General features: G+C 44.6%; 6 protein-coding genes, 1 long non-coding RNA gene and 1 pseudogene across 7 annotated transcripts; 3 read left to right on the top strand and 5 right to left on the bottom strand.

Annotated features, from left to right (window-relative positions):
* Positions 1 to 5,610: 5,610 nt before the first annotated feature.
* On the bottom strand, positions 5,611 to 11,042 carry LOC134495668 (uncharacterized). Its single transcript, XR_010067837.1, has 2 exons — positions 7,936 to 11,042; positions 5,611 to 7,695 (listed from the first exon to the last, which is right to left on the bottom strand). It is a non-coding gene; the product is annotated as an uncharacterized LOC134495668 (long non-coding RNA).
* Positions 11,043 to 12,628: 1,586 nt separating this feature from the next.
* SPHK2 (sphingosine kinase 2) lies at positions 12,629 to 34,252 on the bottom strand. Its single transcript, XM_063301242.1, has 5 exons — positions 32,430 to 34,252; positions 20,068 to 20,217; positions 17,334 to 17,428; positions 16,477 to 16,592; positions 12,629 to 14,734 (listed from the first exon to the last, which is right to left on the bottom strand). Exons 1-5 carry the CDS (start codon positions 32,851 to 32,853, stop codon positions 13,714 to 13,716), a joined length of 1,806 nt encoding a protein of 601 aa, XP_063157312.1. The 5' UTR covers positions 32,854 to 34,252; the 3' UTR covers positions 12,629 to 13,713.
* An 8,719-nt stretch (positions 34,253 to 42,971) lies between these two features.
* RPL18 (ribosomal protein L18) lies at positions 42,972 to 46,987 on the top strand. Its single transcript, XM_063301241.1, has 6 exons — positions 42,972 to 43,083; positions 43,826 to 43,933; positions 44,307 to 44,405; positions 45,374 to 45,497; positions 45,611 to 45,680; positions 46,823 to 46,987. The coding sequence occupies exons 2-6, from the start codon at positions 43,892 to 43,894 to the stop codon at positions 46,896 to 46,898; spliced, it is 411 nt and encodes a 136-aa protein (XP_063157311.1). The 5' UTR covers positions 42,972 to 43,083; positions 43,826 to 43,891; the 3' UTR covers positions 46,899 to 46,987.
* On the bottom strand, positions 46,956 to 57,558 carry LOC134495665 (uncharacterized). Its single transcript, XM_063301240.1, has 5 exons — positions 57,480 to 57,558; positions 56,477 to 56,606; positions 51,442 to 51,689; positions 50,840 to 51,340; positions 46,956 to 48,500 (listed from the first exon to the last, which is right to left on the bottom strand). The coding sequence occupies exons 1-5, from the start codon at positions 57,513 to 57,515 to the stop codon at positions 48,033 to 48,035; spliced, it is 1,383 nt and encodes a 460-aa protein (XP_063157310.1). The 5' UTR covers positions 57,516 to 57,558; the 3' UTR covers positions 46,956 to 48,032.
* Positions 57,559 to 59,644: 2,086 nt separating this feature from the next.
* Positions 59,645 to 74,509, top strand: SULT2B1 (sulfotransferase family 2B member 1). The gene is made up of 7 exons (XM_063303054.1): positions 59,645 to 59,994; positions 68,960 to 69,201; positions 70,508 to 70,716; positions 71,519 to 71,645; positions 71,745 to 71,839; positions 72,520 to 72,700; positions 73,961 to 74,509. Exons 2-7 carry the CDS (start codon positions 69,066 to 69,068, stop codon positions 74,074 to 74,076), a joined length of 864 nt encoding a protein of 287 aa, XP_063159124.1. The 5' UTR covers positions 59,645 to 59,994; positions 68,960 to 69,065; the 3' UTR covers positions 74,077 to 74,509.
* A 10,597-nt stretch (positions 74,510 to 85,106) lies between these two features.
* CA11 (carbonic anhydrase 11) lies at positions 85,107 to 98,191 on the bottom strand. Its single transcript, XM_063301239.1, has 9 exons — positions 97,886 to 98,191; positions 96,998 to 97,072; positions 93,399 to 93,541; positions 90,288 to 90,473; positions 89,348 to 89,443; positions 89,163 to 89,235; positions 88,620 to 88,774; positions 88,309 to 88,474; positions 85,107 to 86,152 (listed from the first exon to the last, which is right to left on the bottom strand). Exons 1-9 carry the CDS (start codon positions 97,959 to 97,961, stop codon positions 86,118 to 86,120), a joined length of 1,005 nt encoding a protein of 334 aa, XP_063157309.1. The 5' UTR covers positions 97,962 to 98,191; the 3' UTR covers positions 85,107 to 86,117.
* A 5,921-nt stretch (positions 98,192 to 104,112) lies between these two features.
* LOC134495691 (sulfotransferase 2B1-like) lies at positions 104,113 to 112,378 on the top strand (annotated as a pseudogene).
* Positions 112,379 to 116,097: 3,719 nt separating this feature from the next.
* Positions 116,098 to 128,148, bottom strand: NTN5 (netrin 5). Its single transcript, XM_063301238.1, has 7 exons — positions 127,218 to 128,148; positions 124,844 to 125,032; positions 122,474 to 122,623; positions 120,841 to 120,894; positions 118,663 to 118,743; positions 117,218 to 117,583; positions 116,098 to 117,067 (listed from the first exon to the last, which is right to left on the bottom strand). The coding sequence occupies exons 1-6, from the start codon at positions 128,146 to 128,148 to the stop codon at positions 117,255 to 117,257; spliced, it is 1,734 nt and encodes a 577-aa protein (XP_063157308.1). The 3' UTR covers positions 116,098 to 117,067; positions 117,218 to 117,254.
* Between the last annotated feature and the right edge of the window lie 984 nt (positions 128,149 to 129,132).

Genomic DNA, 129,132 nt, shown 5'->3' with positions numbered 1-129,132 from the left:
AGAAAAACTAACATAAATATTGCCACATAATGATTATGATGATTACGTGCCATCAAGTCGGTGTTGACTCTAAGTGACCATGTAGATTTTCTCCATGGTGATCTGTCCCTAACCTGGGCTTCAGCTCTTCCAACAATGCACTCGTTGCCACTGTAACTGGATCTGTCCACTTCGCTGCTGGTCATCCTCTTCTCCTCTTTCCTTCCAGCTTTTCCAGCATCAGAGCCTTCTCCAGAGAGCAAGGTCTTCATGTAATGTGTCCAAAGTAGGATAATTTGAGCCTGGTCCTTTGTGCCTTGAGCGAGAACATTGGGTTGATTTGTTCAATGATCCATTGCTTTGTTTTCTTGGCTGTCTATGATATTTTCAGGAGTCTTCTCCAACAACAAAGTTCAAAAGCATCAACGCTCTTCCTATCTTGCTTCTTCAAAGTCCAACTTTCACTTCCATAGAGTATCAGGGAACAACACCGTGGCTTGCATGATTCTGATCTTTGTAGGTATGTTGCCACTTAATAGTCCACTTCATTAGATGCTTGGAGTAAAGGCAAATACAGGGTGTCACAGAAGACATGTAAGTTCTACTGTTTAAACCTGTAGCCTCCCGAATGCTGAGCTTCCCATTGTCCTACTCCTTAGCAATGCTGGCTAGTGCTTATGAAAGAGAACCAGCAGAATCTGGACAGCCAAAAGTTCCTTAACCAACTTACATGTTGTTAAGTTCCCTACTTTAATATCCTCTTTCCAATCACTTGGAGACTGGACAGAGACGTCCCGACCTCTGGAGAAATCCAGCCTCTCCCAGTTCCTGGAATTTTTTTAGGGAAGCGGTAGGGCATGGTCTGAGATGTAGTTGTGTAGCAGCAGCATAGGTAAAGACAACAGGGGCGATCAGATCAAGCCTTGAATAGAAAGCCATTGCAAGTCCCCCTCTGTGGGGAAGTCCCACAGCTTGAGGGCAGAGAATGCTGTGCCCAATTCCAGCTTCTATGCTTCTAGATAAAATATTAGGCACTGAGACTTGAGTAAAACTAGAGTCAACTAGACTTTAACTGCTGCTGTCAGACTCAGCTAGTCAGTGTCTTGACTTGTCATTCCCCTACCTCACTGTTCCTCAACCTTGGCAACTTTAAGATGTGTGGACTTCAACTCCCAGAATTCATGGCTGGCTGGGGAATCCTGGGAGTTGAAGTCCACACATCTTAAAGTTGCCAAGGTTGAGAAACACTGCCTACCTGATCCCTCTAGATGTGTTCAACATACACAGCCCTCCAGCCAGCATGGCCTTTGGAAACTTTACAGGTGTGTCTCACATAGTCCTATATTTGTTTAATAAAGAAAACTACAGTCTCCTTTGAAATAGTCTTCACTCCTGGTAATTTCAAAGACCCTTCCCTGGAGTTCTCTTGGCAACAATAGGTAAGTGGCCTGCTTCCACCTCCTCCTCAACTTTGTAATTTATCCTTCGGTACCCATTTCCTGCTGGTTACCCATCCATGTAACTAACCTGATGCAACTCAAGCTACCAGCTGGGCTCCAGATGTGTAAGGAGGCCAATGAGAAGCAACACCACTCCTTGCCCCATGGCTGGAGATGTGCGCTATGTGTCAGATGGGCCAAAGCCTCCCATTCTAACAGCTAGTTCATGTATGTATGTAGAACATAGCCTGCTTCATTAATGTGGAGAGAGTAGTCCATTAACGAACATAAGCACACAAACGAAGCCTGAAAGTGATAAAACAATAGCTGTTATTACTTGGAGCAACAGCATCACTTTGAACTAAAAGTGAATTGTTTGCTATCTCTCAGGGTCACTGTTGGGAGTGGGAAAGGTGTGCAGCTAGTTCACATGAACCAGGTGATTGTGAAAGAAAGTCAAGCAAGGTAGCTATGCAAAAAATAATAATAATAATAATAATAATGATTAATTCAGCATCTGAAAGAGTAAGCACACTTTCACAACCAACCAACTCCCCCGCCAAAAACTTGGCCTCCAAATAACCTTTGGGATGGGACCTTGTCAAAAGTTAGAACATGTTGTGAAAACCCAGTTATATTAAAAAGAAGTGAAAACATTATGTACTTTTTTTTTTTAACCACTGGCTTCGTAAACCGTGCTAAGCCATAAACAGCATGTTTTGTGGGGTTTTTGTGGCAGAGCGTGACACATGACTAATTGGGCCAGGGACCCAACCAGGGTTTTGGATTATAACTATGGCTTAGTTGTTGTTGGGTTTTGGATTATAACTATGGCTTAGCAGGTAGGGCAAATGGAGCTATAGAGTTTATTATGGCTTATGCTTCCTTTGGTGTATTCATTTTTTGAACAAAAAATTCTGACCAAGATTGTAAATAATCTTCTGAAGAGTGATGCAAATTAACTTTTGAAACAAAGCAAAGCAGGAATTGACCAGGGAACCACAAAGTATGTAAACCTGGTTCATCTGTAAAATTGATTCTGCTCATTCTGAAGCTTTAACAAGCCATGTTCAAAATAAGCCAGGGCTTCTTAATAGTGTGTGTGTTTGTGTGTGAGAGAGGTGAGACAGTTGTTGGGCCCACTGTGGAGCCAAACCAACCAGCTTCACTGTTTTATTTAGTGCATGGTGTAGATGCAACCACTGTCAACAGATTAAGTAAAAAAAAAAATTAAATTAGATCTGTGGAATGAATGTCAGCTGAAACCAAGCCCAAACCATCTTCAAGCACAATATGGCTAACATTCTGCTATATTAAATGATCAATCATCTTTTTCTTTACAAAAACTCTCTTTAACATTTTCTGCAAAAAAAAAAAAAGTCCAATCATCACAGCATGGCTGCCACCTTGTGACCAAAGTCAGTCATTACAGTTCTAGGGCTCCTATTTAGGGTACATGCTTTATCCGGGGGAGGGGGGGGACCAATACCCTGTGCCTTCATAGCCCCTCTAAACAAAAGCTTTCCCATTCTTTTGAGACATGAAACAAACAAAAGCTGTAGCGCAACCCTATTATTATTATTATTATTATTATTATTATTATTTCCAACTCTTCAAAACTTCAGGAAAAACAAAACCAGGGGTCCACCTTTTTAAAACCATAGGGCCACACTTTAGACCTGTGTTTCCCCCAAATGTTAAGTCCATCTACTTCCTGACTCCCGAAAGGTTGGCTGCTCTTGAAGTCATGTATGCTAAAAGGTGTTGCCCCAAAAGTGAGCTGCTACTTGTCAACCAAAAAGAATCTATCCCCTTCAAAGTAAAGTTGTAGGGGACTGTCTTCCCATGTGACACGTGTCTCCAAAAGACAAAACATAAAGCACACATAAAGAATTATGAGGTTAGACTGGACTTGATTGCAAGCATAGGCCCCGTTACCCACTTGTCATGGTTGACCATTAAAGCTCATCTTTAAAGTCAACAGCCTCCTAATCATCAAAGCTGATAAAAAAGGATTAATAGATGGTAGATGTGGCTATTCCTAACAGCTTGTCACTCAGAGGAGAAGTAAAAAATGAGTCTTGGGTACCCTGTTCCTTATAGACTTGGATGAAGCTGGTAAGAGCTGGTCATCAAATCTGCACTCCAAAAAATCTCAAGGACTGGAGTAATATTCAAAATATTCTCAACAGGGAGGGTGAAGTGAGCCCAAAGTAAGTAAAAGGAAACAACATAAATATAAATATAAAACTCTGCATTGAGGTAGGAGGAAATGCGATGCAGAGTTAGGAGATATGTATAAATAGGTGTGAAAATAATTTAGGGACTTCAATGGACCACATGTTAAACTGAATCAACAGGGTGATGTGGTTGCTAAAAAAGATTAAATGCAATTCTAGGCTGCCTCAACACAGTACAGCATAATACATTCTGGTTTGGTGAAATCTCACCTGAAGTATTGTGACTTATTTGGGGCACCGCAATTTGAAAAAGATACCTTTGTGTTGAAAATGCTGATAAAGCCCCACTTTTTTCTCCAAAACAAGAATGGGTAGTATGGAAATCATGGTAACTTCCTTAGCGTATGCCAAAAACAATGATATATTTAAAAATATCTAAAGGAGAAAATGGTCTACTGCAAAGCAAAGCATCAACCTTTAGCCTCCCATTTATTTATCAGAACGCCATTGGATCGGTCCCACTGGCATTTGTAGAAATTAAAAATGGAGTCAGGTGTCAGGCTGTGCTAAGTGTGAAAGTGAGCTCAATTTTCCCCAGAGCAGGTAAAGATAAGTTGGATGGGAAAGTGTACCTTGCAATGAGTGATCAAGAGCATCTTGCTGATAAATAGGGGCTGGATGACTGGTCAATCGCACCAGGACAGCCAGTTGTTGTCTCCCTAGCTGTTGCGTTGAAGTGTTCCCCACTCACTTGATTTGGCAGAAAACTACCAGCATGAACTGACTCTCCACATTGCCAACCCCTACCCTGTCTCTTCTGCCTCTGTTCCCAGTCACCGCAGCCATTTGGAAACCCTCCAAAGTCATGGGTGACCGTGCCCAATGTAGTTCACTTAAGTGGAGGCTGCCTCTGGATGGTGCTGGAATCAGGAGGAACAGGCTGCTACTGTATAAAGCTGGAAGAGCTGAGGGCAGCCAAGGCTTGGATCACTCATGGGTTGGGGAGGATATGAAAGTTCATGGGAATGTGGCAGGAAGAAACAGGTTACAGTGCATCTCTATGTTGTGGTTATGCCCTTTAGGAATGGCAGCTATGATTTTAGATCGTCTGTGGCCATGGCTCAAAATAAAAATTTGTGCTACAAAGGTTTGCTGAGCCAACCTAGAGCATGAGACCCAACTAGCAAGTTCAGATTACAAGGAAGCAAATTCAGGTTAAACATTAGGAAGAACTTCCAGATGATCTAAGGAGTGTGATAGGGCAATAAAGACCTTGGAATCACCGGACTCTTTTCACTAGTGTGTCTATGTGTCTGTGTATGTGCATCATAAGCATACTGTATATAGCCATGTATCATGCGTGTGGAGGGGTATTAAGCAGAGGCTGTACATATGTAGGATTTCCTGAACTGTTGATGATGGATCTAGCTTGGAGGGGGTGGCAATTAATTTTTTTTCCATCTTGAGAGTCACATGGAGGAAACACAGTGGTGACACAATGACATGCCCAAACTTTTTGATCCTTTTCCCATTTTTGGGCTGTCAGTTTCTCTTCCTTAAAAAAAAAAAGAATTGAAATATATGAAATATTAAGCTTATTCTTCTTCATCTGCACTCCCCATTAATGGAAAACTGCAGCTTTTTTGCTTTGTTAATTGCTTCTTTTCATCGGCATGAAGAATGGGAGGGGGGTTCATGAGGAAAACAAGCAGCGGATCACCCACTTGTAAAGCTGATCTTGAGATACCTTCCAAAGGAAAAGGGAGAAGGGAGGGGCAAGATGGCCACAACTGCATGATTGTGATGCATGTAAAAATCACATGGCTTCAATCACATGGTCGTGTCTGCCACCTTGCCTTTTTTGACCCCCCTGCAGTCCCCCCTAAACTCAATTATCCTAATATTATTTCTTAGCTAAGCAACCCAAGGGATGTCCCTTCATTTGTCCCCAAACACGTGTACCTCTATTCTGCTACCCTCCAAGTCAGGACAAGCAAGAGAAGGACCAGAACTTCATGCTATTGCTTTTATTGCATAGGATGTTTTTGCTCTGCTGTTGTTTTGCTGAGTATTAGAATATTAACTTTAAACATTATTTAGCTGACAGGCAACACAGCAGAGGCAATCGGCGACAAAGTGTTTAAACTCTACAGCACTTTCAGACCAATAAACATCCTAAGTAAACCCCATTTTTCTCCAGCTGTTATGCGCTGAGGACAAGGTTCCCGTAGCCGGAGGAACAGAAGCTGGGGCTCAGCCAGAGAGGAAGATGGGCCGAGGCCTCAGGAACACAGCTGATGAAAGTCTAGGAAGGAGATGGGGGAAGGCAGGATGGACAGGCAAGGCTGAATGCGTTCAGGAACAAAAATAGATGCTGCCAAAAGAGAGAGTGATGCCTGTAATTAAAATGTGCCTACCCGCACAGCACCATCTTTTGGATTTTACAGTGAAGGTTTTACAGTGGAGGCCAAGAAAGGCAAAAAGCATCATTTGCTAATGGAGGGGGAGTTATCGATGGCATTCCCTCCTTCTCTTTGCCCACCCATTTCTACAGCAGCTTGGTACACAATTCTTGGCACATTCAAAAGTTGGTCAGGCCACCTGGGAGCCAGAAAAACCTGTGGGTTTCCAGATAATGCAAACAACAAAGCATTAATGCAAACGTTTGACCTAGAAAAACATCACAACCAATAAACAAATAAGCAAACACTCCATTAAAAGCAGGCAGTAAGAGGGACCTGCCAAACCCCAGCTGGAAGTTCACACAGGGGAAGTGAGACAGTTTATCCATCTATCTATACATCATCCATCTATCCATCCATCCATCCCATTTTTCTACCATCCATCCCAACAATGACTCTGGGTGGTTATCAGAAAACTGGTTTTTCAACCTGACCCTTTGGACTGCCGAATGAACGGGAAGGGCCTCTGTCCCCTGCACTTACGTTGCAGGCAGACTGATCCAGGGACATCCTTTTAAACTGATGGGGTCTGAAGGCGGTCTAAAATTTTGTAAGCCAAAACTAGCACTTTAGCTGAGCTACAAACTAAACAGCCACAATATAGATGTTTTGTATTAGCCGAGTGTTCCAGATTGTCTCTAAAGGCAGCCTCAGAAACAAGAAAAATAGTAATCTAATCTCAGTAGGGAACATTACATTCCAGAGCCTAGGCAGAGGCCTTTCACCAACCTGGGGAGAGGAGGGGAATCTTTTGGACTCATTAACCAGACAGAACTGCATCAGAAAAGAAAGCGTTTTCTACTCCAAAAAGGTAAGATCATAATGAGATTCTTGCCTGTGTTCAGTTGCATCGTTTACAAAACCTCCTGCCATTTGCAAACAGATAAAGGTACAAGCCAAGTTTTAATTTACACAGGCTTAATAGGCCAACCAAAATGGAAATGAAACTGTTAGTGTGGAAAAGTTTCTGGGTGGGTGGGTGGTGAGGGAGGGAAGAAAAGAAAGGACAACTTCCAAAGTCATCTCATGCAATGACACAGCTGAAAGGAACCAAGCCCATTTCCTGCCACAAAAACTACATTTCCCAGCATACTCTGCAATCATAGTAATAAGCAAAATTCTAGCAGCTGTCAGCACAGCTTGGGTTTCAGCAATTCTATCCCTTTTTCAATGTTTTCTATTCAGATTGCAAAGTATTATATCAGCCAAGTATTTGGTCACCCTTTTAACCTACATCTCCTCTTTCTTCCATAGAGGATGAAAACCCTGTAGGTGGGAGTTATTTTCAAGTGGTCTCCTATCCCCCCTATTTTTCAACTTTGCTTAGTTTCAGTGACATTGGAACACAAATCACACTGTGGGTCACACCAAAGCTGATGGTGTGTACGATGAACATGGACACTGCCCAAATAGTGGGACAGCAAGTCTGGGCCACTTTGGGGAAGGAGACAAATAAAACATCAAAACATCATTAAACCATAAACCATTCAATAATTAACTTAATTAAATCATTAAATGATTAAAAATATTTCAATGGTCTCATGGCACTATTATGAGAGTGTGTGTGTGTGTGTTGGTCTGAGAGAGTGTGACTGGCCCAAAGTCACCCAGCCGGCTTTCACGCCTAAGGCAGGCCTATCGTGGAATTCAGTGCTGCTGATTCCCCAGGAAAGAGGGAGCAGAGGACTCACAGTTTGGAAAGCCTTGGCAGGGGGTCAGAGAGAGTCAGGATAGCCCCACCTTTGACTGTCTTGGGTTATTTCCCCACGGGTTAGGATAGCTTTAATCTGGCAAGATTCCGTCTATTCAGTGAGAATAATAAAAACTAGTTGGAATACACTGACTCAGTGTCGTTTCTTGGTCCGGTCCCAACACCTACATGAGGGTGTGAGAAAACTAAGGCCCTCCCATTTTTTAAAAATTCTCACAACGATCTTATAAAACAGGTGAGGTTGAAAAAGAGTGAGTGGCAGAGTTCACCAAGTCAAATAGTGAATCGGGATTTAAACCTTATTCTCTCCAACAGAAATCCCACACTACCTAATATCACACCATGCTGGGCCAGCCTTACCAGGTAGACCAGACAGGAAACACAACCAGATAAGCTAATTCTACTTTATTTTAAAGCTACATTAACAGAATCTTGCAAGTCTGAAAGTACAATTCTCCCATAATCTCCTTTTACAGCTCAAGACGACAGGGAAGGTCCCTTCTGAGCCTCTTGTCCCACCCACTATCCAGCTGTGGGCTATGCTGTCTCTTATCTGACCGTTCCCTGGGCAGCCTCTCTTTGCCTGGTCTCCCAAGGCCTTTCCCACATACCATTCCACTCTGGTTCTTTGATGATGAGCCAACATCATTCTTTCTACAAAACTGTCCTATCACGGCTGCTAAAAAATTCTGTGCTGTTGAGAAACTGATCACTCAAGACCCAGTTATCACCACCTTTTTCTTAACAAATTAAAGTTTCCCCCAAGCAACCAGGATGAAAACAAACTATTCATTGGCAGACTTGCTGAGAATGCTGGAAGTTCCTTTACAGAATTAGTTATCCAAGTCTTCTGATCAGGGTCCTGATCGCTCAACTAGAGATAAACTGGCTTGAACGTGCAATAGAGATAAGCCTTGAGTTGTACAAAATGAAGGTGGAATTTAACTTGAGTAATAAATTAAAAATTAAAAATAAGCCTTCAGACATTGCCCTACCCCATTTACCAATTGCAAGCATTGCAGGGTATTTTTTAAATAAGATTCACATTCTTGCCATTTCCAAAAATGTCTGAAATTGGTAAGGGGCAGGAACAAAGAATAAGCTCCATGTTGCCTTTGTACCGATTTCAAGTTGACTATGGGGGATCGGTCTCTGGCAAGAGAACTTGGCAGGGAAAAAATGAAGGAAGGTACAAGAGAGAGGGCTCGAAAAGAGAGAGAGAAAAAGACCATATATAAAAGGAAAGAAAGGGGCATTGGAGAGAAGGAAGGGAAGGGAAGAGGGGTTTCATTGTAAAGCCTTGCTTAAAAATGGCTCTCTTGGGATGCTAAAATCTATAGCAAACCCAGATGAAGACACACAGCCTTGCCTATTGTCTTTTCAGCTGAGCTGTCTTGCCCAGCTCCGAGACCAAGGTGGGAGGGGGTTAGAAGGCTAGCAGCAAAGAGAAAGGCATTTCCCCACCTTCCAGACTTCCACAGTACATCGGGGCACCAGCACCCAAGCAGAGATATATTCATATAAAGAGGGAAAAGGGGGAAAAAAAAGATGAAAACAGCACTTCAAAATTAAACAGCCCAAGATTGTTCCTATGTACATATATAAATAACAAGCTGTTAATACTGCTGCTTTGAGAGAGCACTAGAGTATTCTTCTCAAGATAGTTAACTGGCTCTAAGAGAAAGAGGACAATACTTAATATTGCTCCTTGCACATGAGATGGGTCCAGAAAAAAAAGAGACCCCTTAATGATCTCCCATGCCACCAGGGCCAAAAATATTCCTGAAGAAGCTGGAGCAGAACTACTCACGCTTGATAGGTTAATGCAGCACTGCTTGATACAGCAGAGTTGCATTTGTTAGGTAGCTATCGTGGCCCGTAACCACAGAGGGGCCTGTCACCAGCCTCCAAAGCTTCTTGGCCCTGGTTACAATCCTTTGCCACGTGGGCAAGCAAGACAAGTACAGGAAGTGGTCTATCCTCCAGGACAACAGATACACGTTGAGAAGAGGGGTAGCCCAATCAAGACACAGTGCCCCAAACTTCCTTTCTCCAACCCCCCCCCAGAAAAACTTGATGTTGATGCTACCAGCTGCCCCCCCTTCTAGCTGGGAAAGGTGGGGAGAGATGACACTGGTCCCCGTTTTCCAGTGCCCTGAGTAAGGACTGCAACCCTGAGCAAACATTCATTGGACCAACATTTCTCAACTTTGGCAACTTGAAGATGTGTGGACTTCAACTCCCAGAATTCCCCAGCCAAGTTGCCAAGGTTAAGAAACACTGCACTGGACATTCAAATGGGATGAGTTATCTTCAAGGGGTAGCTGAGGGCAGCAGGATGCACGCACATTGTTGGAGAAGATTTCTAGTGATGGTGCAACCACGTTCAGGAGAACAGAGTTACAACCCCCTTTGAGATCAAGAGTCCCATGAATCCGGACTTCCAGTCTCATGGAGAAGCATAACTCAATTCAGCTGGCAGTTGCACACCTGTTTCAGACCTTTCAACGAGAAAGGATGGGGATGAAGGGACCACCCCATTATCCCCAAAGCAGTTTTTACAAGTACTTGATGGTAACTATTTGACCCCTAGTTTTCATAGCCACGCTCGAGCTGTAACAGAAGTAACAGAAGTTAGACTGTGCACTATTATTTGTAAATATCACTTCAGCTGCTAAAGAGCAACAAGAATGGCAGTCATTCTTAATATGCTGCCCATGTGGAAAGCAACAAATACAGTTTTTAAAAAGGGGGGATTTCAGCCATGGGAAGTGCATGCTCCAACTTGTCACCTGCAGTCCACCAGCAGTGACGTCGGCCATCATGTTCTCAATGCCATATTTTTTGCCATCCTAGGCAGGGCACACTTTGAGGGCCCCTCTAGTTCAGAAGAGAGAGGAATTTCCACTTGCATTAATCCTTTCTTCCACCCTCCACCAAACAGATTTGAGGGGAGAAAATCAAAGCATCCATTAGGATGTAATTTGGAAAGCAGGAATTTGCTATGGCATGCAGAAATAGGATATATGGGTCACTCTCCACCCAAAAACTCCTTGTTATGCTAAGTTTGCTTCACTTCCAACAAGCACTTCCTAAAATTTAGGGAGGCTGCTATTTAGTTACTGCTACTGCTGCCAACATTCAATGGCCTCCTCCTCCCCCACCTACATTTGACCAATGGATCCTAATCTACTTGCTGCTCAGTCTTGATATAGATCCAGCAGGGCTAGGATGCTTGCAACTGAGCTAAGTACAAAGTCACACCACCATGGGGGTGGGGGGTGGGGGCTAGGGATCTGGTAACTCTCTTCAAATGCCTGAGAGTATCACCCAGTAGAAAGTCAAGACCAGTCATTCTCATTCCAGTGTGCAGGACATGGGGTAACAGATTTAAGTTCCAAAGGGGGTAGATTTCAACTGAACACGAGAAAAAGGATTCTCAACACTAACAGCTATTCAGTAATGGAGCCCGTGATTGAGGAAGGCGATGGGCTCTCCTTTGCTGGATATGTTCAGCTGGAGACTAGGCAGCCTTCTGCCTGGGATGCTTTAATTTGGACTTTTTGAGCTATGCAGGGACTGGATTCAAGGGCCTAAATGTCTAGGCTTCTATGATCCAGTTAACAAAAATACATCCCAAGAGATCAGCTTCCGCCTTGCCACCTTGCTTTTAAGGGCCGGATTCTGTGCTTTCATAACTGCCCCCTCTCTTTACTCTGTCATCTTTTCTCTCTGTTCAATCCTCCTCTTGTAACTCTCCCAGAAGACAGACCACAAGGAACAGCTATCCTTACAGATTGCTTCTTGACTCACACGCTTGCTTCCAGCTTGAGTTTGATTATAGAGCTGAGAAAGGATAGAGCAATAGGACCCATCCAAATTCGCATGATACATGTCCAAAACATCCACATGAAGGAGAAAGTCCCACACCTTCACATCTATCTTTTCCAGTGGTAACAGTATAACCCACACTCAAGTCAGTGAAGGCCAGAGGAAAGTGAAGGCTGACTCCTAGTGTTGATGTCCATGCAGTTTTCTTGGCAGCGTTACAGAAGTGGTGTGCGCTGCTTTCTCCCAGGTTCAGGATGTTTTTCCAGTTTTCCAGTCTAGCCTACAGCTTTGGCATTCCAAAGTGGTCTCTCACTGAAGTATTAATCAGGCACTCCTGCTCAGCCTTTTGAGATCAGCCAAGTTCTGCTAAAGTTGGCACAGAACTTGCAGCGAGTTGAGATCCACTCCAAGCGATTACTTGCTGTATGGATTATCGCTTTATGAACTTGGGAAAAGTTTAACAAAGGAGATGTTAACCAACTTGGTCTCCTGGTTCAAAATTAGTTATAACAGGGAGAGGGAGAGGGAGAGGGAGAGGGAGAGGGAGAGGGAGAGAGAGAGAGAGAGAGAGAGAGAGAGAGAGAGAGAGAGAGAGAGAGAGAGAGAACATGTATTATAAGCTTTGCTTCATATACAGATGCGTACCTATTACAGTTTTTGATCACTTAATTGCTTGTTAGCCCCCACATGGTGGAGAGGGGAAAAAAAATAACTACCTTAACACAATTCTTCCCACAAGAAAAATCCAGTTACATTCATCCAGTGTATTCCTAAAATTAAGCCACATTCAATGTCATGATATAAAGGAGAGATGGTTTTCCCAGCTCCCTCTAGCATACCATAAGCTGGTTAGAAATGAATGACTGTAGGTCGCAGAAAACACGGTCCCCTTCCTTCCCTTATATGGCCTTGGTCATCCATGGAGAGGAAGAACCACTCAAACACAACTCCCTGTAAGCCAGGAGGGAAGATAAAACAATTGGCCTTAATTACGCATCTTAACAAAAGAGGGACAAAACACTCCAATAAACAGTGTTCAGCATGTAATCTGGTACATTCAATGTCCAGTTTCAGAGGCATTCACCCTGCCTGTATTTAGACTGGGGAGCCAGGGGAAACCTGTGGCCTTCAAATATTGTTCAACTCTCATTTGCCCCAGCCCATGTGACCAGCAATCAGGGATGGGTTTTGCAGTCCAGCAATATTGGAGGGACCTGTTTCCCAACTCCAGTTTATATGGACAGGTAACATATCAAGAATGCCTATCAAGACTGAAACCACGGGGGCCTGTAAATGAGTCTGCCTTGCTCAGTTCCCATCCTGTAGCTCTTAAGAAACGCAAGCAAAAGGTGGGAAAGAACTTGGAATGGGAGACCGGACTCTTGGAGAAAGGGAACAGAGGACTCCCATTTCACCTGTGGAACACACAATTTTGCTTAAGTGCAAAGTCCAGGGTTTTAAAGCAGTGTTGAAAAAACAGTAATTTCAGTCCCCAGGCTTGAAGGACAGTTGGTGTATTAGTATTCAATTCCTCCTGGACTTCTTGAGCTACACCACCATCCTCTCCCTACAGCTTTAAATAAACCAGGATTTTTAAGGGCCTGGCAATATAGGGTGGATGGATGGCTGCTCACTTTGCTCCTGTCTCCCACCCACAAGAGTGAGAAAGGCTGTTGCCAAGGTGCCTGTAAGCCCTAGAGAAAGAGCTAACTTATGGTTGGAAAAGTATGACAAGACAGAAATGCTGGGTGGAATGATGGCAAACAATCCAGTTATGAAAAATGCATGTAAGGGCACTACATTTGTGTTCCACCTCACTCACACCCACAGACTTGTAGCCAGGTGGCTTCTGATTGATGGAAAATCTTGACAAGGCCTGTCCAGGTGGTCAGTTGAAGGAAGGAAGTCATCCTTCAGATTACTGCATCTCTTGGAAAGCAATGGTTAAAATTAGATGCATTAATAGGATATAGGATGTGTGCACTCAAATGCCTAGAAGGGCAATGAGTCATTTTAAGTAGCTTGCCCTCTAGTGGCTGCAGAACAGACAGCAGGAAACACAAGTCAAATTAGAACTGTTAGTCTGTGCAAGAGAATTAACACAACACCTGTCAGAATGTGGTCAGTTTAGTCCGGTTGAACCCAGTAACTAAGTTGGCAATCCCGTGGTGGATTTGTCCCTGGATGGGTCCATATTCCACCCGTTCCCCATCAATGGTGAGGATTCCCTTGTGAGTGAGAGGCTCTATGCGGAAAGCTCGGACAGGGAGGTGCGTAAAATAAGGATTCTCCTGCTCAAAATGAGTGCCTTTCTCCATGGCTAAGAAGAGGCGAATCATGGCGGCTCGGGAGATGCCTGCCTTGACAAAGCAAAGGTGGATGAGGCCATCATTAAAGCAAGCAGTGGGCATGGTGAAGAGGTCTGCCCCTAAGTGAGTCTGGTAAATGGCCAGCACCAGCACAAAATCGTCCTCCACAGTCACCCAGGACTTGGGCACTGGCTGTTCAAGTGGGGCCAGGAAATCATCCAGAGGGCCGTGCATCTGCCGGGCAGAAGGCAACCGGTTTGGTAGAACTTCGGGCAGATCCATGTGCTGCTGGGGCCTCTTGTCTACTACCACTTCTGACAGGGTTTCAAAACTGAAGCTGGATGCCTGGAAGCTGGAGGAAGATGGTGGGGAGCTGGGTGAGGGGGTGGGCTCTTCAGCTGACTCCATCTCACGAAAGCAGAAGGCCTGGCGCTCCTCACAGAGGCCCATGTCGGAGACGGTGCGGTGCAGGGGCAGGTGTTGGAAGGGAAGGCTCCCGTTAGCTGCTACAGTGATACTGCGCAAAATGGGCCGATGAGCTGCACAGTCGGGAACAGGAAGGTAGGAAAGCCGCCCCCGGTACGTGTTGAGGGAAGCCAGGCGAACCATGGTTCCCAAGGTGAACCGGGCTGAGCCCATGTGCCGGTACTTCTCACTTTCGATGTCCACATCTGAAATGAAGCCCCAAGCCACACTCAGGAAAGAGAAGACACGGGCGCCCGATGCGGTCGTGATGGAGACCAGGTCCAGGGGAGAAACTGCCCCATGGCAGAGCAGAAGGGTGCAGTTGGTCAGCAGCTCCTGGCCCAGGATCTGCTCAAACCTGCCCAGTGGAGCAGAAAACAGAGACAGAACAATGGAAACTGCCCAGAGTCACTTGCCAAGTGGGAATCAATCAATCAATCAATCAATCAATCAATCAATCAATCAATCACTCAGTCAGCCAGTCAGCCAGTCAGCCAGTCAGTCAGTCAGTCTCCATCTCTTCTGAAGGGCAAAAAGGACAGTGTTAGTGAAAAAGCATTCAGAAACAATACATAGGAAATCTACTTTTTAGGAAATAAACTAGGGGGACAATTCTTTACAGCTGGAGGATGCTCTCTGGGTTTTTCAGTTTCCAGCTTCTGGAGGGCTGCCTGCAGACATGGCAGTGATCACTGATGGATGTCATGGGAGGACAGGACCAACATTTTCATCCTTTTGGGGTTGGGGGGAGAATTGAGTAGTTACAAGGACAACATGAAAATGTTAAGTTCTCATAGAGCAGTGTTTTTCAAGCTTGGGAACTTGAAGATGGGTGGACTTCAACTCCCAGAATTCCCCAGCCAGCATGCTGGCTAGGGAATTCTGGGAGTTGAAGTCCACCCATCTTCAAGTTCCCAAGCTTGAAAAACACTGCTATAGAGACTTAACCCACCTATTTTGTCCTTTTCTTTAAAGCCTAAAAATGTGAAAAATCACACTTTCTCATCCAAATCCCAAGTACAGAATAAAAGGGAAACTCTCTGAATCAAGCTCAGCATCTGGTTACTGCATCCACCCAGTTTTCATGGTTGTGTTTCAGAAGTGGGTTGTTACTGCCTTCATCCTGGACCCTGTTTCAATTATACAGTCTAAACTCCAGCCCTGGTATTTCTTGGCAATCTCCCCTCCAGGCAGGAGCCAGGTCAGACCCTGCTTCGCTAGGGATCTGAGTCATGGTCAGCCAGGTCTTACTTACTCTCAAGGCCCTCACAGGTTATTATGAGGGTGCAACAGGTGGGGCAGGGAAGTGCAGGGAAGATAGAAACTAGTAAATGGTTATGAAGTTCATTATCTTACACCACAAAATGGGTCAACTGATGCAAGGGCTCTCTCTGCCCTCATAACTGCAAATGCATCTTCTCAAACATGGTGTTTTTATATAATTAATTACAGGACTAGTTTTGAAGCCATGCACTCGTGTCCTGCAAGCTTCCCTTGTAAATTCCCGGAACACAGGAACTGAAAGTCATTACAGGTAGTCCTTGACTTATGACCATTCCTTTAGCGACCGTTCAAAGTTACAACGGTGCTGAAAAAAGTGACTTACGACTGGTCCTCGCACTTACAGCCATCGCAGCGTCCCTGCAATCACATGATCAAAATTCAGGCGCTTGGCAACTGGCTCACACTTACAATGGTTGCAGCATTCTGGGGTACTGCTATCGCCATTTGCAACCTTTCCAGCCAGCTTCCAACGAGCAAAGTCAATGGGAAAGCAAGATTCGCTTAAAAAAAGGTCATAAAATCAGGTGTGACTCACTTAACAACCACCTCACCTAGCAACCAAAGTTCCAGTCCCAATTGTGGTTATAAGCTGAGAACTACCTGTATTTGCTAGGGAAGAAGGAAGACTCTCTGGGCATGCTCCCTGATACCCTTGCATGGTATAATAGCTTCATGTATCCAAGAAATGAGCCTTGGAGGACAAGGATTAAATGCTGCCAACTTCTGGCTTGGGCCTTTGGGCTAAATTGCAAGGCCAGGATCATGGTGGGCAACATATACCCTGTCCCAGGATTCTAGTGAGGGTTTCCCACTTACCCAGCACTACAATTAATAGCCGCTGCCACTGCGTTCCCTGATCCGCAGGGAAGAATCCCAAGAGGCAATTTGACTGCTTCTTCCCAGTCAGGACGCTCCATCAAACCGTTAACAACCTGGAAGGAATGCAGAGAAGGGTGAATGCTTATAATCTGCAGCTCTTCAACCAACAAGATTCCAAAGACCAACTTTGTTCTCTATTGCGGATCTGGAAGAATTCGGTGCACCGTCCCCTGATCTGGTCCCCTTCCATCATATGAGAATTATAGTCCAACACAGTGTTTCTCAACCTTGGGAACTTGAAGAAGGGTGGAAGTCCACCCGTCTTCAAGTTCCCAAGGTTGAGAAACACTGGCCCAACATATCTTGAGGACACCAGGTAAGGAAAGGGTGAGCTAATGCAGCAAAGGCCTGTCTTGGGAATAAGTCACTATCTACATATGATCTGTAGCTGATTTGTCTGCACACATACTACACCAATTAAAAACAAAAGCCAGATTGTAGCCAAAAGACATAGGTAAGGAACATACAAAACCAACTCTGGGAAATTCAATTTTTCTCAATTAGCCTTTTTTTTTTTCCCACCTCCACTCTTATCTTTTGGTAGCCATCTTTAAATTTTTATCACGGGCCATGAAATGTTAGTCTGAGATGAAGACATAAGAGGGAAGAAAGGACAGTCCCTTCAGGGAAGTAAGGAGGCTTTCTTTTCTCCAAGTCCCACCAAAATAGATTTGAGAAGTTTATTTTTTTTCCAGTTTTACGGGAAGCAACAAAGACAGCTCTACAGATAACCAGAAGCGGGTCTGAGTGGGTGAGAGATCTGTGGATTGGCTTTTTTTTTTTTTGAACAATACCTCATGAAGAAGTCCATCTCCCGAAATGGCCACAATACCATCCCATTCATCTAAGGAAATGCTCTGCATCAGCTCCCGGGCGTGGTTCTGTCTCTCTGGAGAAGACAAGCACATGCATAATGTAAGCCAGCTGAGCACCAAGGCTATTCTCTGACCTGACAAACTGCTTCATGTCTGGTCTCCTGGCGACAATCGTGACTTGTCTTCTGCGACTAGAAAGTGGCTATTTATAAGCACATGGAATGAAGACGGCGTTGTATTAATTGCTGAATGAATCCACTGATGAAGTTATTGCACAGGGAGTATTGTTGCTGTGAATGAAATTCTGAGGCTATAAGCAAATAGCTATAATTTCTGCATTTCTCTGAACAATTAATTCTAATATTTCAGTGGTTATGCAAAGCTTTGGGTGAAGCACTTTGTGTTTATTACTTCACATGCAATTTCAGCAGCAGGAAGCATAATTATTCCCAATGGCGCAGAGCGCTGGGGAGGACAGAGGTGGAGGGAAAATTGTGTTTGTCTAAAAGTTTCCTAGGAGGGCTCGGCTGGATAAATATTTGGCCCTCAAACTTCACAGCTTCTCCACTCTTGTATAGGTGTTCTTATGGACACTCCTGTTCAAAATGTTGCAAGATCTTCATGTTCAGTTGGTAAAACCTAGTATATCTGGATCATTCTGGAGATCCACCCACTCCATCCATCAATATGGAGCCAATCCTGGCCTCTGGAAAACCCTGAAGCAAAGGCAAATATAGTGAATTCTGATATCTAATCCTGAATTTAAAGGTTTCACTCAGTTAACATAATTCAGTTGTTTATGGTGCTATGCTCCATAAGGTAAAGGTAAAGGTTCCCTTGACGTAAAGTCCAGTCGAATCCGACTCTAGGGGGCGGTGCTCATCTCCGTTTCTAAGCCTTGGAGCCGGCGTTGTCATAGACACTTCCGGGTCATGTGGCCAGCATGACGACTCGGAACGCCGTTACCTTCCCGCCGAAGCGGTACCTATTGATCTACTCACATTTGCATGTTTTCGAACTGCTAGGTGAGCAGGAGCTGGGACGAGCAACGGGAGCTCACCCCGCTGCGCGGTTTCGAACCGCCGACCTTCCGATCGGCAGCTCAGCGGTTTAACCCGCAGCGCCATTTTAGAGTTGTCTAAAATGCTCTTAAGTTATCTAAGAAAGGAGGTAAATTGATAGTGTCATTGTTTTCTGAAGGAACCTGAGCTCCACCAAGCAAGGCATACTGTGAAAAAAAAAAAGAGATTAGAAAAAATTATGATACTGTTTACCAGAATTTAAGTGAATCCAATGGATTTTGGTTCTTAGTTTTCTCTGTATCGTTTCTAAATATACAGGCAGCCTAGCAGACTTTTCTTGTTTTTACTCCCCATAGTATATCTGACAATGGATGGAAACAGTGTTGACCTTAGCAGCTGGATTTCTTATTTTCAAAAATGGGGCACCAAAACTTAGTGGCTTTATTTCTTTGGAGAATTCTTGGTTGCAGCCACCTCTACACACAAGATCTAACTTTTGTTTGGAGATTTATTCCACTACCTTTCCAAGATTAACCTGGTGAAAACATGGTTTGAATACTGGACATGCAAGTACCCTTCGGTTCTGATGGATTTTGAAGCATCTTGATTCCGTTTACCAGTAAAGTAAATGCACTAACCTTAATCCTCAAAACAGAATAATCGATTTTATTTCAACACACGCCGGATTTTTCACCCCTCAACGTGGGATGTTAAAAATTAACTGAGCTCACATTTTATTCTCAACAATCCACTCTAAGTTCTCCCTACTTCTAGCCTTCTCATTTCACTAGTGTAATTTAAGGATCAAGCTGGGAGCAGTTTTCTTGTTCTCACAGTTAAAAAACTGGAGGTAAGAAATCCCTACCACCTGACTTAACATCACCCAGACAAATCAGAGATCTATCAATCTATTCCACATGTGGCACAGAGTGAGGGGAGGCAAATCTGTGGCTCCAAGGATTTATGCCAACTCCTTTCTTCAGCTCCTGGAGGTCTCTGTGACTACAGTGGGCAAAAAACATTGTTTCTCACTATTTTGATATGTATAAGAAACAAAATACATAATGTCAGCCTTAAAGTAGGATTTTTTTGTTTTGTTTTGGTGCCTTTGAGTCAGTCTTGACTCCTGACGACTGCCTGGACAAGTCCCTGCAGTTTCCTTGGCAAGATTTCAGAAGTGGTTTGCTATTGCCTGCTTCCTAGAGCTGAGAGTGTGTGACTGGCCCAAGGTCACCCAACTGGTTTGGGTGGGACTAGAACTCACGGTCTCCCATTTTCTAGCCTGCTGCTTTAACCACTACACCAAACTAGCTCAAGGTAGGATTACTCTAGTTAAAAAAGAGCAAATAATATCATCATCATCATCACTCCCACCATCCTGGAAAATCACAATCAGTGTGTGCATCCCCAAATCAATGTTGAATTTTTGTCCCGCCCACTGTGACTCCAAAACATTAACTCTTTAAAAAGAATTTTATAGGTTTAGGGTTTGTTTTCTAGGCCAACTTGCCCCAAACTGCTGGCCTTCTGATGCATATGGACTGTGACTCCTAGAATTCCAACTAGCAGGGCCAACGGGATTCTGAGAGCTTCAGCCCTAGTGTATCTGGAGGGCACCAGCATGGAGAGGGCTGTCAAGGTATAAATTCATCTAGTATTCCTAAGGTTGCTTTTTTCCACTGGAGCCTTACCTGTTTGGATCAAGTTGAAGCTGATATCAGCCTCTGTAATCATGGGAAGGATGTGACTCTGACACCACTGCAACGCGTTACCTTTGCCTCCAAAAGGGTTGAGCAAGAGGAGCAGGCGACGGGAACGTGGCAGGAGATTACGGCTAATCTCTGATGGGAGGAAAAGACAAAAAGAACATTAAGCGTTGCAATTTCTAAGGACCGTGGAGCAAATTATGGATTTATCTTCAACCTAACGCAAAACTAAACTATAAAGTACAAGCCCCAGTACTGTGCTAAAGCCAGCTTCCCATATTGCACATATTATGGAAATATCAGCAAAAGTTCCTGACATTCCAATTTGGGCACAGACCAAAGGTAAATCGCATGAGTTCTTATGCAAGGGTATGTAATGGCAACACAGGAGACCATTGTATTTAGAGGAGTTTAAGTGGCATGTTTTGATTTCTCCTTTTTGTTAAGAAGTTTAGAGTTCATTCTGAGTTATGTTTCACCTGCTTGTTTTTCACTCTTGCTTGAAAAGCAGGGAGGAATCTTCACATACTTGTGGGAAGACCTCGAGATTGTTTAGAGTAGCACCGGCTTATTTGTATAGTTCCCAGGCTCTTGGTTTACGTCCCAGAGTTCTGTCAGTTCAAAGGATGAGGAGGTTAGTACAATGTCTAGTTAGTACAACCTCAGTACAATGGAAACAGGGTCATGAGGTTTTAGTGCCAGACTTTGATAAAACCTTAGGATTGCCTCTTGAGCTTGGAGCCTGGCCACAGACCTAGTGCTGGGTGCTGTGCAAAACTGGCTTGGGGTCTCTCTGCTGTCATTTACCGGGCCTCCCGACGGCTGAAGTAAGATTGGTTGTCATCTGGCTTGCTATGCCTTCTGGTGTTTCTGTTTAATCTGCCTGCCACAGTTAAAGAATAAAGCTTAAAGTCTCCTTACTTACTGGTGTGATCATTGCCTCTGGATCTAAAAGAACCAATTGTTTGGGCACCTGATCACTTGGCAAAACAGGGTGAAAAGGGCAGAGGGAACTGACTGCAATGCGAAAAGAGCAGTAAATATCTAACATTTGGACACAGCTTTAGGTGAAATCAATCCTAGATGCAGCCTGGGAATGTCTGCAAGCTAAAGTGGGCGCTTGGGAAAGAAATTTAGTCAATTATGAGGCTGAATTGATTAAAACCTGCATACAAAAAATAGTAATCTTGATGAAAAGACATTTCCTTTGTCTTTACATGAACGGATGTCTTCCTATCATATCTTCTAAATAATTTGCTTAGAACCATTGCTACCATGACGTGGTTATACTCATGCTCAATACAGCAAAATTCCCATGAATTTTGTACTTGTTCTACACAAAGAACAATGACTGAACTTCCCCCTTTCACTCTGCTTGGCTATTTCTGCTATGGAACCTACTAAATCACTCGTGATCTGAAGATTTATTATATTTTGTTATTTTTCTTGGCTTCGTATCCCCCAAACAAACCGATAATTGGAAACCAAAAATAAATTTTTAAGAACCATGGGTTTTCACATCTGCCTTGGACAACAGATTCTACAGAGGCGTCTTTTTTGTTAGATTTATACTCTGCTGCCTTTCCTCTAATAGCTCAAAGTGCCATACAGAGCATCTGTCCTCCAATTTTTCCCCACAACAGCCACCCAGGGAGATTTAGAGGCAGTGACTGGTCAGTGAACTCCCAGTGAGTTCCACAGCCACCTGAACCTGAGTTTCCGTAATTCTAGTCCAACACCTTAAACACTATACCAAGAAACTGACAATCCAGTAAGAGAACTCTGCAATTTCCTGAGAACATAGAAGGGGACACAAGGAAATATTGTTTCATATAATATATGTTACTTCTTTCCTGCTGTGGGTTTTTTTTTGGTTGAACTAGTCTTTCAGGCCTTCATGAAATTTCAAAAAACCACCAAAGCCATTGAGACACCCCCCCAAAAAAATTGAGGCAAAACATCACGAGTAACGACAGCGTCACACACACGATGGGACATCTTGCTAGAATGCAAGGAAAAGCATCACATCCCTTCAGCATTTGCACAGGTACTGCTAGCTAAATTCACACTTCAGAGAACAGAATCTGCCCTGGGGTTTCTCATGAAATGCCAGCACAGCATTAATCCTCCCGCCCCCACCCGCGGGCAAGCTTCCTGCTTGAATTCCACCCATGGGATAAAAGCAGCTTTTCCAAACCACAGGCAAGAAGGAAAGACAGATTAATGCTGAAGGATGAAGCCTGCTGTTCCAAATAACTGATTGGTCATCTCAGGATCAACAGCTAATCTGCTAATTTTAGTTCACAGATGCTCAGCTTTACTTAAACTTCACAGCATTTGAAAGCTGTCTGAATAGTATTTTCAGTACTTTGCCCTAAATAATGACCTTTGATGCAGTTAGCTTGATCTCCGAGGATGCTCCAAGGCTGGTTGTATGTACCGTACTGTATTGTATTGAATTGACGCACATGGATCCATGTATCTATGTAATCTATATCCGTATCTATTAAAAAATCAGCCTCAATCCAGTGCAAGATGAAGGCATCTGCACTGAGGGTTATGGACCATAATCTACCACATTGGTCCAGTGTGTGTTGGAGACTCTGAGGCCCACTTACCACACTTTACCAAATATTACCAATGGATTATAATTTTTAATGTGACTCTAAGAGAAAAATGATTAAATATATGGTATGCATTCATTAGCTATGATTCAATTTAAAGTCAATTTCAGGGTTTGTCCAGGACTCACTTATTTCTTTACTCTGACCCTACCTATTATTTTAGGTCTATAGTTCCCAGCACTCCATTCAAAGCTCAAATGCAGCCGTTGGCTTGCAAACAAAAATGGTTTCCTTTAACCAGAAGCCACTTTGAAAGAGGTCTACCCGACCCAGGCAAAGTACTATTAAAGTAGAATCCAGGATATTAGTTACCTAGTTGGGTCCCATCATACCTAGTTGGGTCCCATCCCTCTAGTCTTCTCATAACGCTTCCAAGGACGTTCCTGAAACTCCTTGACCCATCCATCTACCCTACTGTCATCACCTTCTACTTTCTTCAACCTTGCCCAGTATATTTTTTTTCACTCTGTCATTGACTCACATCACACCTCTCAAGTATGTAAGTTTGTGCTTGTTGATCATTTCAAAGGGTTTGTAAAATTATATTTATTTGCTCCAAATTGTAAGCTGCGCCAATCATAACAATTCTGAGAGGTTAACAACAAGCCTATACAGGGAGAAAAAAAGAGGACAATTATAAGCAATCCAAAGGGCTACATTTTGGAGGTAGTGTAGTCTTCATTCATTCCCCGAAGTTCTCCTGAAGATTCAGCTTTTACAGTTCTTCACACATATCAAGGGCTTCTGATAGCAGCCTGGACTGGAAGCAGTTAACCCCAAGAACAAGTATGTCAGAGTTTTCATTAAATTTAACCATACTTCCTGATTTAGTAGGAAAAAGATTAAGGTAACAACACAAGAATTCTGGTGAACATTTTACTGTCAAGTTATTAGGATGTAAGGGAGCAGCAGCTTGGTTTTTCTTTTTATTTGAGAAGGAGGGATCGCCTGCACCCGGAGATTACTCTTAAAATGGCTGCTAGTATTCTTATTATGTGAACTAGCGGTCACAAAGGAATTGCCAATCTTTATTTGGTCCAGGATTAATTGACTAATTCTTTTTCCTATCCTTGGCATTCTTACTGTCCCCAGATCCAGAATTTGGAGGCACCTACAGTGGTGCTTAAAAGTTTGTGAACCCTTCTGAATTGTCAATATTTGTGCATAAATATGATCTAAAATGTGATCTGTTCTCCACACAAGTCTTAAAACTAGATAAAGAGAACCAAATTAAACAAATGAGTCAAAAACATACTTGCTCATTTGTTTATTGAGGAAAATGACCCAAAGCTACATATTTGTGTGTGGCATATAGGACTGGCTAATGGTGGATTGGCTCCAGTTAATAAACAAACTATATAATCAGATCTTACAGAGATATGAAACTTCAAAAGCATACAGGTGTACAACACACTATGCAATCACCTATTGCTATCTGCCAATATTTTATATAATCATAGAATGTAAGGGTTGGAGGGGATCTTGGAGATAATATAATTATTTATTCAATTTTACCCACTGCCATCAGTTAAGACTTAGTGAGGTATAATCTGTCTAAAGTACGAATGATCAAATAAAAGATAGGTCCAAAGATAAAGTCACAAAAGAACATCAAAATATAAGTTCTAACAAGAACAGCAAGAAATAAATAACTAGATGGATATATTCAGATGCCAAAAGCCCTCCTGAACAATTCTGGTTTTAATACTTTCCTAAAATCATATAGTCCAACCCCCTGCCTAGTACAGGACTGGGCTGTCACAGAAACTGTGGCTGACTTCTGTAATGATGCCCAGAACTGGATGCAATATTCTTGATCATGCTGGCTGGGGAATTCTGGGAGTTGAAGTTCACACTTAAAGTTGCCAAGGTTGAAAAACACTATTCTGGATGGAAGCTGACCCTGAATTTATGTGTTCTATGATACTAAGTGCAACAGTCTGGCACAGTTAAACTTAATTAAAAGCCACATATCCTGTAATGCAGTGACAGAAATCAGGGCACTTGTAGAATGCCACAAAGTATGGTTTCACATCACTTCCCCAAACTCCTATCAGATGGGCCTTGTTGTTGTTTATTCGTTGAGTCTCTTCCAACTCTTCGTGACTTCATGGACCAGCCCACGCCAGAGCTTCCTGTTGGTCGTCAACACCCCCAGCTCCCCCAGGGACGAGTCCGTCACCTCTAGAATATCATCCATCCACCTTGCCCTTGGTCGGCCCCTCTTCCTTTTGCCCTCCACTCTTCCTAGCATCAGCATCTTCTCCAGGGTGTCCTGTCTTCTCATTATGTGGCCAAAGTATTTCAGCGGGCAAAAACTTTCCAAGATTATGCTGGTTTGTGGAAGCAAGACCTCCCAATATTTATTCTGGATGCATTATCCATAAGGACACAATTGGGCTAAAAGCCTTTGAGAGCCAAGCTTGGGTCTGTGCTTCAAACAGGGGGTAGGGCCAAGACAAAGAAATTGGGGCCATACAGAATAGTAAATCTGACCTAAAAGTCATACCAAAATTAAATTTAATTAGTTAGCACTGTATAATTATTTTGTTTAATATGTTTTCCCATTCCTAGAGTTAGGCAATACATTCTGTAATGGTATGGCTGTAAAAACCGTAACCATCACCCAACATGCAATTCTTAGTTTGCTTTTGCATAGATAAGATCAGAGTAAGGTGGGAGAAACCCTTTGTCCAGGCGAAATCCACCCTCTCCTCTCCATGTTGCCTCTGCTGCTGTTTCTTTAAGGCGACCGTACCCACTTCCAACCTCCCAGATACCAGGTAGTCCCCCGGTTAAGAACGAGTTCCATTCCCAAGGTCTGTCCTTAAGTCGATTTTGTATATAAGCCAGAGCAGCATTATTATATACAGTAGACTCTCAGTTAACTGGCACCCTTGGGGATTGGTAGATGCTGGATAAATGTAGTTTCTGGTTGCTTGAGAGTTACTATTAAACCCTAATACCCACTAGATGGCAACAGAGAGATACAGATTTTTTGCCGGTTGCTTGGGAGTGCCGGTTGCTTGAGTTCCGGTTAACTGAGAGTCTACTGTAATACTGTGTAAGTAGTATGGCATAATAAACTCAAACCATTGTGCACTCAACTCGAATCAACGTGTATTTAACTTGAATTCTGCCACAGTAGGCTCCGTTCTTAACTATGCATTGTCCTTAACTCGGGGCGTTCTTAACCCAGGGACTAAGCTGTATATTAGACTTCAACCCTCATCCTTTTCTGGTTCCAAGGCCAGAAAGCCAAGCAGGGAGAAACTTGCTTAAAGCAAAGCTAAATGCAGAGGTGTGATATGAGTGGAGGATATCTTCCTCCCACTTCTTGGCACGCTCGGTTGGATGAAGAGGGAAACTCATGCACAGACAAGGTCCCTAGGTTGAAAAGTGAATGGGGCCAGGTCACCATACAGTACAGGAGGTTGCCTGTTTAATTTGCCTCTTACAACTGTGGGAAAGAGCCACAACCCGGAGAGCAGTTCTCTGCATGGGAAGCCTGGAGACTATGCAAATAAGAGTCTGGCTCCAATCTCAAAGGCTCCTGTTGAGATTCTCAGCATTAAACTGCAATACCAGCAGTTCTGTCCAAGACACAGTTGAGGACAGACAAAACTTAACACTCCAGGGACTGGGGTTGTATGGAGGAAAGTCACACTTAGCCTACGTCATGCCCCAATGCACATGCACCTTTTCATGTTTCCAAGGCCACTGTTTACTCCTTTGTGCAGCAGTTGGGGAGCAAAGCACAACAGTTAGGAAGAACAAACTGTCCATGTGTTTGCTTATTATTGTTATTTATACTCCTGTCCCCCTCTTTCAAGACCCCAACTTTCTGCAGTAGATGGCAATGGCAATACATGAACAGAAATCACAATCGAAGTAGCAAATGACATCCATTAGCCTCCCTCCCTGCCTCCCTCCCAGAGGGAAGCCAACAGAAGTCAGTTCTATGGAGCAGGAGGGACAGTCCAGTTGCAAAAAGGGGTCAACAATCTCCCTCTCTTGGGACCATCCCTGGCAAAGGACTCTGGGCATTGCCTTGAAGGAGATGGGGAGACCTGAGGGATCACAAACAAGGAACAGTGTACTCCTAACTACATTTGCAGCTTCCTTGAGCAATACACCTCATGGTATTATTTAATTCAAGATGTATCTTACATATTTGTAGTGCCTTTAAAGGCTGTACAGCTTCACAAGGTGGTTGACACAACATTACTAGAATTAAGTCATGGGACAATATCATGAAATACAAAGTCCATAGAAAAGCACTGAAGACAACTTAACTGAAACTTCCAGATGATGTTCCCCAGCTGGTTCATGCAGATGTTCAAAAGCAGAGGAGCTATGGGGACCCCAAAGTCAAGGAGCATGAAAAGTCACAAGGGTTCAAACACTTTTTTCTCAGTCATTGCTATCTCATCTTCTGGATACTTGGAGGAAATTTCATCAGAGGTGTTGTGTGTGGAGGTGGGGGGATGCTCCAGAAAGCCCAATTCTGACTGAATATGCTTTATCACAAGACACCAAAATGTTTATATCTCGGGGGAGGGGAGGGGGCAGAAATACCTGGATCAAATCAGCGTAAAATCCCACAGTAGGAACAAGGATGAGAGGATTCACACACCCAAGAACTAATCAGAAGGACAGACCAAGTGGCTGTCTCCTGCATGAATTTTACTTGTTCCTTGGACCATCCCTTATCACTGTACCTTCTAACTTGCTGAACAGGGAACCTGGATGACTAACAGACCTGCAGAACATATAAGATGAACTCACAAATCATACTAAATACTAAGCCATAATACAGAGTGATGTGTGAACCAACATCCACTGTGACATATAGCTCTATTTACAGCTTACCATTAAACGATCAGTGGTATAATGCCAGGACAGACAGCTTCCCAGGCCCCATTTTACAACCTACACAGCACTCCCAAAGAATGCCATCAAAACTCAGTGGCAGAACCACAAATTTTCATGCAATGCAACTTTATGTTGCTCCCCCTTCCACAATGTCAAAGAGATGGATTAAAACTTCAAGGTGCTTAATTACAGCTTTATACACTCCTCACTGGGCCAGTAATTTTTTTTTTAATGAAATGCAGCTCCCAGTCAGAAAAACTTGTCTCCCTGCTTAGCATGAAGCACAAAACCAAACAGCACTTCCATGTCCGATTCCTTTCTCCAGATGCTTGCTCCATATAAATTGGCAGCAGCAATGGCATCGCCGTCTCTTGCCTAGGCTGAGAGACCAATGGGTCTGGATGAAGTTGCAGCCCAAAAGCCCCTGCCTTGGAACCCACCAGGAACTCTCCTCTCCCAGGTCACAACATACAGGTAGTCCTCACTTAATGACCATTCATTTAGTGACAGTTCAGACTTAAGATGGTGCTAAAAAGATGACTTACAACCAGTGTTCACACTTACAACTGTTGCAGTGTCTCTGTGGTCACATGATCATGATTTGGGCGCTTGGCAACTGGTTTGCATTTATGACTGTTGCAGAATCCTGTGATCATATGACCTCCCACCTGGCTTTTTGACCTCCCACCTGGCTTCCGGCAAGCAAAATCAACGGGGAACCATGTGGTTTGCTTAATGATCACAGTGATTCACTTAATGACCACAAAAAGGGTCGTAAAATCGGGTTGGATTCACATAATGACCACGTTGCTTAGCAACTGAAATTCCAGTCTCAATTGTGGTTGTTAAGCGAGGACTACCTGTACAAAGCAAGGGCAAAGAGTTTTACTGATCAGTATGCAGGGGTGTAGTGATTCTTCCAAAGAAAACACAATGCATGCAACCCTTTCAAAAGTTGGCAGCAACTAGTAACTCTTAAAAGTGACAGAAATGGAAACTCTCCTGGAGACTGGAGAGGATAATTCAATCAATAACGCATAGAATTCAGTGCAATTAATTTGATCGCCCTAAAAGTAATAATTATTGAACTATTCCCATGTATGATATAGAGACTGTTAAATTATATATGATCCCCATAGGCAATGAGATTAAATACAGTTGAATTTAAATGCTATTTCATTTATATGCTGGCATTGCCCACATCCTTTCTCCTGGCCTCCGCTATTTCTCTGCATGCCACACAAAGATCAAGAATGGTCCTTGTGTTGTGTGTTTGGAGACTAGACTCTTCAGGTACAAAATGCCCTTCTTTCAAAATTCTTTCCACCAAAATTCTCCTTTCTAAGTACAGGTAGTCTTCATTTAATGGTCACTCATTCAGAGACCATTCGAAGTTATGATAACGCTGAATGAGCGGTACTTACGAACAGTCCTCAAAGTTCCAGCCATCCCAGCGTCCCTGCGATCACATGAGTGTGATCTGAGCACTAGGTAACCGGCTCACACTTACAACAGTTGCAGCATCCCGCGGTCACGCGATCGCCGTTTGCGACCTTCCCTGCCAGCTTCCCACAAGCAAAGTCAATGGGGAAGCCGGCAGGGAAAGTTGCAAATCACTCTGGTAAGTCGCTTGCCCTTTCCCCCACCTGGCAGCAGCCCCTCCTGGCCCTGCTGTGCCTCGCTGGCCACCCACACGCCCTCCCCTGCCCAGCAGCAGTAACTTACCTGCCTGCCAGCCTGCCTGCAAGCCACCTGGGACTTGCGTAATGATCTGTGATCCTTGCTGAACAACAGCAACAGGGAGTGCCAGGATTGCTATGGCTAAGCGATGTGGTCACGTGACATTGTGTTTTATGACTACATCGTTTAGCAATAGAAATTCTGGTCCCAATTACCATCGTTAACCAAGGACTACCCACAGTATGAGATCAAAGACAATAACCCTGTGCTCTAATCATTTGGGTACCAGTCTCCAGTATTGGGTTTAGATACTAGTTGTGGTGTTCTGCAACTGAGTGTTGAGGACTTACACCATACCTTAATCAGGGTAGAAAAGGTTCTCCACCCTGAGTCCAAAACCCCAACTACAAAAAGGTTTTCACCCCAAGTCCAACACCCAGAGACTGTACACCAGCTGGAAAGAGGGCACGCAGGGCCTGATGAGTGTCAAAGCCACTGCCCTGGATGAAACCCAGGGCATCAGTAAGATGGCACACAAAGGATGAGCTGCTGAGAGAATGCCTGAAGCAGCAGCAGACATGGGAGGAAGTTCGAGCAGGGGAAGTGCCATGGCAAGACAAGACCCTGCATGGGATATACCATCAACAGATAGCCGAGGTGGCTGACACTGGGAAATCCTACCAGTGGCTGGAAAAGGCTGGACTAAAAGACAGCACTGAGGCACTGATCATAGTAGCACAAGAACAGGCACTGAGCACCAGATCCATAGAAGCAGGGGTCCACCACACTAGGCAGGGCCCGAGGTGCAGACTGTGCAAAGAAGCCTCAGAGATAATCCAACGCTTAGTGGCAGGGTGTAAGGTGCAGGCAGGAACAGCATACGGTACACTGAACGCCACAACCAAGTAGCTGGCATTGTGTACAGGAACATCTGCACAGTGTATGGGCTAGACCCTCCCAAGTCCAGATGGACAGGCAGGTACTGGCCAATCAACCAGACATTGTGGTAGTAGACAAGGACCAGAAGACAGCGGTGGTGAAAGATATAGCAATGCCAAGTGACAGCAACATCAGGAAGAAGGAGTATGAGAAGCTGGAGAAGTATCAGGGCATGGAGGAGGAACTAGAGCGGATGTGGAAAGTGAAGGCCAAAGTGGTCCCAGTGGTGGTAGGGGCACTTGGGGCTGTGACTCCCAAGATGGGAGAGTGGCTCCAACAGATCCCAGGAGCAACATCAGAGCTCTCTGTCCAGAAGATGCAGCGCTAGGAACAGCTAAGAGACTGCGCAGAACCCTCAAACTCCCAGGCCTCTGGTAGAGGACCTGAGGTTGAGGAAGACACATTCCACTTGTAAAAGTGAGAGGGGATTATTTAATGGAGAGATCAGGGTAGAAAAGGTTCTCATATGACATCTCTCCCAGATTCTGGATCTTCACTGGTAGAATGTTACGCACAATATTCTGCCAGCATAACAGAGTTTCCATCATCATAATGTCAGTATAAGGCTGAGCTACTTGGCTCTTTGTAAGCACAGGTAGTCCTCGCTTAACAACCATTTGTTTAGTGACAGTTCAGACTTACAACAGTGCTGAAAAAACCGACTTATGACCAGTCGTCACACTTATGAGCGTTGCAGCGTCTCCGTGATCACATGATCGCGATTTGGGCACTTGGCAAACGGTTCGCATTTATGACCGTCGCAGCATCGTGTGGTCACGTGATCACCATTTTTTACCTCCCCGACTGAATTCCCCCGGCCAGCACACTTGAGTTGAAGTCCACACGTCTTAAAGTTGCCAAGGTTGAGAAACACTGTTCTAATCTCTAACTAGAGCCTGTTGTAGAGAGTTCACAATAGACTTTTTTAACAGTGCCTGATTATAGCTCTAACTAAAACTAGTGGGTGGCTTTTTTCCCCCTTAATAAGAACAGTCAGATATAGCATTCTGTTCTCATTTTGCATCTGACATTGCACAGGCTGTAAGAAAGCTGTTCTTACATAAATGAATCTTTTCCTTTTGATTTGCGTTTACATGAATTGCAAGTTGAGTTAAAAGCATTTGAGGGTGTGACCTGTAGCCACTGCAACATTTGACTCCATGCTCCACAGTACATTTATGCTCACATTTTAAGCCAAAACTTCATTTAGTTGGGTGAAACATGCCTGTACAATTTTTACGCTATTAAAGGAAAAACAGAGAGGAATATTTTCCCTCACTTCTATCAGTCCATAACAAAAGACAACTTTCAGTGGCATTAGCAGACAGCAGTAAGAAAGAATGGAGGAAGGTAAAAAAATCCAATTTCACAGAGAAACATGAAAACTCCAGCTTTCAAAACTGCTCAGGAGGAAGAAAGGTCCAATACAACAGCATCTGGTGGGGCTCAGCTTCCTTACCTTTGCATTACGATGGGAGTTGCCTTCCATTATGTAAAGGCAGGTCAATACAGAAACCATCTATTCAAAGATTCTGTACTTAATAAACAGCCAGAACTTTGTCTCCCTCTCAATTACCCAACACTTCAAAAGTAACACCTCCCTGGAGTGCAACTTTGCATCTCCAGGGCAACCCAACACCAGGGATTTGCAAGTCAGGGAATTAATCTACTCAGTAATCTCAGCAATTTGAAAGTAAGATTATAATAAGATTACTATAATCTTTCATCAAGCAAGATACAGAGATGGATAATTTAGAAAGGAATTTAAGGAAAAGTTTAGCAAAATGTGCTGTTCTAAGAACGACAGCAGAGACGGGAGATTTGCATTCTCTAAGTCATGAGAGCTTGCATTAATAAGATTTTGACTTCTTAAAGTAAAGGTGGATACATCAGCTTGGAGGCATACTAGAGAGTGTTTGGTTTTTCAGGCACCTCATAAAACTATGTGGCAGGCTTGTGCAATGATACAGTATGCTCTCCTGCATTTAAAACAAAACACCTTTCCTTATCATTCAGAAAACCAGCCTATCAGGATAAGGACTTGACAGGAACTCTGTCCCAATGTGCTAGTTTCAGGGGTTTTTTTACTGGCTGATAAAACACCCATGCGCACATACTACTTGCAGTCCACAGCAATACAGTTTAAGGAATGCCACTGCTTAGAAGCAGATAGCCCTTGTCATGTCTCCAGGGGAGAAGCAAGACTCCCAAATACAAGGGACCCTTTACCTGTTTCACTTGAAATTGGAATCCCCAGCACTAGGCACTTGATGGCGGCTGCCCATTTTTCTGCCACAGCCTGATTGTCCTTGTAGCGCTCTGCATCGTCCACCTGAAAGGTCCTTGCGATCCGCTGCCGGGCCCGTCCTGAACCCACTGCTACCTTTTTTTTCTTCACTGGATAAGCGTAGATGCAGAAGAATGCTGACTGGTTTGCTACTGTATGACTGCGCAGCGTGTGGCAACCCACCACGTCTATCAGCCGCATCACAGTCCGTTGATCACTGTCTGGCTTGGGTACAAGGCGCTGGATATGCAGTTCGGTCCGTGTGAGGCTAAGGGCATAGCGGATCCCCTTAGGGGGATAGGCTCCAAACTCCCCATGGAGAATGGCCTCAGAACCTTCCTGACATGGCTTCAGAACCAAGTTCATCTTGTCACAGAACCCCAGCTTTGCAGTTGTGCTTTGTATCTGTCAAACAGCTGGTTCCAACCCACCACTACTTAACCCCACCCTTTTAATCACTCCTCCCAGAACCTCAGATCTGAAAAGCAGGATTTAAAACCTTTCCAGTAGCACAGATTTTCCTTAACTCAACTGAGTGACCAGCGCACCTCACTTTTATCAAGAAACCTGCTTCATCACTAGAACTTCTTAAGCATTTTCCAGAGTTTATTGCTTTTTTATTGAGAAAGAACCTTCATGTCAAGGAAACTAAACAGGCTTCAAGAGGAAAAATACAGGCATTCACACATCTCCCCTACTTCTTCAGGAAAAAAAAAAGTCCCTGATGTGGTCCCATCCAAATTCCAGAGGAATGAATACAAACCTGTCTGACTTATTACAGGTTTAGTACAACACTAGGGTCAATAAGTTTAAAGAGAGACTTTTCTTAGCAGAGCAGGTGCTTCTTCAGATACATATGTAGAAAATCTTGTTTTCAGCATGATGACCTTACCTTCGGATAAGGAGTTTAAATATTTATCTAGGAAGCTTTCCAGTCTGTAAGAATCTGATCAAACCAGCTGACTGCTTAAAAACATATTGTTTTTAGTAATCCCTTTCCATTCTCTTTAAGATTTTTTTTAGAAGTCTGCTTTCCCAAAACGTGAAGGGAGGGAGAAGGAAAGAACCTCAGCTAAAAATTAAAGAATGGATGTTAAAAATATTGATCTATTTGGGAGCACTCTGGAATGAAAGAGAAGGAAAAATACAAAAAAGGGGAAAGTCTGTTTGGAAAGAGAATGCAGGGTACACACATCCTACCCTTCAATTAGCAGCAAGTGGAAATAAAGTGCTTTTATTATGGCGCACCATTTGCCAAACTAGCCCAACTGTTTTCACTCCCGAGGCTTAATAAAAATTGGTTTCTCACAAATTTTACAATAGGTTCTAGAGTCATCATACAGGGGAGGCAGGGAAACCACTTTACAAAGCTATCTACTAAAAAAAAGGGTGGAGGAGGGCAACATAGAGTTGATCATTGTTATACAACACACACACACAAATTTATCCTGGGAGGGGGCAGAAGTTTCAGACACCCCTCCCAGAAGAAGGACCCTATTCCCTTCTCACCGGGCACCTTTTCTCAAATAGCCAGATGACCTTATGAAGGACCGGCAAGCCCGCTTGGGGAGAAGAGGGGGGAAAGGAGGAGCAGCTCCCGAGCACTTCTCACGTCTCCCCACCCTTGACAGCCTCCAGTCTTCAGGACCTCTCCCACACTTCTCTCCACGCCAGCCCGCTTCCTGCTCAGCCCCGGCTGCGCTGCCTCGTTCCCAAGCCTAGTTCTCGCATCTCCGCTGAACTGCTAAGCTCCACACTCCCTCGCGTGCTAAACCGGGAAGTGCTCTTTCCTACCTGGGGAAGGATGTGCGGGACAGCAATGGGGCGGGGAATGTTTTCTTCTGCCCTATCAGAGATCAGCAAACTGTGCCAGCCCCGCCCCTCGGCGACACCCTCCTCGGGCATTGGTGGGAGGTTTTGCCATCTTTGACGACGGCGCGGGTATAAAGCAGCCATCTTAATTTCGGGATGGGGTCAACTAAGCGGCTTAAGTTACGAAAGAATATTGGGTTAGTGAAGGTTCTAATGGAAGATGGTTGTTTCTTTCAGTGATGATAGGTTTTGCTGGGGGAAGAGGGACAGTGTGAGCTGTGGGCAACGTCAAGGGAGAGAGGGGTTTCCTGCTCCCTCCAGGACGGCCATCTTTAATAAGTGAAAAGAACGCAGAATCTGTCCCGAGAAGAGGGATGCGGTGGCGGCCATTTTGGATCAGGGCAGTTTTAGCCTTAGCAGCACATTCGATAGAACGTCAGGCGCCATTGGAAGTTAGGGAAACCTTACCGTGCGTCGCGTATCGTAATCCATTTTGGATGTGGGCAAAACGTGGTACCTTCACCTCCCACCTTTCTTTTGGGAACGCAGGCCTTGATTGGCTGCTTTTCAGCTTGGACACTAGAGAGAGCCCCTTATAGGCAGCTTTGGGAAGGTTTTCACTCCGAAACTGGCATATAATTAATTATAATAAATATACAATGTACACTCTCCAAATCATACCTTATTTTCTATTTGTTTATAGGTTACGCTCTCTTTCAACAGAAGCTGGAAAGGTGTGCAATAAACTTATTTATATACATATACCCTATACAGGTAGTTCTTTTTTAGCCACCACAATTGGGACTGGCAACTTGGTCATTAATCAAAGTGGTCACTGAGTGAAACTGACTGTGCTTATGATCTTACTTCAGCTTTCCTTTGCTTTACAGACCTGCAAAAGTGTAAATGTGAGGACTGGTTGCAAAGTTACTTTTTCATCACCATTGTAACTGCAAATGGTTGCTGAATGATGACTACCTGGATACATACAAAAGCATTAAAACCAAAAATAGATCTGCTGAAAGCAATTTAAAAGACTTCGTAGCTTTTCCAGAAACACTGAGCCATTCACCACTCCAAACAAAAATATAATCCACACTTCAGGAGCAATATCAAAGTTTTCTTTTATACTTCATTAACAGGCCTCTATGATTAAAAGGGCACTTTGATAGATACTTCTTGTGTATTACTTAATGCATTAACACTCATAAAATGGCAATTTTTTTGCATGCTCCTAAAACTATGTGCCTTCAGCAAAGGATCGTTACCTTGTCGTGGTGCTGGAGCTTGAGCACCTCAATGATGCCATGAGCTAAACCGTGAAGGGCCACCCAAGACGGGAAGGTCATGACAGAGAGGTCAGACTAAATGCGATCCCTGGGGAAGGTAATGGCAACCCACCCCAGTATTCTTGCCATGAAAACTAAATGGATCAGTACAACCAGAGATATGTCGGTATACCATTGGAAGATGAGACCCCCAGGTCGGAAGATGGTCAAAATGCTACTGGGGAGGAACAGAGGATGAGTTCAACTAGCCCCAGACGTGATCATGCAGCTAGCTCAAAGCCGAAAGGACGGTTAGCGGCCGACGGTGCTGGTGGCGAACGGCGAATCCGATGTTCTAAGGATCAACACGCCATTGGAACCTGGAATGTAAGATCTATGAGCCAGGGCAAATTGGATGTGGTTATTGGTGAGATGTCAAGATTAAAGATAGACATTTTGGGCATCAGTGAACTGAAATGGACTGGAATGGGCCACTTCACATCAAATGACCACCAGATCTACTACTGTGGACAAGAGGACCACAGAAGAAATGGAGTAGCCTTCATAACTAATAGTCAAGTGGCTAAAGCAGTGCTTGGATACAATCCAAAAAATGATAGAATGATCTCAATTCGAATTCAGGGCAAGCCATCTAACATCACAGTGATCCAAATATACGCCCCAACCACAGATGCTGAAGAAGCTGAAGTAGAGCAGTTCTATGAGGATCTGCAGCACCTACTGGACAACACGCCTAAAAGAGATGTTATTTTCATCACGGGAGACTGGAATGCTAAGGTGGGCAGTCAGATGACACCTGGAATTACAGGTAAACATGGCCTGGGAGAACAAAACGAAGCAGGACATAGGCTGATAGAATTTTGCCAAGACAACTCACTCTGCATAACGAACACTCTCTTCCAACAACCTAAGAGACGGCTTTATACATGGACTTCACCAGATGGACAACACCGAAATCAGATTGACTACATCCTTTGCAGCCAAAGGTGGCGGTCATCTATACAGTCAGTAAAAACAAGACCTTGAGCTGACTGTAGTTCAGATCACGAACGTCTTCTTGCACAATTTAGGATCAGACTAAAGAGATTAGGGAAGACCCACAGATCAGCTAGATATGAGCTCACTAATATCCCTCAGGAATATGCAGTGGAAGTAAAGAATCGATTTAAGGGACTGGACTTAGTAGATAGGGTCCCGGAAGAACTCTGGACAGAAGTTCGCAACATTGTTCAGGAGGCGGCAACAAAATACATCCCAAAGAAAGAGAAAACCAAGAAGGCAAAGTGGCTGTCTGCTGAGACAGTAGAAGTAGCCCAAGAAAGAAGGAAAGCAAAAGGCAACAGTGATAGGGGGAGATATGCCCAATTAAATGCAAAATTCCAGAGGTTAGCCAGAAGAGATAAGGACTTATTTTTAAACAAGCAATGCGCGGAAGTGGAAGAAGACAATAGAATAGGAAGGACAAGAGACCTCTTCCAGAAAATTAGAAACATCAGAGGTAAATTCCAGGCAAAAATGGGTATGATCAAAAACAAAGATGGCAAGGACCTAACAGAAGAAGAAGAGATCAAGAAAAGGTGGCAAGAATATACGGAAGATCTGTATAGGAAGGATAACAATATTGGGGATAGCTCTGATGGTGTGGTCAGTGAGCTAGAGCCAGACATCCTGAAGTGTGAGGTTGAATGGGCCTTAAGAAGCATTGCTAATAACAAGGCAGCAGGAGACGACGGCATCCCAGCTGAACTGTTCAAAATCTTGTGAGATGATGCTGTCAAGGTAATGCATGCTATATGCCAGCAAATTTGGAAAACACAGGAATGGCCATCAGATTGGAAAAAATCAACTTACATCCCCATACCAAAAAAGGGAAACACTAAAGAATGTTCAAACTATCGAACAGTGGCACTCATTTCACATGCCAGTAAGGTAATGCTCAAGGTCCTGCAAGGTAGACTTCAGCAATTCATGGAGTGAGAATTGCCAGATGTACAAGCTGGGTTTAGAAAAGGCAGAGGAACTAGGGACCAAATTGCCAATATCCGCTGGATAATGGAAAAAGCCAGGGAGTTTCAGAAAAACATCTATTTCTGTTTTATTGACTATTCTAAAGCCTTTGACTGTGTGGACCATAACAAATTGTGGCAAGTTCTTAGCGGTATGGGGATACCAAGTCATCTTGTCTGCCTCCTGAAGAATCTGTATAACGGCCAAGTAGCAACAGTAAGAACAGACCACGGAACAACGGACTGGTTTAAGATTGGGAAAGGAGTATGGCAGGGCTGTATACTCTCACCCTACCTATTCAACTTGTACGCAGAACACATCATGCGACATGCTGGGCTTGAGGAATCCAAGGCTGGAGTTAAAATCGCTGGAAGAAACATTAACAATCTCAGATATGCAGATGATACCACTTTGATGGCTGAAAGCGAAGAGGAACTGAGGAGCCATATGATGAAGGTGAAAGAAGAAAGTGCAAAAGCTGACTTGAAACTAAACCTCCAAAAAACCAAGATTATGGCAACCAGCTTGATTGATAACTGGCAAATAGAGGGAGAAAATGTAGAAGCAGTGAAAGACTTTGTATTTCTAGGTGATTACTGCAGATGCTGACTGCAGTCAGGAAATCAGAAGACGCTTAATCCTTGGGAGAAGAGCAATGACAAATCTCGATAAAATAGTTAAGAGCAGAGACATCATACTGACAACAAAGGTCTGCATTGTTAAAGCAATGGTGTTCCCCGTAGTAACATATGGCTGCGAGAGCTGGACCATAAGGAAGGCTGAGAGAAGGAAGATCGATGCTTTGGAACTGTGGTGTTGGAGGAAAATTCTGAGAGTGCCTTGGACTGCCAGAAGATCAAACCAGTCCATCCTCCAGGAAATAAAGCCAGACTGCTCACTTGAGGGAATGATATTAAAGGCAAAACTGAAATACTTTGGCCACACAATGAGAAGACAGGACACCCTGGAGAAGATGCTGATGCTAGGAAGAGTGGAGGGCAAAAGGAAGAGGGGCCGACCAAGGGCAAGGTGGATGGATGATATTCTAGAGGTGACGAACTCGTCCCTGGGGGAGCTGGGGGTATTGACGACCGACAGGAAGCTCTGGCGTGGGCTGGTCCATGAAGTCACGAAGAGTCAGAAGCGACTGAATGAATAAACAACAACAAAAACTATGTGCAGTACAAAATAAAACTACCTCAATGATATTGATACATTACGTCACTACTAAAACATCCAAAAATTGTACAATAATTATAGTGTAAGATCACAACTAAAATATATACCCTTAGTAATCTGGAGGGCCCATAACAATTATAACTATCATTAAAACCTATTACCTAATGCTGTGTTTCTCAACCTCAGCAGCTTTAAGAAGTGTGGACTTCAACTCCCAGAATTCCCCAGCCAGCCATGGAATTCTGGGAGTTGAAGTCCACACATCTTAAAGTTGCTGCGGTTGAGAAACACTGACCTAATGTATCAGCATAAAAGTATGTAGCATTTGGTAACCTGGCACCACCCTGAGGTGCTACATGAAATCTGAATTCAGTCAAGTTATGTTAGGTAGTAAATAAATCTTTTATTCACAGAAATCAGCCATGCATGAACACAGCAACTAGTGCACATAAAACAACATTAAGCACCTACAGAAAGGTATGTTGTCAATATATACAACAGAAATTAGGCTTAATAAGGTCAGCTGTTGAACAGGCATCTGCTGACTAACCTCACTTCTTAAAGGCATAATACCCATATACCACCTCTAATACTTAAGTATCGATTAAACCAAATGCTGACAGAAAGGTTGTGGGTATCATGGGCCCTGTTGTAAAGAACCAATGTTGAAAGAAGGGCAAATGGTTGTGTCTAATGAGCATGCTTCTGCCCACTTTCTTATATGGAAGTGACAGGTGGATATATCAGTAGAATTATAAAAGTAAGTTGAATGCAAGGTGAATGCGGTCCATGAGAAGAGTATGTGACAAGAAGAGATGGGAGCCAGAATGAGTGAATGCTGAATGAATGTGGACTAAATAGAAAAGCAGAACCCTGCTGGTTTGGTGGTGATAAAAAGAGCAGGAATGAGGATCAAATTGGAAAAATACATTTTTGAAGGAGAAGAAAGAGAAGACCAAGGCCATCGTGGTGGAATTGAAATTTATTCTGAAAAATGCAGGAGTCTGATAACATCTTTTTAGACTGACAAAATTTATCTGACAAAGCATTCTGATTTTTGGCTACAGTAGACTAACACAGGTGCCCTATTATGAAAATACAGAAGACAGAAATAACTTGATTTAACTATTTCTCTTTCCTTTTCTTACTACATGCCTTAATTGGGGGGGAGGTGTTGTTTACTACATCTGATCTCTTTTCTGCTTTTTTGCCTTAAGTTGCTTTCCCAAAAGGGAATAGCGCAATATGCATGTATGTTCATCCCACAAAGTTTGAGTGGAGGCGACAATATAATGTTGATCGGTCACAGTTTCAGCAAAACCCTGCATAATCAAGTTGCATCCGATGCTCAACTGTTACTTAACTCTCTAATAAATATTTTCAGAAATAAATTACAAAACTAACCCGGAAGTTTATTTTCCCGATAAAGGAATGTCGCTCTACTTCTACCTCACGTCTACATGCACTTTTAGAATCACCATAGAGAGGCAAAGTTACCCGTTTCCCTTTCCCGGTCTCATCCTTTCGTTCCCATAGTTCTTCGCGCGTTTGCGGCTTCTTCCGGTCTCTTTTTTTTTCCGGCGCTGCGGATGCCACCATGGTGAGCATTGAGAGGGAAGGGAGGTGGTGGTGTTGAATCGGTTGTAATCTTCTCCGGGGAGGCGGCCTGGAGAGCATGTTATGTTGTGCTGGTAACGAGGGAAACTTGCAAGTGTTGGGGGGCAGGAATTGTACCCCTACTCTAGGGAGACGTGTCCGCAGAGAGCGGTGGTTGTTGCAGGATGGAACTCGGGCCTAAGAAAGTTCCCAGTTTGAGGGATGCCCTAAAGCTCGGGCAGAGAAAGAGGCCCGAACACGTGTGTGCGCGACAAGCCAGGGATGCCTGCTTAAGTTCCACCTAACTCCTTTGGTTGTGATAAGGTAACGTCAGATGCGTTACAGAAGTTCGCTTCAGATATCCTCTTAAAACGTAACGTTATTTTTGAAAAGTGTATTTTTGGTGCCCTGTGACTATTATAAAACCGGTGGTCTTAGAATAAAGCACTTATTTTTTATGTTATCTGTCTCTTCTTAATTGCTGCTGGGGCAAACTCTGAATGAGAGGTGTAGCATCTGTGGATACTCTCCAGTGCGATCTGTTATATAGTAGGAGTCGGTAAAGAGACTTTTCTGGATATGGGAATGAATAAAAACAGCAGCGTAGGAGAAGAGGAAATTCTTAAGAATGAGTTGGTGACCGAACCTGGTATTGGTACTGAAGAGAAAACAAAGGTGGGAAAAGAAAACACACAATACTGTAATAGGTCCTTTGGTCACGAAACTTAGATAAATGGCGATCCACGAGGAGAATACTTCAGAGGATTCAGTCTATAATTTGAGAGGAACACAGCTAAAGTTAAAAGGTAATTCTCAGTTGAATGGTTTGGAGAGATTGGAAGATGAGCTTGTACTCTGAAACGACGTCGATTTGGGAAGAAATGTACTCAAGTTACAAGATGCCTCAAACACTGTTTTAAGCATCAGCACATTTTCCCATTTTTCCGTGTTCAGTGACTGGTGAATTAGCTTATGCAAAGCTATAGGAACAGTAGTGTCATTCCAGTGTAGTTCAGTTTAGTCTATTGTAGTCATCTATTGCGTGCCTTCAAGTCAGTTTTTGACTGCTGGTGACTGGGTGGACTACTCCCTGCAGTTTTCTTGGCATGGTTTTCAGAAGTGGTTTGCCACTGTCTCCTTCCTAGGGCTGAGAGAGAGTGACTGGCCCAAGTTCACCCAGCTGGCTTTGTACCTAAGGCAGGACTAGAACTCTCGGTCACCCGGTTTCTAGTCTAATGCCTGAACTACTACACCAAATTCAAAGTCACAAAAAATAAAACATGCAATTCTCAGATAGTAGTAAAATTGAACCATAGTAAATAGAGCTGTGAAACCTAAATGTGAGTAGCTCATTAAAGGAAAATGAAAACTAAAAACAAGTAACCAGTTTGTGCAAAAAAAGTCCTCTGCTTATTGATAAGTTACGGTGAGTTCTGTAGACAGCCAAACAGTATTTGGCTGTGTTCAGTGAGACAGAGCAGATTGGTCAGATAGTAATGGGTATAGATAAAAGGAATCTGAACAATTACGGCATTTGTCTAAAAATGAGGATAACAGCTCCTGATGTGAAACAGCATAATAAGGGATAGTACGGTACAACATGACTGAATGTATTGCCACGTATCATTTTAGTTATATTACATATTGTTCACTTGGTTTTTACATACATATCTGATAGATTCTCCCATAGAGGGAATATGAATTTTGTCTAGTCTATAGAGGAAAACTATATCTGAGAGGGAAATTGTCATTAAGATTAACAGTGCAGTTTTACAAATGCTTACACAGATCTTGTAATTATAGGAAGGCAATCTAATAGTCACATGGGACGCGGTGGCGCTGCGGGTTAAACCGCTGAGCTGCTGAGCTTGCCGATCGGAAGGTTGGTGGTTCGAATCCGCATGACGGGGTGAGCTCCCGTTGCTAGTCCCAGCTCCTGCCAGCCTAGCAGTTCGAAAACATGCAAATGTGAGTAGATTAATAGGTACCGCTTCGGCGGGCAGGTAACGGCGTTCCGTGTAGTCATGCCGGCCACATGACCACAGAGGAAGTGTCTACGGACAAACGCCGGCTCTTCGGCTTTGAAACGGAAATGAGCACCGCCCCCTAGAGTCGGACACGACTGGACTTAATGTCAAGGGAAACCTTTACCTTTACCTTAATCTAATAGTCTCATAATCTTGAGATTTTTCATAGACTGGATATATCCAATGGATATCATTGTACTGGAGAGTAGGTTATGACACAAACATACCATAAGTTTTGGGGCATTGGGATGTCTGCTGTGACAGAGAGAGAGCTCTCCCTGATTATTTGCAGATCCTGCTTAGAATCTAATCGGAGCACTTTGATTTTCCCCAAGTTAAACTCCTATTTGACAGAAGGAGTTTGTTTATTCAGTACGTTTACGTGGCCTCCCAACTCACAGTGACTCTGGGCGGTTCACAAAATTAAAATCCACAATATAAAAAAAACCATCTACGGTTTAAACCCATCTGTGGGTTTATATCTGTGTAATTAATATGACGCCCAAATATAAAGAAACAAGGTATTTCTGTATTTGTCAGGCCACGGGCATATATGAGATATTTCCACTAACCTGAATATTTCTCTTCTTTGTCACCAGGGAATTGATATTCGCCACAACAAGGACCGTAAGGTTCGGCGTAAGGAGCCCAAGAGTCAGGATATTTACCTTCGCCTCTTAGTCAAGGTGAGAGCCAAGTCTTGCATTTATATGAAGAAGTGTCAAAGGTGGGAACCTACACTTGACAACATACGTGTAGAGCAGTGTTTCTCAACCTTGGCAACTTGAAGATGTGTGGACTTCAACTCCCAGAATTCCCCAGCCAGCGTGCTGGCTGGGGAATTCTGGGAGTTGAAGTCCACACATCTTCAAGTTGCCAAGGTTGAGAAACACTGGTGTAGCAGTTCTGGGTGTCATCACTGATCACTACTGAATGTGATCCATTTGCATGATATTATTCTCAGTTCCTCGGAATTCATTAGTAATATTTAGGTTTATTTTTAGACTGTTAATATTCCATATGAACTTGAATTTTTTTTTTTGGTGCATACGGACAACCCAGGATATGGCTTACGAAATTCAACAAGTAATTAGCTTTGTCTCCTCTCAAGCCTGCAGTTGCATCTAGCTCTGTTGGGTAGACTGGCAACGCGCTCTTGAATAATGGACCAGCCTATATTAGGAGATAGCAGGCTGGTCTTCATGGTGATATTTGAGGAAAGGCTGGACTTCTGCTTCATTTGCAGAGGTCTTGTATTAAATAAGACGAGCTCTGAAATGCTCTGATTTTAAAGAATTTGAGGCTAGTTTCCTGGTATCTTGGGGCAGGGTGAGAAAATAACAGGTTATATTTGGAGATTTACTTGGGTAACCGGATGTTGGTTTGTGAGCTTTATTTGGGAATTGGATTTAATTTCCATCCTCTCAGCTCTACAGATTCCTTGCTCGCCGGACCAATGCCAAATTCAACAAGGTGATACTCAAACGGCTCTTCATGAGCCGCACCAACCGGCCTCCGTTGTCCGTGTCCCGCTTGGTAGGTGCAGGTTCTTTACCTTTCTATCGCTTTTTTATTTCTTCTTCATCCTTCAGCTACCCATTGGTTTTAGTTGTCTGTTTGCTTTAAGTATGCCCTGTTGTTGCTGTTGTTCCTTCCCTGTTAAAGGAGGAAGTGGTGCCACCTCTACTGTGGCTTTGACCAAAGAGTTAAGAGAGAAAAGAAGAATGGAAGTTGACATGAGGTGATGAGCTCAAGAGGAGGGCAGTAGTAATATTCCCCTCCTTGGGAGGGTGGACTGTAGCTAAAAGCAGTGGATGTTTGTGCTGGTCGAGGACCAGTGAAGCTTCTGCTTATAACGGCAAACTGGTCAGTACAGGTATGCTAACTTGATCACCCCCTTATTCTCTAGATCCGTAAAATGAAGCTCCAAGGCCGGGAAAACAAAACTGCCGTTGTGGTGGGCACAGTGACAGATGATGTTCGCATCCAGGAAATTCCCAAGCTGAAGGTATCCCGACTGGGGACTGATGAAAAAGTCAACAATGCATGTCTAGAGCAGTGTTTCTCAACCATGGCATCTTGAAGATGTGTGGACTTCAATTCCCAGAATTGAATTGACAGCTCAGATTTCATAAACTAGAGGAAAGTTTTAGATATATATATATATAGAGAGAGAGAGAGCGTGCACGCACGAGCAGTGTTTCTCAAGCTTGGTAACTTTAAGCCGTGTGGGCTTCAACTCCCAGAACATTGCTGGCTGGGGAATTCTGGGAGTTGAAGTCCACACAGCTTAAAGTTGCCAAGGTTGAGAAACACTGATATAGAGGAATGTACAGAACTATATGCAATAGGTTGATGTATCCCCATGCAATCGTAATTGCCTTCACTGATTATTTGCAGTATCAATTATTGCCCATCTTAAGAACATCTAAATTGAGTTTTAGTCAATCATTTGATGAAACCTGTTTAGCTTTGTGCATGAGAAATAGAAGAATGCTTGTTTTTTTTCAATAAATGGCTTTGCTGCTGACTCTATGCCCAAACCAGAAGTGCAATTTTTGTAAGTGCCCCCCTTTAAAATATTTTTAATGTTCTGAACCTGCTTCCTGACTAATCATGGAGTGTGTAATTATAGTCAATTGATTCCCAATTACAATAATTGAGATGTAGATGAGATTGTAAATAAAGATGTCCCTTAACATTTGCAGGGTTTCAGTTCCAACCAGTTACTGTAATGGAGACAATAAAAAAATGTTCCTTACATATGTGCACAAGCTTGTCTGCCATTTTATGCATATGTAAAATACTGCAAAATGATGGATACGTAAAACCCTTCCTGTGGGTAACAAGGTCTGATTTATATTTTCCAAATGTGGATACTAACCCCATGGGTAATGAGGGCTGCCTGTACTTAGGTTTTTAATTGTTGGCTTTGGGGATTCTCACATTGCAAACTGGTTCTTTTTTCCTCCCCAGATTTGTGCCCTCAGAGTCACACAGGGAGCCCGTCGACGCATCCTGAAAGCTGGAGGCCAGATCATGACTTTTGACCAGTTAGCCATGGCTGCCCCTAAGGGCCAGGGAACTGTTTTGCTTTCTGGTGAGTCAGGAGAGAATATTATACTTTTGAGAGTTGTGAAGCTTTTATTGGTCTTAGTGTGCTGCTGATATCTCAACCTGACTGAAAGATCTCTCTGGACTTGCCTTCCGCAGGACCCAGAAAGGCCCGCCAAGTTTATCGGCATTTTGGCAAGGCTCCTGGCACCCCACACAGCCACACTAAGTGAGTATTCCAGACCATTAGGTTTTCTTCTGGGCATTTTGCTTTTACCCTATTTATCTCTGATTTCCAAAGTCATACGGTGGTTCGAAATCATGACTACTTTAAAAGGACTTAATTTGAGCTGAATTTGTACATTTACTCATTACGTACAACTTCTGCAATAGCAGCCTTGGTTTCTACATGTACTGTATCTGATCTCTCCAGATCTGGCTCACTCACTTTCTGACTTCTCACTGTGTGCACTTCCTTTTGAAAGCATTGAGGGGGGGAACACTGCAAGTGCATAGGCAAAAGTATCTTCCAAGCCATAAAGCAGCAGCGCCTTCTGTAAGGCTGGGCTATTTTAAAGGCTTTCCCTGCGGCCAGCACATGTGCGAGCTTGCCAGATTAACTAAAACTATAACTCCCTGCTCATTTTGGTGAAAACGTTTGAGCTCAGTGAGATTAATACCTGAATAGACGTGCCCAGAACTAAGTTGAGAGAGAGAACCTTTTTGTCTTTCAGTCTCACTATATTTTTAGACCTCCTCAGAAAACAATCTTAGTTCTTCCAGCTTTGCCAGAAAGTAGGATGGGAACTTTATGACATGTTTACGTACATCACTATTTCTGCATTTGTGTATTTTGCAGTAACTTTAAAAAGAGGTACTTAACGTGAATCGAAGAGCTATGAGTTGAAATTACTTGGTTCGCGTAATACGTGAAGGGAATTTTTTCCAAGCTTGCCATGTGGAAAAAAAAAATGGATTGGGCTTTATAATACCTGCAGCCACTGAACCATCTCCACCTGTGCCTTCAGGTTTGGGCTGGACATGGATCCCGGCTGCAATTCTTAAATAATTTTCTGTTATCGACTGGTGAGTGTCTAGGAATAAGACTTATTCTTGGGACTAGAAGAGTTTTTAAAGGCTAGAAATGAAACAGTTTGAAAGCAAGAAACTATAGTTACTTGTTTTTCCACTTAAGAGGGAATCCTGTTGGATCAGGGAGCTGAAGAAACGCAGCTGGAAGCCAAGGAGCCACGTTTTGTGGCTTTCTGAATTTCAGGACAGTTCTGTGTTTTCTGTCCTCTGCATAAAAGTGGGATGTGACAACGGACCATTTGTCTTACATTCCCCCTCCCCTCGTTTTCCCTTTTCCAGGCCATATGTCCGATCCAAGGGACGTAAGTTTGAACGAGCTCGAGGTCGCCGTGCCAGTCGAGGCTACAAAAACTAATTGAAAATGTTTAGCGTTTAATGGAAATGTGTTTAATGGAAAATGTGACGGCCAACATATAAGGATTAAAGCTTTTATCCCTCAAATTAGTACTCCGGCGGTGTCTGCTTGTTTGCTCAGAGCCCAGTGTGCAAAGCTTGGTTGAGCCACAACAGAATCTGAGCCGTTGCTCTAAAATTCATTCTTCTCCCAAGAAATTTTTACCTCCTGCAACTAGTACCTAACATAACTTCGTAAAAAGCTTGGTAGAAATGTTGGCTAGTTCAGATGCATGGTTAAGGACCAGATGGAAACATGATTAAAGTGGCACTTGGGTGGTTTGAAAAATGGTCTGAAATTGCAGTAAATTTCAGAGCGTAGAGACTGCCTTGGAAGATCTTTTTAAAAAAGTTTAGAAACAGTTAGAATGTCAACCTAGTTTTTAAACACTAACTCGCTAACCATTGGGGACCTAGAATTGCACAGAGGGAGTACCTGAAATTCAGTGTGAGAGAACAGGCTGAGGAAAAAGGAATGAAATTTGCCAAGCTTGAACCTGGGAGCTAGAACTGTTTACTTTAGAAAGGACAGGGTGATAAAAAGATCCTGCAAACCAATTTGGTGTAAAGGTTAAGGCACCAGGCTAGAAACAAGAGACTGAGCTCTAGTCCTGCCTTGGGTAGGAAGCTAGCTGGGTTGGGCGACCTGGGTCCAGCCCTTCTCTCTCAGCCCTAGGAAGAAGAACACAGTGGCAAACTACTTCTGAACATGTTGCAAAGAAAACTTCAGGGATTTGTCCAGGCAATTCCCAGTAGTCAGCTCTGACTCAAAGGGACCAAAGAAAGAAAAGAAAAACAAACCAGGTCTCTGAAAATTTCTAGGAAGGAAACTGGAAAGCATGACAACGCTAACACTTAATTGTAGACTTAGGAAAGCAGTTTGGGAAAGCTTCTGAAATAAAAGTAGGTGCTGGGCGGTGCAGGTAATGCGTGAATTCTGCCGTGCTTGTTTTGTTACCCGTGATCGAGGAGAGCAGAAAAGTGGTGGCTCCAAGCAGGAATTCCATCTTACCCGAGCAGTCCCTGTGACCCAAAGGCTGTGCTGAAAGCAGCATGGGTTTTGAAACAAAGTCCTGGAGATGCTGGAGTCCTTGCTCTAGGTTAGACCCATAGGTTCATGCAGCAGACAGGCCAGGTAGCAGGAAACGACCCAGGCCCGGCTCACTTGGTTTTCCATATTCTGAGGGTGAACCAGCCGCAGGAAGCGGAAGCTGAAAGCCTTGTCTGTCATGCTGCGTAAGCTCAGCACTTTCCTCTTGGCAGTCTCTTGCTGAGCTGTCAGCTCCATGTGTCCTACCTGCAGGAACGGAGGCAGTGTGGGCAACTCACGGCCGGTTCCCGCACTGAACGTGAGGAAGCCGCTGGGTGCGGCCAGAGCGTACCCATGGGTGGAATAGTGGGCCCGAGGACTTCGGCAGCCGCCATCTCCTTTGCTTCGTGTCTTTCCTTGGGCTTCGAAAAAAAGCTCTGCGCAGTCCAGAGCCACCAGCACCATGTCGTGATGTTGAAGTTGGTGTTGTGGCTTGAAGGCATCTATGTAGCGCTGGCTGCAGGCAACTGGAACCTGCCAGGGGTGAGAAAATACTCATTTGCTGTAGACCAACAGATAAATAGACATCTATAGGCAAAAAGATAGTGGAGAGATGGCGTATAATCTAGGCTGGGTGATTAACAAAATAAGAGCAACTATTGGGATAGAATTAAAGCAGTGTGTCTCAACCTTGGCAACTTTAAGGTGTGGGCTTCAACTCCCAGAATTCCCCAGCCAGCCATGCTGGCTGGGAATCCTGAGAGTTGAAGTCCATACTTCTTAAAGTTGTCATGGTTGAGAAACACTGAATTAAAGGTTCAGCATTCTGTTCCAACAACGGTAAAGCAGATGCTTTGGGGAAGCCCATAATCAGTACCTTCCTCTTCATGCCTCCCAGAATGGGTGTTGAGAGGGCCATGTAACCCTCCCTCCATTGCTGCTGCACCCTAAAGTCTAATCCAATGTTTTTCAAAGTTGGCCTTCAACTCCCAAAATTCCAAATTAACATCTTAAAGTTCCCAAGGTTGAGAAACACTGCTCTATAAGACCTTAAGTTTGAAAAACACTGGTCTAATATGACAAGAGGAAAATAAATATGTGGGAGTAATAGTTACATATAATTAAAAGCAAATTTATTTTATCTTGGCCCTGTTTGTTTTTTGGAATGTAGTCCTTATTTAAACCAAGGTTTAGTTTAGCTTTGATCAGATTCCTGGTACAACCAAATAGCAAGTTTCACAGCCTAAGATATAGTGGATCACTAATATAATTTGTGAATAGGAAGTGTTCACAATTGGAATAGGATTTGGTCTTCACTCAGTGCTCCACTTGCTGGTTCAGAATGAGAATCGCATTGTCTAAACCTTCCCCAGTCTAATGCTTCTGGATAAATATGATGATGGAGGCCCTGATCCAGGGTAAAATGTGTGCAGTCCAGGGAAATGTAACTCAATGACATTCAGAGAGTCACAAGCTGACTTTCTGCAAAGGAGTATTTTGACTGATCAAGGATGGCTTGGAAAACAGACATAAGTGCATACATAAGTCCAGAGAAAGTGGGGTTTGACTGTCATTGAAATCAACAGAAAAAGTTTGTGGCAATTTAATATATTTCATTAATTCGACCATCACTTGAATGTAATTTAGATTTGTGGTACCATACAGATCAAACAGAAGGGCCAGTTTGGTGTAGTGGTTCAGGCGTGAGGATAGAAACCAGGAGACTGAGAGTTCTAGCCCTGCCTTAGGCACGAAGCCAGCTGGGTGACCTTGGGCCGGTCACTTACTCTCAGCCCTAGGAAGAAGGCAATGGCAAACCATTTCTGAAAAACCTTGCCAAGAAAACTGCAGGGACGATCCAGCCAATCGCCAGGAGTCAAAAACTGACTCGAAGGCACACACACACAGATCAAACAAGAAACAGATTTTTACTCATAACTCCAGGGGTGGGATCATGCTGCAGCCTAAGATTCAGTCTTACAAGAAAAATACACAGATATACATGGGGTTGGATAAGCAGGATGCTATGTGCTTTAAAGCTTGAACCACTAGGGGACACTGCAGGGCTCAACTTGAAGGCACTCATCCCTGCTCTAACACAGGGCTGCACTCAAAGCAATGGAGTTAAATATAATTCTCTTTAACTTCAGCTCCCCTTCCATTACGTTTCTTTCCCACATTTGCTCCTTGAGTATTTTTTTTTAAATGGGAGACAGCAGAGCCTATACTGGCAACTTGTACATCCAATGCCATCCTTCAGAGACTGGCGAAGGAAAGATTAAAGGGCATCACATATAGAAAAAAAAGTTTTTGAAGGTACACATAGAATAAATGATCGGCCAAGCTTATTCAACAAGTAAGCATTCTTCCTCAGAGGCCATTGATGCAATTTTTTCAAAGGTTAACACAAAATTCAACCTTTCAAGCTATCTCCATGTGACAGACTTTTTCTTGAAAGTGTAACAGTTTAAACGATGAACAAATGACTTTATGTACCTGAGAGGCAGATAACTTAGTTTAAGACAACCCAGAAAAGGAAGGTAAGACAATTCCATTGTTAAATTTCAGCGCAGTTGAAACGATGGTTCTCCCATTTTAAGGGTAGCCTGTTTGGGGGTTGGGAGAATTTGTTTCCCGTTAAATACTATAAGCAGCCATTGAGGAAGACTGAAATCATCAGAGAGATGCATACATACGTTATCAGTCCCTGAGGTCTCCCCACCCATCCTTCAGCCAGGTTTTTCTATGCTGCTTCAATAACTGACACAGTTCCGATCATTCCCAACTAGTAGCCATTAGGTCAAGATGAGGGACATTTAGGGTAGCATATCTGGACTGGGGCGAGGAAGGAAGGGCTGGCAGCAGCCACTCACCTGTCGCAGTCTCCTCTCCATGAGCTCCATCCAGCTCAGCCAGTAGCGGGAGGCTGTGGATTCAGAGATACGGAAACGAAAAGCCAGGTCTTGAAGAAGGAGCCCCAAGCGCAACCGGACAAGCACCAAGAAGAGCTGGTTCTCAGGGCTGAGGGCACAGGGAGGACCATTCTCCAGACACTCCCCCTCCTGGAGGAACTCCAAGAAGGCCTTGAGGCGAGGGTACCCATCAAAGCCTGTGTAGAACCTCAACCACTTGCGGTGAGTCTTGACACACTCAAGGGAGAAGACCCCATGTTGTGCTCGGGCCTCAAGCTGCCCCCTCAGTTGCTTGCCCAGTGAGAGGATGGTGGTTCTGTGGGCATCGTGCTTCTGCAAGCATTGCCCCCAGGACTCCAGCTGGTCCTGCTGGCAGCACAGGTTTTGGTTCTCGGCCTTGAGTTGAGAAACATCTGCTCCAAGGTCAGAGAGAACATGCTGTTTCTCGGCTTCTGCTTTTTCCTGGAAGCAAGGGCAAAAGCCAATGTTGTAGGGCTCTTTCCTCCTCGCCTCTCCATAGCTGGTGTATTATATGCACCAGGCTATGTATGGTTGGCCCTTACCTGAAGTTCCTGATACTGGTTTTCCTGGTCCTCTATAGTCTTCTGCAGGCTGAGGAGGAGCTCGCTCTGGTGGGACACAGTGTCCTTCAGTTCCCTCACCAGGTTCTTCAGAGCTGCTGCTTCCTCAGGGATGCAGTACAGGGCATGATCATGGATTGCTGTCTGCTCCAATTGGCTGGGGTGGTGGAGAGGCTGGCTGCCACTGTTTGTCCCCTCAGCCAGGTCACCAAGGCATGGGGCAGCTTCTGCTGTGGAGAGATGGGGCTCCAAGTGCTTTAACTGTCATACTGATGGCCCAGGACCTGAGGATCTCTCAGGATCTGCCATCTGTGAGCCCACTGACATCCATCTCAATTACCATTACAGATAGTCCTCACCTAACAACCATTTGTTTAGTGACGGTTTGGACTAGCAATCCCACGCATACAACCCAAAGTATGGATCTGGTATGTAGATGACACCTTCGTCATAATAAAAAAGGAACAACTGGAGGAGACACATGAAACCATCAACAACACATTCAGAGGAATAAAATTCACAAGGGAAGAAGAAAACAACAACACACTACCCTTCTTGGACATCCTCATCAGTAGAGGAAACGATAGCAAGTTAGAAACATGAGTGTACCGGAAAGCTACCCATACCAACCAAGTGCTCCAACTGCCCAACCTCCCACAAGAGGAGCTGTGTGAGAACATAACGAATGCCCTGCAGCAACCCAGAACACCAGAAAAAGTAAACAGACCATCTATACAGCATCTTCCAGCAAAATGGATACCCCTGCAACTTTATCAAAAAGTGCCTGACCACCCAACTCACTACAACCCAACCAACAGAAGCTATGAAAAGGGTAACACTGCCGTACATCAGAAGCATCTCAGAAACCACCAACAGACTGTTACAACTGCATGGCATTACTGTAGCACACAAACCAACTAAAGCCCTCCAAAACATCTTAAGTAAACCAAAAGACCCAGTAGCCCAAGAAGGAAAAACAGGAGTTATCTACAACATACAGTGCAAAGACTGTAACAGCCACTATGTAGGACAGACAGGCAGGAGACTAGCAGAGGGCATCCACGAACACCAGCTAGCAGTCAGGAGACACTATGAGAACTCCCTAATCTCACAACACATGGACAGGCTCATCCATACTTTCAACTGGGAAACTCTGAGCATCCTAGACCAAGCCAAATCCAAAAACGCTAAAGAATTCCTGGCAGCTTGGCACTCAGACAAGTCAGCCATTAACAGGCACATAGAGGTAAACAACATTTACATACCTTTCAAAAGAGACAATAGAAAAGCCAAAAGACCAGTACACTCCCTTGCCAGCAATCAACACCCAGATATGCAAAAATCAACACTAGGATTAACACCAGATGAACAATCAAACAGCACAGTACACCTTAATCAAGGAACTATTAATTCAGTCAAGCAGCCAAGCAGCAAACAACAGCCCAATCAAGGAACTCCCAAGGAGAGAACAACACCCCCACCAACACAAGCAGGGCAAGCCACTGTACATAAACTGAGAGCAAGGCCCACTCCCTCTTTGCACTGAAGATATTGCCTAGTCTGGCAAGGAAACGTCTGCAAGAAAACAAGAAGGCTCAGGGAGCACCAAGGACTCCACACTTCAACCCTGAGCTACAATATTCTCCTTGATTGGTTTGGACTTAAGACGGTGCTAAAATCCAACTTGCAACTGGTCCTTGCACTTATGACTGTCACAGCATTCCTGCAGTCACCTGATCGTGATTTGGGCACTTGGCAACCAGTTTGCATGTATGATCGTCACAGCAACCCGTAGTCACATGATCACCATTTTCGACCTTCCCAGTCAGCATCCAGCAAGCAAAATCAATGGGGAACTGCGTGATTTGCTTAACCACCACGTGGTTCACTTAACGACCAAAGTCAGAGTCAAAACCTACTTTCCCAGAGGCCTGACTAGATAACAGCCCAGTTACTATGGTGGTGTTTACCCAACACACCTTACCACGACTAGCCAAGCACATTTAAGCCTAGTGTTGTGTGTGAACCAGGTTCTGTTGATTTACTATGTCACGCAAAGGCAGAAAATTGGATTAAAATGAGTAGATGTGTGATGAAACCAACCCACTCACTTAACTCAGTCCTCAGAAATGCAAAGATGAGTTGAAGTGTCCCTGCTCTGATATACTGTATGTGCCACCCTGAGCTCTCGGAGAAGAATTGAAATGCAACCATTAATAAATAAATAATAAATGAGCCGGGTTGTTGTGACATTTCTCAGTTGGATGGATGCTAAATTGCTTGAAGGAAGGAAGAACAAGCATCAACCCATTTGAAATCCTGTCCAGATACACACATTGTAAGTTATTGAGGTCTTAGCATAGCACTTCTCAAATAACTCCTACTTATGGTCTGTGTTTTTAATTAACTAAACCTGTTCTTTACCTATAACGCTGTTCTTCCATCCTGCCTCCCTACCAATGATTCAGACTTAACCCACTTTCAGGATAGCTCCCTTTCGAATACGATTTCTTAGTGTAGAAGGGTAACTAATGCCCCACTTCTAGAATTGTTTAAGAAATCTTACCAGGTTGAGTTTTTTTTTAATTTGCTGAGGCCATTAGGCTTTTATCATTTACAGTATGTTAACAGTTATCCGGGTTTGCATCTGAGTTGGTTTTTCTTATTGTGCTCTTGTATTTGCTTTATACTTATTGTGTGTGTGTGTGTGTCTATTTTAAAAAGCAAAATAAATTTTCTATTTTTAGCTGTCACTCTCCGCAAGTTTCTCTTTGATACCAGCAAAGCAGGAAGTTTAATTGATGAGTTGTCTTTTTTCTGGAGCAGGTAATTCTGCTGCATTCTGCACTGGGAGTGACTGGTTTTATTTATTGGCTCATAACCAATCAAATCTTCAGGAGATGGTTTGGCAGCAGATGTGCAGAGAAATGAAATTTCGAGATGTGCATTGTTCTTGCTCAAAGCTTAAGGAAGTGAGTGGAAGGGGGAAGAGCAGAGCAATCTTCCCCAGTCCATTGTCTTCAGAAGCCCTGGGCTTCAGTTCCCAACCTCTTACACTTGATGGCCACGCTGGCTGATTTTAAAAACTAGATCTGCAGGGTACCAAGATGGGGCGGGTCGAAACAGAGGAGGAGGGATGGGAGTGCCAGAAAATGGTGAATTCTTTGGGCCGGCCTAATTTTTCTTCTTTGGATAGAATTGGAATCCGGTTGCTTTCCTTTTTTCTTATTTCTGGTGGATCAACAAAGTCAAGATGGAGCCACAACTCTGCAATCAAAGCCTCACCCCTTTTTTATGTGCATAACAACACGTATAAAGAAGGGCGAGGATCTGGTTGTGGCTGCCATCTTAACTTTTTTGACAGACAGACAGATACCCCTGGACCCACCCAATCACCCCAGCCCAAGGACTCCTGATTCTCCACCGCTCCAGGTGAAGATGGTAGGAGCAGGTGCTCCGATCTGGGCACTCCTGGACTTACCTTTGTCACATGAACTCAGATCAGCCTATAAACATCTCATCTTATTTGTCCTATGATCCACCCCTTTTGTTGGCTTCATGCCATACACCAAGATATACCATGGTGTATCTGTTTGAGGCTTAGCATTACAGGTAGTCCTCGCTTAACAACCATTCATTTAGTGATGGTTTGGACTTACAACAGTGCTGGAAAAGATGACTTATGACTGGTCCTCACACTTACGACTGTCACAGCGTCCCCATGGGCACGTGATCATGATTTGGGTGCTTGGCAACAGGTTCACATTTATGACCATTGCAGTGTCCTGTGGTCACATGGATCACTGTTTTCAACCTTCCTGGCTGTCTTCTGGCAAGCGAAATCAGTGGGAAAATGTGTGATTTGCTTAATGACCATGCAATTTGCTTAACAACCACTGCAAAAACGGTAGTAAAATTGGGTTGGATTCACTTAATGACTGCTTCACTTAGCAACCAAAATTCTGGTCCCAACTGTGGTCATTAAATGAGGACTACCTGTATGCTTTATCCAAGCCAGTTGTAGTTCATTCAATATACCATGGTTAAACTTAATGTGAAACGTAAACCAGGTCAGGATGGCTCAGCTACCGCAATCCATGTTCTGATCACGGAGATGACTTGGCAGCTGCTGAATGTGCAGAATGTGGCAGCAAATCTGTGATGCTCGATATCTTCAGAGGCTACCTCACATTAGTCCTATAAAAACTGCAGTAGTTGCTTATGTATTTCTGGTTGGCCTTTTTAGTAGTAATGATGTTCAAGGCCTTAATACTTGACACATAGATAAGGTGCTAGACTAGAAACTGAGGAAAGCTGAGTTTTTGCCCTCCCTTAGGCATCAAAGCTGACTGGGTGACTTTGGGCCAATCCCTCCCTCTCAGGCCAACCACCTCATAGGGCTGTTGTGGAGAAGAAAGGCGGCAGGAGTATTATGTACACTACCTTGAGTTGTATGAAATAAGCATGGGAATAGTAATAATGCCTAAGACTCCCAATGGCCAAACCTTAAGATCTGCAGGGAAAGATCTCACTGTCTGATGGTTAGAAGAGAGATGTGGGTACATGCTATGGCACTCTAGTTTTGGAATGCTCTTCCCCTGGATGCCAGGTTGGCACTGCCATGACCTGCCTTTCAGTGCCAGGCAAAGATCTGGCTTTTCAGTCTTGCATTTGAGACTCAAGCGTCCAGGGCCTGAGACCCCTTTTTCTCCCTTGCGCCTTTCTGTCAGGATTCCTGTGGTTATTACTCTGTGTGTTTGTTATAATTTCCTTTTACTATTTTCTTTTCCCTTTTTATGAGTTGCAAGCTGCCACAAGATCCTCTGGATAGTGCGTAGATTATAAATATTTTAAATTAAAAATAAAATTAATGAGGATGGAAGAAACAGAGTGTGTGGTTCCCAGAGATCTTTTCCCTCTGGCAGATCAAGGTAGCTCAGGGATAGTTACACTGGCCAAGCATCTTGCCTAATATTCCTTGCATATTGTACTTGTGGAAAGAGATCAGAGGAGATACCAAAGTCATCTGGTGTGAGCTGCAAGCTGCTCAGCTTTCTCTTCTTTCTTCTGGTGGGGGAGGATCCGGCAGACACCTGCATCTCCGGCCCAGAGTGCACACCACAATTGCATGGTGTGTCCGAGGGAGCCTGGGGATTTGGATAGGAATTGCAGTTAGGTAGCACTAATTTACGGAGCCAGTTTGGAGTAGCGGTTAAGGTACCAGGCTAGAAACCGGGAGACCCTGAGTTGTAGTCCCACTTTAGGCATAAAGCCAGCTGGGTGACCTTGGGCCAGTCACTCCCCCTCAGCCCTAGGAAGGAGGCAAAGGCAAACCTCTTCTGAAAAACCTTGCCAAGAAAACTGCAGGGATTTGTCCAGGCAGTGTCTGAGAATTGGACACAATTGAACAGATAAAAAAAAAAAAAGCTAATCTACCAGGTGGCACAATTGCCCACGCTCCTGACAACTTTGATTTTTGTGAATGGCTACTGTCAATTATCACAGTCTGCATGCGCTCCATTTCATTCCTATTCCCATTCCTCACCTCCGAGCCCAGACCAAGGTGTTTAATATATACTTCTCTTTCAGCCCAAAACGTCATGCCTCTGATGAAGGGGACTGTATAAATGTATAAATAAATAAATGTATAAATGCATTGGTGACTTTTTAAAGTGTCTGAAGACCGACTCTCTCTCTCTCTCTCTCTTTTTTGCAATTGCTTAATCTAACTAACGTTCCCTGGAGTTGGTTTTGGGATCAAGCGGCTTATAAATCGAATACAAACGGCAGCAACTTCGAAAGATCCACACGTGTCAACCAGCCTTTCCCAATCTGTGGCTGGATTACAGCTCCGGTAACTGGCTGGGAGTTATGGGGATTATACATCGGGAGGGCCTAGACGAATGCGTTTAGAGTTCCATGAACTACACGCAAAGGAAGGAAAAAAGGATTAGGGTTGTAAATATGAAATTGTATGCCTAGGGCACGCCAGGACTCCACGCGCTCTTGCAATTGAATACCTGCGAGCAAACGCTGCTGCTGCTGCTGTTCTCCATTGGCCCCCGCAGCCTCGTTTCCGATCCAAAATGGCGACAGACGTGAAATTGCTCTATCTCTTTTGGTGGCACGGTTAAAGTTGAGGCAGACGTCAGCCGAGGTACCCACAACCAAGATGGCAGGATTACGCTCGAAAGCGAGGAAACCGGAGGAAAGTGATAGGAGTTCCGCCAGGAGTTGGGTCCTAGTTGCTGCGTATAACACATTTCGTTCGATAAGGTTTTGGAAGAGAGTTATTGTGGATAAAGAGGCGTTTTGGAGCTGGCAATTTTTCTTTTCTTCCAATACTGTAGCAGAAAGGGTCGGCATCTTTATGGCTAATATTTTTTTGCAAAGAATATTTGCGGGGAGGGGAGAGAAGAATTTTGATCTAATCCAACTTTACAATTCTTACACATGTCTCAAATAAAATTATCTGTCCAAAGTCACTATTCTTTAAAAGGTGCTCAAAAGTTGTACTAACTTCCCTAGAGTTACCAGATAGCTTGAACAGGCAAAGGAGGACATGGACAATTGAAAAGGAGGACAAATGGGGGAAAGGAGGACACACTGTTTTTCTTGGCATCTGCAACAAAAATTTCAGCAGAAACGGCAAAACTGCAAAAAATGTACTTAGCTCTACATGTATATGAAATTACTTTTTCCAGCATCAGAAAGACTGTTTTTTCAATTGCAATATTTTCCCTACAACTCTTTATTTTCAAGGACATATTCTAGTGATAATACAGAATTGACAACAATGTGTTTTTCAAATTTCATCCTAGAAAAGTATGAAAAGTCATGTGTTGTACAGATAACAGCGATCATAGATTTGGAGGGGCTGGACTGAAGCTGATTGCTGGAATCACGAAATAAATGAAATAATGCAAATCTCAGCTGCCAAGTCTATCGATGGTTGAAGGAAAGAAAGAAGCAGACGATTTACAAGGTCACAATAAGTGAAAGTTTGAATAACTTGTGAAAACAGTTCAAAATAATGATTAAAAGATACTCAGAAAGCTGGACAATATTTGACTTTAATGCTATGCCTGACAGACAGAGGACATCAGCATAAAAAAGAGGACATGTCCTCCTTTTGCCAGATATCTGGTAACCCTAAACTTCCCCACCCTGGCTGAGGGTTATGGGGGTTGATGTCCAACACATCTGGAGGGCACCAAGTTGGGGAACCCTGCATTATGACACTGAAGTGTGAGGATGAAAAAAGTAAGAGTTGATGCCCCATGTTTGCTGTTGTCCCTTCGTATGTTCAGCAAAATCTTTGAAAGAGCCTGATGAAGCAGTCCAATATATGTACCAGCAGGTTGTTATGCGATCATGTCTTCCACATGCATGCATTTCTCCAAAAGGCATTGGTGGAAAAAGAGGACAAGGCAACGTATTGGAAAAAAGAAAAGTCAAGTCCCAGTGCGCAAAGCCGCATCGGCCATCAAACCCACATTCAGATAATACCTTCCTTAGGATATATGTTGATGGAGATTCTCAGTCCTCCAGGTGGAATTGTCTGTAGGTTGAGTCATGGCAACTGGATTTCTTTCCTTTTGGCAGAAACGTTTCGCTGCTTGTCCAAGCAGCTTCTTCAGTCTGGTCAAAGGTTGGTGAGGGGACCCCATATATGTCTTCCAGGGTGGCTGCAGGCTGCACCCTTTTCTACCAAAAAGAAAGAAATCCAGTTGCCATGACGACCTGCAGACTTCCTTAGGATAATTCAGTGGTCAGTGTTGGTTCTGTCAAACCAAAGTCTATTCTGTGACAATTAAGAAGGTGAACTCTGCACAATAGGACACTCTTGAGACTTAGCTGCTACATGTTCTGATTCAGGAAAAAAAAAAGTACTACAAAACACAACTTCCATCAAAAATGGTACAGAAAGATGTTTGGAATGCTAGCTCTCACTAAGGAAATCAGTGGGATTAGGAGAAAGTAGGACTTTTACCTCACAAACCCTTCCCCGGCCCCTCTCCAAATTATTATTAGCAAGGTCATGTTTTCTCACCATCGTGAGAGGTGTGATGACAAAGGAGCCTAGTGCCTGAGCTGGGTTCAGCTCTAAACCAATTGAATCAGACAGAATGATAAATTCTGGTTCCCCAATTTTACCTTGGCGACTCCTTTTACGTTCTTTGTTAAAGAATGGCAACTTTCATTTCTGCAAGGGAGTGACCTTGGAGATTGAAACGTTCCCTGCTGATTTCTGAATGTTGCCATTTTGAGTGTTGAATTTGTGTCCATTTATTTTTCATTTGGCTGGAGACTGACCCGAGGACTGACTTGTCCTATGCAGAGGGCTGAAGGGATAAGAAATTTCATTCTGTGAGAGAGCAAAAGATTTGGGTGCCTGGTTTGAATATATACACATATACCCTGACCCTCTAATTTATTTGGGCGCTGGACAGCATCCTGTATCAAGAACAGAGACACCATGGAAGTATGATGTGAAACAGGAATGTCCATTATGACTTCTGATCGAAATTAAAGGTGAGGGTTGTTTTTTTTTTAAATAAGATCTTTCTTTTAAAAAAGCATTCAGATACAGTACAGACTTTATGACAATTCTAGCTTCAGCCATCCACAGCTGAAACTGATGGATAGAAGAAATATTATGGGGGATATAACAGTGTTGGGCAAGGTGGAAACCAAGATGGGAACATATTTCAGACCTGAATCTAGCAGTAGAATGTGGAGGAAGCGAGGGGCATTGCACGAGTAAATGCCCCCTCTAATCTTTCCCTAATTTTCTTGGGATCCTTTTTCTTCTTCCTCCATTTATCTGTATTTCTCTAAAATCGTACGATGCACATGAGGTGGCTTAGCAGGAAGCATTTCTATGCAAAACTTCAGTAAATATAAATGAGGCTGAATCAACCACTCCAAGAACAGTAACTATTTCCATGATAATTTAATATCTGATGGGAGAGAAAACCTTGGTCTCAACTAAGTTGTCAGTGGATTGAAGCACACCGGAAATAGCAATTTCAAAAGCTACAGGAAAGCAATTCCTTTGTCGGAAGCAAGTGAAGTCACGCTCAGTAGTAAACAAGCCTCCAAGTTGTACAGTTTACAACCTCCACCTTACTTTCTATCATCAGATGAAAAAGGAGTGGGAAAAAAATCCTGGGTGTGGGAGAAATTAAAAAGATCAGGATCGGACAAACATTTGGAAGCTGGGGGCCACACCTAATCTTTTGGGAGGAATGAGGACCTCAGTGGGCGGAGTGATGTTGGTGGTGCGAGGTTGTATATGTAAGTGGGACTAGGAAGTTTTGAATCTTTTCCTTCTGGGGAAGAAAAATAATTTAATTTTGATGATGATGATGGTGATCCAGCCTCAGAATGGCAGAAAATGATGCCAAAGTTCAGTAGTTAGACTTGAATAGTTTCTGTAAGGCTACCAGCTCTGTGCTGTAAAATCCCAAAGAGGTGTGCATTTGTGAGCCGCCATCTAGTGGTAATCTGGATTTTTGCAGCCCAGACCTAGTTGCCCTAAGGTTCAAGGTACTGCAAAAATTTGGCCTGGGAACCAAATGCCATCTTGTATACGAGGGCCTTACTCTCGCTTAAAGTGTGATGAAGAAAGCATTGGGCAGGCTAGCTTCTGCTAATTGCAAAGTAATGTCAGGAAGGGTTGGGTCAAGAAGCGATACAGTCTTGTTGGGGAGAAGGAGGTTAAAAATATGTAGGAGCTAGGAGTTACTCAGAACTGTCTCTTGGTGAGGGAAAGAGCAGAATACAAGAAAATGTGACAGCATCTTGGGATGTTGCAGCCACAATAGCACCTCTCTTCCAGTAGCTTTGGTACATCTTAAATTCTGCTTGGTTTTTTTTTTAATCTCTTCAATTGTGTCCAGTTCTCGGAGACTGCTTGGATAGTCCCTGCAGTTTTCTTGGCAAGGCTTCAGAAGTGGTTTGCCATTGCCTCCTTCCTAGGGCTGAGAGAAAGTGACTGGCCCCAGGTCACCCAGCTGGCTTTGTGCCTGAGGCAGTGTTAGAATTTTTTAAATATTTCCTTACCAGGTTTGTTTCGGAGCCAGGACCAAAGAAACAGGCAGTTGCATGAAATTTTATTTAACTGTTCTTTATTTTTCACCCAAGAGCAAAAGTAATGACATCAAGCTGTTAGGTGGGAGGCCGCACAGGACTCCCTCCTTACAGCACATTATATACTTTCCATTCAACTTCTCCTCTAGAATATCACCCCTTGCTCAGTTACCCATACTCCACCTTAACCTCATTCCATATCAGGATTTTTTTTCCTTCCCTCTATCTTAACATCATCCCATATAAGGGACTTCATTCCATCCTTGCTAGGGCACCCTGACAGTTATTAAATAATGCCTTTCCTCTGGAAAAGCTCTCCTTGGAATGTATACCTTATCTGGTTTCTATGCACACAGCTATCTATTGGCCTGTAGGCCTGAGAGAAAGGAAGAAACAGCTTAGTTTCAGGGGTATAATACAAGTCATATTCCTAACATATGAATACTACATATAAAATATATGAAAATGTAATATATTTGTATTTAGTTCTATATATGTAAAATCTTCTATCAGCAGGACTAGAACTCATAGTCCCCCGGTTTCTAGCTTGACGTCTGAACCACTACTCCAAACTGGCTCAAATTCTGCTTTACACTTATTTAATTAACCTTAAGTCTTCTGCAAACTGCCACATTCTGAGTCCTATTCCAAACACTCCCCTGTTCCTGTCCTGCTACTGTGTTCGGCTTTACAGATGATCTTTCTCTGTTTGAAGGCAATCCTGTAGGGTCCATCCAGGCAAACCTGGTTTAAAGAGGAAAATATAAGAAGAAAGCTGCCTTGAACTTGACCATCCAAAGTCAACCCCTGTGGAAAAGACTTAGTATTTCAATGTTTATAGTGTCGTCCATTGCATTTCTTTTTAAATGAAAGTCATTCTTTCCAAATGCAGAGGTGCTCACTTCGTACAAATGGAGCTCCTCTTTTTTAGGGATGCATTTCCAGGACTTTGAGATACTGGGAGAGGCCCTGGGGTGGGTGGGAGGCAGTCAATCCATTTGAGCACCTCCTCCCCTTCTCATGAATTCTTTTGCTCCATTGAAGTCAATGACTCAGTAAATGGGAATTCCTGGGGAACCCCCAAGCATTGAAATTATTCTTGGTGCTGTATTTCAGTTGATTAGTTGATCTGCTTTGAATGGGAAGTATGGATCTGTATGGTCAGTTTCAAACATGAAACCATATTTGGATGAGACTATGCATTTGGGGCTGTAGCTCAATCCTGGGAGGACTTAAATTTCTAGAATTCCCCAGCCACCATGGCCATTCCTGAGTATTTGGGGAATTAAAGTCCAAACTTCTGGAGGATGCTAAGATTGGGGAAGACTGCCCTATGCATGTTTTCCTTTTTTTATCCCCACTGGGGCAAAAGTGTTTATCATCTTGCCTACCTCCTCCCACCTCCAGTTTTTTGCAGAACATCCAGCCCAAAGAATTACTTTGAAAGACTAAACTAGTTTTGTGACCTTATGACTTCCAATATGTTCAGCAATTTCATGCCAGCATCTCCCTTTGAAGTTCCTTTGCTGAAGAAGAGCTACTTGACATCTGCAGAAATCTGAAAACTTCTCGCAATGGTTCTTGGATGTTGCCATTCCTGATGTTGGTTCAGCGTCCATGTATTATTCTCTTTTCTTCATAGAGATTTGCAATGAAGAGGGCAGGCAGAGTGAGAAATCTCATTTGTGAGTGGACTAGGAATGTCAGGACATCTTTCAGCACATGCACTTATACTCTGACCTTGTGACTTTCTTTGTCAGCTGCATATCTTTCCTAGCATGGCTAGGAATTAAATCTTGGAATCTTGAATGCACCTTTCAGAACAATCCGGAGCTCAGAAAGTGTGAGGACAAGAGGAAGTGTGCATGATGTTGTATGACATGACTAGCAGTATATCTTTGTAAATGAGATGTTTCAGAAATGTTCACCTTAACTTGATGACAAGTCTACATTTAACCGTCTGTGCTCGCTCTGAGTACCTCTTTGAAAGGCATGGAGAGACATGGGGATGCAGAGACTGCCTAGTAACCATCTGATGTTCGGAAAGATGCTGCAATGCTAAATGCACCATTCTAGTATCATAGGGATCAGGAGTGGCTAGATTCATACCAAATAGGGCTTTGGAATTAAAGATGGGGATTTGACCTGTTTTCCACTAGGCACTATTACACTTCCCTTCAGATGCAAACCCCTCCTCACGTTCCAAAACATCGAAGAAAGAGGAGGAATTTAACTCAGGCCCAGAATAATAAAAAGCATTACAGATTTTGTCTCTCACTTACTCTAGGAATTTGATCTCCTTTTAATATCACGAAGAATTGCAGCAGGTTCCTTTTGTTTAATTCAGGGTGTTTTGGTGCATGAAAACACACTCTCTTCCTTCCCTGTGGTTAGATCCTGCAACTACAGTGCTGGTGATTCTTTCATCTTCATGTTCACCTGCCTGTATGGAATGGGATGCTATCTAATCTCTTTCCAAGAAGTCAACACGCCCAGCTCTGCATTCGTCTCTTGGTGCAACCCTCTTTTAGAGTGAGTCAATCCACTCCAAAACCTTGGGGAAAATCGTCAAACTGTGAAATCGCCTAGGAATCAATTGGGCAAACAGTTGTGCACAGTCCAGGTAAGCAGGAAAGAGGGCTTGTAGGTGAATTAGGCAACCGTACCAGTGCTTGAAACCAGGAGCATACAGGGAAAACGCCTGTCTTCGGTGGAAACAGTTTGTGGCTCAGGCAGGTGAGTATGTGTAAGAAGCAGGAGAAGGCTGGATCAGGTTAAGGTGCGTGTCAGCTGATGATGGTGGTTGTCTGACTGTACTTGGGTGTGTAGCACCCAAGACTCAGTGAAAAAGCTAGGGTATGTGCAAGAGGTAGGTGTGGGTAAATTCACTTGGAAAGGCTGCCAAAAGGATCTACATCTTCTTGCAGGTTGGTCCAGGGATAAGTAAGAAAGCTGTAGATTCTGTTTCTTTGAGAAGGAAGGGAAGAAGGAAGCAGGAGGGAAGAACAAAATATAAAAAAGAAGAAGCTGAGAAAAAGCAAGAGGAAAGGAGGGAGGAATAAGAAAAATGGAGAAACAATGAAAAATGAAGGAGAGGAAGATGGAAAGGGAAAAATCCAGATTAAAACAAGACCGAAGGCAAGGCTGGAGGGAGAGGGGAGAGAGAGCAAGAGAGCAGGCATGAAGTGTAAAGCAGTACAGGGGACTTTTGGGGGGGGGGGGAAGGTACAAATCCTGGCTTCTCTTACTACTAGCCATGAAGGATAAGACTCCTGCAAGTTGTTATTCAGCAACAACTGGAGGTGATGATGGATTCTCAGTTTCTATTATAAAGGAAGGGGAAGAGGCTTGTCTACAGAAATTGATTAATGAAAAGAAATCACCATTTACATGCTATAGATAAACCAGGATTTCTTCTACATCCAGCTGTCCATACAAATTAGAGCAAGGGAGGATTTCAAGCATCTGGGCAACCAGTGGATGGTAGCATGGAGGGACATGACATTCTAACTCTGCACAATCTACCCGTTGCCTAGATTTTGCAGCTGAGACAGGATAGCCTTTGGGTGGGGGGCGACTCTGGGCAATTTCCGTATTTGTTTTTGGTATATAAAGACTGAGTACTGGCTGTGATATACTGACATCATCAGAAAGGACACCATTGGAGTTTTCAGCCCTGAAAGTTGGTATTATGCCTGTTGGAGCTTTTAATTTGAACTCTTGGTTGGGTGGGGAGGAGAGGGCATCTCTGCATGCCCACAGTGTGCTCCTGGGGGGCTCCAAAGATGGCACCCCTCCCTGATTAAGATCGCTATACATTGGGGCTGTCCCTAAGGAATGAAGGTGGCTTCTCTGACCCTATCATCATGCTGGGTGGAGGTTTAATACACCTTTTCCCAAACATCTGTGCAATCTGTTTGGTATGTCGCTTTAGCTGCCTCAACCTCTTCTTGTGACAAGGAGAAGGGACTTCATTTTATCTATTTTGGTAGAAGCATTTGACTTTCAAGGCGAGCCCAAGCTGGTTGGAAATGTCCATCCCCCGGGGCTACAGAGATTTGCCAAAACATCTAGCCAACTTGCCAAATGCAACAATCTCTTTCCTCAGGCAAGCAACTTTGGGAAATGTACTGAATGCTGTACATTTGGAACAGGCAAGCTGTTGGAGTGGCAAGGACAGAAATAGAGCTGGTGTGTTTATTTTGACTACTGTAGGTCTTAATTTCTCCAGAGAACGGGCCTTGGGAGAAATGGTTGCCAAGTTGTTTGAGAAGTGCAGCTTCTTCTAAGGTGGTGGGGTGGGGGTGGGGTTGATGGCTTTTGCCTTGAGAAACCTAGTCTTTGCCTCCAGAGGAGCTTTCTACAAATCCCTAAGTCATAGCAAAGAAAATGGGCCTTCAACCAAAGGGCATAGACCAGGGTTTCTCAACCAGGGTTCAGTGGAACCCCAGGGTTCTGCAAGAGGTCGCCAGGGGTTCCCTGGGAGATCACAATTTATTTAAAACATTACTTCAAAGTGGAGCAGCTTCACTTAAAGAGGTAAGTTTCATTCTTTATTTTTAGTTTAAGAACACTGTTAATGCGTATATAAGGCCTACACATGAAACGACTATAACAATTTTGTAACTTCTGGGCTATATTTGAGCCTGACTGTGCAGGGGTTCCCCAAGGCCTGGAAAATATTTCAAGGGTTCCTCCACGGTCAAAAGGTTGAGAAAGGCTGTGCTAGAGAGATGAATTGGCCAGGAAGAACAGCACCAGTAATGATTATGTTGAGGTACCGATTCATTTGTTTATACTAGGGTTACCAATGAAATACGTTGGGTTGGATTCAGATTGAAGATGCTTCATAATGGCATAAACCATGATTTTAAAAAGCCTTAGCTTGATGCAGTGAGTTAATCCAGTCAATAACTCATTGGGATGCCTGGGACTCAGAATGAAAAAGTGCCGTTTAGTAAGATTGCCCACTTTTCAACCAATCTCTTAGCTCTGCTTCTAACAGCAGCCTTATTTCAACAGCAGCCTTTATTTCAGGTTATATTTATTTAATCTTCTGTGACTGAAGGGTGGCAGGTGATCATGATTCTCTTCCTACCAGGAAAAGCTTTAGTTGCTGAGATTTGCCCATTAAGCCACAGTTGCAGCCACTAGAAGAGGCTCATCTGGTTGTTACATTTTCCATCAGTTGATAACTCTGCTTGAATGCATATGAAGCCCACAGCATTATATATTCTAGCTGAATTTCACTTCCAAGAGCAAGCAGTTTAGAGCAAATTATTCCAATGAATTTGGAAGAATAGCTGCCCCGCCGTCTGAAACCAAACTGGATGAACGTCCCCAGCCACAGTTGGGGGACAGTAGCAGATTTCCTGCAGTGGCTGAGATATGGAGGGAGCGACCTTTCAGATCCTGCCCAACAGTGGAGCTGGGTTTCCACTTCACATTAAGCTAAAACAAGCCTGATTTGGTTTCAGTTGAATATGTTGTATGGAGTCAGCCAACTGGGGTTTATGGCACAGCTTGTTCTGTGAATCCAGCCAATTGTGATTTAATGCAATAAAGCATAAATAATCAAACCACAAATGGTGAACCAGTCAACAATGCTATGATTCCATCTACATTTGGCTGAACTTAAAGAACAAGATGATCAGGGCCTGATTTAATGAAGTACGTGGAAGGAAGAAATCCCAGCCCTGTAATCTAGTTTGAGAAGTTGGAAAAATACCTTCGAAAAAGACTGTGGGAAACCACTTCCATCTTATTGTTGAAAAAAATTACATGGGTTTTTCCATGAAGATTAATTAGAGAGAAGCATAAAATTGAGCATAATTACTATGCTTAAATGATTCTGGTTATTAATATAAACTTATCAAAGGGTAATTAATATCTGTTGGATAGTCATAAGCATGGTGTCTCCCTCTTTCTGATACCTGCATTCTCTAATTGGCCTTAAGTAAGTTCTTGCATCTCTCCATCTAAGGTCCACCTAATATCCCTCACAAGAGTGTTGTGTATTGGCATTCTGAAATTTTCTTGAGGGGATGGATGGATGGGTGGGTGGGAATAAAACAGAAGACAGTTCTGCTGAACAGCTGAATCTTGAGATACATCAAAAGGTCCTCCTGTGACCTGTAGCCTTCCTCGCTCTGTCGGGTGGATGTCCAGCCATATTAATGGCACAGTCACAGCAGTTGCTTCCTGGTGTGTTAACAGCTGCCTTAACACCCAGGTGGGAATCCCAGATGCACCGCCCAAGGAAGCCATCACTGCCTTGGTATTGTTTATGACAGTGTGTGTTGGCAGATGCTGGGAAAGCCTTTAGCCCAGGAGAGGTCAAAAAAGTCACACACCAAGCATTTCTATAAAAATAATTTATTTACAGAAAGCAAAAACAAAAGCAAAACATTTAAAGGACTTAGCTCCCTTTGGAGCAAGCCTTGCTCGCCTACATTGCCGGCAGAGAGAAAAAAGGAAGTGAGAACAAGTCCGGGCAGGTTTCCTCCCCCCATGCTATTTTGCATGAAGCATGTGAGAGGAGACAATCTAATACAACCTTTTAACCCGGCCAGAATGATTAGGCACAATAGCAGTCTTAATCTATTAGTAGGAAAACCTCAACAGTGTGGAGGAGGAGACATCACCCAGGTCAGGTCCAACTGGCAGGGCAGGTTTCTCCTAAGCATGGCAAAATTGATGCCTGATTTTTCCAATGTCACTTGAGCACTTGCCCTAGTTGTGAAGGATGGGGTCATCCCTCCAGGGGACCTTGTTGATTACAGGAGGTAGAAGCCAAAAGCCTTTCCAATGTTGTGTGGGCATTCGTCCCACATCCTGTCCTTAGTGCTAAGTGATGCTGATGCCAAAGATCTCTCTTCTCTCTCACAACTTGTTCCTTGTTTGCCCTAACACCTTGTCCTGTAAGATGTGCTCTGAAAATGGGAGTCAACCAGAGTCAATTAACAAGGTAAGATTTTAATTTGTTCCAGTAGGGAGTTTCTGCTATTTTTTATGAAGCTTGAGAATTACACACAGCATCTAAACTTGGTGAGAAACTTTTTGGGAGTCCTCCTGAGTGTGCGTGTGTGTGTGTGTGTGATTTAAGTGCTCAAACAAATTCTTATTGTCTCAAGACAGAGCAAATAAAGAGCTAATGAGAGAGAAGAGATACTCTGTTATAGAACATCAGCTTCCCACAAGCTCCAGATGTAGCAGGCTACAACTCCCGTCATCTCCGGCTGTTGTAGCTGTAATTGGACATATCTGGAAGGTCTGGTTTTTTTTTAAGGTAGCAAATAGAATGTGAACCAAGAAGATCTCAGTTCCCATTTTCTGTCTGCCATTCCATGCTGCTGCTTTTTCTCCTTCTCATGCCAAACATTCATAAATCTGTTCTAATTTTCAGAGGACACAACTAATTCTGGCCACGAGGAAGAATCCTTTGCAATCAGTTTTGTAGCCAAGTTTCACACCTATTTTCAAACAATTCCTGTTATCTGCTGGGCCCCAGGATGTTCAAAGAGTATTTCCAGTATAAAGGAATCGGCTTTCCTCAAATCGTCTACGCAGAACCTGTGTTGCAGATGATAGAAAAGGATTTTCAAGTTCGAGATGATGATATTTTCAATGTCACTTATCAGAAGTCAGGTAGAGTTTTTCGGCTACAGCTTCGGCTTGTGGGAAGGGAAAGTGCTTCGGATTAGCGGGTGAAAGCAAGTTGAATATATATAAATATAAATATAAATATAAACATAAACATAAACATAAACATAAACATAAACATAAACATAAACATAAACATAAATTTATATATATTTATAAATAAATATATAAATATATATGTGTAAGAAAAGAAGAACCAGTGTCCCATTCAGTTTCCATGTGGGACATAGTTGTTAACAATAGCATTTTCCAATTTTACAAAATGCTGCTTTTGGAAAAAACGAGGAACCACAAAAACAACAGCAGGCTGTACTAGCTGTTAATATGTGACATTTAAAAACAGCTGAAACATTTAAATTTGTCTGAACCTTGCACTGTGGTTTGTAAATTGTTTTAACTTTTACCTTTGAACTTCTTAATAAAGCACAGGATAGGGAGTTATAATTATACACATGGCATGTGATGAAAAAAAAGAGATAAATGTTTGTCCTGAAATGTTTGTTTCAGAAAATTAAACAGAGGTGTCCAGGAAACTTCAGGTTAGACACTACGAGAGGCAGGAGGTCAGATGAGATAGGACCTTCTGGCTTTCACAGACAGGAATCTTCTAATGGAGGGTCTTCTTATGGTGTCTTCTCATGGAAGGAGGAGATGAGTTGTTTGAAAATTTCCTTTTTATCCCAGCAACTACATACAGAAGCATTTTTGTGTTCAGAACTAAACTGAACAACTGTACAGTCGGGATTCTGGAGTTTTCTGGGATGCCTTATTTGGATTGTACCTAACAAAGTGAGGGAACAACAGAAGGGAAATATTGAAAATGACCTGGTGGCCTTAGTTCACCACTGTCTTCCCCAGATGTGTGACTTTCAGCTCCCAGAATTCCCTAGCCAGTGTAGCTATTGCTGTCACACATCTGGGGAGGTCAACCAGGTTGGGGAAGGCTGATTTAAGCTTGACTTTAGTAGGCCTGGGCATAGTTTGTCATGGTTTTGCTAAATATTAAGAGAACAGGTAGCTATCAAAGTAGCTATATCCCCTACCCCTGAGTTAAGGGATATAGGCCAATTCAGTAGCATGAAGGCAGATGATGCAACTTTCTTGCTGAAACTAAGCAGGCCTTGCTCAGGTCACTGCATGTTTGGAGAACTACAACTGAGATCCTCTGGGTATATTACCCTGACTTTTATTCAAGAAAGATGGGGTATATACACAGTGAAGGGCATAAAGTAACCAGGATTCAGATGGATTAAACACTGCTTTCTTGGAATGGTTGGGGATTCTTTCTCAGGAACAGTGTGGATGCTGGAGATTTTAAGTCTCATCCGTAGCAATGGAGACCCTACCTGGTGCCAAACCACCCCCAACTGGAATCGAGGTCCTTGGTTAGAGACAGTGGAAGGATACAGAACAGCTCTGACCAACAAGTCACCACGCATTATTAGCTCCCACCTGCCTTTACATCTTTTTGCAAAATCATTCTTCAAATCCAAAGCTAAGGTAAGAGGGAAATTATGATCATGACAGACTTCCATCTTAATATAACTCTTACCATTCCTCCATCAGCAAGCTCAGGTGACTAAGCACAGTCAGGATTGAGGCCCAATATGGTGTACTAAGTCACGGTTTTAGCTGTGGTTTGTAGAGTGAGCCAGAAACAACCCAGCGTCAACCTTACAGATTGAGCAGAGTTATCAAGGCTTGCTTAGCCAATTTCAGATTTGTTTTCTCTCATTTTAGTTGCTTTGTTGGTACCCCTGTGAATTGATTAGAGGCTTGGGTGGGGTACAAAAACAAATCTAGAACAAGACAGAAAAAACACTAACAAATACTGCCTCTAAAGCAAATTGCAGTTTTAAAAGTTGGTCTGCTGCACTAAAGCAAACCACAGTTTATTTGGTTGGTCCCATTTAAGTGTGATGTCTGAGTTCAGCAGACTCAGGAAAAAGCTTCTTGTTTGGCTTGCGTTCCATTTCCAGTGGTCTCCCTTTGGACCAGTGTTTCTCAACCTTGGCAACTTGAAGATGTGGACTTCAACCCCCAGAATTCCTGGCTGGGGAATTCTGACTTTGATTTAGTGATTAAGGCAACGGGCTAGAATCCAGGAGACGGTGAGTTCTAGTCCTGCTTTAAGCACAAAGCCAGTTGAGTGACCTTGGGCCAGTTACTCTTTCCCAGCCCTAGGAAGCAGGCAAGGGCAAACCACTTCTGAAATCTTGCCAAGAAAACTGCTCTGCTATTTTCTGATGTTGCTTCTCATTTTTTGCCATCTTCCAACCATCCCCTTTTTTCCTGTAAATAGATAATCTACACAGTCAGGAACCCCAAAGATGTCTTGGTGTCCCTCTATCATTTTGCTTCAATGTTTCAGCCCTATAAAGATCCTGGCACCTTGGATCAATTTCTTGAGGGCTTTCTAAAGGGAGATGGTGAGTGAATGAAGGAGCGGGTGTAGAAGAAATTATGGTCGTCTTTCCTCCCCATACCTCTATCTTTCCCTGTGTCTCAGTGTTCCCATCTAATTACAGTGCCTTTTGGATCCTGGTTTGACCACATTAAAGGTTGGATGAACTTGAAGGACAAAGAGAACTTCTTCTTCATTACGTATGAGGAGTTGCAAGAGGTTGTTATTACGTTATTTTGCTAGTAAATTCAGCTTTGGGTTACACGGGCAGAGATACAACCACTGGGAGTAAGCTGTCCCTGGATTTGCCCAAGATAGTCAGACTCCTAAGGTTATTAAAAAGTGTGGGAATTCTCACACTATCCTTTCGGTGGCATTCAGCATTTGTGACTGTCCTGCTTTCACAAATCCTTGGCTAGTTCAATGCTTTATGCTCTCCAAGGTGCAAAATGTGTGTGGAGAAGACCTTCCCCCTGTTTGTGACAAGAAGACATAGCTTGTTCTCTGCTAGACCACTGGTTGAGTTTATGAAGGAGTGATTATTTGTTATGTTTCGCGCAAAGTACATTAGGAGGTCAAGTTTTCCAGTTTGTTCAGTAATCCCAGTGCCTTTGAATGCCCATGTTCTCACAGCGCTCAAACGCATGGTTAACTCAGCCGCAGTGAAATCAGTTAACCCAATTTTCTGTATTCCCATAAAAGGCTGAACCAAAACCTAACTACACAGCCTAGACTTCTTTTTCTTTCCAATTGTGTAAGGGCTTGTGCTCAGTGGTTTTGGAAGAGACACACTAGTTAAACCTGAGTTTGAAACCATTTCTGTTTGGAGCAGAACTAAGAATGCCAGGTGTAAGCCCTCCGGGGTGGTTTTCAGGCCGTCTTGTCTGCTTGCCCTCCAGGATCTGCGGGGAAGCGTGGTTCGCATCAGCCAGTTCTTAGGCAAAGACTTAGATGATGCAGCCATCGACTCCGTGGTTGCTAATGCCTCCTTTGAATCCATGAAGAGCAACAAGATGTCCAACTTCTCACTCATACCACAGTCCATAATGAACCAAAAGAAAAGTGCTTTCTTCCGCAAAGGTGATGATGGGAAAGAGAGGGGAACAACTTGCCATCTGGGTTGGCCTCCATCAGGGGGGTCTTTTAGGGGGATCCCACTGAACCCCGACTGCTTTGCTTTCCTTGCCTGCTGCAGGGTTTGTGAGTTGTAAGACCTGGCAGGATCCTCTTGTTCTTCCAGTTCCCTCAGCTCCTTTCTGAGATTTTCATTTCACTCTCCCTAGCATTCCTTTGGAATCATTTGTGCCACTTTGTTTAGATCATTTATATCCTATGTTGAAATCCAATGAGCCTCAAGATTAGCTTTCCTCAGCCTGGTTCAGTTGCTTTGGACTACATCTCCTAGGATTCACAGCACCAATCTGAATTCTGGGGGTTGTGGCTTGGCACATCTGCAGGGCACCAGGTTGGTGAAAATGACTTAAAATATGGTGAATTATTTGTAATGGAACACACACATATAATATCACACAATCAAGCCTTCTGCCATTCTCTGGCCAACAAATGAGTCTCCGGCATATTGTCTTCAGGTCTGTAGTCCCAGCTTTTTCAGCTGTTGTTTTGGCCAATCATTTGGATCAAATTGATCTACCTTGTGGTACAATGTCCTTCTTGGAAAGCAGGGGTTCAACTCTCAAAGGTATCTCAGTTCCTGGTCAGTGGTAGAAGAGTGGAGATACCCATCCTTAGCTTTACAGGTCAAGGTTTCTTGTACTCTGGGGTGCCCTGCTTAACCTGAATAGTTAAGAAAATTGACACATGAGCCCTTTCCTTTGCTGGTCTGAGCATTTGGCCTCTTTTCCCCCTTATAAGTGCACAGATAAAACACAGCAACAAAGCAATCTTGATGAAACCATTCTTAAGAATTCTACGTCAAGGGGCAAGTGACAGCACTCTGTAAAACTGGGATTTCATAATGCATTTCCTCCATGTGGAAGAAGAAACAATAATTCAAAAATTCAAACCATAAAATTAAAATTTCAGGAACATTCTTACTTGTTGCTCAACATTTCTGTCTCTTAAGAGCCACAAGAAGCAATCTGTATTTATCTCAAAGGGGAACAACCCTGGTTTTAAGATAATAATCTCCTCCAGAAGTAAGATTAGATAGAAAAATATGATCTGTCTCCATTCTTGTATTCTTAGCCAATTTAAGATGACTCTCTTATATTTCAGGGCAAAATATTTGGGGAAAACCTCCTATTTCTTTTGGGTTAATAGTAGCACTTCCCCCACCATGTCTGACTCTAACAAGTTATTATTTTATGTTTTGGTTTCTAGGGATTTCTGGAGATTGGAAGAATCACTTGACTAAGGCACAGAGTGAATGTTTTGACCAAATCTACCATGAGCGCCTACAAGATTTAAGTGTCACTTTTCCATGGGACAAGGAATAAATTCGTCTTTCCCAGTTGATTCCCTCCATTACTGGACTGATTAATGACTTATCAGGATATTAATTGTCTAGTGCAAGATGCTGTAGATTAGTGACAACATCTAGGGGAGGGACAGGCAGATATTCAGAGGGTTCTCCTGGATTTCATGGGAGAAGAGTGGGAGTAAGGGAGGATAGTCATTAAGGCCATGAAGCCAATGCTCAGGAAGTAAGTGGGATGTGGTAGATTAGATTCCAGAGTGACCAAACCATAGTGCTGATATCATATGTCTCAAGATATGGTTTTGAAGATACATGGTGCATCCATCTTGCTGAAGCTAAGCACATCTGAATCTGGTCAGTGCCTGGATGGAAGACTATCTGGTAGCCCTATGTAAACCCCCTTGTCCATGGTGGAAGCTGCAATGTAAATACAATATAATAAATAAAATAAGGTAACCAATGGGTCTTTCTTTTAGAAAAAGAAGCACAGATGAACAAGTGTGCTCCTCGTTTCATCACTGATTTCTGATTCCAGTTCTCTTGGGAAGACAAGACTGAGTCCAGTATCTGAAGCTGTAGCCACCTGGGGTAGAACTTCAGGGAACAAGCAGAACATTTTTTGTTGCCATGACAGTTCTGCTCCTTTGTCATGGTGATAGGCCATTACATCTTGACTCTGCCCCAACAGGAGACCAAGGGGCAGACCAAGTATTTGAAGCAGGGGGGCACCACTTTCGTTAAGTCAAGGGTAATACTTGGCTTTAGATCAACATGCTGGGGCTACACTCCAGAAAAGGGGGTGAGGTCAGATAAAAGAATTGGGCTAATTCAGGGGGAAAAAACCCTGAATGAATTTAAATAATATTAAAAACTAGTGCAATTAACTCCTTACTCCTTATATATTCAAGAATGTGCATTTGAGCCATATAGACTTTACAGTTCAGGGGTGACTTTTGGAAGGATTCTGGGGGCCATCCCCAAGCCTTTGGGGGCACCTGTCACCCTGGGGCTGACAGTGTTGCACTCCTCACTTAGAGGTAGACAGACAGTGCTGAGCAAGATTCCTGTGTGGTTCCTGGGGTGTCAAGAGGTTGGAGCAGTGTTTCTCAACCTTGGCAACTTTCAACTCCCAGAATTCCCCAGCCAGCCAAGTTGAAGTCCACACATCTGAAAATTGCCAAGGTTGAGAAACACTAGGCTGGAGTGTGGAGTAAGAAGCAGGGAAGCTGAATATACTGACTTGTCTCAGCAGTGAAGCTTGGAGAAGTAGGTGCCAGCTCCCAGATCATTATATCATACCACAACAGACCAGCTTTTGATGCCTTCCCTCTTTTCTCTTATCACTGTGTGCATCTGTCTAAGGTTCATTTGTGGCTGAGTTTCTTCATCTTAGACAACAGCACTGAATTCCCTCACTTTCCAAGTCAAGAGCTCTCAACAGGAAGAAGTTTCACAAGAGGGGAGTAGAATCCATCTTTATGGATTATCCGCTGGCTAAATCTTAGGGCAATTCACGCTTAATTCTTTTTTCCTTCAGGTAATTCTGTCTAAGGGGTAACAACTTTACACATAATTATTTCTGATGCTCCAGTTTCTCAGTTCTTGCTTTTTGCACCAGGAAATGACTATCCCCATGGGAGCTGTCGTTAATAAGGTCACTCCAACCATTTATTTCTGTTCTGGAGAATGTAAATCATAAAGTCAGCCAGGGGCTCCCTTTTTATAATGTTGGAAAAGCAACTCCTGCTAGATCTTCATGAGGCAGTTAAATTGCTGTGAATGCCACTGTGCTGCAAGCCTAGAGTGCACCCTATAGATGTCAGGGCCAGCCTCGCTTCGCAATAAGACACAGACTCACTTAATGGGTATTAAGGATTTCTGGTTTATTGGAATGATAGCTGACAGAACGAAAAACGGGAACGGGGTAGGTAGTGTGGGGATGCCCCTTTTATACCTTCCTGTATTGCCCCGGGCTTCCCCACCCCTCCGTGCCCCGATCCCACTTGATGGGGCCCTTGATGGCTGCGTGGGCGTTTTCCCTGGTGTCCTCTTTGTCTCCCTGCTGCGGTTGCGTTTTCCAGGGCACCAGGTGCTCCTTATCTTCACTCCTCTGACGTCTCTCTTTTCAGTTGTAGATGGGATTAGGGGTGTGGGTGTCTTAGGGTGCTTGTGTTAATCCCTGTTTTGATATCTTCTTCCCCTTTTCCCTAAATGCTCATGATCCACGTTGTGAGGCTCTTTGTGCCTTGCAACGAGGTCATGACATGCTGCCCCCCCAAAGATGTTCTATGGTGCTGGTTTCTCCGGGTATGCCTCATGGAACTGTCTTGTTAGTTGTCTAGCCATGACGTGTCGTGCCTGGACCCACTCTGGGTGTGAGAAATGTTTCCATCTCACGAGGTATTGCAGTGTTCCTCTTTGCTTTCTTGAGTCCAGTATTTCTTTTACCTCAAAATGTTGTTGGTTGTCTATCATTATGGGTGGGGGTGGAGGTTCTTCCGTATGCCATTTGGATGTGCTCGTTGGTTTCAGTAGTGCACAATGAAACACTGGGTGGACCCGTCTCAAGTTGTAAGGCAGTTCCAGTTTGAAAGTAACTGGGTTGATTACCTGTATGATCTTAAAAGGTCCAATGAATTTCGGTGCCAATTTCTTCGAGGGTTGCGAGGTCTTGATGAACTTAGTGGAGAGGTAGACCCTATCTCCCACTTTGTAGTTCGGTGCCTCCGCCCTGTGGTTGTCCGCATATTTTTTGTACGTTGTTTGTGCGTCTGCTAGGGCCGTTTGGATGATTGGCCAGGTTGTTGCCAGCTGTGCCGCCCAATCGTCTGGTGAGCAGGGCGGGGTTTCAGGTTGCGGCAATTCTGGTATCGGTACAAAGTCCCTTCCATAGACCACCTTAAAAGGGGTGTGGCCAGTGCTCTGGTGTACCGCGTTATTATAGGCCACCTCTGCGAAAGGTAGTAGGTCTACCCAGTTGTCCTGTTGATAATTTATGAATGCCCTCAGGAACTGTTCCAGTGTTGAGTTTAGGATCTCTGTTGATCCGTCCGTGTTTGGATGCCACGCAGTGGACAATGCTTGCTTGGTTCCGATTAGTTTTAAAAATTCCCGCCAAAACTTTGACGTGAATTGTGTGCCTCTGTCGGTCACCAACCTGTAGGGGGCGCCGTGGATCCTGTATATGTGTGTTAGGAATAAACGTGCCAGTTGTTGTGCGGAGGGGATAGTCGCGCACGGGATGAAGTGTGCTTGTTTCGAGAAATAGTCTTTTACCACCCATATCACAGTTTTTCTTTGGCTGGGTGGGAGGTCCACAATGAAATCCATGGAAATTTCTTCCCATGGTCGGGAGGGGCTGGCTACCGCCTGTAGCAGCCCGTGGGGTTTCCCTCCTTTACGCTTGGTGGTGGCACATATGGGGCAGTTGGCTACGTAGTCTTTTACGTCCTTTCTTAGGTTTGGCCACCAAAATTGCCTCCTCGTTAGGTGGAGGGTTTTTACAAACCCAAAATGCCCTGCAGATTTGTCATCGTGCGCTCTGTGTAGGATTTCCCCCCGCAGTGATTCGGGCACGTACAAGGCTTTCTCTTTCCAGGCGATGTTGTCTTTGAAAGATACATGTTGTTGGTTATTCTGCAACCATGTATCTTGCTGTAGTGCTTGCGTGAGTCTTTGTTGCCAGTTCGGTGAAATTGAGCGTCGGCTCCGATCGCTCCCCGCCGTTCGTGCTGGCGTGCGCTGATTCCTTGCTTGGCTCCGCGTGACAGCTGGGCAGCCGAGCTGTTTCTCGGTCCATACTGTTCCTACGATGTCGGAGGCTTGCGTGTCGTCCTGTGGCCGTCGGGAAAGGGCGTCTGCCAAGAAGTTTTTCTTGCCCGGTATGAATTTCAGCGTGAAATTGAACCGGCTGAAAAACTGCGCCCATCGCACCTGCTTCGGGCTGAGTCGTTTTGGTGTGCTGAGTGCCTCCAGGTTCTTGTGGTCCGTCCAGACCTCGAAGGGGCAGGAGGCCCCCTCCAGCAGGTGTCGCCACGTTTCCAGGGCTGTCTTCACTGCAAACGCCTCCTTTTCCCATACGTGCCATCTCCGCTCCGTTTCGGAGAATTTGCGGGAAAGGTAGGCGCAGGGCTTTAGGTGGTTGTCGGAGTCCTTTTGGAGCAGGATGGCTCCGATGGAATAGTCGGAGGCATCTGCCTGCACCACAAACGGCTTGGTGGGGTCGGGGTGTTGTAACACTGGCTCAGCTGTGAAGAGGGTTTTCAGTCTCTCGAAAGCCGTTTGACAGTCAGCTGTCCAATTCAGTAGCGCCCCCGGGTTCCTCGATTTGCGCGTGTCCCCCAAGCCCTTAGTCTTTAGCAGGTTAGTTAGGGGCAAAATAGTCTCTGCCAGCCTGGGCGTGAACCCCCTGTAGAAATTAGTGAATCCCAGGAGGCTTTGCAACTGTCTCCTCGTGCGTGGGCGTTCCCACGCCAGGATGGCTTGGACCTTGCTGGGGTCCATTTCTATCCCTTTAGCAGAAATCCTATACCCTAGGTAGTCAATTTGTTTTTTGTGAAACTCGCACTTGGAGAGCTTTACAAACAGCTCTGCCTTGCGAAGTTTCTTGAGCACGTCCTTTACCAAGCGTTCGTGCTCACGTTCTGTTTCTGTGTAGATCAATACATCATCCAGGTAAACCAAAACCCCCTTAAAAAGGTGGTCACGCAGGACCTCATTAATTAACTGCATGAATACCCCCGGTGCTCCTGCCAATCCGAATGGGAGTACTTTATATTGAAACGCCCCCAATGGGCAATTAAAAGCAGTCTTCCACTCATCCCCCTCCCGTATCCGTATACGGTAGTAGGCTTCCCTTATGTCCAGTTTGGAGAATACCTTACCCTTTGCCAAGTGGGACAAAATGTCCTTTATTAAGGGTAAGGGGTATCTATTTGAAATGCTTGCTGCGTTTAATCCGCGGTAGTCTGTACAGAGCCGCAATGACCCATCCTTTTTCTCGCGAAAGAGGACTGGCGCTCCCACTGGAGAGTTTGCTGGCTCGATAAAACCTCTCGCCAGATTTTTGTCTATGAAGTCCCTTAATGCAGCTAGCTCTCGCTGGGTCATAGCATATATTTTTGGTTTGGGTAGGGGTACCCCCGGGACCAGTTCAATGGTGCAGTCCGTCTTTCTGTGGGGGGGGAGTTTGTCCGCCTCTTTCTCACCGAAAACGTCGGCGAAATCCCCGTATTTGGTTGGCAGTCCCTCTGGCAGTGCTGTCTCTCTGTGTTCTACAGTCGTCGTCGCCCCCCCCATGGCTGCTCGGGGAACCCTGTTCCCTGACGGTGCTTGGTAGCACCCGTCAGCAAACTTAATCTCTCTGGTTCTCCAATTGATGACTGGGTTTTGCTGCACGAGCCATGGGATCCCCAGTATGAGTCGGGGTTGCCCCACCGGTGCCACGATGAAAGCCAATTTTTCCTCGTGGCTGCCGAGCCGTAGCGCGGTTTTTCCGGTGTATTGGGTGACCGGGCCCCCTCCCGCTGCAGATCCATCTAGCTGCGAGAACACCAAGTGGTGCTGAAGTGGATAGCAGCGGAGGTCGAGTGCGGCTGCCAGGTCAGGGTGCATGAGGCTTTTGGAGCAACCCGAATCAATGAGTGCCCAGACCTTTTCGGTTTTATTTCGATGGGTGAGGGTGACCCGGACGTAGAGGGTGGGGCATTCTTCACTCACCCCTTTGTCGAAGCGCCTGTCAGTGTCCTCCACCTGTCCTTCGGCGCCCCTTAGGCCAGGTGGTTGTCGTTTCCCGACGCCTCATCGGGGTTGCTTTCCTCCTCCTCTGAACTGTAGGGGCCGTGTCTGCGTCGGTACTCCCCCTTTGCTGCTGGTCGCTTTCTTGGCGCTGGGGTTGGCGCTGTTTGTGCCCTTCTTGGGTTCTCTCTGGGCGTCGTTTTGGGGCATGCGGCTGCTTTGTGATCTTCCCTGCCGCACGTGAAACATTGCCCTTTAGCGAAGCGTCTGTCCCGTTCCTCCTTCCAGGGTTGGGGTCTCGCCCTCACCTGCCTTGCGCTGGTGCGTGGGGGTCCCGCTGTCTCCATCTGTTGCGTTTCCCTCCTTGCGTGGAGGAACGTGTCGTGGGCGTTCTCCGCTTCCGCTGCCAGCCGGATCCACCCCGTGAGGGAGCTGGGGTTGTCGCGGCCAAGTGCCCACCGGAGGACGTTTAGGTTGAGTCCATGTTTGAACTTCTCAATCATTGTCGATTGAGACCAAGTGTCCACTTTTCCGGCTAGGGCTTGGAACTCCATGGCATACTCAGCCACGGAGCGCGGGCTTTGTCTAAGTGTCTCTAGCGCCCTTTTTGCCTTTTCTTGCTCCAGGGGGTCCCTGAAGTGCCCTTCTAGTGCCTGCAGGAATTCGGTGCTGTCCTGCAGCGCCCGGGCGCCTGATTGGCACAATTGGACATACCAATCGGCGGCCCGCCCTTTTAATTTTATGGCCAGGGCATTGATTTTGCCCCGCTCAGTTCTGAAGCAGGGACCCCATTCTTCGAGGTAGTACCTCGCGTTAGTCAAAAAGAAGGAAAGTTTCGAGGGGTCCCCATCGAACTTTATGCCAAAGTCTTTGGCGGGTGTCCTGGTCTGGCTCCTGGCCCCCTCTGCGTCGTGCCTCGGGCTCTGCAGGAGCTGCTGCGGGTCGGGGTGTCTCCGGTTCTCTTGCGGCATTGGTGCCTCTCTCTGGGTCTCCTCGCAAGGTACTCGTCCCGTCGCTCGGGGGGGAGGGCGGGGGGTTCTCCCTCGGTCGGGCTCCTGGATCCAGGCTCCGCCGTCGCCGTCGCCGCCCGCTTGGTCGTCCCTCCGCCTCTCAGCCTGGCGCATCTCCCGTCGTGGGGTGGGCTCCTGGGGCCGGACGCCGCCGCCGCCGAGGTTGTCCCGCCGTCTCACGTCCGGGCGCGCCTCCGCTCGTTGGGTGGCCTCCTGGGGTCGGGTCCCGCCGTGGTCGCCGCCGTCCGCTGGGTCTCCACCCCGTCTCGCCTCCCGGTGCGCCTCAGGTCGTCGGTTGGGCTCCTTGGGTCGGGTTCCGCCGTCGCCGCCGTCCCACTCGCCCTGCCGCCTTTCGACCGGGGTTGCCTCTGCGCCTCCTCCGTCGCGGGGTCCCTGTGCCCCCGTCAGCTGTTGGAGCATCTGCCGCACCGCCTGCATCCCTTCCTCCAACGCGCCGAGCCTCTCCGCCATCCCTGGCGTCCCGCCGGGGTTTTCGCCGCTCCGCTCGCCCTCGCCGTTGGCCGTGGTAGAGGACGGGTCGTCCCTCGATCCCGCCGCGGTGCCAGGCGCGCCCTTGCCTTCGAGCGCCCAGGGTGGCGGTTCGTCTCGCCATACCTCCGGGGTTGCCTGTAGGCTTGGAGAGGGTCCCCTCGTCTCGCCCCCGGTGCCTCGCGGGCTCCGGGGCGCCGGGGTGGGTCCCTCCCCCGCTGCTTCCCCCCAGCTGGGTCCCATACTTACCGGGGCGTTGCATCGCCCGGACCTCAGCTGCCTCCCGCCCTGCGGGAGCGGGGCTTCGTTGCCGGGCGCCGAAGGGTTGCGCCTCCTCGGTTCCTGGTTCTCCATGCCTGGCTGGGTCCCTCACAAGCGTGTTGGATAGGTACCAGGTGGAAAAAAATTTTTTGCGGTTCCCGTTTTTATGTCAGGGCCAGCCTCGCTTCGCAATAAGACACAGACTCACTTAATGGGTATTAAGGATTTCTGGTTTATTGGAATGATAGCTGACAGAACGAAAAACGGGAACGGGGTAGGTAGTGTGGGGATGCCCCTTTTATACCTTCCTGTATTGCCCCGGGCTTCCCCACCCCTCCGTGCCCCGATCCCACTTGATGGGGCCCTTGATGGCTGCGTGGGCGTTTTCCCTGGTGTCCTCTTTGTCTCCCTGCTGCGGTTGCGTTTTCCAGGGCACCAGGTGCTCCTTATCTTCACTCCTCTGACGTCTCTCTTTTCAGTTGTAGATGGGATTAGGGGTGTGGGTGTCTTAGGGTGCTTGTGTTAATCCCTGTTTTGATATCTTCTTCCCCTTTTCCCTAAATGCTCATGATCCACGTTGTGAGGCTCTTTGTGCCTTGCAACGAGGTCATGACAATAGATGGGCAGAAGGCGCAGTAATAAGGAGCAATCAGATCACCATTTCTAATCTCAGCCTTACATTTGGGCCCAGTTTACTCAACAGGCTTACTCAGTTAAACCTAGACACCCTCAGAAGTTGTTTCCTTGCCTTCAGGAAAGCCCTTGACTTAGTAGCTGAAAATGGCTGTTTTACAATAGAACAGTACAACCATACATTAAAAAATGCCTTGTTTGTTTGTTACATTTCCATGTGGTCATTCTTCCACTGAATTCAAGAAGTCTTCGTGCTTTGAGGTAGGTTAGGTTGAGAAATGTGACTGGTCTGCAGTTACCCAGTGAACCTTGTGACGGGATGGGAATTCAAACTTGGATCTTCCTGATCCCTATCCAACCCTATTCCTAATTCTGAGGCCGGAGTGGAAAAATCTCCCTTTGGATTCAAATGCAATGAAACTTCTGAACTTTGGTGACTTTCCAGACAACCATTAGTCCTTTGATCAGTCCTGAGATATGGAATTTATTTTGTCTGTCCTGTGCTTCTCCAGACTAGGAAGCTGATGAAGAGAACCTTGCACAATTAAAAATGAACAATCCCTAGATGGAATACTGATAGCAGCTGGTTTTGATGGAGGCAAGATTAACACCAAAGGAAGAACTTCTTTAACAGCTGTGGCCTTCCAAGAGGTCCCTGAGAAGTCATCTCAGCTCTTTGACATTTGCTTCTTTTAATGCAGTCACGGTGGATGGACTTCGAGGTCAGATTTTCTTTTATAATCATAAATGCTAAGTACCACCAGCAAAAGCCTGATATAAAATCATTATCTAGGTGTTCAGAGATTTATCTTCCCAGTAATGTATTTCGAGTAGCAGAACTCAAGATCCTTCCATGCAGAAATGCTTTCTGGATTACCAGAACTGTTTTCTGCAATTTTTTGAGGAAAAGGAGTTATGGCTAAAAAACCAAGAGTCAGAAATCCTTGTTGATCATCTGCTTATTACCCAGAGATTGGTTAGCTAATCCAGGTCTGCCTTCAGTTCATCCTAGATTTAAAACAGAGGTGAAAGTCTGTAATTGGCTTGCTTCCAAAACAAGAGTTCTACCTCTGGGCTTTGGCATTTAAAAAAATTATTTAGTTATGGATCTATGAGCTGCATCAAATACTACTTCAGGAAGCCCTATTTTTACTTGCAATGCTAAATTCAGATGTGTAAACTGGATGAGAATTTAACAGAGGGTTGTGGTGGAGTGAACAGAAGATATGAATTCTCACCCAGATGTTTGCCAACATCAGGACCAGCCCTACCCTTAAGGGAAGAAGAGGCAGCTGCCTCAAATGCAGCTGCTGGGAAGCAGTGAGAAAGGGATGGAGAATATGGCTTGGGTACCACATGGTCTGTCTGGCACCCCCTCAGCTAGGGAAAAAGGCTGTCCTATGGTTGTTTTGAAGTTTGGTTGATCTGCCAGTTCGATCAGATTCCAGATGTGTTGCCTCAAGCAGCCAAACACCCAGAGGGCCAGATCTGGGATCATTCCTATCTTTTTGGTGCCAGAGAGAAAGATTTATATTATCATTTTAACTTTCTATCATTCATTATACAACATTGGGGAGCGGGTGAGTTTAAAATAATATTTTATGAATTGTTCTGGGAGACTACAGTAGTAGAAGGGCAGTATATAAATTTTTTAAAGCAAAAAGCCTACAGCCATAGAGCTGGTATATTAATTTTGTACTTGCAATGGTCCTCTTGAGTCTTGGTGGATTTTTTTTTTTTTGCAGGATCTCCAAACACCCAGCAGAGTTTATGCACAGAATTGATCCATAGCCATGACTCTCCATGGAGCTGTTATAAGGAGTCTTAATTCTGAACTGAGTAGGGGACACGGCTGTCGTTGAAAAACTGTGTGTGTCTGCAGATCTGCAAAGATTTCTGTCTTGGAAGAAGGATGAGTAGGCTTTCTCTATATGGGGTGGGAGGAGGCACACTTTTGGTTATAAATGTGTGTGTGTGTGTGTGTGTGTGTGTTGCAGAGTTCCCTATGTATGTATGTATGTATGTATGTATGTGTATGTATATGGGTCTGTGTGCAAATAGACACATTCTTCTAAGTAAGGAACATGGCAGTGACATCATTGGAGTGGTAGTGAATTTTTGGCCCTGGGGGATGAAAGCTTCATGTGGCTTATTTTGTGCTTTCTCTCCAACCTTAGGGAGGCCTCCATGCAGCGTTGTTACTAGATTTTCCTGTCACTGTTGTAGAAGGAGACTTTCACGATGTCTGGAAGCCTTGATGTCCTACAGATGGAGGACGAAGATGTCCCCAAATTCCTTGCTGCAGGAGCCCATCTGGGGGGCACCAATCTAGATTTTCTATTTTGTTCACTAAACCTAACATAGGCTTATTCCACTGATTGAGGGCTGAATTTATTTCATTTGAAAAAAGGAGAAATTGCATCTCTAAGCATTCATGATCATGTTGGTAGCCTTCTTGTGGCATCAGGGGCCACAAATGTGAGTCTGTGGGCTGCAGGTGGCTTATTGTGTCTCCACACAAGAAGAGAGATTACTGGGAATCTCCACTGCTTTGGAGAAGAAAAGGCAAATGAAGAGAGCAGAAAGGGCTAAATCCCTTTCCTTCTTTCCAATATGTTCTTCCAATTCTCTTTGCCACCACTATTTATATGACAAATCAGGGCACCAGAGGGTGATGCTGTCAAAAAAGTCAAGATGAAGGCCATGACTTTGAGCCCAGAGCCCCACCCCTTTTTACACATGGTGCATACCACACACATAAAAATAGGGCAGGACTTCAATCATGCAGTTGTGGCCACCATCTTGCCTTTTTTGACCCCTCTTGAATACCTGTGTGGCAATTCCAACACAGTATGAATTGGGCCCTGCCCAGATTAGGCCCTTGTCTCAATGAAATAATTTCACTCCAGAGAAAACAAAGCTTGTTTGGAAAACCAGTGTTTTTCTTAAATTAATAATACTTATCAATATTCAAAAGGTGGGTTCTTTTGGCAATAAAAATACTCCCTCTCCTGTTTCACAGTTAGGGCTGTTGAAGGCCATTCAGAATGAAATGATAAGCACAGATCCCTTATTTTATCTGTTCTCCCAAACCCCCAGGATAGAGAGATTTGGAAGGGAGATCATATTCCTATTTTTCCACCTCAGATTCTCTCAAGTTTTACCCAGATTAAAGTTCCAAGTGTATTAACTCTTCTTAACAATAACAAATGAAGCTTAGAGTTTGTGGGGTTATGCCCATGTAATGCTGTTCCCCCCTCTTAAACTTCCTGAGTTTCATGGCATTTTAAGTCTTTGAGAAAACTACCCTATTGTAAGCCCAATGTCTCCCGAGGGTCTCAAGAATGCCCCGTAAACATACTGGGGGCTCCCTAGGGTATGATGAGGACATTCCTCTGCATTTCTGTTTCCAACCAAACATTCTAAGATGCATACAGTATTTGGAATACAGCTGTCTGCCTGATACAGCTTAGCTGCTCTGCCTATCATTTGGGTAAATTCCCTCCACCTAACATTTATGACTGAATATAACATTTTTGAATATATTTGATCTCCAGAACAGACAGCGTTGCTTTAGGAGACGCAGGGAGGCAATGTGAAGGTTCTAGTCCTCACATTTCTGGATGCCCCCACCTTCTTTTAGCGTTACGCTATACCATCAGGGGAGGCATGCCATATTCTGCAAATTAATAGCCCTCATTTCATTGTTTAAGCCTTTGGCAACCCAACCATATTGTGATCCTTGTTTTCCAAACACCCCAAGGCAAGTATTCCAGCCTGGTTCCCTGGTAGCCCACATGTTGCCTTTCCCACAATGGAAGCCATAGCAATCATTCAGCGATGGGAGGTTGTAGCTTCCTCAGTCAGACACTGAATTGTGAGCGATGGTCACACTCGGGCATTCAGGAGGACAAAACAGGTTGCCACAGAACTACATGGCTGTTTTGGGAGCCTGTGTTCCATCAACTGCAAAAAAGGAGGAGGAGAAGAAAGAAGAATAATGCAGATTAAGGAAGGAACTGGCAACCACGACCTCATTTGTTCCAGCTGCGTTTTCCAGGGTTAATCTTTCCTGCTGCCTGCCCAACCTGTGAAAATAATGTTCTCACTCATCTGGCAGGGTTGCTTTAATCTGGATTCCCCCACAACAGGAGGGTGGACTCAGTGGCCTAAGTTGCTCCCTTTAATTTGTAGGTGTATGATTTCCAAGACAAAGAGGACCCAAATTACATGAAATGCATTTTAGCTTCCACCCCTCTCCTGTGCCCCCCTCTCCCATTTCATGGGTTTTTTATCCATTGCAAAAGTGTGGATGTGTGTATGTGCAACGGTGACATTCGGTATCAGGCAGATTTTGAGAATATTTTTCAGATGATGCTTGGGTCTTTTATTTATTTCAGTGACCACAAAACAGCCCAGCTGTAGTTCTTTGTGGCGAGCCCCCCCCACCAAAAAAACCCTCAAGCCAATTGTTATGACCTCTGAAGAAGCAGGAAGAAGGACTGATTTGTGTCTTGCTCAGAAAAGGGGCCAGGACGGTGTGTGGCTTTGAGGGCGTGAGTTTCACCTTTGCATGAGCTCACAACATCCAGCAGTCATGGAATAAGAGAACTGGAGAGGATCCGAGGCATCACCTACGCTAACCTCCTGCACAAAGCAGGAGTTGCTTCCTGACAATGGTTCGGCCCTTTCACTATCCTTGCTCTGGCTTGAGCAAGAAAGGAAAACTGACTAACTTTGGGCAGTTTCACCCCAGCTCTTGCACTCGGTCCAAAGAGAGGCCTTCCCCTAGCTCCTGCAAGCCTGGTAGGAAAGCTTCAGCAAGCCCAAAGCATCACAGGTTTCTAGTCCAGGAAAAATGGGAGGTCCATCCATCCTGGGAGAAGGGAAGGGGGATTGGGTTTTTTTTCTTGTCTTTACAATTGTGAAAAAGTTTAGGGTTTGTTTCCTTCCTAGCTGTGCTTGACCCCATGAGGGTGTCCACATATGGACACATATAGCCTTCTTGCAGCCTCTCCTTTCATGCCATGCCCAGCCTCCTGTCCCTCTGCCATTTCCCTGCTTTTGGACATTTTCATGAGGCTGATTTAAAAAGAAAACAAAAAAGGGGTACATTAAAGAAAATACACAAAAATCCCCAAATGGTTCATAATTTCCCCTGTTCAGCAGCCTGAGGGTAGTGATCAACGACTGGAGGAATGGAGATGTGCCTGCCACATGCACTAGCCATGCATTTGCCTACAATGAAATGAAGTGCAGAAGGCAGATGACTGCCCACCCCATTTGCGCCAACAGAGGTTGGAGAACACTGCTTTTGATGGGTGGAGTAGTCTTCCTGGTGGGCTCAGGGTGGATAGAGAATGATACCATGCTACAATGGTCCTTCCTTGCACCTAGGCAAGCAGGACATGTGGATAAGTCCTGTGTCTGGTTGCTGCTGGTCTCACAAAGGCTTCTGAAATCTGGCAGGTTTAGCTTTTGGTGGGCCAGAGGGAATCAAAGCATTCTACACTACAAGGCCCACAATTTATTTCCCAGTTGTTCTCACATTCAGGCTGGGATAAAACATTTTACTCCCCCAGTTAAAGGACAAGATAGGCTTCCCCCTTCTCAGTTGCATTTATAAGCCAACTGGATTGTCTGTTGAAGGTGACAATGTTGATGGTGACACCGTGACATCTGAGAGCAGCAGTCCAGCTTATGGGGTTCAGGGCAGGCTGTGCTACACACCCCATAGTGTTATAGCCCTGGGCTTAGAGCTACAAGATGTGGACTGCAAACATGTGGATGACCACTAGGTGGTAGTAAAGTGTCGAGAGTTTCTGCATCTCTTTTCTAACATCTGGATATTTGCAGCCCAAGTACGGTAGCCGTATCTATGAAAGCTGGAAGGAACTCAGGTTTAGGTCTCACTCAGCCATGAAACTCCCTAGCTTATCTTGCATTAGTCCCTACACTCAACCAAACCCAACTCATAGGGGACTTGAGAAGGTAAAAAGGAAAAGATCTTCTAGTTTGAGCAACTTTAGGAAAACTAAAAAAAAGAAGACAGACTGAAACTAAATAAATGGAATGGGAGTGTAGCAGAAGAGCTCATAACATGGGATTCCTGGGTCGCATACCATGTAGCCTGTAGGAGGCTCCTTTGCAACGTTTAGTGGGGCGCCGTGGGTCTCGGTTGCCCCGAAGGCTTCGGTGTAAAAGGGGCTGGAGAGGTCTCGAGTTGTCACTCATGCTCCGGAAAATTTGAGAAGGGAGGTTCTGACTGAGAAGACGAAGGGAGTGAATCTGGAGAACAGAGGGATGGGAAACAAGCGCTCAGGAACGGTACAGGACACCAGGACGGCAATGGGGTCAGGAAGGCAGGCTTTGGGGGATGACAAAAGGAGGTTAAAGAGGATTTGTCCAGCCTTGAGGGGCCCCAGGGACCTACCTGAACAGAGGTAATATTGACAGGGCGGTCAATGAGGATCCAGGTGGCTGTTTCGTAGCATGGAGGGGTTGACATGGATCCTTGGTAAGTGACAAAACCAAACGTCTCTGGAAAAAGATCTTCAAGGCTCAGATCATGTAGAAGATAAGCATCATCTGTTGGAATTGGGGAAGAACCCCAAAGGTTAGATACTTTTAGTTACCAGTTGTGATCTTTCTGATACTTCCAAGAAACCAGTAAATAACACATCAAAAGTAGCAAGCCTTCTCTACCATTGAGCCACAGAATCATGTATTCGAAGATTTCATGCTGTCATATTCAACGGTCCTATCCTCCATAGATCTTTTGCTGAAGCTAAACAAGTACTGGACACAGCCAAGTCTTGCAACGATTCTAACATCTGTGTAACAAGAGGAACCCTTATGTTGTATTAATTCCCATCATACCGCTCAGTCCCCTCCAATCTTAAAAATTAAGTTTTCAACTCTCAGTCACCTTCGCAAACAGCTTCCTCACGTGATCTTTCAGACTTGCTCCACTTACTCTTATATGAGATCCGGGTAATAGTTTCTCTGTTTAACAGCCTGGTCAGGAAAGGGTTAGGATTTGGTCCAATCTGCAAATGGAAATCCATCCAAGGTATTGTGGCTTGCTGCCTAACTTCCCATCTCATCTTGCCCAGTCAAGGCCCACCTGATGCCCCCTAGCAGCCATAGCAAGGCACTTACATTGGCAAAGATTGAAATGACAGCCAAACCATTGGGATTGCGTGAAGCTTCTGAAATATTGGGGTAGAGTTCTTGATTGTAGTGGATCAGCTGCACCTAAGGGCAAGGAAAGAGGAAAAAGTGATTATTTCCAGTTCAGTTTTACTTAGTTTCTCATTTCTGAAGATCTGCCAAGTTCAATTCATTAAGCTTCATCCCAAAATTTGTGTGTCTTTTTAGTGCACATTTCTTGAAATGTGCATTTTTGTTTACAATTTTGCTTAATATAGTTATTGCAAACAATTCTTCCTAATATGGTGCATTTTTGTACTATCATGGCCTGGTCTTAAAAACCCTCATTGGATGAAGACAAGGACCACGAGGAAGCAGACCATTTGCAGCTATGCCCAACAAAGATGCTGAACTGATTTGTGGTACTGCTTACAAAAAAATGTGAAATTAGAAAAGTTTGCATTCCAATGCAAGCTAAACTAATTTTCACTTCATCCCCGGTATACCCACACTGGCTCTATTTGCATAACCCATTTAAATGACAGGCTAATGGGGAGCTGAACACCACAATGCAGTCAACTGTGGAGCTATGGGAGATTAATTTTAGCCCCACAAAGCCCTGAGATTGTTTCAGACTAAACTAACTCTTCCTTGTCAGCTGAGTCATGCAAACAGAAAAGAGAGGGCTAACAGAGGGTTAGCTATCCTCTCTTCTTGCTCCCAACAGAGAGGCAAAGTCCTAGAGTGGTCATGTAAAAAAATGGGACTTTTCTAGGATTCTCTCTCTCTCTCCAGGACTTCACTCAATATGCCATAGCTGCCATCTTGCAGATTTTGACCACCCTCCCCCTCCCCATCAACACCCCTGTTGAAACCTTAAGTAAATCTGCAGAGGACACCTTCATTGCTTTCACTGGTATAGTCTTGATTGAACAGGAGTTGTATTCACCTCAGCAGAAAAGCTGTCACCATCTATCCGGTGCTCTGAGCCAAACCCGTCTTCACTGCCAAAATGCAGCCGTATCTCTTGGAGCCGGTGACTGTAAGGCAGAGGCCCACCTGAAACATTAACCAGTTGTAGCGGATCTGGACGAAAAGAGACGTGCCGGCCTGTGTTGTACATGGTTCCACTAATCTGCAGGAGGAGACAACAGTGACAATAGTGGCTGTTTCCATACCATGTCCAGGTCTGACTCTGGCTGCATGGTGTCCAGATACTCTGCTCCTCCCAGGATCCTCTGCAGCTGCAGTCCAAGCACTTTCTCCAAAATGTTTCCTAAAAAGGGAAGTTCGATGATCGGAGAGGAGTTAGGGCTGGATAAAAGGGGCAGAGCAAGGAAGCAGGTATCACCCTCTTCCTCAGGGGCATTAATCACCTCCCACATCCAACTGTTTACCCCACCTCTAATGGTCCGAAGAAGCTAGGTGGAGCAACAATCCAATCTGCAGGTGGTCAGACTCCAGCATCAGTCTACAAAGCTGAAAAGAATTCCAGATCAACCAGAAGACCATGCCTTACTGCCTTCTATCAAGGCGGAATGAATATGAGCTGATTTTGCCAGTGAAATGTTTAGCAAAGTTGTCATAGCACTCCCAAAGAACTCCTTCAGTTTCATTCTGCCCCTGAAGGGTACAGGTTACCTTAAAGAGGGCCAGTCTAAGCCAATCCACTTTGCCACTCTGATCACAACATGTAGCCCTGAACATAAGCTTGTAGCCATGCTTGATTCCACTTGTTCCTTGTCCTCTGCCACCTGTGCTCCAGCCATCATTTCTGCTGCTTCATCTCCCAGAGCTCCTTGATAACCGTGGAGCCCTGCCAGGCTGTGGATTGGAAGAGGCCACTTAGATATAATCTGGTCCACACCCTCATCTCCTCCATATTCCAGAGATTAATGAGGGATATGGCAGAACTGCTCCACATAGTGCGGGTGGCAGGGGAGGGGGGGATCAAATGCCTGCTGGAGACTGAGTGGATCCGTAATAATAATAATAATTATTACTACTGATGATGACGTCACCTATTAAAAATCACTTCTTTCCACATGACCAAAGGCTAGCTCTCCCTGCACCCTGTTTGCAATCTGTTTCACGCTCTACGGTCAGCAGGGCACTGTAGCACTTTCTCTACAGATCAACTTCCTTCTATAACGTTTGTGTCCTGATGGCTGAAATTTGGCTGGTTACAGATCACAAACTGGGTATCTATGATTATTTTGCTGCTAAGTAAGCCCAGTTTATAGTTTACCATGACCTCTGAACAGACCCAATGCCTCTTGAGATGTGACCCCCCAAAACTGACAGCATTCTGGTGAGGGCAGAAAAGATGTACCTTTATTTCCCTGACCAGGCAGGTGGAAGGCAAAGAAAACCTGGATAACTGGACTTATGAAACTCTTTAAACCTTAAACTTGGTTCAACAAAATGCAGTTCCTGTATTACATAATACACTATAGGTAGTCTTTGCTTAACAACCACTCGTTCAGTGATGGTTCGGACTTACAATGGTGCTGAAAAAACTATCTTGCAACCTATCCTCGCACTTATGACTGTCAGAGTGTTCCTGCAGTCACATGATCACAATTCAGGCACTTGGCAACCAGTTCACATTTACGACTGTTGCAGTGTCTCATGGTCAGATGATCCCCATTTTCAACCTTCCCATCCAGCTTCTAGCAAGCAAAATCAATGGGGAACAGCGAGATTCGCTTAATGACCATGTGGTTGCTTAACAACTGTGGTGATCCACTTAATAACTGCCACAAAAAAGGAGTGTGCTTAATGACTGCTTCACTTAGCAATCAAAATGCTGGTCCCAATTGTGGTTGTTAAGCAAGGACTACCTGTATACCAAAGGTGTTGCACTAGGAGAGGGGAAACTTAAGTTCTCGTTCCCCCTCAGCTATTCAAGGCCCCTAGGAGACTTTGGACCAGTCCCAATCTCTCAGCCTAACCTGCCTTACAGGGTTGTAGCTGTGGGGAAAAATAAAAGGAGGGAGTGTTACATACACCACCTTCAGCTCCTGAATGAATGGCAGGATATAAATCTAATCAGTTAATCAAGTCAATAAATCAACTAACAGGGATGGCCGAAATTCACTTAATCTACTAAAGACAATGGCTAGGTTTCCCACAACCCACAGAACCATGATTACCCAATCCCATTTCACCTAGGTGTTGTTGAAACCAGCCCCTGCATAATTAAAAGTGAGACTGTACAGGAACTGGTTTGAAGAAGAGGCAGAGATATGACTTTGATCTTGACTGCAAATGCTGTGGCAGAGAAGGTCCATGGCAGAGAAGGTCCATCCTTTCATAAACATTCAGGCACCAAGGCTTGCAGGCAAGGATGTGAGCGGCTGCCTGTTCTTGAGAGTTCTGAATTTTATTTTTATGAAAAAAGGAGGAATCATGCTACCCAAAATTGATCTGGGAGACTGCTGACAGCCCATGGGATCATGGGTGGCAAAGAGGTCAAGATGGCCCCTGGATCAGAGTATGATTGCTGTGTACCTTTCTTCTAGTATGCTTCAACCTGTATATTAGATATGTTTACATTTCCCCCTTATTGCAGGAATGCCATCATCTTCCCATGCCCTACTTCCAAAGGAATGAACCTTGGGTCAATCAAAACATCTTTAGGAATTCTGAGCCACATGGAGGACAAAGAAGGAGTCGATATTCCCAGAACCTTAGTACATTCACCTTTGCTCACAGCTTTGGGGATTTGGCTGATGAGAGTGAAACAAAAGGGTGATCTCAGATTCTGTCATCAAGTAATATGACAAAATCTGGAACGAATCCAAATGTTTTAAATGCTGGGTGAAGTTACTTGCACTTAGGTGCTACTGAAATTGGCCATTAGTGCAACTCATTTTGTTTTATGATAATGGCAGCACGCCTGATCACAGATGCTTGCTACGATAGCCTTCCCCAACCATGAGCCCTCCAGATGGGTTGGAGGGGCAATGCCCGAATTCTACCTCCAGCAGAGAGCCTCAGTTGAGGAAGGCTGAACTTCCCTTCAACCTCAGAGACCAGCATGTGCACCCAGACGCACCTTCTTTCCACCAATGCTGAGTCGAAGTGGAGGGAGGAAGGGGTCAAATATCATTTGGCTGGTGTTGACATCCACTGGAGACTGGCGTTTGCCAATGGCACAGAGGCTCCACGCTGAATTCACAAGACCCCAGAATGGAGGACCTAAAAGAGAGCAATAAAAAAACAAACATATTCCTCCAGCCAAGGAAATATTTTTATCCCTGGCTCTCCAGGGTGCAATTACAGACAAGGGAGAGTGTCAGCATCAGGGGAGCCATTCAGCAAATGTACCTCAGTGTGTGTGCATGTGTGTGTGCATTTGTTTGAAAACAGCCTCCAATGTGTGTGGGCGGGTTAAGGAAGATTACAAGCACTTCAGTGTGTTTCTTTCTCATCTGGTTGCATCTGTGCACATAGCTACTATAAAGAAGCATAGTATAGAGGAGAAGGTGGATGGAACTGCAAATCAATGTAGGATTAAATCTGATGCCTTGGGGGAGAGCAAAGGGACAGTGATGCTGGCCACAGCTTTCCATGAAGCACCTCCTGTGTTTGCAAGCATAAAATCAGCAGGGCAAACATGTGTCTCTAATTCCCAGGGCCATTCCTGAGTTACCTTATGGGATATTACTGAATAGGCATGATATGTGTTCTTGGGTTGCCTCAGTCAGTCTGAATTGGATGCCCTCCAGATGTGCTGACTACAGTGCTCATCATCCCCAGGCCAGGGATCATAGGAGTCATAATCCCCCAGGATGGGCAAGATTGTGTTGTTTTGGTAGAATGCAAATTGTCATCAGGTGGTGCATTAGAATCAATACACACATACTGTACACACATAAGGAAGTGTGTGCATGCACAGATATAGAGGTTTTTAGTATCCTCCCTCTCTCTTGATGCATTTTTAATAATGTGGGGAGAAAATGTGTATGCATGCCATTTAGTCAAACAATATTTCTAGGCCGTCTTTCCCGGGCATATCTCCTTTTTGTATGCGCGCTTGCAGGCTTGATTCATCCCCCAGTCCCTCAATGGCTCTGGCATATTTTTGTATCCTCATCTATATGTGTACACTTAATTGTTCTTTTTTTTTTCTTTTCCAATCAGGGCTTTGCTTGTTCTTCCTTTTGCCACCTTCCCCAGGCAGGCTAAATGGGTGGGGAGGTGGAAGAACAGAACCCCGTGGCTTTCTACCCCACAGCCACAAGCCTACCCCATCAGCCCAGCCACCCACCCACCCATCCACTGTGACTGTGTTTCTCTTCACCTCCTGTTCGCTGCATTGCTGGAGCAAGCAAGGGAGATATTAAATATTAATGCAGCCTCTTGCAGTTGCCAAGCTGAGCCCAGCCCCCACCTTAGCTCCGCACTGTGTACAGCTGCGGCACAGTAGCGCTCTCCCCCAGCAGCGTCCCCTCCCTTGCAGGAAGACCACGGCAACATTTCTCTTCCCCGTCCTCGGCACCACCACCCTTGGGACTCTGCGCGGCATCCCCAGCCTTCGATATGGAGTGGGGTCACCTGTGAGACATCTGTTCTCATCTGGTCCTCCGCTCTAATGGGCTGCCCAGAAGGGGTGCCAAAATTCTGCGCTGAGGAGACCCCAGTCCTGAGCTCAGAATAAATTATGCAGATTGACTTCCATTTGCATGCATCTGCTAGACCTGCCTCAGCTGAAACGGGGAGTTGGTTTCCTCCACCACCATGTTTGGAAGTTTGGAAGAAGCCAGGAGCCTGGGAAGGGAAGGAGAAAGGGAGGAGGTCTGATCCTGGCTGGGAAGGCAGATGGAAGGAGACATAAAGAACATATGGTGGGGAAACTGGGATGAGAGGGAGAAACCCATCAATGTTTCCAAACAGAAGGGTAAGGGAGCAAGCCAATATTCCGTCCCTGATCAAAGGAAATCTTCACTCACGCCCAGGGGCCTCTGTGGGGAAGGGGTCCAAAAAGTCAATCTTGTGGCCACCACCATGTGATCAACGTTTTGCTCCTTTTTTATGTGTGTGGCAAATGCAGCATAATATAAAAGGGATGGAAGCTTTGAGTGCATGATCATGGCCACCATCTTGACACCCCTGCCTGCACCCCATACCCACTCCTTTTTCCCAACTATTATCAGACACCTTGGACACACTGTTTTATATCACCTGATGAGAGGTAGGCTTGCCTTCCATTTAAACAAAAGATGTGTGTTTTGACTTTTATAAAAGACCAATGTACAAGTCTGCATTTGTTCTGACTGAGGTATGGAAAACAGCAAGCTTTGAAAATCAGGCTTAAGAATGTCACCACGGGAGCAAAAAATGCTCTGCTTAACCAAAAATATGGTCTAGCAATCCACTTCTTTTATCTGCCTAGTTGTCTGTTTCACTCTCTCACCATTCATTTGGTCATTTTCTATATACTTCAACTTTGAACTGTCTGCAAATACCGAATTGCCTGCCAGGCCAGATGATTTCCATCTTTCCATACAGCCTCCTTCATGACAATTCCCCATCCACTTTTTTTGAGGTATGCTCAGCCAGATCAGGGTAAGGGGCCATTTCTGGCAGTGGTGCTAAAGGCTTGCAGGCCAGTGTGATAGGCCTCGTTGTGGCCCACAGCATCAGCAATCAGATGAATGCCTCTTATCATCATGGAGGCATCACCCAGTTTGGGCATAAATAGAACCGTTTCCCATAAACTGCTGAAGTAAAAATACATATTTTGCTATACAAACTGTCTTCTTGGTCCTTCTCATCTTTTGGAATGTCAAGCAAAGCTAAAGTTTCCTTTGAGTCAAGGGCGACTTCTAGTGACTTCATGGGAACCTCCATATCAATTTCTTGGCAATGATATGGAGGTGGTTGGCCATTGCCTTTTCCTGGAAGCTTTTCTTGACTTTCCAGTCTCATCAACACCCTTAGAATTTCCTAATGGCCTCCTATCCAAATACTAACCAGGTCCAACTTAGCTAAGCTTTTTGAAGTCAGCCAAGTTTGGCTTGGTGCTGCCCCCTAGCTAAGCTTTAAGAATGTAAGAAGCTACTTTAAATCAGATTGGGTCATTTGTCCCCAAACCAAGCAACGTCCAAGCATGTTGGTCTACATTTCCCAGAATTTCCATGCTGTCATGGAATCTTGGAAAGGATTGTCCAGCACATCTGGATGGCACCATGTTGGGAAAGGTGGCGTAACAGTAGAGTTTCCAGCATAAGTTTTCCCATCAATCACTGCCTGTACCTTTTAGCTGGTTTTCTGCATTCAAAGCGAGTGTTTTCTGCTGAACTATACCCCCTTCTAAAACCATCAGCCATGAGGAGAAACACTAACTCAGCCTTAGCTATTGATCTTTACAATATCCTGTGGCTGTAAACCATGGAGCATTGGTCAACAGGAAGTTGTGACCAAAATAAAGGCATGTATTAAACATGAAGGCAATTCACTGGCCCCAATACATTTCGATCACAAGAAAAGTCAAATCATGGCAAATGTCTTCCTCATGAAGAGGTCACAGACCTGGGAGGAACATCTTGGGTGAGAACATCAAAAAGACACCTAAAGAAGGAGAAGACAAGCCACTATCCATTCTTTGGAGTGTCCTCCACCACCACCATCCAGGCATGGAGAATTTTGTACCTGGCACAAAGCTTCCATGAAGTGTTTCCTTGTATGCCCACCAGTCCTCGTAGGTCTTTGCAGGAACAAATTGCACTAGAAAAGGAGGGAGGAGAGGAAGATGGAAGGAAAAATAGTATATTAGCAGAGGCAGCTGTGAGAGGACAGGAGCAAAGAAATGGCATATATATCTCTGTTTGCCACCCCTTGTGGTAGAGACAATCTAAACTTCCTTTCCTTTCCTTTCCTTTCCATCCAGAACCAAAACTGAGAATGCTGAAATGTTAAGACAAGAGATACTCAGACGGGCAGGTTCCATCCTCAGCCACCGGAAACGTCCGAGATGAGAACAAATCAAAGCTGCTCCTCAACAGAAAGATACTCCACATGCTCAGAGACACTTTTGCCTCTAAATTGGTGTCCTTTCGTGTCATGTTCTGAGGCTGAGACGGAAAGGAACAGGCGGGATCTGAGCCTGGGGAACAATTCAAGCTGTGGCTAATCGGGTATCGGAAAAGATGCATAGACGGATGAAAGGGGAGAGCGACTAGAAAGAACGTGACAGGGACATTTCCTCCTCCAAACAATTGACTGATTTTATCTGTATTAAGTAGTGTCCATAAATAAGGGGATCTTTTAGGTGTGAGGGTGCAGACGCACACACATGCTCACAAATGTGAATGAAAAAGTCGCGCATCTACATACAGTAGATCGGGGCGGAGGTGAAAGAGAGGGTTACCCCTGACGGTGGCTCCGTTGGGGGTTGCTTCTTCCTTTTCTTCCAGAGAAATCCCTTTCCTTTTACATCAAGCGATTCAATCTCTCCCCACCCCCCCACCAACCCCCCCCCCCCATTCCAGGCTAATCTTTTCTCCCCTCTCCCCTCCCTCTCTTCTTTCTCTCGCTTACCAGCCATACAAGTTGCTCGCAGCAGCAGCAGCAGCGGTCCCAGCAGGCAAAGCCCCCTGCCTGGTCCGGTCCACATCCTGGTGGGGCAGGAGGGGGTCTTAAACCTGGAGCTGCCCCCTCCTCCGCATCCCGCGGGAAAGACCCCCGTCCGCAGCCTCCGGAGATGGAAGTCGAGCCTCCTCGCCGCCGGCCCCTACACCCCCCGAGAGAGAGCCCTCATCCTCGGGAGCCCCCTGCCCTTTCCATGCCCTCTCGCTCTCCCGCTCCCTAGGTCTCTTTCCCCGCCGCCTCCATCTTCCTCCTCCTCCCGCCCCTTCTCCTGGGGATACCACCTCACCCCCCCCCCGTCGCCCACGTCAATTAGATGCGGAAGATGCTCGGGTGGCGTCCGGGGAGGGGAAGGAGCTCCGGCCGTGCAGAGTTTGCGCGCGCGCGGGGGTTGGGGGTGGAAGATCTCGCCCCCCTCCGCCGCCTCGCCCCCCACCCGGCGCCTGAGCGGCGGGACTGCCCGCTACGCGGCTGGGGGCGCTGGCGCTCGGTCTGGACGGGAGTGGGGGGGGGAGGAGACGCTGCTGCCCGCGAGGCGTCCTTAACTTAACTTCTTTCGCGCTTTCTTTTCTTTTCGTTTCTTTCCTTCTTTCTTTCCCACCGCCTCTCCTTCCCTCCCTCCCCGCGGACTAGCCTCTTCCGAGCTGCCCCCTTCTTTCCCCGGCCTACCTTCTGCTTTCCCTCCCTCTGCTCTTCTGGCTTTTCTTTCTCCACCTGTCTTTCTGCCCCCCTCTTTCCTGCTTTCTTCCCCCTTTCTCACTCTTTCACCTCTCCTTCCACTTTCCCTTTCTCATCAGTCTCTCCTGCCTCTTCTCCGCCGTCCTCCTCAGTCCCTCTTCTTTCTCCCCCCTTCTCCTTATTTTGGGGGGGACCCTCCCTGTCTTATCTCAGATCTCTCCCCCCTTCCCTCTCTCCCCCCCCCGTTTTCCTCCCGGGCTCCTCTTCTCTTACTCCTCCCTCGCCTGTTTTTTTCTCTCTTCCTTCCCCTCTGCATCTCCCAGCCAAAGCCGCCTCCCCCCTCCTTCTCCCCACCCCACTTCTAAAACGCACGGATCTTCTCTCCTCTCTTTCCCTTCCTCTCGCCCAGGGGACCCGGAGAGATGCAACTGAGAGAGGGAGGGGGAGGAAGATCTTTTAAGGTGGATTGGAAGACGGGTGGATTCCCCGAAATCCGTGCTCTTAATGTACCTTGATGCAGTGAGATAACATCTCTCTTGCCCATTATGTCATTCCAGGGGCAGTCTGAGCAGTTCACCCAACAAAATGTCACCTTACTCCATTGTTGTAGAAAAGGAGTGGGAAAGGTTGGTGAGAAGCAGGCTGCATCCTTGAAGATGGCGTGCAGCCGATTCACAGGAACATAGACTGGAGGTCACCAACTGGAGAACTCTGGACCAAATTTGATCCCTGAGCAGTTTTGCTAGCACTCTCAGCCTCTTTTGACAATTTGGGAACAGTGGAAGGTCAGGGGTAAAAATGGAATCTCTAGCAAAGGACAAGTTGACTTCTCCAACTTGCTTGTCCACCGCTTCTCAAACCACCTGCAGTGTGAGCTTGAAGTCACCGATCAACTTGGAGAGAATACTTTTTCTACTTGGATGGGTCAGGGGTGTCCTGGGGGTGGGGTAGGGTTAAAAAGAAGTCAAGATGGCAGTTGCAACCATGGGATCAGATCCCTGTTTTTTTTTAATGTTACAACTGTGTGGAGAGGGCAAAACAACTTCTGAGGAAATAGACTGTATTAGGAAGATCTAGGTTGGAAGCAGAGGCAGACAAAAGTGGGAATGAGCAGGACAGGTTTCAGAAAGAGATAAACTTCTCCATGTTTGGGTTCTCCTTGTGCCCAAAAGCTTCAGCCAGTATAGAATGCACCTGCACGGGTTGTAAATGGTACTCGGCACATGTAATACCACTGCTTTGGGGCCTGCATTGGTTGCTGGTGTATTTCCAGGTGTGATTCAAGATGCTGGTGGTTACCTTTAAAGCCCTTCATGGCTTGGGACCAGGTTACCTGTGGGACCGTCTTCTCGCAGTTGTTTCTACCTGTCCAATCTGGTCCAGCAGGATAGGCATGTTCTGGGTCCCATCAACCAAGGAATGTTGGCTGGCGAGGACCAGGAGCCACTCCTTTTGTGCTGTGGCATCTGCCCTCTGAAACAACCTCCCTCCTAAGATTAGGATGGCCCTGGCCCTTTTGGCTTTTCAGAAGGCCTTGAAGACCTGGCTTTGTGCCTGGGCCTGGGCTGCTGAGTGTGTGGACAACCCCATTTCCTGGTTGTGCTGACACCAACAGATTGCAATATCTCTTGGCTGCTATTTGTATTTAATTTATTTTTATATTGTATTTAACTGTTTTAATTCTTTTTATGATTGTTCGCTGCCCAGAGTCACTGGTTTGAGATGGGCAGCTATACAAATTGAATGAATGAATGAATGAAACCTCAGCTCCCACTGCATCAGATCCCAAACTAGCATCTCCTTTCTAGAGTTCAGATGTTTTTGAGGAGGCCACATGATGGGGGAAGTGACAACCCATCTCTTTGCCTCTGCCCTAGGTAAACATTCAGATGCACATACCAAGGCATGATCAACACAAAGCCAGCTATGGGTTGTTATGCCCCAAAATGGACATTTGCTTAGGGATGTGTTCTGTCCTAATTCAATCAGATAAATCTTCTTTTATGTAGTTTTATAGTTGCCATACCTAATGTGGCTATAGTGTGAGTGCAAAAGAAATGTTATATTGTCATCCTCAAAATACAGCTAAGCAACAGCAAAGGGTGCTTTGAATTAACAGAATGAGAAATCAGGCGGTAAAATTATGAATCCTAGATCAGTCTATGTGCTTATTTATTTAGTTTGTATCCTCTCTTTCCTTTCCTCCATGGAAAGTGTATGGCTGCATGCACAGAGCATGCTAGGCTAAAATGTAGTTGGTTAGTTTGTGGCTCAATATTTGTTGTTCCTTTATGGTTAGTGGTTAATTTACAGTTCAGTGTGTTGTGTGAATCCACACAATTGTGTTAATTCAGGAAAATATGGTTCAGGTATCTGCAATTTGTTTGTCTGTTTGACTTAGCTCATCCAGGTGTCCTGCTTGCTGTTGCTGAGGTCCTTCCTCATGGTGTAGATCCCGTCTCACTGCAAGACTCCTGCTGAGGCAGGCTGAAACCGATCCGAGGTGTCCTGAAACAAAAGTTGGGCTTACCCCAGCATCCTAAAAGAAGACCTCCCATGTGGTCATTCTAGGGCATCTGGAGGAAGAGTTTTTGGAAGGCATGATCTTTGTGACTCCAACTAGCCCAACCTCCTTGCAGCCAGGCATTGGGCTCTGCTCTTCCATAGCCATTTTGGCTGTACAGTAGCTGTGGGAGACACTGCTGTAGAATCTCTCCCAGCATCTTTCTGGAGTCAAGCGGCCTAGAAATTCAATGAACAAGCCAACAAAATCACTTGCAGTCTATTTCTTCTTTGGGGGAGTGGGAGACCTGGACACGGGAATATCATCTTCATGGAAGAGCAAATGCAGGTTTTCTGGAAGATTGATATTTCTGTTGATGAGCCAAGAAAACCTAAGATGTGTTTATTCCCTGAAAGATTCTGGAGGTCTAACAGGTTTAGGGGCCAGTTGTGTGGATTGTACCATCCAAAGACTTTGAAACAATCAGACGTCTGGGAAGAAAAACCATGATTGGTGATGGATTGTGAGTCCCTCAAGGTCTCTCCCTCCCTGCCCTTTTCAGTCCCCCCAGGGCAGGGCTTGAAAACACAGAATGTTTTAAAGGAAGTTTTACCCATAAGATTATTGACCTCTCAATATGGCTGTGAGCCCTCTCTCTCTCTCTCTCTCTCTCTCACACACACACACAGATATATGCAATGTATGTTTTATCCTCACTTGTAATGGAATGTGAGAATGACCTTGGAAGGGGGGGACGGGAGAGATGCTATCTAGGGAACGATCGAGGAGCCCACAACTGAGTAATGGGCAGAGAAAGAAATTTTAAAAGGATCCGCCCTAACTTGGCAGGCAGTAAATGATGTGTACTTTGAGACTTGCAAGATTGATGTCAGCCCTCCCAGGTAAATCAGACAGGAAACACGACCAGATGAGCTACTTCTACTTTATTGTTAGGTTACATTAACAGAATCTTGCAAGTCTGAAAGTACAAATCTCCCACTGTCCCTTTTTACCACCTGCCAAGTTAGGGTGGATCCTTTCTAAGTTTCTTTCTCTGCCTGTTACTCAGCTGAGGGCTCCTCCCCCTTTTATCTGATTGCTCCCTAGGCAGCATCTCTTCCCCGCCCCTCTTCCAAGGTCATTCTCACATTCTATTACACCACTACAACCTGTGAGGTAGTTAGGTTGAAATTAGAACTATCCCAACCTTATCCTTGAGCTAAATGGGGATTTGAACCAGGGTTTTCTCAGTCCTAACCGCATTTTAATATGGGAACCTATAACACTCTCCAAAGGGTGGGAGTATAGCATCTTCTTCCATATTCCTTGTTCATGCTGCTTGGGATAATGGAAGCTGTAGTCCAACACCTTGTTTTTGCCTACAGCTGCTCTAATGACACCACCATTATATATTAGTTTTCCCTTCCAAGCTGTGGAATTTAATTTAACAAAATGTAATGCTTTCTGCAGGTGAGGTATGATTTCATTTTGGGCAGGTAATTGCTGATATACCCCCTACAACTGTCCATACAAAAACCTTTGAACAGATGGCCTGTACATATTTGTGCAGCTCCTCCTTTTTCTATGATAGCATTTTGAAGGAGGGGGACTGAGAGCAGATAAAACAGCCGTGCCTCTATCAAGTTGCCCAAAGTAAATTGGTAGGCTTGTTAGGGCCCAAGAAGTGTCTCCATGTGTGGTTTTTCACATTTGGACTTGCACAGATCATTCCCTCATTAGCCTCAGAGATTAATTATCTATGCCTCATTGTCCTGCTGGCAATGACACCACTGACACAGATTGGCTGAAATGCTGTGATGCTGAGCAGCTCAGAGAATCTTGGTTTTAGCAGTAGAATGGATGAGGGTTGTTCTGATGAGGTAAAGAAAAATTTGAAACCCCACCCTAGTAGGAAGCTGAGGTTCAGGGAAACCATCAGTGAGGCAGAAAGAGAATGAAGTAGGCAATGAATTGAAGCTTCAAGGAAAGGCAAATGGAAGAGATCAGGGGAACAGATTAACCATTAATCTATTATTATCCATCTCTTCTAGAGCTGGATCTAGATAGAGTCATACTTACGGTAGACCCATCAAATCTATAAGGCTTATGCTAATAATTTTGGTAAGTTTCTCTGATGTGTCAGCCCTCCAGGTAAACCAGACAGGAAACACAGTGAGATGAGCTAATTCTACTTTATTGCAAGGCTACAATAACTGAGCCTTGCAAGTCTGAAAGTACAAATCTCCCACCCTTCCTATTTACTGCCTGAGCAATTAGGGCAGGTCTTTCTGTGGCCTTTACTCTGTTGTGGGCTCCTTTCTCTTTTATCTGATCTGCCTTAGGCAGCATCTCTCCACCCCACCCCACCCCACCCCACCCCACCCCAGCTCACCCTCACATTCGTCACATATGTCAAGCCATAGTCATTTGGTTGCATCTGGCTGTGTTGCAAGAATCCAGCCAATGAATTTATACATTCCAGTTTATGGTTAGCCTACTGTACAAATCCAGTGATTGTGGTTAAGTTTTATTGCTTAGCACAGTGAGTGAAGCCAGCTTTGGTTTGATGCTAGAAACGCTGTGCAATATGTGAATCAGGCTAGCATGACTGGTCCCAGAAGCCATGATTCAGCCTTTTGAGGTTGCCACATGGTGGGCGTCCGGTTGCATGTTAAGAGTCTTACAGGTCAGGTGGCATCTGTAGGACTCAGAACGATGGAATACTGCAGGGGGTTGAATTTCATGTCTTGCAAAAAAGTTTTACTTCCGAGATCCCCCTTCCAGGCTTCGCGACATCGGATTCACCTCCCGATGGAGCTGCCGGACTCCCTCCTTTCTGGCTTTCGGATCACCTGGCCGCAGGGGCTGCTGGGTAGGGGCACGGGAGACCTGCCGCTGGCCAGCCAGCCAGAGAGCAGGACATCTCTGGGAGGATCTCGCCACCTTAAAAAAAAAAAGGTCCCCCGATTAGGGGGCAAAGCTTGAGAAACGTATGCGAAGGGAAGTCCCGCCCAGGGCTGGCCTCCTTGGATTGGTTATCGCAAAATCAGGACGCCCGAGTCCGGTGGGAATGAAGTGAAATTTAGTAGGTTATGAAAAAGGAAGGGCGGAGAGCCACCGATTTTGGCTTCGCGGCGGTCTGGGAGAGGGGTCGGGGTACACTAGTGAGAGACTGCAAAGGCGGTTTGAGAAAAAGCCATGCCAGAAAAATCGGGTTTTCTTTTGAGAAAAGAAGTGTGTCTGGAGCCTGAAGCTAAAATGGGGTGGATGGGGGGAGAGGGAGACCCCCAGGCATCTAAGACAGCAGGAGCAGTCTGTGTAGAAGACAAAAGTCAGTTTCATTGGGAATTGTGCACGAGTAAGGATGAAGTGAAAACAAGGTTTTTCCCGGCAGAGTTACTGCAATTTTAGAGCTGTCCAATAAGGAGAATTTCAGGCAGTTCAAGTTTTCCTGTCCAGAAAGGGGGAAAAGATGAGAACGAAGCAAATGCACCTGTTGAATTTCTACAAACTGCAGCTTTGTGCTGGTGGAGTTAAGTCTCTAGGCAAATGCGACAGAATTCTTACTTTCTCCAGCAGAGGTGGATCAAGCAGAAGAGACAGAGAGTGATTTTGAATCAGAATTGATTGCTTAAACCACCGCTGAGTTTGTAAACCATGATGTATAAACTATAATTTCTGAGCACACACCACACCCTAAGTCAACCCAAACAAATTATATAACGGCCTAGTGTGTTGCCTAATTCAAGGCAAAGAGAAGCTAGCTGGTTGGATAGGTGTAGCACTACCCGCCCTGGTCACATCTGGTTCACATGTGTGTATCTTTTAGTGTTTGAGTGCCTCTTAGTTGGCTCATGATGGCACACAGCTGAATGTGTGAAATCTGCTCTGCTGTGCAGTTGTCTGTATGTCCAGGATAAATATGGTGGGGCCATTCCTGAATATTCTCTGTAGCAAGAGTGCAGTCATATGGAATTCCTACATTCCCTACATATCTGGAAGATGATAGGTTGGGGAAGATTAGTAAGAAGGACTCACCCCAAGCTTGCCAGACAGTGCAGAAATCACATGGAAGACCCCTGGTCATACCTGCAAGTAGCTAGGAAAACATACAGGTAGTCCTCATTTAACAACCATTTGTTTAGTGACAGTTTGGACTTACGACGGTGCTGAAAAAAATGACTTACGACCAGTCATCACACTTACAGCTGTTGCAGCGTCCCCGCGGGCATGTGATGTAAGGACTGCTATGCTCAAACCCCAAACAAAGAAACTTCAATCATCTTCTCTGCAGAAGTGAAAAGCTTTAATTTGGGATAGAATCCACAGTTCAAAGGAAAAGCTGCAACTGCTTGAATTTGGCGCCCAATTTCTAATGAACACACTCCTTTCTCAGTGATCTCATCTCCCCCCTCCCACATCTGGCTGAAACGGTTGGCTCGACCTTGGTTCCTGTAACTCTGCTCCTCCTGGAATCCAACCCCTCCTGCTCATCAGTCCAAACAGTCTTGACATGTGTTCAGCCATCTTGCTCTGCCTGGTACTGGCAGGAACCAGCAATCAGTTGCACTGAGTTCGCTTGATTGTGCGATCCTGACACGTGTTCACGATTCGGGCACTTGGCAACCGGTTTACATTTATGATCATCACAGCATCCCATGGTCACATGATCACCATTTTCAACCTTCCCAGCTGGCTTCTGGCAAGCCAAATTGATAGGGAACTGCGTGATTCGCTTAACAACCATGTGGTTCACTTAATGCCTGTGGTGATTCGCTTAATGGCTGCTGCAAAAAGGGTCATAAAATTGGGTCAGATTTGCTTAATGACCACTTCACTTAGCAACCAAAATTCTGGTCCCAATTGTGGTCATTAAGTGAGGACTACCTGTACAGGCCTCACCATGCTGTGAAATCCAGGAATATCCTCTCCAATAAATCTTCAAAGCTTAACATTCCTTATATTTTTAGGTAGCTATATATCATCCTGTTCTTTATAGGTACATGGCATTAGTTCAGATTTTCACATGTTCCTTCTAAAATGGGTTAGTTATTATTGATCCTGGGTAACATCTCTGAAATATTGCACAAAGGAGTCTCTGGGAGGATTCAGTGGTTAGCAGACAGGCTATTCTATCCTATTCCCAAACAAAATACATTCCCTGCGAGGAATCATGTCAGCTGATCCAGAGAATGGCTCTAGATGGGCCTGCTAGAGTTTTAACCAGAAGGAAACTTTACTTGAGAGGCACTAACAAGAAACCAAACCAAACAAACATAAAACCCCTGCAGAGTGAAGGGAAGTGTTGTTGTTTTTTTACTCTCTCATTAGTCTACCAGCTCACTCCCAGCTGCATTTTACTGCATGTATAAATCAAGGATATTTGTAGGAAATGAAAAATCCTGTATTTAGGTTTTTTTTTTAAAAAAAAAAAGGCAGAAGTACTGAAGAGGGAAAACTGGCTTGGCTGCTGTACAAGTGGAAAGGATTTGGGCATCTTAGTAGCCTGCAAGCTAAACAAGAGCCAACCATGAATGCAGTGCAGCTGCTAATAAAGTTATTGCGATGGGGCTACATCAGCAAAAGCACTGAGTCCTGTAATTGTTCTCCTTGGTCCTGTGTTGCTCAAGTGTCCCATTGTAAGAAGGGTTTTGAGAAACTGGACAATGACCAGAGGAGAGTGGGTGGTGGTAAGGAAAAATGACCTCAAAAGGAGATCTAACCGGTATGTTTATGCTAAGGAAGAGAACGCAGAGAAGCAGAAGGTGAGATACATAACTAATCTTCAGATAACTTCAAGGTTAGTCCATAGGACAGAAGTGGGTAGCCCGTGGCTCACAGGCCACCTTCAGACTCAGCAGACAACCAGCACTCCCCTAAAGGGGCTGACTTTTTTTCACTGCATCCTGACCTTCGCTGCCTTAGCACCACAACCCTGCAGCTTTTAGGAGCCAGAAAGAAGGGTAAAGATAGCCCAGTGATGACAAAGATGGAACAGTTGCTCCCTGTTCTAGAGGGCAGGACAAGAACTGTGGGTAAAATGCAGGGAAGCAGATTTTAGTTAAACAGGAAGAAGTTCCTCACCATAAAAATTGTTTGGCTGTGGAATCTACCACCTTGGTTGGTGGCAGGCTCAGCTATGATGAGATGTTTTAGCTGAGGATGAACAGTGTCTTCCAATTCTGATTTAATCTGCAATGATTTGTTGGCACTTTACAGGTTACAGTGTGAAGAAGACAGAAACAGGAGGTCTGGATTTTTCTGGAAGGAAGGAAGTTTCCAGCAGGTTAGATTTAGCTTGCCAACTTGTTTACTTGTCCCAGATTGTATACCTGTAACATCTTCTCAAGAGATGAGGACCTGCTTTTGGATATCTCCCTCTTTCTACTGTTATTAAAAAGACACAAAAGCACACTTACAAACAATTGTTCGGTTTGTTTGACAACCTTGATGGGGGTGGGGGTGGGGTGGGTGGGAGCTGAACACATGGCTTTTCTTGTTAGAGATCATTTCTATGAGTTAAAAGATGGGGCCTAAGGATGTGGATGGATCAATAATTTAGATTGCAGCAATTTGGATTGTCGGATGAGACAAGGACCCCTGTGTAGCTTATCTCTGCCCTAAGAGCCTCAAAGCCTCATCTGTTGAATTTCTGCATGTTGTATCTGTTAATGCCCCTTTTTGGGAGAAAAGATGGTATTCCTTTAAATTGGAGATGGACCACACACAGCTTTCTGGATGATGCTGAATTCCAGTTTCCATCAGCCTTAGCCATCAGGGGGAGATTATGGGACTTGTCCAACAGCATCTGGAGGGCTGCAGGTGGCCCACTTCTGCTGTAAATGAACATCAGAGGACCCTTGAATGGAGGGAAGCTGTCCATCTGGAGCACTGTTTCTCAACCTTGGCAACTTGAAGACGTGTGGACTTCAACTCCCAGAATTCCCCAGCCAGCATGTCTTCAAGTTGCCAAGGTTGAGAAACACAGATCTGGAGGCTGAGCTGCAATCAGGAATCCTGGGCTCTCTAGTAGTTACCAGAGAATTAAAACAGGATAGCATAGGGAGAGAGTCAGATGCTTGGATGCTTTGAAAAGCAGAGCTTGACTGGCATGGAACCAAGGCCTTTTCTCAACAGGCCAAGACTGATGAATGCATTGTTTTCCATTCCAGGATTGGGAAACAAAATAATAATAATTCTGAGTGAAAAAAAAGCAACATTCTTTTCTAGTAACCACATTGGTGGGAAAACAAAATATGCAAGGATGTTACAGATGGGTGGTAGCAGTGGCAGATTTCTTCTGAGTCTGGATTTTACTTGTTAGTGTTATTAGGATTTTTTGTCTCTGTGTGGGGGGTGGGAGCAGGGAGACAGGGAGACCTGTGGACTTATATGTATGTGACCTTAATTTCACTGTGCTGGCTGTCTTCCCTCTTCAGAGAACAAAGTCTCCTTTTGTAGATTTCTGCAAATAAAAGCCAGGGTTTTCTCTGTGCCACAAAGCGTCAGGGGAGAAGTGACAGAAAAGGAGGCTGGAAGACAGGGAGGAGAGAAGATAAAAACCAGTCCGGTGGGGTTGTGGAAGCTGGGAGGCCAAAGGTAGATTTTGAAGGACCAAGGAAGGAAAAGTATGGAATCGCGTTCTTCTTCCCTCTTAATTCTATCTGAGAGTTCCCTCCTTCCCAGCGCTGGAGAATTGGAAGCACATCCATGCTCCTGTTTTTATCTCCTTCATGTCTCTTTCCTCCCTCCACAGAAGAATAACAATGGCCAAATGGGTCATTGAGCCCATTCAGGATGGAGGAATAACTCTTCCCAGCATTGTGCACAGCAATGAGAGCGTTCGCTATGCTCACCGGTGTTTCCAAGTGCGTGATAGTGATGTCTTCAACCTCACGTACCCCAAATCTGGTGAGCCACACAAGTGCCCATCCCCTGCTTCCCTAGAGGTGGGGGGCTAAGAAAATACATTAATTTATATCTTCATGTTTTGCTTTAGCTCATTCTTTTCTCTAGGGTATATGCCAAGGCACCTTTTAAAGTTTAAGAATCGTGTTGACAGATAAAACTGTAACAGGTGGAACTTTTCCAGAAAAAATTACATAAGCCAGCAGTTTTTGCAGTGCATGGAGTCAGAACTTTGCAAACACAGATGCCTTGTTGGGGAAAAAAAAAAAGATCCTGGATATATGTCTGAACTATTTGCAGTTCTTTCCATTGGTGACAGGGTGGTCTTAAAACTATGAGACGCCCAGGATCAGAGTATCCACTTGAACCTTCTGCAGCACATTGCATCCTCTGTCTGTCCATCCATCCATCCTCCATGTTTTCTGTCCACCGAAACTAGTGGTTCGATTAATGGGAGTGCATACATGTAGGAGAACCCAAAATACTGAAATAATACTTGGGATTTTATTTAACTGACAAGTACAAGTGCTACTCCTTGTAAGTATGGATCCACTGGATCATTTCAAATCCTAGACCTGGGGCAATTTTCTCCACTGCTCCTACAAAAAGCTTTGGTAGATACTTTCAAAGACTCCCTGCAGACTCAGGGTAAGGTTGAAGTATATGTCCTTTGTGTCCCTTTTCCAGGAACAACTTGGATGCAAGAAATTCTTACACTGATCTATAGCAATGGAGATCCCACATTCTCACGGTCAGTCCCTTCTTGGGAATGGGTGCTCTGGGTTGAACAGAAGTCAGCAGCCCAGTACTTGGAGAACTGACCCTGCCCTCAGCTCATAAGCTCTCATTTGCCTGCAACAATCTTTCCAGAAACATTCTTCTCTTCGCAAGCTAAGGTGATTCCATTTGTACATATCTCTTGTGGGTGTATATAGAGAGAAAATATTGGCTCCTCATCATGTTAAGCCATGGATTGTTTAATGATGAATTCAATTGTGTCTTGAATAAGGCACAATTGACTGTCTTCAGCCAACATGCTAAACTGTAGTTTGCAACTATGATGGTTAACACACTAAGTCAAAATCAACGGAGACACATTATGAGTTAGTGTGATGGATGAATCTTACCCTGTGTGTCAGAAAGCATGGTCCCATTGTCACTGCTAAGAAATCAGCCTGGGGCCAGATGTGGAACATTCCAATAACTTGTAAGAGAGATTGACATTTCCTCCTGGCCCCATCAAATTGCACCTTGGGAAGGAAGCATGGGAAGAGCCATTGAGGTAATGACATTCCGACACCTGGAAGCTTTCTCTTTCAGGCTATTTACACTGTCCATGACCCCAAGGATGTCTGTATCGCTCTATCATGCCAAGATGTCCTCATTTCTGGAGTATAGGGAGGATTTTGGAGAATCCATTGAGTTGTTTTCAGCAGGGAAAAGTATGTGGGCAAAGGCTGGAAATTTAGACCCACGATTTGTTCACAGAAGGCAGTGGAATCCCTAGTAGAACGTGTCAGCGTCAGTAGTTGCTCATTGACCTCAATATCCCCTCTTCTTTTATTGTACTTGATGATCCATCTTGCCCCTTCACACATACTATCTGAGCAAATCTGTCTTGGATGGACAGCCAAGGTCCCATGTTGGTCTGGAACCCCTGACATCACCTCCAAACACAATTGCCTCAAATTAGTGGTGCTATTTCTCTGCATTTTGAGGTAGGAAGTAGATGAGAAATGTAGACTAAATCCTAAAAAGAATTTAACCGGGTTTAAAAATGGTAACAAATCAACCCCAGGTCCAGAGAGAAACAGGCCATTTTGGCTATGGCCATCAGGGTCCTGCCCACTTTGTCTCATCATCTTGCCCTCTGAAATCCTCAGCAGGTCCTTCCTCAGCCACCAAAATCTTGCTCACCCATCCATCTTAAGACCATTCATTTAAACTCCTTTACTGTCATTTTTTTTGGACATAAAACTGACCTGCTTTTAACTTCCTCATAACTGTATAAGATATGATTGGTAAATCTGATTCTTCCTCTCTCAGTTCTGTTGGGTCATGTTTTACCTGACCTGGAACCAATTAAATTATGCCCTCTGATGAAGCAAAATGCTAGTCCCTTGTAGAGTCCCCCTGTGTGCTAAGTGCCTGTTGATGTCAAGTCTGCACTAACAATCTGCTTTGTCTGTTAGATGATAACAAATGGATTCTGTCAGATGAACTTTTAGCTCCTGGCTGTCTCCTTAGCATTCTTCCCTTTGGCTGAAATGGTGGTTTTTAGTGATAAAGTTAATTTATCAGTTGTCAGACAAGAGTAGGCAACACAGTCCTTCCCCCAGATGTCTTGGATTGTGGTTCCCCGTTGCCTTAACCAGCACGGCTTATGGCAAGGGATTGTGGGAATTGTAATCCAGAACATCTGGAGGGTAGTACCTCCTTCCTTTTGCTACGAACGTTTACTTAGAAGCCAGATTTGCTGGGGTCAGTGGGATTCACTGTTAAGTAAGTACATACAGGTTTCCAATTCCAGAGTTATTTTGCCTACCATCTTAAAATCATCTATGCGGTTACAACCAAATAAAAATGTTGTCCTCTCTATTTGCTTACCCCAGTTCTCTTTGGCTCCCGGTTTGATCATGTCAAAAGCTGGATGGCGTACAAGAATGAGAAGAAGTTTCTCCTCCTGGTCTATGATGAATTGCTAAAGGTAGATGACTTTTAAATATCTATCTCTATCTCTCTATTATCTCCTCCCTCCCTCCCTCCCTCCCTTGTTGCCCCACTCCAAGAGGTCCTGACTTAGAGGTCTAGCTCTTCATCATGATTTTCAGTCTTTAGGATCTACATGGCAGCGTTCTTTGCATCTGTGAATTCCAAGCAAGAATTTGGATCCTGCTGCAGTTGAGTCAGTGGTGGAAAATTCTTCCTTTGGGGTGATAAAGAGCAACAAGATGGTGAATTACAGCCTGGTTCCTGAAGATGTGATGCGTCAAAAGATCAGAACCTTCCTCAGGAAAGGTAAAAACCAGAAAGCTTTGAGAAAAATCTATAGTTCAGTGAACCACCAGAAGTAGTATAAAACATAGGATCTCACCTTTTTCTTCCCCTTTCTTTGTAGGGATTTCTGGGGACTGGAAAACACATTTTACTGCAGAACAGAGTGCTGCTTTCCACCACCTCTACCAGGAAAATATGAATAGCCTAAAGATCACATTTCCTTGGGATTAATTCCAGTGTGGAAGCCACCAGGAAACTTGAAGTTTTGGGTGGGGGGAATGCTGCAATCCAAAAATGCCGATCTTAGAATATTATCTTTGATTCAGTAGGCCCTACTCTTGTTAATTACAGTATAGGAATCCCAAGTCCTTGCATTTTTTTTCTACAAGATGTTAATTATATTTTTAACAGTGTTATCCGCCTGTATTGTGGGTGTTAAAAAAAAGCAGTTGCAAGTGAAATAGTAATAGCTAGCCTAACTGTCCACCAGATGGTGATGCTGATTTAAACATCAGATGGGAATGATGAGAGTCTGAGCCTATTTGTACAAATACAAAATAAATTTGGATTGGTTTCCATGGGCATTTAACCACCAGGAATTCAAAGTGAGGGTGTAGGGCCCAGTAATTTGGGTGCCCAAGGGCAACAGATGAGTCATAGCATTTGAATTGGGGCCTCCCAGGTCAATGTTCTTCTTACTTAAAAAATATTTTTGATCAGGAGTTGGCTGCTGGGAATATACCTGGTTATAGATCGTGTTTTTTCTCTACAAATATGTTATCTCCTACAACAAATAATGCTTATTTTCGGTGTAATAAGGTACTTCCTAACTGAAATTACAACATGGCGTTTTTTAAAATTAACACCTGGAAAAGAGTCTGCTCAGACAAGCTAGCTCTTCCTATTTACTCTCATGAGCTGTGAGATAACAAACTTCCAGCCCTAACCCTGATTAGTTAATTTTTGTTTCTCTACTTTGTCTTAGCAGGAACCCAATACCTGCTAGACCTGTATTTCTCAACCTTGGGAACTTAAGCTGTGTAGACTTCGGCTCCCAGAATTCCCCAGTTTTTCCAGGTTGGTGGGCTGGAAGATGACCAGGAACTTCACCCCATACCCTTCCTGGACTTTTTTTTTGGGCAGAGGTTTACTAATCTTCCAGAAGACGTGTAGACTGGTTTCCTGGTCCTCATGTCATTTGGGTTTCCAGAAAACTGATAGACCTGTATTCAGAAACAGCAATAATCTGAGTGACAGGTAATTGACACAGTGCACCTTCTGTTACTTGGACCACTTGAAGGGTGGCCTAGAGCTTCCGCCCCAGGCACCCACTCACTCCCACCTAGGCCTGCCCCCTCATATGAAGAGTGTTGATATTGCTCTTCCCCTGGCAACTGATGCAGGGTGGAAGGGGAAACAAAGCCAGGGAATCTACCAATGGCTGCCCTTAAATTGTCCTGCAGTAAAGCTATATGGATAGATCACTTGCAAGCCTCATTACTGAGGGCAATTTAGAGCTTGGGCAATTTAGAGCTTGGCCATCAGGGTAATGCGAATTATGCCGGCATATTTTTCTGCACACTGGAGAAATACACGCTAATGAGGCTGTGAAGAAGAGCCTTAAAGCCTCCTTTGTCTCCATCAGGCTGCTGGGCCCTAACTTTAAAATTATTGCACTGGATCACTGTGTGGAAGTTGAACCTTTCAGACAGAAATCACAAGCCCTTTTTTATAACAGAAATAACTCTGGAAGTCAGACAGTTTAACAAAAAAGAATTCTTGGTCTAAATAGAGGACAACCTTTTCCATGCCTTATTCCTATACCTGCTGTATGTCACAGTGAGTTTAATGGGGGTTTGTTCCTGGTAATTGGGTATAAGATTGCATCCTGAGATAGAAATTGCACTGGGAATTTAAGAATATCTTGCTCATTCCCTATTCTAAGGCTCCATAGTCCTAACCATAGCCTTGTATCTTTTGGATAAATTTGTCAGTTCTGGTTTTACTCTGATTCTCCTTTTTTTCAGTCATATGTTTATTCTTCTCGGTTTCTGCATCCTTGTGCTTTCTTTTCTCAATGCACATTTTTGGATATATTCTTGCAAACAGTTTTCCCTTGTAAAAATGGGGTTTGCATAATATTTTCCCAGATATGCCTGTGTGTGTGTGTTTACAAATATGCACATTTCTGCATGCTGCTTTTGGACAGGAAAAGTCTATTACAGGATTTACAAAAAGGTGTGAGTGACTGTGCTGGCACTTTAATTTGACAGTGCAGATTAGGTAAATTAAATTAAAATGCGAACTCAATAAGCCCTTCTGTCCCTGATGTTTTCTATGCAACTCTAGGATCTAAAGGCAGTTGTCTCCTGAAGCAACTACTTATAGAGCAATGTTCTCCAGGCCCATCCTTGCCTCCCTGTTAACACATCCATTTTCTCTGAATGTTTACTGATGGTCCACATTATGTTCATGCTTTTCTTTCTCCCTTTGCAACCTTCACATTTAACGGGGACAACAGAATGATTTTGAAGATATTTTTTATGTCCATCTCCAAATGTCAGGAAGACTATCCCAGGTGGGGAAGCCCAGTTCCTCATCATCTCATTTGGCACATGGTTTGTTGCAGCAGTACCTCCTTTCCCAGACTGATAATGGAAGGAAAATTGAAGCATCATCTTGGTTCACGTCAGGGGCCTATCCAGTCCCTCACTGGCCAACAGACCAACCAACCAACTTCTGGGATGTTCATCAGCAGGACAAAAGGGCCACAGGAGTTGTGGGTTGTGTCCCAAGCATGCCATATTGGGACTGTGTATCTGTGTCTGAGTGCATCCATCATGATAGTAGTAGCAGCTGCCAATCACCTCTATCCTCCAGTGTATCTACCTCCCCTGCTCAAAAACTGCTTGGGTTTTTTTTTGGGGGGGGGGGTTTAAACCAGCTTAACTCAGAGGCAACCCTCACTTGCAAACATGCCCCAGCAGCTTCTTCCTTCTGCTATGCCTTGATGATGTTGCCTGGGTCTGATCCGCAGCAGCTGTAAGTTGGCCTTAGCTGTGCTGGTGTTATCGTAGAGTTTCCTCTTTAGCATGCAGCAAGCCATGTTCATTTTCAGGTGAGTGCAACCTGGGGCTCTTCCTCAACCATTCCGTCAGTGTGACAGGGAACCCCTAGGGATGGGATCAGCCTGGCACCCACTGGCCACTTTAGGAGGGTCCCCTCCGGTCCTTGCTGAGCAGAGCCTCTCAGGACCACCCTGGCTCTCTCCTTGCATCCATCAGATGTTTGAAACGGTTCCCTGACTTGGAGAACAGTGGTGGCGGCTTGGGGGAAGAGAATGCTGCAGGGGGAAATGGGAGAGAAAAAGGGGAATCTCTGCTTCTTCAGTGTGCATCTCTCCCAAATTTTGTTTCCTGTTTGGGATGCTTTTAAAAGTAACTTTAGGGCTTTTCTGGAATAGCCCCCAAAGTGTTTTCCTGCTGTTCTCCATGAAAGTCCCAGTTCCACAGCATGATAGGTTTGCAAGGCTGGCTGGGGAATTCTGGGAATTGAAGTCCACACATCTTGAAGTTGCCAAGGTTGAGAAACACTGCTGTAGGCTTTCTGGACAGCCAGGTTGTCCAGGCAGAGTAAGAAAAATGTGAGGTTTTTGCTTAGCTTAACTGTACTGGAAATGAGTCCTAAGCATCAGATGAAGCATTCAATGTCTATTGAATCCATTTGAATAGAACTCGATGTTCATAATTGTTATTTATGGATAAGGATTTCTCCCAAATGTTTATGTGTCCATGTGCCTGTTTAGCTCAGTAGGATTCGGGGCAGAAGATTTTATTACATCAGCTCAGTTCTAAGTAGGAGAGCGACCCAATGTGTTGGGATTGTGGTGGATGTTGCTTAACTGTAAAACCTTTAAAGTTGTTTTAATGATCTGTGCACTGTATCAGCAATACTAAAAAGGAAGCGAGTTAAATCAGAAAAAATTCTAAGCACTCCCACCTTCACCAGCCACACTCAGGAGGGATATCAAGTTGTTTCTTGTTATGACTTCAGTTCTTTGAATCAAGCAACCAGGACAAATTTTCTAACCTTTTATTATCAAGAAATGCCATCCAGCTCAAAGGGAATTCTTTATATCAAACATTTTTCTGTCAGTCTTACATTCCAAAACCACTGCATTTCTCGAGGGTTTCAATTTAGCTTTAGTTCAATTGTATTATTTAGAGCAGAATGTATGATATCAAGGTGACAGGAAAGGTCAAACCTATTTGAAATTTTAGTGGTTCTTGACACCGCAGTGTCTGAGAACTTCTCTTTTATGGGCATGCAGTAACTTGCCATGTTTAAAATATCTTTTGACATAATACAGCTTTTTTAAAGGTGCAGTACATTTCAATTATTAACTACTTTGACATTTTTTGTTTTCAGGGGCTCACAGGAAGAGTTACTGTCAGGACTGATTGTTGACTAAGTTAGACATTACCCTCGAAGAGTGCCAAACTCATGACCAAAAGAAATCGGACTATCAGCTGATGTCAGTTGTTAGTGGGGTCCCCTCTGAATGTAGCTGTGAAAAAGACTTGCCCCAAAATACTGGGTTTTGACAGGTGACAAAGACTAATGCTTTAGCCATCTGTCAAAACTCAACTTCACCCCTGTCCCAGCCCAGTCCTACCTTAAGAAGAGTGATTGGTGAACGTCTTCCCACTGGCTGGTGGGGGAGAAGGAAAACAAAGCCAGGGGACTCTTCCAATATGTGGTAAATAAAGATAGCATTATTTGCTGGCATTGTCCTTGTGGCAGGATAGGGCCTGCTTGGGAAGCTGAAATGTTCTGCTTGGATAATCTCCTGCTGGCTCAGAAGCTGGTGGATGGTGCTTTAACCTAGTTGTAAGGAAGAACCCTCCATCTTTGTTCCAGCGCTCACAGCCAGTTTAGGCAGCTTCTCATGCCCAAATATTTTCCATTAATCCCTCCAAAATCAAGTTTCTAGTTCAGCTGAGTTCCTCCATCTTGCAAAGGGGGGATAACGCTCTCGTCCCCCAGGTCTGTCAGAAGGATGAACGAAGGGTCATCAATATGCAGAACTAAAACTTTAAAATCAGCTTTTTATACCCAAGGGTGTTTCTGTAGGACTCTGAAACTCAGTTTGAGTGCGTAAAACTAAGGATTTTCTACCCATTCAGTCCACTTCCTACCTGTTTCTTCAGCCTGGCTTTCCACTACCTCTCTGGCTCAGATGCCCCAGCATTTTCCATGCCTGCTTTGCTGCTGGAAACTCCGCAACTTATGTGCCCAAGCATCCCTCCAGGGCAGGGCCAGGCTGTTTTTGTCAAGGATTAGCTGGGCAGGGTCAGGTGACTCATCATCGTTGCCAATGATAAGGTAAGACTTGCCCACTTGGAGGTGGAGGCACTGACACGCCAAATCTTGTTCCGGGACCCACAGCGGTTGCTCTCCCCGACGAATGGGCACATGACGCTGGCGGTAGACAGCGAGGACTGAGGCTGTAAATTGCCACCATGCCCCAGACTTCTCTATGGCCGACAGCTGGGCACGGAGAACTGCCATCAGTATTGTGAAGGTTACCAAAAAAGAGGAAGAAAGCTATCAGGAAGTGAACTGTTATATGATCCTTCCCTATGTCTGGAGTTATGACATCACTTTCCTTCCCATCTCTTCAGCAGTACCATCTACTGTTCCAGTTTGCAACCCCATGCTGTCATCACCAGGCACATCATCCCCTGGAAAAGCAGCATTTCCCAGAAAGCTGGTGCTTTAACACAGGATGTATCAGAGGGCCACAGCCTCACTTTTTGCAAGAAGACTACTGATTTTATATGTTCCCTTTTTTGAAACTGTATTCCCTGGATTGATTGTGTGGGAGGGGCATGTTGTACCACCACTTCCTGGTTTACCGTTCCAGTTGCTTATTTGATCGCAGTTTCACAAGCAATGAAATAGTGGGCAGGGAAATGAGATATGGTACATCAGTTTGGTGTACAAGTAGTCCTCGCTTAATGACCACAATTGGGACTGGCAACTCCGTCACTAAGTGATGTGGTCATTAAGCGAGACATCATTTGACCATGATGGATTTATGACCTCAGTTCTGCGACGGTTGTTAAGCTTATCACCCACAGTCGTTAAGCAAGACATTACGTGACTGTGACCTGCAATTTTACTGCTGGCTTCTCCATTGACTCTGCTTGTTGGAATCTGGCTGTGAAGCATGCAAATAGTGATCATATGACCAGAGAATGCTGCAACGGTCATAAACACCTGCTGGTTGTAAAGCACCCAAATCTTGATCACAGGACTGTGGGGATGCTATGACGGTCATAAATGTGAGGACTGGTCATAAAGTTACTTTTCCAGCACTGTCGTAACTGAATGGTTGCTAAACAGGGCAGTCATTAAGTGAGGACTACCTGTAGTGCTTAAGGTGGTTGGACTGGGGAGCCCCAGGTTCAAATCTAGCCTCAGCTGTGGAAACTGACTGGATGACTTTGAGCCAATACTATGTATGTCTCAGCAGAGTTTACCTCACAGGTTGTTTTCATGGGAAAAAACTGCAGAAGAGAATACATCCCTTGAGCTTCTGCAGAAAAAGGTAGAATATCAAATAAATAATAAACATTACCGTAATCCTTCTTGCAATAGTTCCTCAAGTTCATGTGGACACGTCTTTGTGGTGGTGAACAATGACTCTGACATTCCGTACCTAGTGAACAAATGGGGTAGATAACAGGGGTAAATCATTCTCCTGGGCAATATCTGACAGCAGTTAAGACCTGTTATTTGTCTCACACATTATTTTCACCAGAACAGGACTGGGCAACCTGTTGCTCTCCTAGTATCCCAGGTACAATAGAACAGAACAGAACAGAACACTTTATTGGCCAAGTATGATTAGACATACAAGGAATTTGACTTGGGTGGAAGAGCTCTCAATATATTTACATAACATCAAAAATAAACAATAGTAAAGTAATAATGTTATTTACTAAAACTATACAGTCAAGAAAGAAAAAAAAATTCAAGGAAATAATACTACAGCTATCAACACCCACTCATATTTCAAGGGAGAATTAAGGGACAGCATACTGCATCTGTTGCCTAATGTATGTTCACATTTAACAGAGCATTACCGGTCACATCTTAGCAGTCATGTCTTACCATACATTGTCAATCATTATATCAGGCTACATTAATCAAGTGCTGTCTGGAGCTTATGGGAGTTGTCCCCAAAATTTTGAAAGCACCTATTCCTGCATTACCTTCCAAGTGTTACCTTGCAACAAGACATAGCACTGTTTCCCTTCCACAGTTCCTCTCAGGTTGACTGTCAGCCCCACTAAGCAGACCAAACATCAACTCCACAGGATGGCTAAAACTATTTTGAGATTGGCAATAACAGAATCTTGCAAGTCTGTGCTGTACTTCCTCCCACTTCTTATACTCCCATGAATTATGAAGGTGTTCATCTAAGCTGCTTCTGAATGTTATAGGGACGTTCTGGACTTACAATCAAGGTGTTGGTTATCACAAAATTGTTCATGAGGGATCACCTATAGTTGTCTGTACTTATCCCATGAGATCTGGCAGAGTGGATATGCTTGAGGTCCCTTCCATGACTTAATGTCACCAGGTGGGACCCAGGGGACATGCCTTCTTTGTTGCAGCACCTATGGGCCATCTTTCTCACAGAGGTTTGGATGGCCCCATCCCTTTTGTCCTTCCACAAGGCTCTATGGGCTTGGCTTTTGGCTCTTCCCCCAAGCATTGGGCCAGGACTTTTAATGAGATATGCATTAGTTAGCCTTGGTTGCTTCTATTATTATTGTTATTTCTGTTATCCTGTTGTTTTTTTTTTATATTCTGATAGTTTACGATATATTATTTTATATTTTATATTGCTTTTAATTCCTTGTACTCAAGTTTCTTTTAATTGTAAGTCACCCAGGGTTGCTCTTGAGAACTGGGTGACCATATAGAACTTATATATATATATATATGTATGTATGTGTGTGTGTGTGTGTGTGTGTGTGTATGTATGTATGTATGTATGTGTATGTATGTATGTATGTATGTGTATGTGTATGTGTATGTGTATATATATATATATATATATATATATATATATATCAGCACAGATCAAGTCCCATTGGGTCTTAATGTGGAATCAACTGGCTAGTATGACTTTTTTCTGGTTATGTGCAAAAATAAGTAAAATAAAATCTCAGCAGTTGTTATAAAAGGGGAGCTGTGAAGCTGTCAACCCCCTTTCCCTTTTCTAGACCCATGAGGAGCATGCTGCATCAGTTGAAGCCCAAGAACTGGAAGGCTGTCTGAAACAGGAATTCCTATCAGCTGTAAACCAGGTTGCCCGCAAGCTCTGTGCAGTTTCATTCTTGCAAATAGAATGATCTTTTTTTTTCTTCTTCCAATTCTGGATACACCACAGCTGAGCCGGAGAGAAATTACTTCACCTAGTGAACAAAGGCAACTGAGTGAGAACAGAACTGGAAATGAGTCTAGAAATGTGCAAAGATCCTGTGTGGACAGATCAAAAGCCAAGTTTCATTTAAGTCAGGAGCCTTTTTTCAGAGCCAAAGTAAAACTCTTCAAGATACCTGACAATTATACAGTGCCTCTAAGAAGAATGCTTTTCTCCTCTCCTTAAGCACAATCTGGTTGCAAAATTTGTTATGGGAGATGAAAAAGGTTCCATTTCCAAAGATGTGGCTTTCCAATCTTTTTAAAGGGAAATTGATTTCCTTGGAAAAAATAAAATAATATTTACACCCTCTCTTCTCACCTGCATTCCATTCCTGCGGTGGGATTACTGTAGTTGTCATCTCTTCCTGAATTCCTAAGGGATGTAAGATGTAGAGTGATGGATTCGGTATCTTCCCCCAGAAAAAAGACATTCTCAGGCCTGAATAAATGAGTTCTATCTGCATATTTGGATAAATGTGTTTGGGCATCAGTTTCTCTGCCTCGGCTTGAAAAAAGAAAAGTACAAGATGTTATACAGATTGAGGAGGTCCACACCCTAATCACTGCCACTCTTTCCCCCAATTCTGTTGGAGTTTCCATGATTTCACTAAGGATTGTTCACCACCCTCCCAAGCTGATCTTCGTAATTGTCAGCCCACAGGAAAAGGCATTATACCAGTCCAAATGATTACAGTAGACTTGAGCCTTTTCTCATCTTCCAGAAATTTTTCCAGCAAATTCCCACCCCAGACTGGTGCTTTTGAAAATGATATCGCCAGAAGCTCAGAGCCTGGCTGCCCAGCTTCCATTACATCAGTCCACTAGAGATTGCTATGCCCTCTGATTGCCTCATCCAGCATCCCTTGTAAGAAAGATCAAGGGTTTACTGGAAGACATGAGCTCACTTCCTGATTTAAAATTGGGAAACAATACTTTCCAGTCCTATGGCAATGCTGGAAGGATGAGTGAGATGAATTTGCCATTCATCACGATTCTAGGCCCACACTGAAAAAAAATATGGTTATTTTATGGTTTGTGTTTGTGCGTGTATGGAACAAAATGTGTATGGATATTATTTTGTGGAAATGAATAGAATCAAAGGAATGGTGGCTTCTCTACTGATTTTTTTTTGTTAAGAAAAATGTAATTTTGCATCAAAGAGCAAATATAGACAAGGAGAGCATGAGACAAATTCAAGACACGTAGAATGATAAACGGGTATTATCCACAATGGAATGTCCATCTTGCAGCCTACCTGTGAACTGCAGCTTTCTAGTTTTATATTAAAAAATATAACTCTCTGCCATTCCTCCCAGGCACTTCGCATTTGTGTAGACATCATTCCCCACCCCCACCTCCCTTATTTGATCTTGACAACAACCCTGAAGTTGTAAGACAGTAGCCCAATTAAGTTTTATGCAGGAGAGGAGAGAAGTTCCCAGCGGTATCTCTTCCCAGACTGGCAGTCTAACCACCAAGGGGCTCCATGGGGATAGGGGTCAAAAGAGTCAAGATGGCGGCCTTGACTGTGCGATTGACACTGGCTGTTTTTTACATGTGTTGTGTGGCCCTGCTAACCACTCTGCAGTGCTATACGAAGGTTTTTATGGAGTCCCTCTGAACCCTCTGGTTAGCAAATGTAAGAGAAGGAAAACCAGGTTCAGTAGGTCCTTGGCCTCATTCATCACAGCTCTTCTTCTCTATTGACCCAAGGGCAGAGGAGGTATTAAGGCCACTTTCCACAACTTGGTGCCCCACAGATGTATTGGGGCTGCTAATCCTATGCTTACCCAGGCAGAGTGTGCCACTTGGAAGGTGCCAGGTTGGGGGAGGTGGTACCAAAACGTCTCATTCTCAAACTGAACCCAGGAAATGAAGGGCTGCTCAAATGTGGGCTGGGCCATCCCGAAAGGCTGACGTGGAAGAAGGTTTAAGGAAGAAACAAAGCTTACGAATGCAGGGTGCACGAGCGCTGCGGCTTTGCTGGAAACCCTGGGCACATCGATTGCAGGTCAGGCCGGTGACTCCGTTCTTGCATTGGCACTGCCCGGTGGTCTGGTTGCAAATGGCCCCGATGGCCCCAATAGGGTGACACTGGCAAGCTGGAAAGGGAAAAGTTGGAGGAGTTACGGAATGAGAATACTGTGTACATCTCCACAACAGTCTGTCCCTCCTCCCTTTTCAGTTAAAAGGTGTGTGCTGTTGTTGTACAGGACTGCAAGTGTTCCCAGTGCTGTGGCTTTAAGAGACAAAGTTCCAGAACTTCCTCTCCTGTCCATAGTGACTAGGTCCACACATCAGGGTAAGCCATGGCTGTTTTTTAACCATGGTTTGCTGACAAGCTACGGTTGCCTAGATTCAGACATTGCCCTAAGCCAGGATTTCTCAACCAGGGTTCCACAAGAGATCACTAGGGGTTCCCTGGGAGATCACGGTTTATTTAAAAAATTATTTCAAATTCAGGCAACTTCACATTAAAGGGGTAAGTTGCATTCTTTATTTTTAGTTTAAGAACACCGTTAGTGCATATATATAGGCCTACACATGAAACGAATATAATAATTTTGTAACTTCTGGGCCTGTATTTGAGCCTGAATGTGCAGGGGTTCCCCGAGGCCTGGAAAATATTAGGGAAAAGTCCAGGGTCAAAAAGTTGAGAAAGGCTGCCCTAAGCTATAAAACAGGATCCCTAATGACTGGATTCCTTCCTCCTGCTAAGTCATAAACAATCACTAACAAAGCACCATTGCAGCAGCAAAATTAAAGGGAGGCAAGCCCACCTACAAAACACATTCTGGCTTTCTTTACTCAAGGGAATCAGGGAGGAGCTACCATGATAATCCTCATCCCCCTCAGCACACTACATTTCCCATGGTTTCACAGCGAAGTAAGGCATGACATTTCTTTAGCCTTGGAGGCAAGTTTCAAGGGAAGGGAATAAGCTTGTGGTGTTTAGAAGGCAACGCAGCAAGTCTTGATAATGAAGCCATTAGTGGACAGCTAGGACCACTGAATGGAGCAGAGCTTAATATAGCAAAAGATGCGCACAGAAAAAGAATATTATCTTAAATAGCATTAATGAGCATGTTAGAGAAATATAGGTTATTGATCTTATACCATTAGCCCACCCAAGCATAAAGAATTACACACTTAGACAAAGTAGGTTCAAAAGTAAGTAAAAAGAAGTCTTATTTATTTGGTCCAGTTACATGCATTCTGGAAAGATGATTCTTGTTCTTCTTTCTGTCCCTAAACTGAATTTACCCTTAGCCCTCATTGCTGCTAAGGGCTGCATGGGAAAAGGGGGAAACTCCATTGCACAGCCCAAGATGGAAGAGCTGCAGCCACATGCTTCTTTCCAGAATGGGAGAAAGAGGAAGTGAGGAATGTGGGAGGGGCAACAAACAACTTCCTCCAGAAGCACATAGAGAATTTGCATCCTAGAGCGAAATCATTCTCATGCTAATGAGGCAGGCTGATTTGCTGGGACCTCCAACAGATAAGAAATATGAATTTAGTAGAGGGCAGCTTTTGTGCATCCTAACCATTGCAGACATTATTCAAATGACTTTGACTCTCTGTATACACTCCAGGGGTGTCCACAGGGGGGGTCAAAAAAGTCAAGATGGTGACCACAACCATGTGCTCAAAGCCCCACCCCTTTTATACAGGGGTCGTGACCCCATAAAAAGGGTGGGGCTTTGGTAGTATGGTTGTGGCCAACCTTTTGACTTTTTGGACCCCCTCCTTCTTGTGAGAATTTCTCAAAACTTCCTAACCCAAAACTTTTGGCTGAGCATTCAAATATCCCAGATTTCATGTCCCAGGAGGATAAGGCGAGGCTGATAAACCAATGTCGTGTTTGCAGTGGTGCCCCTCGTATAATATGCATTGGAAGCCATTTCCTATGCATGTTAGAGACAAAAGCTCACCTGATGCCCAATTATCTTGCTTATTGATAAAGAGCTGGAAATCCCAGAATGAGAAAAGGTACATCTGCAGGCAGGGCCACAACTAGGGTCTTTGTCACCCGGGGCAAACATGGATTCCGTGCCCATTTTGGCGCCCCCCCAGCACTCATTTTGGCACCCCACCAGCTCAGCGCCTGGGCCACATGCCTCGGTTGCCCCCCCTAGTTGCGGCCCTGTCTGCAGGGTTGGGTCAAAAAAGTCAAATTGACAACCGTACCTGTGTGATTGAAGCCCTGCCCCCAAAAAGGAGCAGGCTTTGATCACACAGGCCTGGCTGCCATCTTGGCTTTTTGGACCCCCTTCCACGGTCCCTCCTGGCGAGGATGCTCTGGGTATCTGGACATGACCCACCTTTGCAGGCTTTGTTGCTGGTCACAGGGCGACTGAGATCACGTTTAAAGCCCGGCAAGCAATACTGGCAGTGGCGCCCAGCTGTGTGGTGGCGACAGTTCAAGCAGATGCCCCCACTTTGGCGCCCCGAGAGTTCGAAGAGTTCCATGCTGAAGCGGCAGCGATGGGAATGGTGGTGGCAGTTGCAGGCTGAGGATACCAGAAGGGGGCTCATCAGTTCAGTTCATCTTCCAACTCTGCCCAAAACCTCTTTCCCCCCCCCACCCCTGGACCTCACCAGTATTCCCAGCCCTCCAAGCCAGGGGCGTCCTTGGGGGAGAGACGGCTCAAAAAAGTCCAGATGGTGGTTGCAACAGAGTTGATCAAACCCTGCTCCTTTTTTACATGCGTTGTGCAGCTACATAGGTCAACCCAGGGTTTCTCAACCAGGGTTCAGTGGAGCCCTAGGGTTCCGCCAGAGGTCACCAGGGGTTCCCTGGGAGATCACGATTTATTTTAAAAATTATCTCAAATTCAGGCAATTTCATATTAAAGAGGCAAGCTTCATTCTTTATTTTTAGTTTAAGAACGCTGTTAATGCATATATACAGGCCTGCACATGAAACAAATATAATAATTTTGTAACTTATGGCCTGTATTTGAGCCTGAATGTGCAGGGGTTCCCCGAGGCCTGAAAAGTATTTCAAGGGTTCCTCCAGGGTCAAATGGTTGAGAAAGGCTGGGTTAACCTCACCCTGCCCCAACCTTTGTGACCTTCCAGAAATCCCTTAAAACATGTTTGTTTCAACAGGCCTGGGGAACCCCTGGCAACAGGAACCCTGCATGGTGGTTGCATCATGTATAACATTCCAATCCTTACCCTCTCAAGATCTTGTTTTTATTTATGTTTAATTAATTGAATTGTTTTAAGTGGTCTGTAATATGTTTTAATTGTTGGTTTTATTGTATGCCGCCCAGAGTCACCTTGTGTGAGCTGGGCGGCCACATAAATTTGATAAATAAATAAATAAATGGGGCCAAGTTTCCATCATATCATGGGCACCATCTGGACTTTTTTTTTTTTACTTTCCCCTGTGAAAAAACCCTCCAGCATTAGGAATTGTCTGCCCCTGTGAAAAAGGACCAAATGCTTTAAAGCAATATTTCTCAACCTTGGGAACTTTAAGATGGGTGGACTTCAACTCCCAGAATTCCCCAGCCAGCCATTCTGGCTGGGGAATTCTGGGAATTGAATCCACCCATCTTAAAGTTCCCAAGGTTGAAAAACACTGTTTTAAACAATTAGCAATTCACTGCTCACGGGTACCAAGAAATCCTTGGTGCCCCTAGGTGGCATCAAGGGAATTCCAAAATAAATTGAAAAATTAATTAAAGTGTTTTTAAAAAAGGGCCAGAATCTTCCACATCATGAGATTTCAGGGTTCTTGCATGAGATCACATGAGATTTTAGATAAAGATGCCAGATTTTCATGAGGTGGTGGTGAAATTGTTGACCTCATGAGATTTTGGACTTCAAAAAAAAAAAATTGGGGAGTGTCCAGCAATGATCTTAAAATGCCTGAAAAGATTGCTGACTCAGGCTCTAAAACCATGAGATTTCAGGTGAGTGCCAAATTCTCACAGAGTTTTGGTGAAACTGCACCACAGCTCGGCCATTCTTTTTTTTGTCAATGATCTCTTAAAATGTAGAGAATTCATGAGATTTTGGACATACTTTAAAAAATTATTTCTTGGGGCCTGAAAAGATCGCTGACCCCTGTTCTAAACAAACGAACAGCAAGATGGATTGTTTTTCTGAAGGTGGTATGAATAAGGTTTGGAAAAGCGCACATGGCAAAATCTTTCCAGTGGTGCTTCAGGCTGGGAAGGACCATGTGCAAATGGGGCTGAATTTCTGCAGAATTCAAAATACAGGTAGTCCTCACTTAATGACCACAATAGGGACTGAAAAATTGGTTGTTAAGCGGTGTGGTTGTTAAGTGAGTCACCAAATGACTGGGCCCAATTTTACAACCATTTTTACGACAGTTGTTAAGCGAATCCAGCTTCCCTAATGGACATTTTTTGCTAGAATCTGGCAAAAAAGGTCACAAATTGTGATCATGTGACCTCAGGATGCTGCAACCGGTCGTAAATAGGAGCCGGCTGCCAAGTACCCAAATTGCAATCACTTGACTGTGGGGGTTGTGCAATGGTTTGCGATAGTCGTAAGTGCAAGTATACACCGTAAAGCACTTTTTCTGAGGCCGTTGTAACTTTGAACCATCATTTAAACGAATGGTTAAGTGAGGACTACCTGTAGCTCATCCCAGTTCTGCGGTAAGCACACTCAAAGTCCTCAGCCATGTGTGCTCCATCTCCCCCACAGTCTCACCCACACACTCATGAGCATCTTTGGGGGTTGCCCGTTGCCAGGGCCTATCCCAGTAGAAAGCTTTGCAGGTGTCACATTCAGGGCCGGCTGTGTTGTGCCGACAATCACACTGGGGTACCCCGCCATCTTTCCCAGCTGTGCACCGTGAGGCATGTCCGCTGCATTTGCATCTGCCGCCAACCTGCAGCTCGGCTACTCCATAGGATGCCTCTTTCCTGCGCAACCCCAGCGTCCGGGCTGAGTGCATGCGGTCAAGGGACACACGCAGGTCAGTAGCTGTCACCCAGTCCTGGAGCACAGGACTGTATTCGAACTTCTGGGCCGAAGGGCGGCCTGCGAGGGGCATGAAGGCCACCAGCCCCCCTGCGAGAGGCTTGGGCGCAGTTTGAGCCTCAATACAAACTGCCTCGTGTTCCATGCTTTTCACAATGGTGGTGGTTGGCGGCAGATGGTAATGCCGCCAGCAGCGGGTGGAAAAGAACTGAAAAGGCATCCAGCTGTGTCCGTAGTCCATGGATTTGTAAATGGCCAAAGAATCTGGCCGTGGGGAGCAGAACCGGAGAGCCACATAAAGGATTTCCATTCGCCGCCCCAAAGCCAAAGTAAGCGTGGCGTTGGCTGCCGGCTGAGACCACCAACACGTCGTACCACCATCACTGTCGGTGAGATGCTCTGACCGGTGGGTGTTTTCTCGGCAACCCTGGCAGAATTTGGAGGCCGGGTCGGTCGAATCCCGAAAGGCACAGAATCGCCCAGGAGGACCACTGCACGTACTGGAGGCTACCACCAGACGGCCTGATGCCAGTTCGGCCAGCTCAGGCAGGCAGTAGCGCGGGCGCCGGTTAGCATCGTAGCAAGAATCCTGAGGGTCAGGAGCTTGTCCCAGAAGGAATGGAAGGAAAACTGCCACACCCCATGGGAAGTGAAGCATCTCCAGGGAAAGGTGCCAGGAGTCAACAGCTCAACGCATCACCTGGAAGATTAGAAGGTACAGCAGGTCCCCGGTTTAAGAACGTCCCGGTTTATAGATGACTCCTAGTTCAGAATGGACTGCCATAAAGCCTATTATATTAAAAATTTGAGTTAATTACAGTGTCTTGAGTTAAATACACAATACTACTTTGGATGTTATTACGTTTAAGATGTTTTAGTGTATTTGGAAGTGTTCCTTGCTGTAAGTATTTTACATGCACAGAAAGGTAAAATATATATTATATATTAAGACAAACATTTGACTGACTGATGCTAAGTAACTATTCTGACTTACATACAAATTCAGCTTAAGGACAAACTTAGGAACAGAACTTGTTCTTAGACTGGGGACCTGCTATAATAACTGATATGAAAAAAGGGTGATGGACAAAGGGTCACAGGTTGTCCCCTGCCCCTGCTTCCTATCTTCTACATTTTGTTTCCAAAATTTCCCCTTCTTTTTTTGGTCCTGTTAAGAAGCACATTATTACCGACCACCAGAAACAGGAGTTTGCTCTTCTGCCACATGACGCCTGTGAGTGATTTCTCAACACTTCAGTTACAGAATACTTATTTTTTCAACAAACACAACACAATAGTTTGCTCAATATTGCTTTCATGTTTGGGGGCCTCCTTGGTCAAGATCCACTGCTTCTGTTGGGGGGACTACAGAGGTGTGTGCCAAAAAATCAAGATGGGTGGCCATGCTATCTGGGTTTTCTTTACAGATTTAAATATTTAACAATACCACAAGTCCTTAATGCAGGGTTTCTCAACCTTGGCAACTTTAAGATACATGGACTTCAACTCCCAGAAATCCCCAGTCAGCCATGGGAATTCTGGGAATTGAAGTCCACATATCTAGTTTTTATGATATCTCACAATTCACCCATACTTTATGATCTGTGCCTTACTCCTTACCTTCTTACACGTTTTGTACTTC

The sequence above is a fragment of the Candoia aspera genome, chromosome 4, assembly GCF_035149785.1.
Source record: "Candoia aspera isolate rCanAsp1 chromosome 4, rCanAsp1.hap2, whole genome shotgun sequence".
Classification (NCBI taxonomy): Eukaryota; Metazoa; Chordata; class Lepidosauria; order Squamata; family Boidae; genus Candoia; species Candoia aspera.
The sequence above is the reverse complement of the archived record's forward strand: the minus strand, read 5'-3'. Positions and strand labels throughout refer to the sequence as shown.

Excerpts from the sequence above, each read along its gene's own strand:
- SULT2B1 (XM_063303054.1), top strand. The coding sequence starts at position 69,066 with ATGTTCAAAGAGTATTTCCAGTATAAAGGAATCGGCTTTCCTCAAATC. Across the intron at positions 69,202-70,507 it reads TGTCACTTATCAGAAGTCAG|GAACAGTGTGGATGCTGGAG; the intron begins GTAGAGTTTTTC and ends ATTCTTTCTCAG. Across the intron at positions 72,701-73,960 it reads AAGTGCTTTCTTCCGCAAAG|GGATTTCTGGAGATTGGAAG; the intron begins GTGATGATGGGA and ends TTTGGTTTCTAG.
- SPHK2 (XM_063301242.1), bottom strand. The coding sequence starts at position 32,853 with ATGAACTTGGTTCTGAAGCCATGTCAGGAAGGTTCTGAGGCCATTCTC. Across the intron at positions 16,593-17,333 it reads GAGATGGACTTCTTCATGAG|GTTGTTAACGGTTTGATGGA; the intron begins GTATTGTTCAAA and ends CATTCCTTCCAG. Across the intron at positions 14,735-16,476 it reads GCTATTAATTGTAGTGCTGG|GTTTGAGCAGATCCTGGGCC; the intron begins GTAAGTGGGAAA and ends TCCACTGGGCAG.
- RPL18 (XM_063301241.1), top strand. The coding sequence starts at position 43,892 with ATGAGCCGCACCAACCGGCCTCCGTTGTCCGTGTCCCGCTTG. Across the intron at positions 44,406-45,373 it reads AGGAAATTCCCAAGCTGAAG|ATTTGTGCCCTCAGAGTCAC; the intron begins GTATCCCGACTG and ends TTTCCTCCCCAG. Across the intron at positions 45,681-46,822 it reads ACCCCACACAGCCACACTAA|GCCATATGTCCGATCCAAGG; the intron begins GTGAGTATTCCA and ends TCCCTTTTCCAG.
- LOC134495665 (XM_063301240.1), bottom strand. The coding sequence starts at position 57,515 with ATGGAGAACAGCAGCAGCAGCAGCGTTTGCTCGCAG. Across the intron at positions 56,607-57,479 it reads GCAGCAGCGTTTGCTCGCAG|GCTCCCTCGGACACACCATG; the intron begins GTATTCAATTGC and ends CCAAATCCCCAG. Across the intron at positions 48,501-50,839 it reads TGGAGAGGAGACTGCGACAG|GTTCCAGTTGCCTGCAGCCA; the intron begins GTGAGTGGCTGC and ends CACCCCTGGCAG.
- CA11 (XM_063301239.1), bottom strand. The coding sequence starts at position 97,961 with ATGTGGACCGGACCAGGCAGGGGGCTTTGCCTGCTGGGACCGCTGCTG. Across the intron at positions 93,542-96,997 it reads TCATGGAAGCTTTGTGCCAG|GTCCTCCATTCTGGGGTCTT; the intron begins GTACAAAATTCT and ends GCTCTCTTTTAG. Across the intron at positions 89,236-89,347 it reads TCATTTCAATCTTTGCCAAT|ATTGGACCAAATCCTAACCC; the intron begins GTAAGTGCCTTG and ends TTCCATTTGCAG.
- NTN5 (XM_063301238.1), bottom strand. The coding sequence starts at position 128,148 with ATGCTTCACTTCCCATGGGGTGTGGCAGTTTTCCTTCCATTCCTTCTG. Across the intron at positions 122,624-124,843 it reads CAGCAACAAAGCCTGCAAAG|CTTGCCAGTGTCACCCTATT; the intron begins GTGGGTCATGTC and ends TTCCCTTTCCAG. Across the intron at positions 118,744-120,840 it reads ACCGCAGGAATGGAATGCAG|GTACGGAATGTCAGAGTCAT; the intron begins GTGAGAAGAGAG and ends TTTGTTCACTAG.